A 129,824-nucleotide genomic window follows, 5' to 3' on the forward strand; every position below is an offset into this window, starting at 1 on the left:
GAGAGGGTTTGATTGGGACGCGGCCCAGAAATTTAAGCTTAGCTGTTCCCTGCGTAGACTTAGTGGCATTTCTCCTGTTAAGGCCTGAAGTGAGGTGTAGGAGGTGCCATGTTGGGTGCGTGTAATGAGTTTGAGAGCCTGATATTGTATTGAGTCAAGTTTTTTGGATAGAGAGTTGTTTAGGGTGTTGTATATGGCGCAGCCGTAGTCTAGTTTTGATCTAATTAGGGATATGTAGAGAGAGAGGAGAGTATCTTTGGAGGCTCCCCAGTTAGAGCCAGTTAGGCATCTTAGGGTGTTTAGGTCTTTACTGCATTTAGTTGTTAGGTTTTGGATGTGAGCATCCCAGGTGAGATGTTCATCGAAAATAAGTCCTAAGAATTTGGTTTGTTTTTGAAATTTGATTGTTTGGTTGTTTAGCTGGAGGATTGGGGAGGCGGGTTTCATGTTTTTATGTTTGAATACTATTCCTGTTGTTTTTTCTGAGTTAAGGGAGAAACCCCATTTGTCAGCCCATTGTTGTATTTTATTAAGAGATTTTTGGAGTAGATTTGTGGCCATTTTCATGCTTTTAGTGCGGATCCAGATGGCTCCATCATCCGCGAATTTTGATGTGTTTACTTTAGGGGATAGACCCTCGAATAGATCGTTTATCATTATATTGAAGAGGGTGGGGCTGAGGATACTGCCCTGTGGAGTGCCATTTTCTAGGGGACATTGGTCCGATAGAGTTTGGTCTATACACACGGTTATTTTACGATTGTTTAGGAAGTCCTGGATGTAGTTTATTATCTGACCTTTGAGTCCTATTTTTTTAAGTTTTTGTATTAGCCCATCGTGCCATACCTTGTCGAAAGCTTTAGAGAAGTCTAAGAAGATGCCTGTGGTATATTGTTTATTTAGTTGTCCTGTCTTAATATCTTGTTCTAGTCGGGCGAGGTTATCTAGGGTTGAGCGGCCAGGAGTGAAACCGCTTTGATCTGGGTTTATGGTGTTATTTTGGGTTAAGTAATGTTGTAATCTATTTTTAGCCATTGATTCCATTACTTTACATAAGTTTGAAGTTAGGGATATTGGTCTATATGAGTTAGCTTGATTAGCTGGTTTATTAGGTTTAGGGATTGGTATGACTAGGGCCTGTTTCCAGGGTGTAGGAACCTGTCCGTTTAGGTAGATGAGATTGTATAGTTTGAGTAGTGCCTGGAGCAGTTTTAGGGGGAGTTTTTTAATTATTTGGTAAGAGGTTAGGTCTAATCCTGGGGCTGTGCCCTTTTTCCTGTTTTGGATTACGTAGAGGAGCTCCTCCATTGTGTAGGGTTGATTTATTTCTAGATTGTTATTGTTTGGTTCTTTTGTGGGTTTGTTTTCTGTTTTAAGTTTATCTTGGAATTTTTGGCTGAAGTTGCTGTTACTGCTAACGGCCGAAAAGTGGTTGGCGAGATTATTTGCTTTTTGGGCGGGGTTGGTTGAGTTGTTAATGTTAGGGGTTTTTTTATGTCGTTTTAAGCCTCTAATGGCGTGGATTTTGCGCCAGACCGTTCTGGCATCTGTACGGTTATTTATACCTTCGCAGAATTTTTTCCAGTCTCTACTTTTGGCTATTTGGACTAGTTTTTGAACCTGGTGGTTTAGTTCGTGGGCTATGTTTAAATATTTGTAGTCGCGTTTTGCTTTATTGAAGGCTGATTTACGTTTTCGTCTAGTCTGTTCTATTTCCTCATTCCACCATGGTACCGTCGGTTTGCCTGTCTTAGATACTTTGAAGGGGATGGAGGTTTTGGCTGCGTTTATTATATAGTCTGTTAGGTTTTTACAATAGGTTTCTGGATCATTATTTTCTATTTCGTTTAAGTTAGCTTCGTTGCAGATATCTTGGAATTGGTCCCAGTTAGCTTTGTTGTAATGGAATTTTGGTTCTTGGTTTTCTGTTTGGATTGGTACGTTTGTATTTCCTATGGTTATGTTTATGGGGAAGTGGTCGCTACCTAGCGGGACGTCGTGCACTTCCCATTGAGTGCTTTGGGCTAGATCTGCGGTGCATATGGTTAGGTCGATAGCCGACATTTTTTGGTTTATCTTATCGTACCTCGTGGGTTGGTTGCTATTAAGGAGTACTAGGTCGTTTGTTTCTATCCATTCGGAGATTAATTTGCCATGAGTATCTATTTTATCATCTATGCTCCATGTAGGATGGTGAGCGTTAAAGTCTCCTAGGAATATAGTAGATTTATCACTTATTTTGAGTAGTTTGTTTAGATCCTCAGGTTGGACTTTTTGTTCCGCCCAGTGGTAAATATTTATGATGTTTATGTTTCGGTTATTTAATGTGATTTTAATGCCGTTGGCTTCTAGGTTTGGCGTGTCTATTTTTATTTCTTCGTAATTTATATCTTCCCTGATAAATATGATTAGTCCTCCTGCGGCTCTTCTTGTTTTCGGTTTAGCTCTGTCAGTTCTAACTGAGTTGTAGTTAGGTAGTGTGAATTTCGATTTTTGATGAAATAATATGTCCGTCGTTATATACATGCTTCACTAATAGTGTTCACTCACTTTATTCTAATCAATTTTGATTAAACACTATATATTAAACATTTTGACACGTGAACTCATATCACTAACATTCACCTCAAGTTACGTGAACATGATTCATATCAGCTAATTAGTAAACGCCTGTCTCTAGCAATGCGTGACTGCTTATCTGCCGTAATCCGAGTAATGCGGATATAATCTGCCGGCAAAGTGAGAACAAACAAAGAAAAGACACCAAAAAACCCTAATCCTTTCAGGCTCATTAGTTCTTCAATTCTATTTTAAGACATTTTCATGTGTTGTTTCAATGGTTGTTTTCATATATGTTGAATGTGTATTATGATTATTGTCTCAGATTGTTTCAATGGTTGTTTTCAAATATGTTGAATGTATTTCATGATTATTGTCTTAGATTTCAACTACACGCGTTGGTTCATTGTTAAGTTATTGTTTAATGTATTTTGAATCTTCTATAACGTTTTAGGAATGTTTTCAACACTAAGTAATGCGCACTATTCCACTGTAGGTATCACTTTTGTAGGTTGTAGTAATTTCGATCACCAAAATGTGAAATTAATTATTCCTGATCAACATCTTGGTAACCGTTTTATAAATAAGAAATCTAGTACAAGTATCAACAACATCGAAAAGTAAAATATGTCATGTCGTCAATATGTGTACATTCATTGATGGCAGTAATGCTGGACTCAGTTGATAGTCAGTCAGCTTTGTTCTTGGTAGGAAATGAAATACCTGTAACTTGATGTTTATAACTGTTGAAAGCACAATGACAGACAGACAGAAGTTTATTCAATATTTTAGGCCATATGACCCATAGTACAGAAGTGTTTTTTTTGTATCAACAATTAACAGTCACGTGTAGGTAATAATAAGTTTACATATAATATTAACGTCTCATTTCAAAAATCTTCTTCAGGAATATTGACAGAGATGATATTGTTTTAGCATTGCGGGAGTTCAACCCATTTTTCATCAGTTGTTCATCTTTGTACATAGTTGAAATCATAGGGAGGTATCTATTTCTAAGAAACTGATAATATTTACAAATGAGAAGTACATGAAACTCATCCTCAACATAGCCTTCATTACAATAACGGCATAAACTACTTTCTTTATCTTGTACATTTTTCTTTCTGAGATTATTAACATTATGTAATGATATACGTAATTTACACAAAGATCTTCTCAAAGTTCTATCCTGAAGTACAGATACATATATTTCAGGAACAAGTAATGATTTTCTATTCATATAATGGCATAAAAACCTTGAGGATGATAATTGACAGTGCCAATCTTGTGAAAATATATCAAGTAATCTTTCCTTAAGCATGAAGATAAATAATTTATCATTTCCAACATCTTGAGATATCCATGCAAGAGAAAAACCAGACATACAAAGAATATTGTCTGATATCAGACACCCATATACAATATTTACCCTTTTCATGGAAGGCTTTTAACATATTATAACAATGAAGAGGAAATCTATTTGAATTCATACGAAGTAGCTTTATCCAATATTTAACTGCCCGTAGCGTGGATGAAACAAAAAGACTGGTACGACCAGTTTATCCTAGAATGGCTTTGTTAGAGGCATATTTACCGACACGTAAAAAACGTTTAAAGTACATGGCATGAATTTTTTCTATGGAATCATTATAATGACATCCCCATATTTCTGAACCATACAGAAGAATTGGTGCTATTTTTCTGTAAAAAATGTCTGAAACAACTCGGAAAGATAAAAATTTGTTTTCTTTAAAAACTCTTTAGACAGGAATCAAGGCTTTAGATGCTTGCAGAGCCAACTGCTTACATGCTGTTGACCATGCTAATCGAGACGATACAGTCAATCCTAAATATTTATAACATGAAACAATATTGACTGTCTTATTACAATACGTCCTTTTTTAAAATTTATTTAAAATACCACCTTTTCTGAAAACAATAACATTTGTCTTTTTCAAATTTACTTCAAGGCCCGATTTCTCACAATGTAGCTGGAGAACATTTAACTGTTTCTGGAGGCCACTAACTGAAAATGATAATAAAGCAATATCATCAGCAAATAGTAACAGATTATATCTTGTGACACAAAGACTCCGTAATCACATTCATGATACATTTCAGTTACAAGTTCATTTATGAAAAATATAAAGAGGACAGGGCTGAGTACACAGCCATGTCTTACACCAGCTGAAGTTCTGAAACATTCAGTGATTCCCTTATCTGTCTTGATATATGCCTTAACTGATGAGTACATGCTCTGTAGAACGTTTGACAATTTGCCTGTTAATCCTTCAGTAATTAATAAAAACATCATTTTCTTTCTATCCACATAGTCAAAAGCCTTTTTGAAATCGATAAAGGCACAATAAAAACGGCCCTTGGGTTTAATAAGATATTTTGTACACAAAGATTGAAGAATAAATATATTGTCTGATGGAGAATAGTTGGGTCTAAATCCAGCTTGGGATTCTGATTACAGGTCATTCACATTTATGTTCTAATACGTTTTTAAATTACAACAGAAAACAATTTCCCAGTCACATTTAAGAGAGAAATACCTCGATAGTTGCTTGGATCAGATATGTTTCCAGATTTATGTACAGAAATAATCATTCCTATATTCCAGGAATCTGGAAAAAACACCTGTATCTAGAATTTTATTAAAAAGCTGCCTAAGATAAGGGGTTTATGAAATTTGTTATACTTTTCAGATATTCAGGGGGTATACCATCCTTTAACTCATTTAAAAGCTTGTTTAATTTCATTTTCAGTAATTTCACCTGATAAGAGCTGGTCAGTAAAAGGCATATAATTACAATGTCGACATGAATGGGAATCTAAAAATTCCTGAACTGATTTATCAAATTCATTAACATCTCTGTTAAAATCTGGATTTAAAAAAATTCTTAAAATATCTAGGGGTTATATCACCTTGTGCGTACTTCTCAAATAGTGCTTTATAGTATTCCAGAACCTTTACAATCACTCATATTTGCAGCCTCGGTTAATTTCTGAGTCATATGTATTTTATACTCTTTTTGTTTAGTTTTACACTTCTTTCTGAATTCAGTTTTTGCACATAAATAGTCTTTTAAGTTTGAGTCACTCTTGAATGATCTGAAACGATTTAGTACCATGTATTTCATAGATTTAAGTTAACAGCACTCTGCATCAAACCATAACGGTTGCTCTTCAAAGGTTTTATTTCTAGACCATCTACAGACTGCCCCCGCCTTTTCCCCACAGTAGATAAGTATATCAGCTAATTTCCTAACTGCAGCGTTTATGTCAGTTTGCAAAACAGAAATAAAAACGTCAAACATTCGGCTACTTTCTCTGCTAAAAACATATTCTTGATATGCTGGTATTCTGTCTATAGGAAGCCTATATCTAGGAAATGGAGTGAGGGTAAAACTAACAGTGTTCTCTGTAGCTTGCTTACTTTGTAACTGACGTGAAGACATGCTCCATACTACATAGAACCGGCAAGTGGTCAGATTCGGTTCTGTTAAGAACCACCAAATCAATAACCCTAGAGAAAACCTCAGATGATACAATAAAGTAGTCAACAGTACTACACCCAGTATGGGAAACAAAAGTAAAATCTCCATTTCTATCAGATGTAGATCTTCCATTTACAATATGGATACCTATTATTTTACATAGGTAAAAGCCATGGATGTTCCAGAAACAAATACCAGTGCTGCGGTTAGTATTCTCCAGGGTGACATTATCAGTAGCAGATGTGTTTGTCAGCTCATTTGATATACTGGGATCAGTTTTAGATATACTGTCACTGTTTGTTGTTGTGTCAGGCGGATATGTATTTACCACTGGTAATGAATCCGAGGATGTGTGGGAGGTAATATTGTGGCATCTCAGGTTGTCAATCACATTAAAGTCAGATTGAAAAGAGGAATTCCTGTAAGTACTGAAGTCATGGCCGGAATCCTATTGAGTCGAATCAGACGCCACATGAGACGATTCAGAAAGTCGGTGTATATCTCGGGAGACCCATCCACGTCCTTCACCTATTTGTTTAATATTATGATTTTCTTCATCATAGACAAAAACTTTCCCGTCAATTACAAGTTTGTCATAATTGAGGAAAGCGACCTTGCCTTCGTCTCGTACTGGCTTCATAAAATCAAACAACTGTGATCTCGTATCACGAACTCTCTGTGTAAAGTCCTCGGGCACTCTGAACTCTTTATTTCCTTTAAGGTATTTTTTGGCAGCATCAAAAACATCACATTTGTCTTTGAAAAAGGCAACCTTACAATGAGAGGCCTAGACTTTGATTTGGAATGTAACCTATGAGCATGCTCGATGTTCAGTGAAGAGGCATTATCCATATTGAGTGAAATTTCCATAAAAGCTCTAACACATTGCTCACTCTCCTGCCAAGTCTCTCCCCGTTTATCTGGTAACCCATGAAAAATAAGATTAGACCTTCGAGATTGTGCTTCTGTCCGATCAGTTTTTAATTCTAGTTCGGCAACTCTCTTTCTAAGAGAAACATTTTCCTCCTGTAGAGACACGAGACGCTGACTGCAGTCCTGAGCAAACCTATCAAGCTTGTCGCTCATGCTCATCATCTGTCCCTGTAGCGAGGTGAGCTGTATAGCAAGGTCATTCAGGGTGGTCTGCTGTTGTTCTCCAGATATTCAATGACCAAGAAACATTTTGGATTGATAGTCACGTTTGCATTCTATCAGGAACGGATTTGGGAGGCCCTGGGTTAGATTCGACATCCCCGGCGACGAGCAAGAGTGTCATTGTCAATAGCAAACATCTCAGCCCGAGACGTGTCCCCTTGGGTAGTGTTATCCCGGCGTGCATACCATGTGGACGAGTGTGCTGAGGATTGAAACATCCTATTTTAACCCTCCATGCAACAATATTGATACCCCCATATCCTCTGATACGTTAGAGTGTACAATAAACGGGTATATTCACCACAAAAACGTGTCCAAAACAGTCCCGAAGTCCGGTATCCAGAAAATCTTTCTCAGAGCAGATTTACAACAGCCGCCATACACGAGACCACGTGACCATCGTATGCCAGCTCTGCATAAAGTTACTAATAACACTTGTATATTAGAAGAACTACGGTAATGCGGGAAACTGCATTGCCGTAATACATCTACAATTGCGTCTCTTTAATGTTGCATTATTTCAAGCTAACATTGGCATTGTGAATCATATGTGTTGTCTTAGTTATTGTACCGTTATTTAAAGTTCCATTCTGATTGATTTGTGTATAATGTAATGTGTGATTATTTTATATTTTTATAAGATTGAAGCGAATTCTTTATTGATTTATATTCTGCTAATCATGAGTAGTTACATCATAAGAAATCACTGCATTATGACAATCATTTGTAACAATATAATTTATGATTACTAGATATGTATATATGATTAATTGAATTGAAATCATTATTAAACACACTGCACCTGAATCAATCTTGGAACGCTAGCAACTCTGATGTCATCATTTATTCTCAATTCTTCCTTTCTACTTTAAGGAAAAAATATCGTGAGACAGCACGTTCTCAGTTGTTTAACGCCGCACTCAGCACTATTCCAGCTGTATGATGGCGCTCTGTAAATACACGAGTCTTGACCAGACAATCCAGTGATTGACATCATGAGTATCGATCCACGCAATTGGGATACGATGACATGTATCAACCAATGCAAGTCAGCGAGCCTGACCACCCGATCCCGTTAGTTGCCTCTATCAACAAGCATAGTCGCCTTTCACGGCAAGCATGGGTTGCTGAAGACCTATTCTACCCCGGAACTTGACGGGTCACAGATGCAATGTCTCAGGTTCCCGATGGCACGGTTTACAGCGTCTCACGACCATAAGAACCAGGCCATGGGGCACAGTGTCTCTTCCTAGACACGCGGCCAAACTGAATGCATTATTTACATAACGGGGACTGTATGAAATAATGCAACAGTTAGTACTGTTATAAGGTATACGTCTAAAAAACATTAGAAAATGGTAACAAATAAAACCGTTTATAGCTGCAATGGTGAGTCGCATTAGGTATATAACGTTTGTGACAGAGAACTTTTAGACTGAAAGGAATGAATAGATAAAAGACATTTCACATTGATCACGAGAGTATTCTGGACATTTCATATTTATCATTGGATGGTTTCCATATTATCGTCCATTAGTTAATGAAACAAGCACAGAGGCAAGATATTTTTCATTTCTAGCATCCGGAGTGAGTAAAAAAATCAATAGAGATTATCAATCTGGCACGTAGGCTTCGGTATTTTTCCGATTACGACACACATGAGTTCATGGTCAGATCTAACTCTTAACGAATGAAAATGAGGTATTGTGACATGTGACAAAGACAGGCCAGGCCCGAACACTATAAAATGATACCTTTAACATCAGGAGAGGAGAGCGCGGTTTGCAATCGAATCGAATCCCGATCGATCTAAGTTCTCCCCATTTAGTGACGCGCCTGGTCGGTCTGATCCTGTCGTGTATTGATAGATGGGCTGAGAGTAAGTAAAACTATGTGAGTATATAGCTGGTGTTGCGTTTCTCTATTATGCGAGTATGAATGCTGTTGGAGACAACTTGGAGTAAGCGTCTTTAGACCAATCACTCCTTGACGGAGATGAACCGATGCTGACAATGCGAGTTGCAAAGTCATGGCGTAATTGACCATGATGACCAGGAACGGCAATACTTTCAGTAACTGTAGTAGTGTCGCACTTGACGCCCGAAAGCAGTTATTACAGTAAGTTATTTGAACATTTCACCTATAGCGGCACGGCCATAGTTATGTTTAGTCAATCTCACTGCACATTATAATTTTTGTTTCATGCTGACAAAAATAAAAAGCTTCGAAATAGCATAGCTTTGTTTATGAAAGAACATGAGGTACACGTATGGTACTGAGTATTTCAGTAACCTCACGTCACGAGGCAAATGGAGGATACCACATTGTGCCATGGTTCTGGCAGGAACCACAATCGAGGTCTGAGATTCGAACGTACAGACAGTGAATTCTGGCAACTAAGATTCATAACTTGCATAATGAATCCGGAAAATAGATGTTTATTCTTTGGAGGTTGCCTGACGGATATAGGTTAATTACCATTTGTCGAAGGGATAGTTTAAGTTACACATGGCAAAATCAGTACATTGTATGATTTTGTTCTGGACAACTAAGAGTTGGTATATGATCACTCGCCTTGGACATAAATGCTATGTCCATCATGCCACACTGGCCAGGCTGGTTCGTGCAGTTGCTTAAAGATCATCCGAGTGAAGTGATTGAAGCTGTACCTTATTGAACTGTCGTCCTGTAGGGGTACATTGTAAACAGGCTGTTTCATCTACGGTTTAATATCAAGGCTTCGGAATCCAAAGATTGGAGCAAAACAACCACTTGGAAACAGGTAGTCAGCTGAGACCTCGAACAACCAGGAAGACATCTCGGGAAGACATTGGTAGCCAAGACAGAACCAGTCGTGAGTGAAAGCCAGAGACGGGACCCGCAGCCACACTGGGCTGCATGTTGTAGACCTTCTCAACTCGGATTGGAAACGTGTTATGTTATAGGAAGCCGATAACTATTGATAGATTCAAACATGTAAACACAAGTCGGAAGGAGATAAAACCAAGAAAATGATCATGACTGAATTTTGAGACATGTTTCCAAATTAAAGCTTTAAGACATTCAATGTATATAAAAAAAATTCATTTGGAAACCTAAGGAGCACATAGACGGGCAAAAGCTTATTAACCTTCTTTGAGTTGCTAAAATCAAAGCATAGTTTCTAACTGCACCAAAGCGAGAATCCACCTACTGGCACAACATGTCTTTTTATAGTAGTTAATCAAACCTAATTTTTTTTTATTATCTGGTATCGTTACTTTTTGATAGTGATTCATAAACACATGCTTATGATATGGTCTGACTCGTACAATGGATTTCTATTGGATATGGGAAGGGTTTGGTCGCTTTATTTACTTAATACTTAGGTAATAATAACTACGACGTACGCTACATATGCTTGTACGTTTTCTGACTTATGCCGGTTTTATATCGCTAGTCCACGGGTATACATGCCACAGTTTAACACGGATACCCACTCCGACACAGTATAATGACTCCGACACAGTATAATGACTCCGAGTAGAACTGTCCATGTTTTATCCTCTTAAAGCCAAACGTCATGCAGGGTTACAACAAGTACATATTTAGCGTATTTTTGAGTGACGCGGTCGGGATTCGAACCACCGTCCTTCTGCTCTCTGTGCAGACGCTACATCCACTAGAACACGGAGGCGGTTCCAGATGGTAATAATGCCTTTGTTGTAGAATACATCGGTTTTCAGTTCTGAGCTCGTAAGATCAAGGACTGGACAGTTATTATAGGGAGAGGGGGGCGGGTGAGATTAAGGGGGTGGATGAAGAAGGGAGGGTCGAAAAGTTATTCTAGAGAAGGATGGGGCGGGCATAAAAAATGAATTCTATGTTTTTCAAATAAAAGTGATAAATTTGAACATCTAGGGACTATCCATTTATTGTTGGGAGGGGATCATGAAGAAATGTTGTCTTCGGTGAACCGAATATATAATAAATGGCCAGTCCCTCGGTATGATACACATGGACCGTGAGAATGCCATTCATCACTAACGCCATTACGAAGTTAGCCACGTTCCCATCTCCCCTGCTTCCTCTAACGAGACATCATAATTATTTCAGGGCTTGATAAAGGTTTTATAAAGGGCACGGGAATCTGATATCCGTCTGATATATGAGAGAGAGGCAGATACCTGCTATGTAGGACAGATAATTTAATCCGTCGCATACGTCACATGTGCAATGACTGATTTTCAGTGATTCAAGCATAGAGATTCTCACTGCTCTCGCTATGTTATGCTCTCGCTCTCCCAATGGAATGTGCGAATGGCCGATAATCGAGGTATTAACGTTAACATTAGCACGGTTACCTTGGGCACACGTGTTTTGGGGTCGAGAACAGCTAGAATGTTCAAAACAGAGCTGTCGCATCGGGCCATATTGTGTCGTTTCGGCCGTTCATGGCTTGTAGGCAAAATCATGAGATGTGTTATGCACAATATGCCCATTGTAAGCGTTTTGAGAAACATATTTTATACTTGTAGCAACAATAAACATCAGGCTCTCTACCCTTACCTGATATATTTAACGATACATTAAACTTATCCTGACGACATCAAACAATACCAATACGTGGAGAATGTAGCCGACACGAAACAAGTTGGACGAAGAGGCAAAGGAGAAGCTGACGAAAGACTTAGAGTGAGTGAGTATGGTTTCAGGCTGTTTTTAGCAATATTCCAGCAATATCACGGCGGGGGACACCTTAAACTGACTAAACACATTGTACCCATGTCGGGAACCGAATCCGGGCCTTCGGCGTGACGCGACACGCCTCGAGCCGCTGTTTAAGCCATCGTTTGGCGTTGTGTTTCGGATCATAACGCTTGACTCAATATCTTTTCAATGTACTATTTAAGAAGAAAACTCAGTTTAGGGGACATGAGTTCAGTTATTGTAAGTGTATTGAATGTGATCATACTGATGATGTAGGTAGTCTTATATAACATCCTCGTGTCATGTGGGAGATTCTACAATAACTGTTGCCAATGTTATTCTTTACCATCAATTTCGCCCAGACCCTTTCCAAATAGTTGTATCTGTCGTTCACTTTGCATAGTATGGTTACATTCTGACTTGGTTTACTTAATGGATTTGGCAACTATAGGTTTTATTCACGGTTTATTTAGTTGACGTTTGTGAAGGCCGGTGCAATCTCATAACCTTCATATACATACGTTTATATTTTTTTTAATTTACTGCAAGCATAGCACAGAGATATTGAAGCTGACCCTGTGTATGAAGAATCAAACTTAAAGCCGTCCACAAAATTTGATCGGGTTTCATAACATTATCATTTATATTGAACATTCATTTTGTATCATTATTCATCCATGTCTGCATTTAAAAGTATCATAATAAAAGTTGATATGTTGTATGTATGTGGTATGCCGTATTTTGTTTTGTGACCCTACTTTGACGCCCGATCTTCACGTATTCCCGTATTACTTCAATTTTACATCACCTCTCTAAAACCTCTTGGTTTGTGATGTCAGACGTGTGTGTATGGTCCCAGGGGGAAAAAATGTGCATTGAATTTCGCTGTTGATTTATACCTGGTGATTATCTTCGCAGATATATCCATGATGTATTTTGTTTTCATCACAAAGCAATCCCTGCATCTTGTCTTTTGAAATATAATAAATATTGCATCTTTACTTAGTTCTGTGTGTGTTTCATTTTCGCGTTTACATTTTCAATATGACCTTTATCATCTGATATATCAAAGATTCAAAAGAAATAAACTGAGCTACAGATCCTCGAATGTTTGGCCCTACATGTTAATGTATCATTATGAAATCGATTTACGGGAATTGTATGTGTGATAAGAGAATTGTGGTGTTACGTTTCTTGCTTTTTAAGAGCTCATTTCCAAATTGAGGAGCAGAGGAAACTATATCTCTCAGTGGATTTTATCATATGTTAGATTTTCAATTGAAAATGTCTCAAGTTAGCTCTATGTATATATCCAAAACATGAACTGTACTGGTGCGTACCTCTACATTGTTATATTCTTTTAAATATGATTTGATTTAAAACTTTTAGAAATTAATATAAAAAAGAAGCTTAATATACAACTGCTGATGGGTATCTTAGATATGTTATCTTTAAAATTCAATATAGTTGCTTTCTTTGATAAAAAATTACAACATTTTTAACCTGGTAGAGGTCATGCCGTTGCAATTTAATTTCTTAACCAAGTCTTCACAAAATAAACCAGCCACAGATTATTTGTTATAAACTGTTGCAGGAAGGGGTGATGGTTGAACAGACATAATCCATTTAACAACTCTTTCAATTTTGAATTTCGAAAAACAGATTCCCTTCAGTTTGTATAGCATCATGTTTTGAGTGAATATAGCAGCGGAAATGTTTTGAATGTGATCCAAGCAATGGTCCCTGTACAGTTTTGCTCGCAGATTTACATTAATTTTATATTTTCTGAATTAGCCTAATTGAATCAAATCTTCCACCATCCCTCATTATAATATAGTTGTCTGAGATAAATGAGCATAGGCTACTCATTCTGTATTCAAACTATTGATTTGAAGCCCATTTCCGGTGTCCCCCGCCGTGATATTGCTGGACTATTGCTAGAAGCGGCGTAAAACCATACTCAATCAATGGCAGTATAAAATGTGAGAGCAGTAAACATGACCATGACAAGATAAGTTATTACCTGGTCACCACAGTGTTCAAGATTCCGAGATACACCTGGGCCGAACACCAGGGTGAAAAGTGATCTTCACACGAAAGCTGGTCTTAATGTTTTGTCAGGTAAAATGTCTGATGAAATGTGAAATGACAGGCACGTGCCCGCTCCACTTATGTCTATTGTCTAACCAGCCTCAAACACTTTCCATTCAGTGCTTGACCAGTCCAGTGTCACAAGAACATCACTGAATATTCCACATGTTTCTATAACGTTTAAAATCCATCCATGCTATTCCGGAAGTTTACAGATCACTCGAGCTTCTAAATATAATAAATTCCACTGCTTACATGAAATTATACGACATTCCTGAAAACTAATCATTGTCCAAATACAATGCAATGAAGTTCTACTGAATCTCAACAGAAACAATATAATACAGTTACAATCATTGTTTAACAATAATTTTCACTGCTATATAAAAATATTAATATTATTTTTCTTTATTTTTATATGTATATCTTCATCCACATGTTCATATACCTGTATCCCCTTGTCGAATTTTTGTCCATGTTACATAGAAATATAAAACGCCAGGGAATAACAGTTGTTGCAGAATCTCCCACATAACACGATATAATGTAAAACATATGAGATCACGCTTGTCACAAGCTAACCAGTCCCTACATGCAGCATATATATATATATATGTCAGTGTGTAAACTGGAACATTGCTGTATAGATTACAAACAACAACATATATGAACGAAATACAAGTGTTGCCAACGTCAGCGGAATATATGTTATATTGATGCTACCTTATTTAGGAAATACTACGGTACAACTCACGATAGGAGTCCTTTATGCAAGCCTTATATATATATAATTTTATACTCTCTGATTATTGATAAGGCTAAATAATATTGATGACGTTGAACAAGTATCAATACACATATTAAACATAAAATAAAACTAGAAATTCAAATGTTATTTCCGTGACAACACATGAAAATGGCTCACACGTGAGAGGTAGAAGTAAGGGTTATGTAGTTAGAGATGAGGTAGAGCAACTTGTGCGTTCCAAGGTTTATTACAGGTGCAGTCATTTGGATAGTTCTGTCTTGCTCTTATAATACCCAAACGTTTGATGAGGGTAGACGTCACAGTTTGCTCTGACTGGTCAACTGTAACTTTATTTTTTAATATGTATGGCCAACTTCGAATTGGCATATACTTTCTTTAAATGTGTTGTTCCTGGATCAAACAATGCTCACACAGTGAACCTAACAAATTTATATTGGCAGATTAAGGACCACTAGAGCAAATTGCGCACTATAACACATAAAACGTCAACGCCAGAAAATAATCCGCCGAAACATATTCTACTGAGGGAATAAGGCAACATAGCGAATGGATCACTGAAAATCAGTAATAACACCAGGTGTTCGCGAAAAGTGTAAGAATGTTCTGCCCTACTGGTATCACTCGCCACTCACACAATTTGCATGAAGGAGAGAGTTTAAATTTGTTGCCGACGTGGCAAAATTGTACTCCTGCCATGCGACGCCGGCCTGTAAACCATCGGGTCCCGAGCAGTGATCAAGCGATGGGCAAGACAATCAAGTGAGACAAAGTGAATTTATGTGGTTTTCATGACATTTGGAATAAATTTTTTTCTCTCTCTTTTTTTAAAATAGTTTTTTTATTCAATTCAGAATATGACATTACAGAGTTATACATGAAGTAGCACGTTGTAGCACATTTGGAATATATTGATTAGATAGATATACAAAAGGTATGGGCAAGCTAAAAGACTACCATCGGATTACAGACAATAGCAAGGGAGGTCAGAAACAAGAAGGTGCCAAATGTGGTCGTCGTGGCAGGAGCTTGTCCATTAGTCTCCTGGGTGCTGCACGTGCAATCAGAAGCAGATGCAGATCTGATGTACACAGTGACGAGGATGTCATCAGTTCTCGGAGGGGTTCCTTCATCTGAAGCTACCACTTGAAGCTAAAGAGACAACATATTCAGTTTCATGTGCAAATTGGATTGAAATCATAATAATTATTATTTATAATTACATGGATAAACACTCTTTTCAAACTTCGACGTATTAACAGCAGTCAGTCTATGATTCGCACTGTGTTAATACATTTAGCAAAACAGATGCGTGAAGATGAAGGTTAAGCCATGAAGACGAGTGACGTGTCGGTGCGTGTCGCCGCTGTGATGTTACAGCGTAATGCTAGATGAACCCAGGGTGACACAAGACGAAGCCAGTTACCACTTCGGCGAGATATCTGGTCTGGTGCTAACAAACAGAGGATTGTAATCAGCGTTGTCTGGGATTCAAACGCAGTGGATCTAGACAGCAAAAGGGTGCAGTTCAGCACATACGCGCATGCAGACTTTTCGTGTAGCTGTAATGTATGCCTTGTCGACCACGGGAGAAAAATATTATGATAACAAAAGACACCGTTGATGACCAGATAATACAGTACCAATGATGTAGCCATCGCTGTCTTTACTTACAGTGTAATTTGTTGACTGGGTGGCGTCCCCAAGAAGCATGGCGACGGTTACCTCTCCTGTAGTTTGGTTGACTTCAAACAAACCAGTTCCGTGGCTTGGAGTAACGCTAGCGATGTAGAACCTGACATTGCTGTTTGGAGTATTCTGGAAAATAACGCCAAGTGTATGTTTTATCGTTGATTGACAGTGAAATAGCCTAAATTATGCACCATACTTACTACATGCAATACGTGTGACGCTGACATACTAGTATTCAATACTATTTACTACCATTGACAATAACATACCAGTCTTCAATCATACTTACTACCATTGACACTGACGAACCAATACTCAATCATATTCATTACAATTGACGCTGACATACCAGTTTTCAATCGTATTTACTGCCATTGACGCTGACATACTGATATTCAATCATACTTACTTCAATTGACGCTGACATACTGGTATTCAATCATACCAACTTCAATTGACGCGCATATACTGGTATTCAGTCATACTAACTACAATTGACGCTGACATACTAGTATGCAATCATACTAACTACAATTGACGCTGACATACTAGTATTCAATCATACTAACTTCAATTGACGCTGATATACTGGTATTCAATCATACTAACTACAATTAACGCTGACATACTAGTATTCAATCATACTAACTACAATTGACGCTGACACACTAGTATTCAATCATACTAACTACAATTGACGCTGACATACTAGTATTCAATCATACTAACTACAATTGACGCTGACATATTAGTATTCTAGTATTCAATCATACTTACTTCAATTGACGCTGACATACTAGTATTCAATCATACTAACTACAATTGACGCTGACATCCTGGTATTCAATCATACTAACTACAGTTGACGCTGATATACTGGTATTCAATCATACTAACTTCAATTGACGCTGACATACTGGTATTCTAGTATTCAATCATACTAACTTCAATTGACGCTGACATACTAGTATTCTAGTATTCAATCATACTAACTTCAATTGACGCTGACATACTAGTATTCAATCATTCCTTTTGACACTAACCTTTACACACATTATAAGTTCTACTTACAGCGGGATCGCCGTCCACCGCATTGATGTCAAGGATGCGTGTTCCAACAGCAGCATCACCCATGACATAGACGTTGATAGGCCCGCCAGACACTGATATCACGGGGCTTTCGTCATTCACGTCCTTCGTAGAGAACATTCAATATCATCAGGAACTGTACATACGTGTGGTACAACGATATTTGAATTGCTGTTATAGCAAGCGTACATTACCAGGCTGTTTTAACAAATATAAATGCATTAAAACAATCTATTCAACTAAAACACTTTCTTGACTGAATGATAATTTCGTAATCATATTGTTATGAAGTAGTTTACTTATAAAAATGTATTTTCTTCCTACTACAGACTGTATATGTTAAGTTCTTATAATGAAATAACCATCATTTGTTGTTTCTATGTAGGGACGTGAATTCGTTGGTCAAAAGTATATTTCTTGTACACCTCAGACATGGGAACGATTATAAAACTATTTATCCTCATTACGAGACAAGAGAAGGAATTAGAACACATCATCAGCGGGTTCTGGCACTGCTAAGGGAGGCAACCCACGAGGGCATAGTTAATTACGACGTATATCAACAATATGTTGGATATTTGACAGTTTTATTCATGATGCTGTGCAATTAGGCCAGGCAGCTGGTACATTGAAATCATCATCAAACTGAGCATTGTGCATCCACCGTCTTCAGCAACCCATGCTTGTCGTAAGAGGCTACTAATGACACCGGATGGCCAGGCTCGCTGACTTGGTTGGTGCATGTCATCGTATCCCTATTGCATAGATCGATGCTCATGGTGTCAAACACTGGATTGTCTCGTCCAGCCTCGAATACTTACAGACTACCGTCACAAAGCTGGAATATTGCTGAGTGCGGCGTTAAACAACAATCAAACTATCATGTACCGTCTCCACAACGGCCTTACAAATACAGTTGTAACAAACAACAAGAAACATTTGCCGGTTTGTCAACCAGCTGATATTGTTGACGTATTTCCTAAATACAACTTCCAAATTCACATGTGAGGCGGTATGATAGCTTAGTGGTTAAAGTCGTGGCTCGTCACGCCAAAGACCAGGGTTCGATTCTCTCGGTGGTAATTATTGGCGACCACCTTCGTGATATGGCTAGAATATTGATAATAGTGATGTGAAACTACACGCCTGGCTAATGTGATCATGAAATATATATATAATATATTCTTTACTCACTGCGACCGCGACGCTGACTGTTGTTGTAGACGATGGTAAACTACTCAGTGTACCGTAATACGTGGACACCTCCAACACATATTCATGTCTGCTCTCATAGTCAAGTGGGACGGCTGTCCTAATCTCCCCCGTCTGTGGGTTGATGCTGAAGCTCTGGTAATCTCCAGCAGTGAACATGTAACTTGCTGATGCGGACTGGTCCCGATTATCAGCCTATGTTCAATAAACGAAAGTACATCTTAAAGACTTACACACATACTCGTGATATAGTCGGAATCGCACCATCGACTCTGTGCTTGGCAGAAATTGTTTATGAATATGGTTTTTTTTGTCGATTTTATTTAGATATTAGTGCATGTTTGCATTGTTGTTGTTTAACGCCGCACTCAGCAATATTCCAGCTATATGGCGGCGGTCTGTAAATAATCAAGTCTGGATCAGACAATTCATGAGCATCGATCCACGCAACTGGGACACAATGAGATGCATCAACCAAGTCAGCGAGCCTGACCACCCGATCCCGTTAGTCGCCTTTTACGACAAGCCTATTCTATCCCGGATCTTCAATGACCCGTATCTTTATATATGTTTACATATTATTTTGATAGTCGATGGAATGTGTAACTCGAATTCAGACGTCACTTGAATGTGATGGATGGAGGAATAGAGCAATTCGTAAATATCTGTGTTTTAAAGGAAACATTTCAGAATATTTTAAGTCCGCTTCATTGACTTCTCTCTGCTTGAATTCGTTAACGTAACACTAAAGGTAAGACGATGTGTTCAGTGACCCCAAGATAAATAATTTACACCTTTGTTATCCTCGGTGTATCGACCAACACGTTCAGTGAATTGTTTGATAGGCATTACTTAGAAGTTGACGGATGACAAGTAGACATAATTTATAGATAACAACTTCTTTAATACTGTAAAGGCAACAACCTCCATGACTTCACTAAAGAAAACTGACAGAAGCAGTCCACATATGCATTCGCCGCCACAAGCCATCAATCAACAGAGATCAAGGCCATTTCATTCCACCCGCCTACAATGAAGTAAGCAATAATCACCACACCAATTTAAACTTATCCTGTCTACACCTTGTTAACACATTCAGTTGTTTGACCAACTGGGCTAACACCTGGTGTTCCAACGGCGAAACTGCAGGTTTAATAACACTTCGGGGTCCCAAGACTAAACCGCTGATATAATAAGACATGGTGTTCTCTAGACGACAAATACAAGTGGCATACCTCGGAAGCTGATGTAATTACAATTGGAGTTCCCACGCCGGAACTTCTGGTTTATTAACATCTCGAAGATCTCACGACCAGACTGCTGGCGCAATAGGACTTCCGAGATCACACGAATTATTTGTTGGGATATTGATATGACTACTATATATACGTACTGTAACGGTCACAACAGGCGCATCCTGAGTGTTCTCTAGCACTACCACATATACGTACTGTAACGGTCACAACAGGTGCATCCTGAGTGTTCTCTAGCACTACTACATATACGTACTGTAACGGTCACAACAGGTGCATCCTGAGTGTTCTCTAGCACTACTACATATACGTACTGTAACGGTCACAACAGGCGCATCCTGAGTGTTCTCTAGCAGTACTACATATACGTACTGTAACGGTCACAACAGGCGCATCCTGAGTGTTCTCTAGCACTACTACATATACGTACTGTAACGGTCACAACAGGTGCATCCTGAGTGTTCTCTAGCACTACCACATATACGTACTGTAACGGTCAAAACAGGCGCATCCTGAGCGTTCTCTAGCACTACTACATATACGTACTGTAACGGTCACAACAAGCGCATCCTGAGTGTTCTCTAGCACTACTACATATACGTACTGTAACGGTCACAACAGGTGCATCCTGAGTGTTCTCTAGCACTACCACATATACGTACTGTAACGGTCACAATAGGCGCATCCTGAGTGTTCTCTAGCACTACTACATATACGTACTGTAACGGTCACAACAGGCGCATCCTGAGTGTTCTCTAGCACTACTACATATACGTACTGTAACGGTCACAACAGGCGCATCCTGAGTGTTCTCTAGCACTACTACATATACGTACTGTAACGGTCACAACAGGCGCATCCTGAGTGTGTTCCAGCACTACTACATATACGTACTGTAACGGTCACAACAGGCGCATCCTAAATGTTCTCTAGCACAACTACATATACGTACTGTAACGGTCACAATAAGCGCATCCTGAGTGTTCTCTAGCACTACTACATATACGTACTGTAACGGTCACAATAGGCGCATCCTGAGTGTGTTCCAGCACTACTACATATACGTACTGTAACGGTCACAACATGCGCATCCTGAGTGTTCTCTAGCACTACTACATATACGTACTGTAACGGTCACAACAGGCGCATCCTGAGTGTTCTCTAGCACTACTACATATACGTACTGTAACGGTCACAACAGGCGCATCCTGAGTGTGTTCCAGCACTACTACATATACGTACTGTAACGGTCACAACATGCGCATCCTGAGTGTTCTCTAGCACTACTACATATACGTACTGTAACGGTCACAACAGGCGTACCCTGAGTGTTCTCTAGCACTACTACATATACGTACTGTAACGGTCACAACAGGCGCATCCTGAGTGTGTTCCAGCACTACTACATATACGTACTGTAACGGTCACAACATGCGCATCCTAAGTGTTCTCTAGCACTACTACATATACGTACTGTAACGGTCACAACAGGCGCATCCTGAGTGTTCTCTAGCACTACCACATATACGTACTGTAACGGTCACAACAGGCGCATCCTGAGTGTGTTCCAGCACTACTACATATACGTACTGTAACGGTCACAACAGGCGCATCCTGAGTGTTCTCTAGCACTACTACATATACGTACTTTAACGGTCACAACATGCGCATCCTAAGTGTTCTCTAGCACTACTACATATACGTACTGTAACGGTCACAACAGGCGCATCCTGAGTGTTCTCTAGCACTACCACATATACGTACTGTAACGGTCAAAACAGGCGCATCCTGAGTGTGTTCCAGCACTACTTCATATACGTACTGTAACGGTCACAACAGGCGCATCCTGAATGTGTTCAAGCACTACTACATATACGTACTGTAACGGTCACAATAGGCGCATCCTGAGTGTTCTCTAGCACTACCACATATACGTACTGTAACGGTCACAACAGGCGCATCCTGAGTGTTCTCTAGCACTACTACATATACGTACTGTAACGGTCAAAACAGGCGCATCCTGAGTGTTCTCTAGCACTACCACATATACGTACTGTAACGGTCACAACAGGCGCATCCTGAGTGTTCTCTAGCACTACCACATATACGTACTGTAACGGTCACAACAGGCGCATCCTGAGTGTTCTCTAGCACAACCACATATACGTACTGTAACGGTCACAATAGGCGCATCCTGAGTGTTCTCTAGCACTACTACATATACGTACTGTAACGGTCACAACAGGCGTATCCTGAGTGTTCTCTAGCACTACTACATATACGTACTGTAACGGTCACAACAGGCGCAACCTGAGTGTGTTCCAGCACTACTACATATACGTACTGTAACGGTCACAACAGGCGCATCCTGAGTGTTCCAGCACTACTACATATACGTACTGTAACGGTCACAACAGGCGCATCCTGAGTGTTATCTAGCACTACTACATATACGTACTGTAACGGTCACAACAGGCGCATCCTGAGTGTTCTCTAGCACTACTACATATACGTACTGTAACGGTCACAACAGGCGCATCCTGAGTGTTCTCTAGCACTACTACATATACGTACTGTAACGGTCACAACAGGTGCATCCTGAGTGTGTTCCAGCACTACTACATATACGTACTGTAACGGTCACAACAGGCGCATCCTGAATGTGTTCCAGCACTACTACATATACGTACTGTAACGGTCACAATAGGCGCATCCTGAGTGTTCTCTAGCACTACCACATATACGTACTGTAACGGTCACAACAGGCGCATCCTGAGTGTTCTCTAGCACTACCACATATACGTACTGTAACGGTCAAAACAGGCGCATCCTGAGTGTTCTCTAGCACTACCACATATACGTACTGTAACGGTCACAACAGGCGCATCCTGAGTGTTCTCTAGCACTACCACATATACGTACTGTAACGGTCACAACAGGCGCATCCTGAGTGTTCTCTAGCACTACCACATATACGTACTGTAACGGTCACAATAGGCGCATCCTGAGTGTTCTCTAGCACTACTACATATACGTACTGTAACGGTCACAACAGGCGTATCCTGAGTGTTCTCTAGCAGTACTACATATACGTACTGTAACGGTCACAACAGGCGCATCCTGAGTGTGTTCCAGCACTACTACATATACGTACTGTAACGGTCACAACAGGCGCATCCTGAGTGTGTTCCAGCACTACTACATATACGTACTGTAACGGTCACAACAGGCGCATCCTGAGTGTTATCTAGCACTACTACATATACGTACTGTAACGGTCACAACAGGCGCATCCTGAGTGTTCTCTAGCACTACTACATATACGTACTGTAACGGTCACAACAGGTGCATCCTGAGTGTTCTCTAGCACTACTACATATACGTACTGTAACGGTCACAACAGGTGCATCCTGAGTGTGTTCCAGCACTACTACATATACGTACTGTAACGGTCACAACAGGCGCATCCTGAATGTGTTCCAGCACTACTACATATACGTACTGTAACGGTCACAATAAGCGCATCCTGAGTGTTCTCTAGCACTACTACATATACGTACTGTAACGGTCACAACAGGCGCATCCTGAGTGTTCTCTAGCACTACTACATATACGTACTGTAACGGTCACAACAGGTGCATCCTGAGTGTGTTCCAGCACTACTACATATACGTACTGTAACGGTCACAATAGGCGCATCCTGAATGTGTTCCAGCACTACTACATATACGTACTGTAACGGTCACAATAAGCGCATCCTGAGTGTTCTCTAGCACTACCACATATACGTACTGTAACGGTCAAAACAGGCGCATCCTGAGTGTTCTCTAGCACTACCACATATACGTACTGTAACGGTCAAAACAGGCGCATCCTGAGTGTTCTCTAGCACTACCACATATACGTACTGTAACGGTTACAACAGGCGCATCCTGAGTGTTCTCTAGCACTACCACATATACGTACTGTAACGGTCACAACAGGCGCATCCTGAGTGTTCTCTAGCACTACCACATATACGTACTGTAACGGTCACAATAGGCGCATCCTGAGTGTTCTCTAGCACTACTACATATACGTACTGTAACGGTCACAACAGGCGTATCCTGAGTGTTCTCTAGCACTACTACATATACGTACTGTAACGGTCACAACAGGCGCATCCTGAGTGTGTTCCAGCACTACTACATATACGTTCTGTAACGGTCACAACAGGCGCATCCTGAGTGTGTTCCAGCACTACTACATATACGTACTGTAACGGTCACAACAGGCGCATCCTGAGTGTTCTCTAGCACTACTACATATACGTACTGTAACGGTCACAACAGGTGCATCCTGAGTGTGTTCCAGTACTACTACATATACGTACTGTAACGGTCACAACATGCGCATCCTAAGTGTTCTCTAGCACTACTACATATACGTACTGTAACGGTCACAACAGGCGCATCCTGAGTGTTCTCTAGCACTACCACATATACGTACTGTAACGGTCAAAACAGGCGCATCCTGAGTGTTCTCTAGCACTACCACATATACGTACTGTAACGGTCACAACAGGCGCATCCTGAGTGTTCTCTAGCACTACTACATATACGTACTGTAACGGTCACAACAGGCGCATCCTGAGTGTTCTCTAGCACTACCACATATACGTACTGTAACGGTCACAACAGGCGCATTCTGAGTGTTCTCTAGCACTACTACATATACGTACGGTTACGTTGACAACTGGCACATCCTGAGCGTTCTCCAACACAACTACTTCATAGTTCTTGACGCCAAAAATGGGGACAGTGACATTGACCACAACCGTCACCGCTGACATCCTGGCATCACTGGCGCTGTCTGTGGCTATGACGGTCAGCTCGTGTATCGGCTGGTGGGCAGGGTCCGGAAACCCACATGATATCTGACCAGACTGGGCGTCGATCTCGAACCTGAGAGAGACCAAGCATTGAACCTGGAACATCCATTGTTGGTGTGTTTGTTTGTTTGTTGCTTAACGCCGCACCGCAATATTCCAGCTATTTGACGGCTGTCTGTAAATTATCTAGTCTGGATCAGACAATCCAGTGATTGGTATCATGAGCAGTAATCTTCACTACTGGGATCGATGACATACATCAACCAAGTCAGCGAGCCTCACTACCCGATCTCGTTAGTCGCCTCTTCCGACAAGCATAGTCGCCTCTTATGACACGCATGGGTTGCTGAACACCTTTTCTAACCGGATCGTAACGGGTCACATCTAATATCATACACATTAGAAGAATACATAGTTATTCATTTCGCAGTCTGTGACAAGTATGTCCGTCATTAATAACATATTTCAGACGTTTGAGATAGACATTTGCAGTAGCCATTAGTGGTCAATTGCAGTGACAAACAGTTGTTGTCCCGGCAATTTGCCCGCACTGGTACCTGCTGTGTACCAATGGTATTTACCACCTCTTTCTGGCTATGGTTTACTGAAGTTTACCTAAGTTACCTAAGAAAACCTCTGAAATGCTGGATTTCCTCATTGATGACATCTACGTAAAATTTGGGGAAAAGTCATTTCGGCAAGAAGTAGGCATCCCCATGGGCACCAATTGTGCTCCCCTTCTTGTGATATTTCTGCTCGGATTGGCGAGTTAAAACAAAGTAATTTGGCCAAGAACTTTAACTTAAGCTTCAGGTAAATCGAGGATCAATAACCATCAAATAGCCAATTCCCTGCTACTGATTTACCCATCTGAACAAGAAATAAGCAGACCAGTGATCCCTCCTCATATGTTTCCTGTTTAGATTTATGCATTAGGATTCAGAGTGACAAAACACTTTACACAAGACTGTATGACAAGAGAGATGACTTGAACTTTCCAATAGACATCTTTCCCTTCATGTCGAGCAATATTTCCTCAGCTCCATCCAAATTTTCAAGGTACAATGAAGCATGCTTTTTCTACCGAGATTTCAAAGAGCGTCAAACGACTCTTGCTCAGAATGAGTTTGATCAACCTCAGTAAAGCTTTCAAAACATTTAATAGTAGACTTGTGGAAGACATTTCCAAATTGGACGCATCATTGACAAGGATGATGTGAGATGCAATTCCCTTTTTTGACTTGTACCATATAATCTCATGTTGTTGTTTTTAGAGGAACAATTGACCTGCCTTTGCATGTGTTAATCACGGTTGCAAGATACACACACTTGGTGTCATCACTGTGTGATAGTTATTCCTTAACACAGGCTCATAATATAGACGGAATTGACAAACGACCCTGGTTTTGGTATTGATTTCTTATGAATATGGAAATTGATTTTGCTGCTTTTATTTTCACAACTCTATATATATTCTAATGGTTTTCATGTAGTGGTGTTTTGGTTGGTTGGTTTGTTGTTTAACGCCTCACTCAGCAATATTCAAGCTTTATGACGGCGGTCAGTAAATAATCGAGTCTGGACCAGACAATCCAGTGATTAATATCATGAGCAACGATCAACTCAATTGGGATCGATGACATGCATCAACCAAGTCAGCGAGCCTGACCACCGGATCCCGTTAGTCGCCTTTTAGGACAAGCATAGTCACCTTTTACGGCAAGTTTGGGTTGCTGAAGACCTATTCTACCCCGGAATCTTCACGGGTTTTTCATGTAGTGACTTAGCCAGCACACACCATCTGTACTCACATCGACGATGTCCCCATTAAACTGTAAACCACACGTGATCTGTCCGTGTTTGGTTCATCAACGTCAGTGGCCTAAATAAACAAATATGGATGCGTGATTATTGCAAATAAAATCATAATCGTGAAAAATGCGTGACAGTCTGTATTTTGCTTGCTTGTATGATAATGTGAAACTGTAAATCAAGAAGTGAAGACGTTATGGAGTGGATGTCATCTCATGTCAAAGCATTCGTCATATTTTTGATACATTATAAAAGTGTGATCACGATTCAATTTGTATTGGAATCGACTTTCAAAAAGAAGGCCTGTATTCATGAATGTATGCAAGGTTGACCCATGGCTAATAGAAGGTTTTAATAATAATAATAATAATCAGAGCACTGTTCGATTTGTACTTCACAAAGCATCAACATGGACAGAATGTTCTAAATGATTCTATAAAAGCACGTGTGGCATCCGTTGATATTTACTAGGTAAATAGACAGGTTGCCAAGATAAAATATACAGCTTACACGTAAATACAAGAAAACAACATCAAAGTGGTCTACTGCACAAGCTATATGTGTGTAAGGGGGTAAAATCGTTTTTCTTTGTTTGCGTGTATGTGCTTGTGTGCGTGCGTGCTTGCGTGTGTGTAAAATCGTTTGGCAACACATTTACCTAAGAGCTATTGCCATCAAATGCACTCACCATAACGTTTCCGATAACAGCTGCAGTTTTAAGCTCCCTGACGGTGAAGGTATATATTCCATCTGTAGTTCCATTGAATGCTGGGGAGTTGTCATTGACATCTGCCACCACTACTCGAACAGTCGTTGTAGCTGTCTGTGAAACACATAACCACCACAGCATTGTCTTAGTGACTGTGTCTTACGCTCTATTCTATAATAAGAACTCACCGAACAACAGGAAGGAAAGTCAAAACTTAACTCGTAAGTCGTTGTGACCATCAATTAGATATATATTCTATGGTCACAACGACTTTGAGTGTGAACCGCAGTTCTAGACGACGATAATTGCTACCGGGACCTTCGTCACAAATTATGTTCAATATGGTGTTCGTGGAAACGGGGTGTCAATATGTATACGTGTGCTTTAAAAGGTTGAGACTCCTATGTGGGAGTCTATCTAATAACTACTGCATATTATCATGAACTAGCGTCACGCTTCTTTTCTTTTTCTAGACGGCACCTCTGGTAAAATGGACTTCCATTTCATGCTTACTTTAATGAATTTGTGAACACTTTTTGTGAATAACTACATACATAGCTTTATACACTATAAAGACCGCATCCGTGGTCTGGTGGTGGAGCGTCCACGCAGACAGTCCGGGGTTAGAACCCCGGCCGCGTCATACCAAAAGATGTTAACATATGGTACGTTTGGTAACTCTGCCTGGCACTCGACACTAAGGGATTAAAACAGGGACTGGTCGGCTCGGAGTAAGTATAATGTGTCTGAGTGGGGTATTCATGATACACTGGGGCATGGTATATCAGTGGGCTAGTACAAGCAGCCACACACACACACGTGCATGCACGTGGCTATATAAGGGCAATAATCTTTCACGCGACGTCAAACCCCATTTCACCTCACCTCACCATATACACTTAATCATACATTGATATTACTCTTGTCAAATCAAAATATACTTTTTCCAAGACAAACGCATTCATGATTAAAGACCCGAATGTTAACAATGTTTATGCGGGTTTGTAGTTAACAATTCCATTCGGGGGCACGGGTGGCCCAGTCGTCTAAGGCGCCGCGATTCGCTGTGCAGAGTTGCGTCCCTTGGACACGCCAGAAACCTATGATTGTGGGTTCGAATCCCGGTTCGCCCCGATTATGTTTCTAGGTTTGTCAGCACCATACCCGTGCTCGTGGGTTTCACCGAAGTGGTAAACGTCTGAGACCTGCATCACTTCGGGCTTTCCTCCCACATTAAGCTGACACGCCGTGATATAACTGGAATACTGTTCAAAGCGGCGTTAAACCCAACTCACTCACTCACTAACAATTCCATTCAGACTTTGCATTATAAAAATTAAGTTTATCCTTTAAAAACAAAATTTAAATCCTGTATGTGAAGCAGTTTTTTTTTTAACATGTGACTCACCACAGAGGCAGCATCCGAGACTTCCACTAACAGACTATACACATTCACCATCTCAAAGTCAAGGGGGAGAAGATTAGTAATCGTACCATCTCTGGAAGAAAATACATCAATCACAGAAATAGTTATAATAAGTTAACTTCAATATGATAGGAACGTGGGTGATCCAGTAGTTGTCTTTGACGTTATTCCCTCTACAAGGTTTCGTCCCTTTACTATGTCATGATCCGCTGATCGTGAGTTCAAACATCAGATACGTGCAGAGTGTGCCGGTCAGCACCAGAACCCTGTTCACCGGTGTAACAATACGGCACACGCCCACATGCAGGACTTGCCACTCTGTAGCTTTTTCGTGAAGCTGACACGCCGTGATAGAACTTAACACTTTATAACGCGGCATCAGACTGAATTAACTTCCACAGCCATATGACAATGAAAAGCTTCGGGTAAGGAGTAATGTTGAACTGGTATGTCAGGTTAAATATTACTATAATCAAACATGTGGCATAAAAAAAATACATATTTGTCCATGCAATCTATGCAGCAATCAATAAGCTATAAAATGTAACTGAGTTTAGTGTATTTTGTACCCGTCAATTGAGAACGTGTTTCCGTTGTTTCCGCCGATGATAGCAAAGTTGAGGCGTCCGCCCTCGGGATCGGTGGCCTGTCATGAACAGGGAAGGAACAATGAATAATGTTCCAAAGTAAATATAATATTCTATCACACACAAAAATAAGTTGAGACTTATTTAATCATTATCTAAAATACAAATTGGCGGTGGCGGAGGGGTAGCCTAGTGGTTAAAGCGTTCGCTCGTCACGCCGAAGACCCGGGTTCGATTCCCGACATGGATACAATGTGTGAGGCCCATTTCTGGTGTCCCCCGTCGTGATATTGCTGAAATATTGCTAAAGGCTGCGTAAAACCACACTCACTCACTCACCCACAAAGTGGCGTGTTGGGCGCTGATGTCGGGGAAACGTATGGATCTTTTTGTTCTGTAATTCATACCTTTTGTTTCATTATTTGGATTCTTCACAATAATAATAAATAAAAGCGAGAAAACCATTTCCAGAGAACAAAGTTGGCATTACCAACATGACGTCCGTTGTTAATAGAAAATCGCTCAAGCTTATATACTTTTTCATTTCCTGAATAATGTAGTTAGTGACGCAGAAGGCGCAATGTTGGATTTAAATTACCCCATGAGTGATCTCCCCTGAATTGTTCTTAAAACTGTCACGCCTTCCCATTATAATTATGTTAACTATGTGACTCATGAACAATGTTCGACGTACCGGGACCGTGAAGATAGACCTGTTTATGCTGATGCATTCGCTGTAGGTTACCGTGAACAGCTCTGCTGGAATCCGTGGCCCTTTGTTGTCCGAGGAAGTGATCGTTATACGGACCACAGCCCTGGTTATGGAAATGTATCACCTCCTTGGTAAATTGCCACACGTTATAATTAACAGATACGTTTATTAGGTCAATAGCCAATCAAGAACTAACAGTCAGTGCACACACGAGTGTCACCATTATCATAATACAATTACAGGAAATGCATTGACATGATTTTTATAGGAACACAACAAAGTGATCAACCCCTTTCCGATTTTATAGGTACAATACAAAGCGATGAACCCCTTTCCGTCAGCATATTAAGAAACCCCCGCTAAAAGCAGAGTCCATTGTACAATTCCGACTATGTCATGGGGAGGTAGGGTAGGACGAGCTTATCCTTTCCGCGAACACCTGGTGTCATCACTGATTTTCAGTATCCATATTAACAACAGTTTCAAAACTTTTTGCCGATTGTGCCGAATTCAATGTGTTTCGATGGATAGTCGAGATTGGTTATTATTTGCCCTTGATGTTTTCTATCAATGAATTACTATCAAATAGTCGCTATTTGACTGAAATAATGCCCACTCATTCACTATCAAATAATGATACCAAGTAAACAAAAGATTTGTTTGCTTGTCAAACTTATACGTACTGTACAAAGTATACATTGACATGAATCAGGATAAGAAAATATGTAATTACGTGTCACGTCTAGGACCACTGTCACTGTCTGAGGCCCGGATATGTAAAATGTATTGGTCCCCTCCGCTGACCCTGGCCTGCAGATACAGTGTGCCATTGACAGCGTCGATAGACGCTTTGTTCGCTGCCCCCGTTGATGCGGTACTTATTGAATACCTCACGCTGCCAACTGTGTCCACGTCGGTTGCCGTTAACTGGGTAGTGAAAAGACCAAATACATGAACGGTTAACGCTCAGCTAAACGATCAGAAATAGCGATGAAAAATAAAACCGGACGTTGAGAAGTGCAACTTGGCGATGAGAAGTACATCTAAATCATGCCAAACACGACAAGGCGAGTAAAAATACAACCACACTATGATAAGTAGAACCGAATAATTCGATGCATTGTTAGGCGATGGGAAGTAAAACCAAATCATGCGAAGTACAACTCGGCGATGCGAAGTAGCAATGGGGCTGTATCTTTCTCACACTGGCATTGTATCTCCCTTGCTCTGGAAATGTATCTTTCTTGCACTGGAATCGTATCTTTTTTTGTACTGGGGTTGTATCTTTCTTGTACTGGGATTGTATCTTTCTTACACTTGGGTTGTATCTTTCTTACACTGGGATTGTATCTTTCTTACACTGGGATTGTATCTGTCTTGTACTGGGATTGTATCTTTCTTACACTGGGATTGTATCTTTCTTACACTGGGATTGTATCTTTCTTGTAGTGGGATTGTATCTTTCTCGCAAACGGATTGTATCTTTCTCGCACTGGGATTGTATCTTTCTTGAACTGGAAATGTATCTTTCTTACACTGGGATTGTATCTTTCTTACACTGGGATTGTATCTTTCTTACACTGGGATTGTATCTTTCTTACACTGGGATTGTATCTTTCTTACACTGGGATTGTATCTTTCTTGTAGTGGGATTGTATCTTTCTCGCAAACGGATTGTATCTTTCTCGCACTGGGATTGTATCTTTCTTGAACTGGAAATGTATCTTTCTTACACTGGGATTGTATCTTTCTTACACTGGGATTGTATCTTTCTTACACTGGGGTTGTATCTTTCTTACACTGGGATTGTATCTTTCTTACACTGGGATTGTATCTTTCTTACACTGGGGTTGTATCTTTCTTACACTGGGGTTGTATCTTTCTTACACTGGGATTGTATCTTTCTTACACTGGGATTGTATCTGTCTTGTACTGGGATTGTATCTTTCTTACACCGGGATTGTATCTTTCTTACACTGGGATTGTATCTTTCTTGTAGTGGGATTGTATCTTTCTCGCAAACGGATTGTATCTTTCTCGCACTGGGATTGTATCTTTCTTGAACTGGAATTGTATCTTTCTTACACTGGGATTGTATCTTTCTTACACTGGGATTGTATCTTTCTTACACTGGGGTTGTATCTTTCTTACACTGGGATTATATCTTTCTAACACTGAGATTGTATCTTTCTATTACTGGGGTTGTATCTTTCTTACACTGGGATTGTATCTTTCTTACACTGGGATTGTATCTGTCTTGTACTGGGATTGTATCTTTCTTACACTGGGATTGTATCTGTCTTGTACTGGGGTTGTATCTTTCTTACACTGGGATTGTATCTTTCTTGTACTGGGGTTGTATCTTTCTTACACTGGGGTTGTATCTTTCTTGTACTGGGGTTGTATCTTTCTTACACTGGGGTTGTATCTTTCTTGCACTGGGATTGTATCTTTCTTGTACTGGGATTGTATCTTTCTTACACTTGGATTGTATTTTTACCTGTATGAGAGCCACTCTTTGGTTACCGGAGTAATCACCCTCAATCTGTGAAACGTCATAAAATGTTGCAGAGAACTCTGGGGAATTGTCATTCACGTCCACCACGTTGACTGTAACATTAACATCGACAAAGTCTTGAGACGTCCCTGCTGGCCTTGCACGGATCTGAAAGTGAAAACATTTCCTTGTATACTATTACGCTGCGTGCATTGTATTTTGAAGATTGGGAATTTGGAACTAAATGCGCATCTTTAAGTTTCAAATGTTTAATTTAGCTTGCTAAATCTACCTGTAAACAAGATCTTAATTAAAAACACTGTAAGTTTATAACAATGACGCTTTATGTGATTGAGTAGTATGATGTCAATATGCTTTTTTATCGCATAGATGGCAAGCATCAAGAGTGTTGGGCAAAGCTACTTCGTAAGCCGACGTGAAGTATGGTCTCCTAAAGAGTCAGCAAACCTTTCATGTTTTAGTTCTATACCGCACGACATATTTATGACGTCACACCGCTGATTGTGACGCCAAAATATGGCCTTACAGTCGGCCTTAGAAAAGCGCCAAATTTCGAGCTAATTTTGATATTACCAAAACTTGACACACTCTCTAAGACAATTTGATCATGTTTTTAATTGTTTGATTGTACATGTAATTATTTCAAAAACATATCGACAATGACTGAGAAACAAGTACTTTTCTATTAATATTATTTTCCGCTGTGATGCAGTCGTCAAATCGGTTGTGATTTGATACCTCTGATTGACCAATCAGAATCGAGTAGTTCACAATTTCATGGAACAGTTGGGTCAAACGCCTCTTCTGGAAAGTATTTCAAATATATCACGGTGTGTCAGCTTCATGAAGAAAGAAAAAGCCCGAAGTGATGAAGGTCTTAGACGTAGGAAACTCACTAATACGGAAATGGTGCTGAAGAACTTAGAAACATGATCAGGGCCAATCTAGGCTTCGAACCCGTGTCCCTTGACACAGTAGGTACAAGCATTATGTCACACAGGCACTGCTTTAAAGGAGGGTTTTGAATCGGTGTAAAAAATCTATGTAAGTGTAAATGAAAAACTCTTTAACTTCGCCGACATTTAAAAGTATAATTGCCACATACAAATAAAGTCATTATGCTTGTATATACTGAACCGCAAAGAAACGTAACCCCAAGTAACATTTCATGAAAAGTTGTCATTTAAATATCTGGGTATTTTTTGTCAAAGTTTCTAAAATTTAACATTACCTTGTCCGGAAAAAATGAAATTTGATGATAAAAAAACAAAGCAGATGACAATAAAACCGATCGCCCAGACGCATCACGGCAACGGCCATGGTAACCCCATGCACGTGAGTTCTGTGCAAATTGAAATGCACATGCGTTCCCCCATTTCTTGCCCTAGAAAAATCCACCCAGATCGGATAACATTCATTCGTTATCGAATTGCTACCACATGCCAAGATTGACAAGAAATCAGCGACACCAAGCCCTTGGACGATTGCATGCTGGACAAACATGTAGCCAATGCATTTCAAGTCCACGTAACACTACAGATGACCGACCACATAGTGGAAGACCAAAGGTCACCACCCGACGTCAGGATCGTCAGATTGTGCGACAACATCTTCAAAATCGCCTTGTTACTGCAGTGGAAACTGATCGACAGACTATGGGGACACACCAGGGATACATTAGTGCGGACACCGTGCGTTGACGATTGACGAGCAGACACCTCCACTGTCACAGGCCACACCGAGGACTCATTCTGACACCAAGTCATCGCCGGGACATTCTTCAGTGGGAAACACAGCACCAGCATTGGCGCCACCAGCAGTGGGTAAGAGTCCTCTTCTCAGACGAGAGCCGTTACTGTATCTCAACAGCAGACGGCAGAGTGAGAATCTGACGTCGCCGTGTGGAACGTTATTCGGATGCTTGTGTTGTTGAGAGAGACTCGTGGGCTGGTCCAAGCATCATGGTGTGGGGAATTGGTCTTGCACAGAGGGTCGGCCCTGTGGTCTTCCAGAACACCGCTCCAGGGAGAGCAATGGTGTCACAGCAGCTCGGTACATTGATCAAGTCTTGAGACCACACGCTATACCTCATTTGGCACGTCGCCGCAACCACGAGTTTCAGCATGATAACGTCCGTGTCCACACTGCGAGAGCAACAAGAGACTTCCTCCAGCAGAATGGCATCAGAACCATACAGGGGCCTGCCCTCAGTCCCGATTTAAATCCCATTGAGCACCTGTGGGACGAGATTCAAAGACGGTTGAATGACGTCCGACCAAGACCGACAACTGCAGCTGAACTGCGTCAGGCGATCCTCAGAGTGTGGGCTCAAGTGCCTATGGCCTTCATCAACCGCCTCATCCATTCCATGTATCGACGTTGCACGGCAGTCTTCAATGCACATGGCGGACACTCGAGATTTGTGACTTGTGATGCCATTTTCTCAGAGACTAGTCTTGTGTTTCACTTTATGAACATTTGACACTTTAATTTCAACCTTGATGATCAGTTTTGTCAAGTTTCATCTTTTTAATATGTCTCGACGTATGTTTAGAGTTTTTGGACAAATAAGGTTTCTCGTATATCTATCCATGGTGACGTTTCTTTTGCGGTTCAGTATATTTATCATGCTTTTGAAAGAAAAAAGTATTTGTTGAACAAGGTTTAAATTATGTATATTGCCACTACCATACTTATAAACTGTATTTGTGTATGGACATATGGTCTTCAAACTGAATAAAGCATTGGATGAGTGACTGTCTCGGACCAATTGGCAATATTTAGCAAATATATTCATTTAAAATAACACTTCCCTCGTCTGCTTATCAAATGAGAATGACTGTCGGTCTTCCAGTAAATGATACCGAAATCACATAGACAATCACTCAGTTGATAGCTAGAGAGTGTTATACGGGCATTTGTGATTTTACGAAACGAGTTCTTGTATTTCCCGAGCGAGAGGGTGGGTAATACATGAATTTCTACAAGAGTTTTGTAAAATCAGTATGACTCACAAGAGAGTGTAATAACTTCTTTATTCCCCATTATTTATGTATCCTTTTTAGCTCCCCTTTACAAAAATGCACTCATCACGACCTCTGTCTAAGAAAAAAACACAACTGTCGATTTTTTAGCTATGGCGTCGTTTCTAGTGTCACGTCATTCCGAACTTTCGTCACAATACGATTGGAATGACGCCAACAACGCTGTCCGGATGACGTAAACAATAAACGGTGCGCGTGAAGTGATATTAGCGCTAGTGCACATTCGATTATTAGTAACTCGGTTGTTTGTATTCCTGTGAGTAATACATTTCGCTAATTTTCCTTGCTGTCAGAAGACACTAGCCAGCCATGAACCGTGACCAGGGAACCTATCTGCCTAGTGCTTGGGACTTATTGCTTTGACCTTTGTCGGTGCTATCACCTGGCTGGATTAAATTTGCCCTTTGGTATGTCTATTCTTTAACCTATCAGTGCTAATTACCCCCGGCCTCCCGTTTGCCCAGTGTCCATTGCCTATTACTTATCTATGATACTTAAGTACTGGCTTCCATACTATCAGCGCCAATTACAGTAAAATGTTGGTCTCCGTTGCCTATTTGAAATCACCTATCAGCGCCAATCATATGTTGCTTCCCATGTTTGTTTCTACCCTTTCTTATTTTCACCTTTTGTTATCATATTAATTTTGTTGTCCTTACATGTACATATATATGCTCTCTGCCTGATTTACCCGATGAAGGAGGAGGCTATACTCCGTAACGTGGTGTTCCTCATAATAAAGAAGTTGACATCCATATATTCTTCTCTTAAGAGTATCACTTCTAAATGCCATTCAAAGACCCTTGCTGTAGTCACACATTACGTGAAGATCCGGATTAGAATAGGTCTTCAGCAATCCATGCTTGCCGTAAAAGGCGACTATGCTTGTGAGAGGGGTGGACTTGGTTGATGCATGTCATCGTATCCCTATTGCGTGGATCGGTGCTCATGATGCCAATCACTGGATTGTCTGTTCCGGTCTCGATTATTTACAAAGCGCATCATATAGCTGGAACACTGCTGAGTGCGGCGTTAAACAACAAACAAACACATTACACTGTTGGGAAATATACTGAGTGGTGCAAGCAGTATAATGCACATTATGAAAGTACATTAAACATCAACAATAGCAGTCAATATATTGACTAAATGGGAGCCATTAATGAACCATTACTAAGTAGTGATGATGCCAGCTGTTCCCGAAAAGGTGAGCGTACCAGTGGTACACCAACACACGCAAAGGCAAGTCAAGAATTCACCTGAATTCACCACAGAAAACATATAGGCAAACAGAATGACATGTCCCAGTCTATATATCCCCGACAGAACTCACCGACAGTTTGTATTGTTTCACAGTTTCATAATCCAATACAGCCGTGTTTAGTCGTAAAATGTTGTTGCTGTCGACGCTGAAGCCGCTTGTATCAACCTCGAACGTATACTTTGGTGTACTATTTGTTGGTACCTGACAAATAAAAAAAAAAATGTCATGTTAAACCAGTATTATACAGTGAATAACCCAAGACCATGCAACTCTTCATTTCATACTAATGATATGTCTGTCACCATCTATTTGTGTAAACCAACGAATACACAATCTAACAAAGGTGTCTTACCATCCTGACACTGGAATAGTTTTGTTTGTTATTATCCATATGTATATTTTGCAACTTGTATGTATCTAAGATTGCATATGAATTATACAATGTAAACTTATTGTTTGTGTACACCCCAAAAAATGTTTAAAAATGAAATAAAGGAGACCAGTGAAAAACACAGAGAACCACAGGGCCTGATCATCCTGTACCCATTCAATTAAGACTCTTGAGACAAGAAAAAGGACCTGTCCGTAACCTCCACCTTTCTCGAACTGATGTGTCCAGCTGAGGCACATGTATATACTAAGTAAAGGGGTGGTGGGTTAGGCTGTTGGTTAAAGCGTTCGCTTGTCACGCCGAAGGTCCGGGTTCGCATTCCCACAAGGGTAAACGCGTGGTACCCGCTACCTAGCGGCGCCGTGATATCGGTGAAATATTGCTGAAAGTGGCGTTGAACCAAACTCACTCACTATATATATCAACACATTTATTGATACTACATTCGACGAACATAGATACACGTATATGTAATCAGCGATAAAATAAGCTACATTATAAATAGAACTGACGTTTTCTGAACAATAGCCAAGTAAACGAACATCAATAAACAAAATGTAACAGCACCATCATTTCGTGAAGATAGGCAATTAACAAGGCATTCACAATTCCAGTCCGCATTACACGTACATTGCTTCTGACAATAAGCTGGAACAGGTCCACCATGTTTTGGTCCATGACAACACCACCCTTGTAAGCATCCTCCCTGATGTAGCCAGTGAGTGATACAGTCGAGCTTGTGATCTCAAGGGGTGCGGAGGATGGTAACACTGTCACAAACACGGTGGCTCGGCTGTGATAGCGGTTACTAGACACCTCCTCTGCCTGTAACATACACACAACTCATCTGAACACAGTGCAAGCCAGTGAATATCTGTGTGGATTTGCAATAGTTTACTGAACTGTCGTCGAGCTATTCATCAAAACGTCATTGATTCTCAGTGCACGTTTACTGTATAATGCCACAAAATTAAACCATATTCCACGTAAGACTCATTCACTTTCAAAAGCCATAAAAAAAGAGAAAGCAACTTCAAATGTGTGACAGAATATTCTCTTTCTGTGTTGTTTGTTTAACTCCGCACTCAGCAATATTCCAGCTATATGACGGCGGTCTGTAAATAATCATGTCTGGACCAGACAATCCAGTGATTGATATCATGAGCGTCGGTCCACGCAATTAGGATACAATAATATGCATCAACCAAGTCAGCTAGCCTGACAACGCGATCTCGTTAGTCGCCTTTTACGACAAGTATGGTCGCCTTTTACGACAAGCATGGGTTGCTGAAGACCTATTCTATCCCGGATCTATGACGGCGGTCTGTAAATAAGTCTGGACAACGCAATCCAGTGACTGCCATAATGAACATCGATCAACAGGGGTGACATTCATCAACCACGTCAGCAAGCTTGACGTTAGTCGCCTCTTAGGACAAGCATGGGTTGCTGAAGACCAATTCTAACCCGGATGCACACGGGTCTAAGATGTTTGTGAGTAACATATATTTAGTCGTGTGCTCGTTTTCTTCCAATACGGCTGCTTTCGACATGAATGATATTTATGCATTCATTCAATTCGAATTCCATGTAGCGTATGTTGAACGTCAACCAACTTCTAAACGGAACTTAAAGATTAGTACCATGAATGAAGGGAGGTCTATCCTACTTACTCGAAGAATGACTGCGAGTGTCTTTGCACCCGATCTGTTGATTGGTTGAATTTGTTGCAACTGAGCCCGGAAACTGCTGGCGCCTGGAACTGGCACTGTACTTACTTGAAAGAAGTTCTCGTAACCGACCGGGTCAGCTGAGAGAAGATCGAAACATGGTAAACATCATCACATATTTGAAGGTACAGTTGCCATAGTAACGACGTCGGATAGGGCGAAATAATCACTTGGGGAGCAAGAGTGGCCAGTCGTCTTAGGCGACGAGATGCGATGTGCAGAGTTGCGCGCCAGAAGATTATTATCGTGGGTTCGAATCCCGGTTTGACCCGATTATGTTTCTATGTTTGTTAGCACAAAACTGGCAAGCTTCTTAAACCTTCACTCGTGGCTTTCCTTCCACATGAAGCTGACACGCCTTTTAATTATTGAAATACTGAACAACCAAACTCACTCGAACAATATATTCACCCAAGGGAGTTAAGCAGACTTCTTGTTCGTGTAACTATATTCTTCATTCGTATAAACCGAACCTATTTAAAAGTCCCTAGGGCCTCGTAACATCAGGAATTGACATGGTTTTACGCCGCAATTGGTTATACACATGTGTTGAATATATCAAAACATCAAGATATGGTGGTTAACCAAACGGACCTCTACTAAATTGTATAGAATCATTTCGGGCATTAGATATGTACATTTTACACTGACATTTTTAAAACCTACTCTGTTCAACCGTGAATGTAATGTTGAAATTGAGGCTGTCTTGGTCACGAGCTTGAATATTGACCGGAGTGGGTGGGTTGTTCAGGGGCCTTGGGTAGATGCTCAAGGCGCCAATCTGTAAATATGAGCAAGTTGATGTTAGTGGTTATAGGTATATGTTTTAACGTATTGAACTTACGGTTACTTTGAGGGCGGGTGTTTATATAGAGGCGTACGACACGCCACACGTACTTGTACAAAACCAAACTAAGTACAGTAAAGTACGTTTATAACGAACACGCATATAACGAACTGACCGATATAACGAACTTATTTTTCAGTCCCGACCATTTGTTGTATAAATGTCGTATATATGCTTATAACGAACTACGGTTATTACCAACTAAAGTTAGTGGTCCCTTCGAGTTCGTTATAATCGTAGTTTACTGTACACGGAAAAGAACACACTGGCGTTATAGTAGTGTAATGATACACACCTGTGTGGAGTATTCGTCCATAGAAGTGTCACATACAAGTTATGTAAGTTCAAAGTCATCTGTTCACAATACTGCACGTTACGCCATACATGTGACGCTGAGGTGTTTCTGAGACATGCGTTAATGATCAAAAGCTGGTACAGTGGATACTATATTATACTGACATGGGCAGTAACTTTTTGTAAAATGTTTGTGTGGCACTGACTACTCAAGACGAATCTCACCCGAGTGTCTTTTGATATCAAATATATCAACACGAGTTGAAAAAAAAAGTGGAAAAACGCCGAGGCTTGCCGAGGTGTTTTGCCACTTTTATCAACGAGTTTTGATATATTTGATATCAAAAGACATGAGGGTATTATTTTATTTATCATCCAACATCATTCTTCCAACTTTTTCAGTTTGTAGACAGTAATAAACACTGTCTTAAGTGTAAAAAGTACTGCTAACAGCTTCAGTAGCAGACCCCCATTAGTGATGTCATTTGCTTGTGAAGTCATGTAACCAAAGACGCCACAATGGTCTGCAAAGCAATGTGATGCAATTTCGTTGCAGCGATATCTATAATGTATCTCACCGACGCGATATCTCCTGTGGGGTCCAGTTTTGGATGATAAATGTAAATATCAAACAGAAAACAACATACCAGTTCAACAAGAATTGTTTAACCATTTATAACATGAAAACGATGATGTCACACTAAATAATCAAGACACTTTACAGGCAACATCGGGCAATATTTACACATTGATAATTGTTACAAGAGACTTTGTGCATATCGTTGGTATAGTCTCGATTGGTTCATGTACTCACACTGCCTGAAGTCAAGGCAACATCATAGGACGGGTTGAAACATTTTCCGTCTCCATCAGCAACACAGGTTGAGTACTCGAAGACTGGGGGCAGATCATCCGCGTCCGTGATGGTGATGTTCAGAATCGTGGTGCTGCTTCGGGTCGATTGTGGAGGTGTACTATAACCTGCACTATCCTACATCCAATGTTAGAAGTAATGTATACCGTGTTGCAAACTTTTTGAAGATGAAATTAAAATTAATTGTCATGACACGGATAGACTATGTTTGCTGAATTGTTTTTATAAGGGTTATTTGACACTGGTTTATAAGCACATGCTCATGATATAGTCGGAATCGTATATGGACGATTAACTGAGAATTATTTGATTATGGACAAAATTTGGTCGTTTGTATTTATTTATCAATGAATTCAAGAAAAGTGAAGAATATCTTGTGTGGTTAAACACACGGTGAACAAAATGATATGTAAGAATTTAGTTGATTGGTTTGTTGGTTTGTTGTTTAACGCCGCACTCGGCAATATTCCAGCTATATGGCGACTTTTTGTAAATAATCGAGTCTGGATCAGACAATCAAGTGATTGACATCATGAGCATCGATCCACACAATTGAGATCGACAACATGCATAAACCAAGTCAGCGAGCCAGACCATCCGATCCCGTGAGTCGCCTCTTACGACAAGCATAAGACTGAAGACGTATTTTACCCCAGATCTTCACGGGTCTGTGGGAATTTAGCTTGTTTGAGGTAGGCGTTGCTAATGTTGTTTTTTTCACTGTATCTACACAATCAATACCCACGAATTAGATTAATTTCCTAGCTGACAAAATATGAGGTATCATATTATAAATTCCAGAACAATTTTGAAAACAAAATATAACGGTAAAATACCCTCATATTTTCCTTAAATTCCAAAGACATAACATTGAAGTTTTACACATCTTCTAGGTTTGGATGTCAAAGTGAACAAAATACACTGATGTTTCATCTCATGTCAGTCATATATCAAGTACCTGCGCTATAAACAACAATCATACCATCCATATTAAACTTATTCGTGTGTTAGTAAGTGAATGTTGTTTAACGCACCTGTCAGCTCTATGCTAACTACATTTATGACACGTCGAGGCTGGCCAGACAGCCAGGTACAGAGATGATAGACGCGACCCGCCTTGTGCCAGGTGCAGAGATGATAGACGCGGTCCGTCTTGTGCCAGGTACAAGGCGCGGTCCGCCTTGTCGGGATCATTTGTCTCCCAATCAGAAAACACCTACATTGTCCGTTACGTCTGTTTGAATAGCAAGTATAGTCTGTATGGGACGTATTCCCGAGGGTGTTTTACGGCGAAGAGCCGACTTAACAGCAATAGTCATAAAAGGATAAATGATTTCAAATGTAGGTCATTCACGTCACAAAAGGACCTTGAAAGCAAGGATTATACATATGAGGTAAACACGTACAACTAGAAAAGACGCCATGGTGCATAGAAGTGATTTCGGAACAAAATTGACATAATCATAAGAAAGACATTATGTCCATTGTTCGAGTCCGACTATATCATGAGCATGCGTTTATAAATCATTATCAAGTAGTGATTATACCAGGGTTCCCAAATAGATGAGCCTATCATGCGCCACACTAGATCTTTATGTTTGTCAAAACAAGGTGCAGATTGCACAGATACGGGTTTTCATAGTGTGTTTATGGAAGCGTTAAAATGAGGTACATTAAAGACTCGCCTTGTGCCGGGAAAGGGTGACACATTTTTAAAATAGTTTTGAAAGAATGACGCTCTTCTTTATACCTTTCCCTGTATTGCACAATTCAAATCGAGCCCGGTCAGCTGTGACCCGGATGCATCGTTCCCTTGGCAACCCAGTCATCCCCTTGTGTTGAGTGAATATATTTGTAGCAGCTTTTAGCAATATTCAAGCCCACTGCATAACAATGGCTGACAACAAACATGGCCGTCATTCATTACCTCAGTGGGAAATCGAACCTAATTATTGGAGCACACATTTATCCACTTGTCAGTTGAAAATTGTGGAAATTGTTTTGAAAATCGAAATGGTCTCTTTACAATACTTTTTACACAAAATGTTTGTTCATGTAAACGTACTTACCCTTGCTCTTATCTGTAAGCTGTACTGTGTATTAGACTCAAAATCCAGGTTACTTTTCAAAGTGACATATCCGAGGGACGGAATGTCGATGGAGAATTTCGTTGAGTCATCAAACTAAACATAAAATAAAATGTCTTGTGAAGTGAATGAATGGTGTCATGCCCACCCTAGTCAACATCCACGTGTACATAACGTCTTTGTTGTTGCTTAACGCCGCACTCAACAATGTTGCAGCTATATCATGGAATCCAGTGATTGACATCATGAGCATCGATCCATGCAATAAGGATACGATGAGTCTGACGACCGCTTCGCTTCTTATATAGCATAGGTTGTTGGGGCCTATATTCTTTCCGGGAATCCCTACATAACACGTTACTGAATCTACATCAAATAAAACCCGTGAAGATCCGGAGTAGAATAGGTCTTCAGCAACCCATTCTTGCTGTAAAAGGCGACTAACTGGATCGGATGGTCAGGCTCGCTGACTTGGTTGATGCATGTCATCGTATCCCAATTGCTGTGGATCGATGCTCATGATCTCAATCACTGGATTGTGTGGTCCAGACGCGATTATTTACAGCCCGTCATATAGCTGGAATATTTCTGAGAGCGGCATTAAACAACAATCCAAACCCCCCAAAAACATCAAATAAACATGTTGAAGATAGGGTGGGAATCGATCCTTATTGGCGGAAAACAGTTGGTCTTCCCTTGTAATCACCCTTCAAAGTACTATCCCACCTCTGTAACAATTTTGACCCCTCGATTCCCGTTTTAATCAACAACAATTAGTTCATATGTTGGAGATAAACATACTGTTTTTTTCAGTTTGTAGATTTAACTGCGCTAAATGTTTTTGTTTAACTCATTCTACTTCACTCGCATATGCGAGTAACACTGACTCTCCAGAATGTTGGAACCCCGACAGAAAAGTAAGCAAGCCCTGCAATGTTTAGTTCCTCACTCCACACCACTGTTATGACGTCACAGCGCTTACTATGACGCAAAGTATATGTCGGGTATAGAAAAACGCCAAATCTCAAACTCCCTGCTGTTCCTAAAACTTGTAATACACTTAATAAGTCCATTATTAAAAGAATGTTGTCACAAATACTTTGAATAGTGTATTAACCAGCGCATCAGTGCATAATTACCGACAGTGACCACAGTGACTAAGAAGGAAATTGTTTTCCTCAAATATTAGCTTCCGCGATGATGCAGCCGTCAAATCGGCTGTTTCAATGTGAGGTACTATTTGATATTTGAATTGGTCAATCGTGATCGCATAAATTCAAAATTAATGGTAAGAAACAGAATACACTGTTTCGCGACTTTGATTCATGGCCTTGGGAAATCAAACGTTTGGGTAATTCGCACAGAAAATCTGTAACTTGCAGTTCTTCACATACATGTATAAATGATCCCAGGAAGTGACGACAACTCACCAAGCTTTGATCACTAGGCAGGATATCGAATACGATGTTTTTGTTGAAATCGAAGTCCAGATCTGTTGCGGAGATACCTCGGAACACGGTAGAACCCACAGGCATAATCTATATACAGAAGAACTAGAAGAAACATTTGTGGGGAAATGTAAATAGATGGGAACATATTTTGATGGTGAATGTAGACACACCTCATGAATAACAACTACTTTATAAAATTAATTTTGTCTGTTTGTTGTATGGCGCCGCACTCAGCAATATTCCAGCTATATGACGGCGGTCTGTAAATAATCGAGACTGGGCTAGACAGTCCAGTGATTGACATCATGAGCATCAATCCACGCAAAAGGGATCGATGACATGCATCAACCAAGTCACCGAGCCTGGCCATTCGATCCCGTAAGTCGCCTTTTACGGCAAGCATGGGTTGCTGAAGACCTTTTCTACCCCGGATCTTCACGGGCAAACTATTTTCATGTACTTTTATAGCGTCGTTTCAGTATAGATGGAGAATGGTTGTATATCGGTTAGTGCAAGTATTACTTTGTATGAAGCGAATGACGTGCATTAATATAAATAAGTATATATTTCTACCTCGGTCAAGGATATTTCATACGGCGCCGAGAAGAACTGTGGTGAATTGTCGTTGACATCCAAAATTTGAACTCTCAGTAAAATGAAAAACGTCTGAAATATAAGTTAAACTTTATTTGTATATTTCAAAAGCATAATACCCATCATATACATTGGCGGTTACCCTTCATGGCTTATAAACACTGATATATCAAGGGAATACACTGGGAACCAGACTGGTCTGACCACCCGATCCCGTTAGTCGCCTCTTACGACAAGCATAGTCGCCTTTTACAGCAAGCATGTGTTGCTGAAGACCTGTTCTACACCGGGTCTTCACGGGTCGTTTGTAATATTAAGTATGGCTTACCATGTTTATTGTAAGGTCAGTACACTTCATCGTGTATTCCATTACAGTAATGTCATCCAATGCATCTGGTCGGATTCCCTGAAACATATTGGATCTGTTTAAGAGAACAAGACAATTTCACACTGGCTTTAAAATTGTACATATGCAATCGTAAAGTCCCATGTCAGCTACTATTAAAATGATGCAAAATTTGGAATGGTTAAACACCCAGTGCAAGCCATTAATCTGTGAATGTCAACGGTGATAGAAATAAAAAGGTATTAAAATCTCAATGACAAAGATGTTATCAAGACAAACAAGAAATATGTTTGAAACCTCTAAATGTATACTTTTACAAATACGAAACATGTCCGTTTTTGATTTTGGCGAAGTTATTATCCTTACATCTCTGTTAATGGCCTTTATCAACTGAAGATACCACTCCTGACCACTGCTGCCGCTGCTGCTGTTGCCGCTGACGAGTTGGAAATATTCCAAAGGTGGAATGTTACTTCTATCATTGCTGTCAAATGATAGACCTATGCTGTCTGGGGTTGCATCCATTCCGAGGCTGCGTCTATACGTGCTCGGAGAACCTGATCAATGAAACACTTCAATTATCCCCATGCAGGTTACAGATTTCTAAACTCAAACATGTCTGACAAACTGGACAAGATTATCAGGTTAACATTTAGAGGTGTTTGTTATATTACTGTGTTGTTTGTTGTGGAATTGGGAACAGTGAAGACGAGTGTTCTACTTTCTTGATCCGTGTTATATCACACATCCCTTTCTTCTAGCGCAAGCGTCCGAATGGGTTCATTTTGGTGGTCAAGTAGTGACGAAAGACATGGCAACCAGCCTCTGTAGATGATTTCGCCTATTTAAAGTTTGACACGCTTAAATTCGGATAACATATTCTAGTGTTGAAGTAAGACGAGTTCTATGGATGAACAACTTCTTTATTACAATTAGTGCGACGTTTCGGTGTAGATCCTAACACCTTTATCAAGCAAGTGCTTGATAAAGGTGTTAGGATCTACACCAACTTCTAAATGCCACTCAAAGAAGTTATTCTAGTGTTGTGGTCTTGTAACAAATAATGTTTCTCATCAGAAGCTTTTTCTTATTATGTTTGTCTCAGTAGACAGGAGACTAAGGCAAACCATGACGGCAAAGTTTATACAAGGAAAATAACTCTTCTGATCTATCTCTTCATAATTGAACCTAATTTAAACCCCGATTTGTTTTCTGACCAAGCCAATAATAATTAATCAAAGTACTTTTAATGTTAATGTGAAGGTATCGTGAAAATAGTAATAGAATGGCCGCGAAAAAAAGTGTGAAACTGTAAACTTAACACCGTTGCGCTTAATTAAAAGTACGTATTTTGAGGTCTGTATTTGTAACAATCCGAACGAATCTTAGAAGCGTTGACGAGGTGGGGTGGCTTCATTAGCAACGGCACTAAATCCCCTAAATGACTTACAAACCTTTAAAGCACTAGGCATATATAGGACAAGCCCATTTCGACCAAACACCAAATGGCCTGGCGGGCCCGTGCGCGAAATACGCATATGTCGGAAAGTGCACGTTAAATTCCTTATTTAAGTAAGTAAGACCATGTATGTCAGTTGTGTCACAGGTCCCGTACTGAACATAGCCATTCATTCCATTCATTCGAAGGACAGTGTACAAATGATCATTGTTTAGTGTGGATATGTCTCAGGGTTAGAAAAGGTGAACAATAGATTGGCGTTGCCGATGACGTGTGCAGCCGACTATGACCGTGAAAAGCGGAGACGTGGTTGCTAGGCTGCGAACGGAGGGGCGCGTTTGTTGTACGATCAAGCGTGTAATTTTGGAGGAAATCACCTGCAACATGACCATATATGGAGCCTCTATATCCGCCACCGCTGTATTTTCATTTCAGTCTTTGAAATTGATAGACAGGACTAAAATGCAAATAAACCGCATTTCCATCGCCGCTTTGAATACGATATTTACATTAACGAGGTAACGATCTATACAATTCTGCAAAGTTGTATATACCCATGAAACTTGCACTTTAAGTTTGAATATACTGCATGATCAGAACCCTTCTTGCAAATCATTGTTCAGGAGCTGAAGGCACCTACCGTCAATAAGCAGCTGGCTATCTGCTTCCGGAACCGCAACTGATATAGTTCCAACAGTAGATGCGTCTTGACACGATGCTACGAGAAATTACAAGATAAATATTTACCATAGAAACTAGAACATTCTACTCACGTAAGATGCTTTAGCAATAGATCACGGTATAGCTTTTCCTGAATTCATTATTGTCATTAGAATGCACTGGATTACATGTGTAAGTCACTTAGATTCCCCTCCACTCATTTATCCATCTTAACTAGAAACAAAACAGACCATTGAAACCGCTGCATCTTTTTTTCATATTTAGATCTCAGCAGCCCAAGCCTTTGGCGTCAAGACTATTTAGGTACAATCGAGGCTGTTCCTTGTGCCACTGGCGTCATGCGACTCTTGCTCAAACGTTTTGATACGTGTTACATTATTCAAGTTCTTTGTAATGCTTCCAAACACTTTTATAGTTTTGCTTGTTTGTTTGTTGGTTAACGCCGCACTAGGCAAAATTCCTGTCCGCCTGGCTCCCTAGAAAAACGCTAGAACGGGTGGTTAATTTTTTTTCTTAGCATTTTCATGAACGCTCTTGCAGGGTATATGTCACGAGAATAACATCCATTGTTACTTTTAGTGAAGGAAAACATTATTTAAGCTGTTTCGAGACTCGAAAGTGGTCATCACATCGGTGAAATGTAAACAATGACACATGCCTCATTTTCAACAGTGATATGTGCGTTAATATTTCGTGTCAGCTCACTGTTGTCACGAAATCGTAGACCTAATACATGGAATTAAACGACCACGTTAATGAAATACCGTTAGCATTTTTATTTTAGCAAATTTGATGAAGCAAATGTCGCCGATTATGCCCCGTTTTCTTCCATTGTGAAATGGTGGTTTTGCCGAGTTATTGAAAGCCCAGTATAAAAAATAGAAAAAACAAACACTTTTGACCCGTAATACTTCTATTCAATGATAGGCTCAGTCATTGCTTCTGACATTTGGCCTCTGGATTTCATTCAAATGAAAAGCCATTTATTTGGCATTTGTTTTCTTATTACACAATAAAATTAATCATAAATAGATCTTATAATTTTGGAAAAAAATTATTGATTAATTCCAATCTATTTTTTTTTTAACTATGTGTGTGCTTGTGAAAATGTCGGGGTTGAATGGCATACTAATAAAGAATATTTTCATTATTTTGAATTAATTTGGTACTGTGGCATACACATCCATGTGTATTCTCTTTTTCACGGGATGAAACAAAAAAAATGAAACAGTAGTCATGGTGTGGCAATTAATTAACTGATGACATTTCAGCATGAGGTTGTAGAAAACGTTATGATAAATTTCACCATTGGCAGGTGATCTGGTTGATATGGAAAATCACTATGCCATGAAATTCTACTGGATACCATTGCCCGGGCGGTCGGGTAGCATAGTGGTTAAAGCATTTGCTCGTCACGCCGAAGACCCGGGTTCGATTCCCGACATGGGTACAATGTGTGAAGCCCATTTCTGGTGACCTCCGCCGTGATATTGCTGGAATATTGCTAAAAGCGGCGTAAAACCATACTCACTCACTCACTCACTGATACCATGGCCATGTTTGAGATCTAGGCACCCAAACAGTTTGTCCTGAAAGTGGCCACTGATTTAGATTGTTCAAGAAAACCAGAGGAATCTATGTGTGAAACACACACCTTCAATGGCTGTAGTTTATCAAGACATATTTGGTAAAAAAACAAAGCAGTTGTTAAAATTTTAAAATGTTCCCATCTGTCTGTTGCCATAAACTTGATATTTGGGTGGGGTTGACACCAAGTTATGATGATACATGTTATGTATTATCAAAATTCATGTAATGCATTCTAAGGAACACACATGCAAATAACATGTAACCATAACTTTCTAGCAAATTAAAAATGATTGTAATTGAACATGTATCTACTGATCAATCTACATTAACTCCAAAGGGTTTTCAATATTCAGACATCTGAGAAAATTCCATCTTGTTATTATATTACAATTTGATAACGGTATTTTACTAACGGTATTTCATTGATGTGGTCGTTTAATTCCATGTATACGATTTCGTGACAACAGTGAGCTGACACGAAATATTAACGCACATATCACTGTTGAAAAGTCTCGAAACAGCTGAATGCTTCCTTCACTAAAACTAACAATGGACGTTATTCTCGTGACCTATACATTGCAAGAGCGTTCATGAAAATGCTACGAAAAAAATTTAACCACCCGTTCTAGCGTTTTTCTATAGTAATTTTCATGTCGTGTCCGCCATGTTTATTCGTCTAGTGGAGGCGGCCATTGTGCATTCATTGCCTTGGTCAGTGTAGCGCCAGCGCAGCATACCCAGGGAACCAGGCTGGTCTGACCACTCGATCTCGTTAGTCGCCTTTAACGGCAAGCATGGTTTGCTGAAGACCTATCCTACCCCGGATCTTCACACAACAATACTCTCTACTTACTAAAAAACGTTACTTGAGCTGTAACAATCTCGGCACATGCGAGAAGAAACACGCTATAAACCCACAGGGATACCATTGTCTGAAACAAAATTCGTTAAGTATTCAATTTGACCTTAAAACATATCATAACGAAATTGTAACTCATAGTAAGTATCATATGCTAAAAAATATAAGCAGTGTCGACTGCAAACATCCTTTAGTCAATCCAAAATACCGGGTAAGTAACACGCTGCTTATGGCATATTACAAATAGGTACATTGAACATGCCATTACAGATATGTCTGTCCCCAAATTACAATGACAGAATCTCTACTTATGATATCGTTTCGTGCCTGAAAAATGATAATATTTTATGTTTTTTACCTACATCAGACGTGGTCCTTGTTGTACAACTCCCCTTGATGAAATACCTGTTAGGCAGCCGGCTTGCGTCTTTCTATATTTAAACAGAGGCGTCAGACTGCTATGCATCAATACCGATAATCTTACATAGTTTTCGGCCACGACTTACTCAGTTGCTTGTTGTCAAGATTCTGTTCAATAGAAGTGAGTCAACGTTTGACTGGATCGGAGTGACATGTAACAAAAACATTATTTGTGTAAGACATACTCCTATTGGCGTTCTCCGTCATGAACAGAGACCTATTCTGACCTGTGACTGCGAAAAACGCCTTCAGCGCATGAATGATAGGGGTTGGGTTTACCGACGCTTTGAAAGTATTTCAGTTATATCATGCGGTGTCAGGTCTTAGACTGTTACCACGTTGCTGAAACCAACGCTACAGGTGTTGTGCTGGCAAACAAGAATCATAATCAGTGCGAACTTGGGATTCGACTGTATGATCCTAACACGTCGATGGACGCAGTTCGGAACTGCAAATTGCGTTGCATTAAACTTCCCAACTAGGGCCCTCCGGTAGGATTGCTTGGATAAGTATTTGGTAGAACTAGAACTGTAGGTGCGGAGGTGAATAAAATTCAAGAGAAGAAGGGGTATAATGGCTTTGAAAATGATATGAATGGGTCACTGAAGCATGCCCTGATCTACCTGTAGCACTCGCCGTTCATACAAAAGAGTATTTATATAGTTACCCTGTTATGCGACGGAGGTCGGTGAACAAGCCAGACAAGGAAGTGACACGATAGTGCAATTGAAGAGCTTAGGGTCATAAGGGTCAATGTCATGTGGCGTCTGTTTTGAGAAAAGTGATGAAAACACATAATATTATACATGTTAATGAACTTATTTTTCACCGATAAATTCCTAGACATTAACGCATTCTGACAGCAGAGATATAAATGTTGTTATAAAAAAACATTCAAAAAAGGAAATAAATAAATTCCTAGACATTAACGCATTCTGACAGCAGAGATATAATTGTTGTTATAAAAAAACATTCAAAAAAGGAAATAAACCTATGTTTTTAATTTGTGTGAAGGTGGAAAGGGCCAGTGTCTGTGTTTTGGCCCTTTTTGACCCTCGGGCATTTGCATGAGATTTACCATGTGATATTGATAAACTACTACTAAAAGTACAAACACATACTATATATTGAAGTACTTTTAAATGATTCAAACTAATGCCAACTTTGTTGAAAGTTGAAACATGATAATAAGGTTCCAAACTTTCAAAATCTCTCTCAGACAACCAGTCTCAACCACACACGGAAATGACAGCTGAAAGGGCCAAAATCTAACAAAGTGTCGTTGGCCCTTTTGAAACTTGACTTTGGCCCTTTTATAAAATTTTAAGTCGCTATATTTAAAAAAAACGCATCACTGAAAACATACATTGTTTTCTAGTCTCCTTTGACCAATCGATAAAACAGGTAGGCAAGTTTAGTGGGGTGTTTTTTTTAAATTTAAGTTTCTTTCCTTACCTTTTTATGTTTTATGGTTTCTCAAAATCTTAGATTTTTTCCCCTATACGATAGTAAATCGGGGTTTAGTTTGGGACTGATCAGGAGCGGTCGCGTTTGCTCTGTGTCAGCGGCCACAACTGAGCTGGGTACGACATCGTTTTCATTGGTGCTAGATTTCTATCATTTCCGAAAAGAAGGCATCAAAGTAAATATCGCTCAATAAATCAATTTCGTTCACCTGAGTAATATTACAGAATTGACTTTCTTCACTTGCGTTATTAGTATTGAAAGATAGCCATTCCATATCCAAATCACCGCAAGGACAATCCATTTTGTTCAAAGTAGCAGCTGGACGACATCAATCACCAGAACCAAAGCATTTATTAATTTATAAGTCAGATGAAATGTTACAAGACCAGGCAAAAATACTAAATTAATTATATTGCTGATAAATGCCAGTATTATAAAGAAAATAGAAAAACGAGTTGATCGTAAACACCGATCGAGAATTCTGGGAAACCCCGAAAAGTAGTTCCGGCAAAAGTTCACACGATCAATTTCACCAAAAAAAATGTTCACATCGTGTGAACTTTTTTTGTCCGTTGACAGGTGTGTGAATGCCAAATATCAGATCATGTGACTACCACTTCAGCCAATCAGCATGAAAGAAACACTGTAAACTTTTAAAGTATGAAATTATTCAATATCAAAAGATAACATGGCTTCTCCTAAGCTATTACAACTGGGAGTCATCAATTTACAGTGAGTGAGGTCGGTTTAACGCTGCCTTTAATAGTATTCCAGCTTAATGTGTGAGGAAATCCCGAAGTGATGCAGGTCTCAGACGTTTACCACTTCGGTGAAACCACCGAGCACGGGTATGGTTCTGACAAACCTAGAAACGTTATTGGGGCGAACCGGGATTTGAATCCACAAAAATAAGATTCTGGCGAGCCCAAGGGACGCAAGTCTGCACAGCGAATCGTGGCGCCTCAGACGCCTGGGCCACCGGTGACCCCATGAACTCTTTTCATTCAAACATATGAAGATGTAAGGATGTAAAGGCTGTATCTTATATCCCCTTGGATATTTTCAAGGACCCGACTGATAAAAATGTGTTGTTAAATCGAAATTATGATTAGGGGTATGTTGCATGAAAATCTCACAAAATTCGATGCATTTCTGTATCGTGTGACCCCTGCGATAAATAAACAAATAAATAGTGATTATCCTAACATACGTTCAATCGTACTTAAAGAGTTAGGGGTTAGGGATTATTTAAATACTTCTTGTCATATGCATGTCAGATGTTTATCTTTTTTCCTGACCTGATACATGTTGACATATTAACTTGTAACTGCGCCACAACGTGATCATCAGGTCACTTAACAGGACTTGCCAAAAGCATATTTCAAAATTCTCTTAATGGATATGTCAACGCTAATGCGTGTGTCACGTGTATTAATGGCACAAATATATGTAGTAGACACCGAGGTGTGGTTACCTGAGTGGTTTGTCATTGGTCCCTCAGTGTGTGGGCAGTTATGCAAGGCGTTTAGCTAAGATACATGCGACGTAATGTGTAACGTTTACTAATGCACCAAGGGCATGGTGCTGATTGAACTGAACTAGGTTCTGAGATTCGAACCCACATCAAACGGTACTTGCTCAACAAATGCATCCTCTTTTTAATCTCTCAACATCAGACATAATTTCTGTCGCTCATACAACCAACATGGTTCATGTGAACGCGAGTTTTATATTCGGGGGGAGGGGGCGGGGACAAAACTGTCTCAGAAAATGCTTGGAAAATAATTATGACTTCAGACTGTTAAGACAAAAAGAAAATTGTCTGCTGCAATAAATACATTGTTGAAGGTTGTTCTTTAAATATTGTGACTGAAACAGACTTTATCTTGTTTAAAATATGTGGGTGTTTTATATAAAGTAAATATTTAGGCTTATAACTTGATCCTTGTTTAATAAATGTGGGTTTTATATTTTCTTTGATTGAGACAGAAAATCATTTCATTTATAGCTTCAAACAACATTAATAATGAACATAACAAGTATCTCTTTCTCAGCATTGTCGGATCCAACGCAAGAGCCCCAGAATATTATAGTATGATCAGCACCGCTGTACTCTATTTTTTCATATTTGTTTACAAACTACCGCTGAGCCTTGGGCACCTTATATCCTTCACATTTATTTTACATGTTGCAAGGTACTTGGACAATCATGTGATAATTCCATAGGTCTCTACAGTCGCTGTACGTCTAAATTCCAATTAGTTTATTTGAAAGGAGTTAAATTACTTTCCATACACTAATCTGAATGTACACATACTTCCTCTATACAAATCATCTAGGGCTAATTAGCATTTACGGAAGACAAACAACCGAGACCATTAGAACTCAATCTTCTCTTTCGCCGTTGGACTTCCATCATAATAACAGGTTCGATGAACCATTCCTGTATATCCTTTGATCTCTGAATAGTTCCACGGGAGTCGAAATTGTTCATTATAAATCAGAATTGAAGCAGATTAAAACCATTCTCTATTCTCTCAAAGGAGAAAACTACCAAAGGTTGTTCTCAAATATTTTCCGGTTTGATAATGATGTCCGATGTAAATCCCTGTTTTTACTTGTACCATATGTTCCCGTGTGTATTCACTAACATGCGTACCTTCAGTATACAACGTGAGGCTGATGCACATCAAACATTTTCATTTAGTACCAGCGCATTGTCATCAGATAGCAGCTGTCCCAATCACAGCCAACCATAGTAACTGACAGCACACTGGATGCCTTATTACCGCGGCAGCACGCGTGAGGCAGGTAACTATTTATTTCTCTGGTTGAGTAGAAACATTCTCAAAAGCTATGAACATGTTTCAAACCCTGCTTTCAGTTTGCTTCGGATTAGATTTTGGATTAAGACAGGATTATCTACCTAAAGGATAAACACGTGATGTTCAAATGTACAATTGTGTTCAGTGAGTATAACATGTTAAAATTGTACTGGTCTCTGGTATTTCATCGTTACAAGACACCAACATAGGAAGTAGCATAGTAAAGTCATTGTTATGTTCTATAAGTTCTACAGTTATGTCGTATTAAGAAATGATTTTAACATTATTTGAGCAATACATGTATAGTGTATAAAGATGTATTTATAATAGAAGTGCAGTCGGATGTAAATGGTGAAACATATTGGGCAGTTGAATGGGTGTGAACATTGGCTCGTTGATGTGTTCATCATCATAAACATGTATTATACTCAAATAGCTATAGTCACTAATCTATATCTGTGATCGAATTTAAGTTGTAGTGTCTTTGCAAATGCTAAATCGATCACAGGTTGATATGTTTGGTTGCAAAACGTTAAACGAGATTAAACCCAGACCGTAACGGCGCATGATAATAACAATTTCACGAGTTAATAATGCATTTCTCATGTGTGATGCATAATTTCACTTGATAGCATTAGAATGTAGCGTGAAACCTTCACTCGGAGGTTGGGTTGTCGTAAAAGAAGTTGAAGGCTTTCCTGTTTAATGACACCCCTGCCTTTGTGGCTCATTACCGTGTATGTACTCGCCGGCCATTGATACCGCCAATGTAGTTACCGAAACATGTTGTATTCGCATTATCAATGACCATTCACATGGTTGCATTAACATTTTGTTATTTGATAATTCTTCCCAGGGATAAACCTGGTTGAAATAACTTGTTCTCGTGTCAAACAAACAATATTACCTGAAAATATACAAATACATCGTGATAACCTCCAAATTCATTACTCATCAAAAGATCTACTTTTCGGGTTGGCCAAATAGCTTTTTTCTTTTGCTTGCTACAACTCGCCAATTTACAAATTGTTCATTTCAAAACTTCATTTCTTGAGCCATGAAACATTTGATATTTAACGTGGTGACAAGGATGTACTTTCATACCTATCTTTAGAGGTTCAGCACAATTTGTCAAAAAAGTTTACTGAGAAAAGACTATGTGAAATGCAGCTCTTCCTCAGTTATAACATCCATGTAAATATTTGGTGTAAACGATTTAGGCAAGACGTAGGCACCCCCATAAACACCAAATGTGCCCCCTTCTTGCTGATCTGTTTCTTTATGCATATGAATCGGAATTTCTCCTGGGATTGGCAAAGTCATAACAAGGTAATTTGGCCACGTAAAAGAAATTCATATACCTTACATTTATCCAACTGAATTATTTCACTTAATAGATAGCTCTAAATCTGTTCGATCAATTGTTGCAATTTTCAGTATCTGTGAACGAATGATGACGCCATTTGTCATTATCACGTGTCTCTGTGTCCTGCCCATGACTTTGACGACCAAGATGTCCAACCAAAATAATTCACGTAAGTACAGATAACCTATCTTATAAAACATTCAAAACAAATTTAGCATTTTCTTGAATCTTCTGCGTTTAATATAACGTTTCAGTTCAATAATATAAAAAAAATGTTCATCATTAATATCTTCAAATTGATTTAGTTACTGTATCATTATCAATAGAACTGCTTATGCAATGACATTTTTTATGACGGTTTGAAAACTTGGATCAAAGACATAAATATGGTTACACAGAAACTGCTAAGAAAAACGTTACGATGTTACATACCATTGAAAAATGTAACCATGCTTCCTATAAAGTTCGATAAGATGTATTTGTTCTGATATTAAATCATGCATCTTTCAATGCATATCTATGAAGACATTTCCTTAACTTATAGGTTGATGTTTGCGTGTTTGTTGGGAGCTTGATACACACACACGTGGTTTTTTTATGTGAACAACATATGATGATTGTTAAGTTATCAGGTGCTCATAAAAACCGTTAGTCTACCGCAAATAACGATTCCGCAATGCCATGACTAGCTCAAACTCAACGTCTATGCGTCATGGATAAGCATGGCATGGCGCAAAACCAAGTTACCAGACGTTACAATTTTCATCAAAACAAAATATCATCACTTTGGAGACGTTATCTACAGCAGGGCCGGTCGTCCACGTGTGACCACACGTCAACGAGACAACCATTTTAGGTTGATGCATCTACGGAATAGATACTGCCACATTAACAGTTCGGACAATTCCTGAGCAGAACCTACGCACCCGTTTGTGGGAGTACAACATCCGACCAAGACATCCTGCGATAAGCCGAATGTTGTTTACACGTCGCTGTCAGGCACGCCTAGATTGGTGTAGACAGAATCTGAAATTCGGAAGACAAGACTGGGACAGCAGAGTGTTCACAGATGAGTCCGGGTTTCATCTGGACAGCTCTGATGCTCGTGCAAGGATCGACATGAGTCCAATGTCGTGAGTGTCTGGATAAAAGTGTCATGGTATGAGTGGCAGCAAAAGACTTGGGAGAACACAACTTACCTTTGTCAATAGCTATTTGAATAGCGTAGACTATGTTCTGTCCTTTTGGCAAATGCACGGATGTAACGTCCCATCTTGACATTGTTAATTGATATGTTACAAAACTCTTCTCTGTCTCATGTTACCAGGTACGGGTTTCGCAAAGAATATGTTATGATAAAACATCAATCAGACGAATGACCAAACATCAATGTTATTTTCCTTACATAACATTTACATAAATATATAAAGCACAGTTACTTTTCAATATTAGTTTCGCACAGTATTTGATTTCAGTATTCACTTGATATGTTGTAGTATGCGAAGACAACTGGCGGTACTTTGAAGAAAGTTGCTATTGGATTGAGTTGGCAAAGGCAAATATGAAATGGTTGGAAGCAAGGCGAGAATGTCGTTTAAAGGGCAGTGTTTTGGTCAGTATTGGTTCAGAGGATGAGTACAACTATTTGATCAATGTCTCAAGCATTCTGATGAACAGGTCTCAAAATGAGGAGTTGGAATCTGTGTCTTTGGGAGATGATTATCTCCACATAGGTAGGTAGTTATTAAAGCGACTTGTGCGTGTAAATGCCAAACGTAAGAATATATAAATGTACAGGTTAGACAACGTTTGAAGAACAGGTTCACATATTTATGCCAGTTTATCAATAGAGTTTAGTTAGATTAGAGATTATTGTTCAGAGAAAGTATTTAAAGTAACATATTTTTAAACTAGTTAATTATTTATATACTGATCTGTATGCTACGCCTTAAATACTTCTCACAACAACAAAACAAACTTACATTATTTCAGGACAGCTGACTTTATTTGGGCGCTCGTCACCATTTCACCCTACTGAACATTTCTGACACTTTGGCGCATTGGATATATTTCAGTTTCTTGTTGCACGAGGGTTGTTTGGGAAGTTCTAAGCCTCACGTAGCAGGATTTGCTTAATAGTGAAATGTTTTGTTGTAGACATTACATGATGCCATAGATGTATATCCACAAAACACTTTGACCAAAGTATTTTTCTGTGGCAATAAGTAGGGGCCTGTGTTTTTTAGAAAAGGGACGAATTTAAGGAAAGTGCCGTGATCAGGGACATGCAGATTATTGTTTGGATTGAAGTGGTGGACCCAGATTTCATCCCTAGTCACAAATCGTTGCAAGAACAAACACTTATGCAGTCCCTTTGTAGTAGTCTAACTGCAAACAGTTTACCGATCTAAAATTTTGAAAAGTCATATTCATCCGGCCTCTAATGGTAATGTATGCTAATATTCATATTGATTTGGACAGCTGTTCACATTGGTTGTTCACGGTATACAGATGGTTACTCGTGGATGATGTGTTTCCAGGTCTCACGAAGACGTTCACTAGAAAACCTGGAATATTCAAAGATATGTTTATTTGGGAGGATGGAGCACCACTCACATTCAGGAAATGGTAGGCGGAAAACTGATGTCATGTTTGACTATCATAAACTGTATGCCATATGCATTATGTACATTCACATTCAGGAAGCGGTAGGCTGAAAACCAATGTCATATTTCTCTATGCCAAAGTGTCTGACCCATATATTGTCCTGACCAATCATTTGGGTTCAGGCACCTAAATTAACCATGTTAATTGTGATCATTATTTAAAGATAAAATTCAATGATACAAGCTGACACATCTGTAGTATATACAATTGATAATTATGGATTTAAGAGGTTTCTGATACTGACCCACATGGGTACAATGTGTGAAGCCCATTTCTTGTGTCCCCTGCCGTGATATTGCTGGAATATTGCTAAAAGCGGCGTAAAACGATACTCACTCACTCTGATACTGACTTCTATGAATGATGAGGTGCAACGGTGTGGGGCAGGTTATTGGATCACGACTGTGACCCTTGCTACCTTAAAGAAACAACATTCAAGCCCATGCACAAGAAAATGCCACATTATGTACCACCAGACTCCTGACTCCTTATTATTAACGACCCCTTATAAGCGTACCCTTTACCCTCATTCGTCTATTCCCCCATGGGGTTAGAAGTGGACCCCAGCAATGTAGGTCGCCAGCCGGTCGTAAGAGGCGACCACACGAGTCTGGTGGTAGAGCGCGGTGTCCTGTTCATAGCGTGTGCTCGTACCCCGACGGCGTTGTTCCCAAAACTCACTGGGTTGTCTTGTCCATACTCGAGTATTAACAGGTAGTCGTCATATAGCTGGAATATCGCTGAGTATGGCGTTAAACAACAACTAAATACTAAAAACTTACGCTTCTTTAAGCCTGACTTATCAACAGGTACAAAGACCACATGATGACTGAGCCTGGCGGCTCTCGTCTCGAGACATGTACAGCTATGTTAGGGAGGACCGGATGGCACGACATCGGGTGTGGGGATCCAATCGGCAGTGGCTTTATCTGTGAAAAGGAAGCTACAAATGTGACTCGATCTGTTGGTAAGAGTTTTGAGAATTTGAAAATAATAATAAATGTGTAGGTATAATAGTATTGAGATATTTCAATCGAGTTGTAAATCAACAATTCGACTAGTAAAAACACATATTCCGGTGGCGACTCACATTGCCATCAAACTGAATTACTGACACTATTTAAATAAAAGGGAACAGCTTGTTCCATTATTAACAGAAAACTCTGCTCGAGGATGCTTTTTCACATGGATCATTAATTAGCGTAGATTGGCAATGTATTCTGACAGAACTTGTGTTGTAGGCGTTCCAACCACATGTTAACATCCGTGTCACTATCTGTATGTGACGAACTGACAATAACCACTGCGTCCCCGCGGTGACAAATGGCCGCTAGCCCACTCTCGTGATCGACGTGAAAACGCGTTATTTGACCGATACATTACCTCCAACAACGATGTAGCTCTTCATTGACGATTGGTCGAGAAACAATTACAACCTTATCATCTTGTCAATGATTGTTTTGATAATCGAGACTGGTTATTCTCTGGCGTTGGCGTTTTACAATTATTTAACTTGAACTGGGTCGATTAATTTGCTGTTGGAATGAAGTCCCCGCGTCCCACATTTATCATTTTATTCATCTGGAAAGGAAATGACCCGACACATCGAAACTGTCCCACGCTGTTTTGTTTTCTTAAATGTTTTCTTTACTTATAAGCAACAGAATATGTGCACTTGAACACACTTGAACTTTAATTCAAAATATCGTTTCAACCAAATCAGTTCTTCAGCTATCGTGTCACTGGACTGTCTGGTCACTACCATGGAATCGTCTGATGAGGAGTTGATTGTTTACAGGCCGCCGTCGCATGGCAAGAGTATTGCTGTGCGGTGTCAGGCAACAAACACTTACTTTTTATTATGCAAATTGTGTAAGTGGCGGGTGCTGCCTGTAGGGCAGGATATGCTGACCCTTTTCGTGAACACCTTGTGATTTTCAGTAATCTACATGACTTTGTATTCATTACGGTGGCCAATAAGGGACATGGAGTCTGTTTTTCAATTCTTTGATATTTCACTTACTGTTATCGTAACCTTTTGCAAATTAACACGATTTGTCACAGAAATATGTAAAGTAAGTGAAATATCAAAATATTGAAAAACAGACTCCATGTCCCTTATGAGCCACCGTAATTCACACCATTTTCACCGCCATTTTGCCTTTTACACCCAATAGAATCCGTTCGGGCGGATAACCGAGACGGGCTATGCTTGGCGTTGAAGTTCTATATTCCAGGAATGTTGGTATTATGATAAAAGCAAGCTAAATGATTTAGTGTGCAGGAAGTTAGACAAACACAAATGACGCGTTAATGTTTTGATGCTGTTGTTATCACTACACTGGGATGTTCCGTTTAATGTAGCAGGATGGCACCATTAATTCATGGATAGTGTCAAACAGTTATTCTTTGCTACGTTTATGCTCCTGTATTCTCGAAATACTTGCGTTAAGAGGCAAAACCTTTGCTACTGTTTGATAGCCAGAAGCACTTATTATTGATCGAGATATTCACATAACTATTCACACGCAACTGAGCAGCCACTTGGGCGTCTTTGTTGTTTGCCGAACACATGATTCACAATTTATTTAAATGTTTGTTTTTAAACTGAAATGATGTTACACTATAGCTTTAAGAGCATTAGCCTATTCTCGTCCCTATCAAGGTGTGCCCGTCCTTCCGGTTCAACACAATGAGCTCCTACACTCTACATCAGTGTACATGACTTGTGACAATGGCGAGATTGTTTCCTCACTGCTGAGATGTGATGGGAGGAGAGACTGTTTGGATGGCACAGATGAGCAGGAATGTGGTGTGTACACAATATTTTCTTAAGATTCAATTTCAACACCATGCCGAGATGTTTACATGTACGTCACCGCAGAGTTTTGTGTTTCAGCAGCCAGGATCCGGATTTCAGTCCTAGATTACGATCCTTCGTTTTTTAGAACCACACACGTGTTCGTGGGTTTCGCCTAAATTGTACTCGTCTACCACTCTCGTCAGTTTAGCTTTCCCTGACGATAAACTTATATAACTGAAAAACTGTTGCGTAAATTGCAACTCACTCACTCACTCACTCACTACCTCCGTGGTCAAGCTGATGGAGATCTCTCGCCGCCTTTTTAAAAACGTTAAAATATGGTGCTTGTTACCCTGCCTGGCGCTCAGCGTTAAGGGCATAAAACAAGAACCGTAGTCAGTATGCTGTGCCTGAGTTGTGTGTCCTTGTTAAACTACGACATGATATCTCAGTGAGCTAGCAATATTAAAACCGACAATAGCTTGGGCTAGTACAAACAAACCACACACACACACACACGCACACGCACACACACACACACGCACGCACGCACGCACACACACACACACACATACACATATATATATAATTATATATATATACACGCGCACGCACGCATGCACGCACATATACACGCACGCACACACACGCACGCACACACACGCACGCACACACACACACATACACACACGCATACGCACACACATGTACGTCGCTATAATTATAAGTGCAATAATCGTGAACGCTACGTTAAACCCGATTTTCCCTCACTCCTACAAAGTAGACACACGTGTAGGGCTTCTGTCAAAGGCAGACAGAGTGCATTTGCGGGGGATAAAGTAATCATACATAAATCATATTATAAATGGCGTTTCATAAGACATCCACAGAACCTTGCATGTATGTCAACACATTCACTATTGCTGGCTGATACGACTGTTCAATACAGTTAATTACACTTGCAAGTATGTCTGGAAATGTGTCACTCGGACTTCTCCAGATAGTGAATGCAGTCGCGATCAGTACAAGTGTGACAACGGCAGATGCATCTCCATCAGCCTCTACTGTGACTACGTCAACGACTGTGGTGACTACTCTGACGAGGAGCAATGTGGTAAGTCACGTCGCTAAAACGCAAATCCTTGATTACCTTTTCTTCTCACAGAATCACAGACACCCGACAATTGGTCTGATGGAGATTCAGACGCTGTCATCGATTTGTGTCTTCATTTGTTTTTGTTTTGTTTATTAAAGATCTTTGAGAATTAAAAATGAAAATGTTCTTCGTTTAAGAATAGAAATATAACGAAAGTCCTAAAATACCCCTGATACTAATTATGACGATAAAACGACCATTCCCTTCGTTGTGTGTATCCTGTGCCACGTGGGTGAAACTGCATTATCAATCGACCTGATTGGGGAAAATGAGGTCACTCCAATTACAAACTGGAGATATCTCCGTCATTTTTCACAATTGGCATTTGTCATGATTAAGTTGCATGTTATGGGTGGTTATAATTATTCCCCTTCCAATCCCTAAGGTGAACAGTATTGTTTTATTAAAAAGTTTGAATATGTTATATTTGACAGCAACACCGGGACCCATATGTATAAATTACGAAATTTCAGTAGGTTCGCTAACCGATATCTCTTTTCAAACATTTCGGCGCACTTTATTGTCACATATAGTGATCGAAACAGCGGGGCCCATATTTGTAAATCTTTGGATGGATCAGTATGGATTTACAACTTCAGTGTTTCTGCGGTTGGAATGAAATCCTCAGTAGCATTTAGCAATTATGTTGTGTGAACTACATAAAATATGATTGGGTCGAGACATTTAACTGCCCCACCCACCTCCTACACCCACACACATGTCTTTCATAGTGTTTCTCTTAACTTGTAAGCAGCAACATCTCGATGTATTAATATATCGTTTTCAGTTTCAACAAAATCATTAAACGCCCTATCGTGTCACTGCATTGTCTGGTCACGATCGTTGGATTGTCTGGTCAGGACTCGATTGCTTGCAGCCTGCCGTCGTATGGCATGAGTACTTATTTAACGTACTATGTATTCTCTGTAAGTTCGTTTAGTTTCGAATGTGAGGCCCCTTTGAACTATCGTTGAGGCAATCAGAGTTTCGCCCCCACGTGTGACTGTGTCACTCTGCAGGTTATCACTATTTTAAATGTGCATCATGCATATGACTAGAAATAAAATACAATCAGTGAATTGATACAAGAACCAGCAAAACGTTTCCTTATTTGCACATGGAGTAAAGGCATCAACCTGTTAATCCTGTTCCAGTGCCTAACCCGTGCAGTGGCGGCTGGTCTTGCGAGAACGGACAATGTATATCGACTGGGGAGAGATGTGACATGTTTGAAAACTGTATGGATGGCACTGATGAACAGAACTGTGGTAGGCAATATCTTCATTCTGCAGGAACAGTAGTGAGTGAGTGAGTGAGTTTGGTTTAACGCCGCTTTAAACTGTATTACAGTTATATCACGGCGTGTCAGCCAAATGCGGGAGGAAAGTCCTAAGTGATGCAGGTCTCAGACGTTAACGACTTGAGAGAAACCCAAGAGTACGGGTAAGGTGTTGACAAACCTAGAAATATAAAGGGGGCAAGCGACCCAACTGTGCTCATCGAACTGCGACACCTTAAACGACCGGGCTACCCGTGTTCCCACTGGTAAGGCCCTCTTTATATCGGCGACTGAATGCATTTGAACAGTGTTTCAATTGAATCCCTCGGCGTGTCATCTTGATGTAGGTGAACCAGATAGACGATAGATGGTGACACCATCGAGCAAGGTAACATATAGATAACCAAGATTTGTATTAAGTGCGAGATCGAACCCACGACATGCGGAACTTCATGTGGGACCCTCACCTTTGACCACTGAAACATCTTGATTCAGTAAATATCATCAGTGATGACATGAATCAACCAAGTCAGCGAGCCTGACCAACCGATCCCGTTAGTCGCCTTTGACGACAAACATAGTAGCCTTTCACGAAAAGCATAGGTTGCTGAAGACCTATTCTACCCCGGATATTAACGGGACGTTTGTCATAAGAGTCGACTAAAATAAGAATTCCTTCGATAGAATGTTTGAACAGTCTGGTTTCGAGTCATCGTTGATCGACACCTATATCGGCCGTTCTTTATTTGGTCAAGACTCGCAATCAACGTAATGGATTTTCTTGTGATTGTGACCACCTGATTTCAAAGTAAGTCATGTCTGTGACTTTAATCATACTGAAACATGGTCTTGGTACTCTAAAGTATTTCTGGCCGCCTCCGTGGTAGAGCGTCCGCCTGGAGAGCGAAATGTCCGGGGTTCGATCCGCCGCATCATACCAAATATTGGTACTTGTTGTTTCCCTGCCTGGCGCTCGGCATTAAGGGGCTAAAACCAGAACTGGTCGGCTCGGTATCTCATTGGGCTACCACTATAAAATCGGTATCATTCCGGACTAGCATAAGCAACCCCCCCCCCCCCCCCCCCCCCCACACACACACACACACACACACACACACGTGCATGCATGTCACTATGTAAGCGCAATAATCTTGGACGCGACGCTAAACCCCATTCACCTCATCTCTCCTCTTAAGTATATCTAAATCATTTTTTTTTCGGCAGATACTTGTTATAGTTTTGAGTGCCATGATGGTCGTTGTATCCCTAATTTCTGGAAGAATGATGACATCGTCGACTGTGACGGTACGAAGCGGGAGGATGAAACCTGTCCACCTGAAGACAAGCCCTCTCTCAATCTCACGGAGCCCTCTAGTAAGTAGGTTCATAAGTGTAAGTAAAGTACTCTGCAGGCCGTATTTTCAGTTGTAGTATGGCACTAAGGCATATTTAAACATATGTGTAACATTTGGTAAATGTTCTACTGCTTCGCCTTTCTTACTTTGTAATAGAAGGCAATGCTTAATTTCTATTTCCATTTCTTGGAATAATATTTGCCATGGGAAGCGTATGAGGTGTTGGACGTCCACACTGTGGTTATTCTGAGTAACTGGATATAGAAACACCAAGTTTTACTTCAGACATCCTTGCCGTAAAAGACGACTATGCTTGTCGTAAGAGAGACTAACGGGATCGGGGGGTCAGGCTCCCTGACTTGGTTGATGCATGTCATCGTATCCCAAATGCTTGGATCGATGCTCATGATGTCAGTCACTGTCCAGACTTGCCGTCATACAGCTGGAATATTTCTAAGTGTGGCGTTTAAAAACAAACAAACAAATCGGAGAAGCTTCGTACAAGTAATATAATGTTATTTATGTCCACAGATCAGTATCCGCTGAAGATAAATGGAACGACAAACCTTTCTTGTCTGAGGGTGCCAGATATATTTGGAAAAGTTTCAGCGTCTTTTGATGGAAATAACATTGATAATTGTTGTAGGTTCATAATCTGTTTGGTCGTAGTTACTTAAAAATTGGCAATAGTTTTTTTTATTAATCGTTTGAAAATATAACTGCTAAACATTCAACAGAGTGCCGTCAACTGTCTCTGATTCAGATTATTTATGAATGACGGAATACATTTTACATGTCCATATACGTATAATGAGTAGTCAGCGTATTATTTTAGCATTTCAATTACCTTGCCCACTAAATGTTATCAATACTAAAACGGTTAAATGGTCAGCTGTGAATGATGAACCAATGAATCTGCATTTTCAAGCGTTAGCAGAGTGCCCTGCAGGATTCTACACGTGTCCGGGCACCTACTGCATCCCTGTCTATCTTGTGTGTAATGGCGTCACAGACTGTCCCAGAGGAGAGGATGAACACCAGTGCGGTAAGATGATGTTGTGTGTAATGGCGTCACAGACTGTCCCAGAGGAGAGGATGAACACCAGTGCGGTAAGATGATGTTGTGTGTAATGGCGTCACAGACTGTCCCAGAGGAGAGGATGAACACCAGTGCGGTAAGATGATGTTGTGTGTAATGGCGTCACAGACTGTCCCAGAGGAGAGGATGAACACCAGTGCGGTAAGATGATGTTGTGTGTAATGGCGTCACAGACTGTCCCAGAGGAGAGGATGAACACCAGTGCGGTAAGATGATGTTGTGTGTAATGGCGTCACAGACTGTCCCAGAGGAGAGGATGAACACCAGTGCGGTAAGATGAGTGTTGAAGGAATGTCTAGACTGAAATACTTGTCAGTGTCGCATAACTGGATTTGTTATATCTGTATAATACACAGGACAATACGTGTAGTGGTTCCTTGAGTTTGGAACACTTAAGTGATCAATGGTGATGAAAAGCAGTGACTATATCACAACCCTATGTAACAAAGGTCGATCTCTACCCTATGTAACAAAGGTCGATCTCTACCCTATGTAACAAACGTCTATCTCTACCCTATGTAACAAACGTCTATCTCTACCCTATGTAACAAAGGTCTATCTCTACCCTAAGTAACAAAGGTCTATCTCTACCCTATGTAACAAACGTCTATCTCTACCATATGTAACAAAGGTCGATCTCTACCCTATGTAACAAACGTCTATCTCTACCCTATGTAACAAACGTCTATCTCTACCCTATGTAACAAAGGTCTATCTCTACCCCAAGTAACAAAGGTCTATCTCTACCCTATGTAACAAAAGTCGATCTCTAACCTATGTAACAAAGGTCTATCTCTACCCTATGTAACAAAGGTCTATCTCTAACCTATGTAACAAAAGTCTATCTCTAACCTATGTAACAAAGGTCTATCTCTAACCTATGTAACAAAGGTCTATCTCTAACCTATGTAACAAAGGTCTATCTCTACCCTATGTAACAAAGGTCTATATCTAACCTATGTAACAAAGGTCGATCTCTACCCTATGTAACAAAGGTCTATCTCTACCCTATATAACAAAGGTCTATCTCTAACCTATGTAACAAAGGTCTATCTCTACCCTATGTAACAAACGTCTATCTCTACCCTATCTAACAAAGGTCGATCTCTAACCTATGTAACAAAGGTCGATCTCTACCCTATGTAACAAACGTCTATCTCTACCCTATGTAACAAACGTCTATCTCTACCCTATGTAACAAAGGTCTATCTCTAACCTATGTAACAAAGGTCTATCTCTAACCTATGTAACAAAGGTCTATCTCTACCCTATGTAACAAAGGTTTATCTCTACCCTATGTAACAAAGGTCTATCTCTACCCTATGTAACAAAGGTCGATCTCTTACATATGTAACAAACGTCTATCTCTACCCTATGTAATAAACGTCTATCTCTACCCTATGTAACAAACGTCTATCACTACCCTAAGTAAAAAACGTCTATCTCTACCATATGTAACAGACGTCTATCACTACCCTATATAAAAAAACGTCTATCGCTACCCTATGTAACAATGGTCTATTTCTAACATATATAACATAGGTCTATCACTACCCTATGAAACAAAGGTCGATCTCTACCCTATGGAACAAAGGTCGATCTCTACCATATGTAACAAACATCTATCTCTACCATATGTAAAAAAACCGTCTATCTCAACGCTATGTAACAAAGGTCAATCTCTAACATATGTAACAGACGTCTATCTCTACCATATGTAACAAAGGTCTATCTCTACCATATGTAACAACCGTCGATCTCAACCATATGTGACAAAGGTCGATCTCTACCATATGTAACAAAGATCCATCTCAACCATATGTAACAAGGTCCACATCTACCATATGTAACAAACGTCTATCTCTAACATATGTAACAAAAGTCGATCTCTACCATATGTGACAAAGGTCTCTCTACCATATGTAACAAAGGACAAAAGCGACTGAAAGTTGATGCTTCAAAGCAAATTATTGAATGGTTCTAAATGACCATATACATATTTATTGCTGTCCTCTATCAATTCGCCGTACAGAGTTGGCTCGAGTCATCGATTCCCACTGTTTATGAATGATTATTGGGACGTTGAAGTAAAATCACTCACGCACTCCCTTTCGATTACAAACCCGGACGGCAGATGTACATGAGTGAGTGAGTGAGTTTGATTTTACGCCGCTTTTACCAATATTCCAGCAATATCACGGCGGGGGACACCAGAAATGGGCTTCACACATTGTACCCATGTCGGGAATCGAACCCGGGTCTTCGGCGTGACGAGCGAACGCTTTAACCACTAGGCTACCCGACCGCCCCAGATGTACATGAAGAGGTATCACATTATTCATGATGAACTAAAACAAAACACATGTATTAACCTCATGCTAGATATGTCTCTTCACAACAGGTCTCTATAGATGTCCTGGTTACTACCGCTGCCAGAAGTCTGGATCATCCATCAACCATTGCATCCACGCTAACGAACTGTGTGACACAATTTACCATTGCCCAGAAGGGGATGACGAGAGGTTCTGCCAAAAAACATGTCCTGATGAATGCTCTTGTGTCGGATATTCCATCGTGTGTGAAATGAGAATGCCATTAATTTCAAACCTGCCAAAAGCTGCCAGAAGAATCGAACTCCAAAACATTGACATGTCAGAAATGATTCTAGGGTTTGATGGATTTTATTCATTGGAGAGTCTGAAGATTATTAACTGCAGTTTGAAACGCGTTCCTCAGATATTTCATTCTCTAAATTTACAGTCTTTGGACTTAAGGGAAAATCTAATAACTGAAATTCCGGAGGGAACCTTTTCAGTTCCTCGACTAAAACATCTCGAATTATCTTTGAACAAAAATCTTCATCGCATTATACCAGGCTCATTTAGTGGTTTGGGAGCTTTAGAAACGCTCGGTTTATCTGATACTGACATATCCTATTTACCAGTTGACGTTTTTCAAGGTATGCCAAATTTGAAAGAGATCTCAATGGCGGACACCGACGTTGCTATTATTGAAACTGGAGCATTCAACGGTCTCTCCCAGGTCAATTCATTGAACATTGACGATTGCGAGGTTGAAATCTTTTCTGAAAATATGTTCCAAGGCCTTGATCATTTGAAGATACTATATGTTGATACACCCGCGATGTGCTGTGATGGGGTCCGACCTAAAACTGTCCAGAAAGAGGAATGCTATTCTGAAAATGATAAGATATCAAGTTGTTCTGACTTGATAGGTAGTGACTTGCTCCGTATTTTCCTCTGGATTTTGGCAGTAATGGCAGTTATAGGAAACTTAGGTGCCCTCGGGTTTAGACTTATATATAACAGGTCTGTGCTCAGGAAAGGGTATGGGATTTTCATCACAAATCTCTGCGTTGCTGATCTGATTATGGGTTTATATCTTGTCATCATTGGAGCAGTAGGTTTGTTCTATAAAGGAACCTATATGTGGTATGCATATCATTGGAAACGCAGTTTCCTTTGTCAGTTTAGCGGAATTCTCTCAACCATTTCCTCAGAGGCTTCCTGTCTCTTCATTTTCTTTGTCACTTTGGACAGATTTTTTGCAACCAAATTCCCTTTTGGCGAAGTCAGATTCTCTAGGAGATGGGCGGTAGTTGTTTCAGTACTAACGTGGCTCACAGCCATAACATTTTCAGTGACCCCCCTCATGTTTCAAGACTGGAACTTCTACACAGACAACTCTGTGTGTCTGGCCCTACCATTCTCTGATGACATGACACCAGCGTGGTGTTATGCATTCGCTATCTTTGTATGCTTCAACTTCCTTGTGTTCCTTCTGATTGCTTTTGGTCAGCTATTCATCTACAGAGTGGTAACTTCACATGCTTTAGTGAAGGATGAGAAGCGGAATGCCCAGGAGTTGGCCATTGCAAAACGACTCTTCTTTGTGGCTTTCACAGACTTTTGTTGCTGGTTCCCAATTGGAGTAATGGGTAAATTGATATTTTCTTTTTGTTTCAAAACAAAAGCCATCTGTTTAGAATTAATGTGCTAGTTTCGAAGGTGTCATTGTCAAAAGAATTTCGCTTGGGTGAAGTCGGCTGGCCTGAAAATTGAAACAGAAGCCTTTATGTTTGCTGCTCAGGACCAGTCATTTCTCACTCGAAACCGACAATGAGTGTTTTTGCATCAAAATGTAAATATGAAATGTGGATCATATGCAACACATTGTCAGTGGATGCCTAGCTTTGGCACGACAATGTTTATGTGCAATGAAATAAATACTTCATAAAATACTTCATTTATCCGAAAATTCGGTTGTTCATTCGTTTATCAACCGTGCAAAATACACACTATTGTGTCCCATGGACCGTGACCACGCTTGTTGGCAATTCAAACTCGACAGCCAACATCAAAAGCGGCGGGTGTCATGTGATCACTGTGTTAATTAGTTACATTAAAAAAATAGTTAGTTTAGTTTAAACATATCATATTCACAAATGGAAAAGAATTAGGAACACGTTATCCAACTTAGAACACCCTCTCCTTGGTAATTACATACTGTATTTACAAATGTACGAAAGATGACGTATTATGACAAGTACAGTAAGGAATAATGAGAATAGAAAGAAAGTAATATAGAAGCAAAGAGAAAATTAGACAAAGCGTTTGGTCTAATTGAGGTAAGATTGCACTGACTTGTATATAATTATGACTTGTAATTATGACTTGTATATTTGTAATTATGACTTGTAATTATGACTTGTATATAATTATAATTTATTCAGTGACATTCGTGCATAATATAAGTCTAGAGCACAATTTTTCACACATGAATGAGTTCAGCCTTGGATTTTATCTCATTTGGGTAAACAGGGCTATTAAATGTTAATGTGTGGCAGGTTGCCCTAAACTCTCCGTCACAACTGTATACAAACAAGTGTATTACATAAACTAGGCTAAATATGCATTTCTTCAGCTGTTTCAACAATATAGGGCATTTTCACAGCATGCCCTGTCGGTCTATATAACGCAATATATACTTTCAAAAAAAGAAACTTGACACTGACTTTCAAAATGTAATATAATGCGATTGTTTCAAAATAGGACACAGAAACCATAATTGAATCACTGTTTGAAGATCAATGTACACAATGTTCAAAACATTAATCGTGTCACCTAGACAGACACACGTACACGATACAGTTAATGTCACAGGGGTACAGAAAATGTCAGTATCGGTTGTGCCCACCACGTGCATTAATCACCGCTTGACACCGACGACCAATAGATGCAATCAGGTTGTCAATAACACGCTGATGGATGTGATGCCATCCATGCTGAAGTGCATCAAGAAGCGCGGGAAGTGTTTGGGGCGGTGGATTCCTTCTGCGATCGCGTCGATCCAACTCGTCCCACAGATGCACAATCGGGGACAAATCTGATGACCGGGCTGGCCAAGGTAATGTCTGGAAGTTGTTGTGCTGTAAGAAGTTCTGACAAACACCGGTAATATGCGGTCGAGCGTTGTCCTGCTGGAACTGTCCGCCATGAACGTTGACGTGAGGAAGGACGTAAGGCTGTAGGATCAAGTCTCTGTAACGCACACCTGTCAATGCACCTGCCACATGCACGAGAGGCGTCCTACCACCGTGATGAATTCCGGCCCATACCATGACACTCCCGCCGCCAAATGGGACAAACCGCTGCAGACAGTTGGGGGCGTAACGTTCACCCCGACGTCTGTAGACACGTGCGCGCCCTACAGACAGAGTAGGAAACGGGACTCGTCAGTAAACAGTACATTTCTCCACCTTGCACGTGCCCATCTAACCCTCTGTTGGCACCAAAGCAGACGGTCCGCCAGATGACGTGGGGTCAATACATGACGTCGAACAGGTCTTCGTGCAAAAAATCCAGCCTCCCTCAGTCTGTTGCGTACCGTTTGATCTGATATTCTGCGTACCCCAGGGGTCTGTGTGGTTGTAGACGTGGCTGTGGTAGTGCGGTCTCGGAAGTGTCGAAGCCGGATGTATCGATCTTGTGCTTGGGTTGTCATCCTTGGTCTTCCTGACCTTGGTCTGTCGTCAACTCTGTTGGTGTTGTTGCATCGGGTCCACAGTGCGGAGATTGTCTGTCTGGATACGCCAAAGTGCCTGGCCACTTCTTGCTGAGTTGATCCAGCTTGTAATCTCCCAATGGCGTTGTTCCGTTGAGCTGCATTCAGTCTTGGCATTCTGTCACCGCCTCTTCTGCCGTTATAAGGACTGTATGAACAGCCGTTCATGTGGATTTTTATACCCATTGAGCAGGGGGGCCTGCATGCCTAAATGCAGGATCCTGTGCTGCACGTTTTTTTATAGGCGGTTGCGTTTGGATGAAGCTGTACAATTGATCCCCAAACGCTACGTTCATGTGATTTTCATGTGTTTTCGCGAATTATAGACACCTCAGCTTTCTATTTGACTTATTTGGTTCTCATTTAATGTAATTATTTTAGATATTTGGCAAAAAGTGGTTTTACATCTGTCAAGTTTCTTTTTTTGAAGAGTATATTTTATTCATAAATCGGTCGATCCTTCATAAATCATACTTTTGACATTCATGTCACATATGCCTCGGTGGATTTTGAGTAGGGAATTTTGGTCAGTTAACAAGGGATCGTTATACCCGGACACTCGTTTATCCGGACCAGATTTGAGAAAACGCAAGTGTCCGGATAAGTGAGGTTCGACTGTATTGGACATTATGGGTCGAATCCACCCAGTGTTGTTTGTTCACAGCGCTACAAGAAAGAGATAGCCATTGGGAGCCGATGCCACAGTACAGGTGCTGCATGTGGAAAAGGATTTGAGGTTCATTTTCTGGACCGTTAGCACCGTTGTTTATTTCTGATCTCAGGCTTCTTGCAGGCTGTAGCCACAATTAGATATTACTATTAGATACTACTGAAAACTTCTTCATCTTGTGAAGAGGGGACTCGTCTTACATTTCCGCTATCTGCCCTACACCATAGGGATTATAACTATACTCTTACGCTTTTAACTTACAACAGGTTCTCTCAAAGTGCACCTCTGATCACTTTTTCTTCGAGGTAAAGCGAGTGCACACAAACTACACATAACATCATCGAACACTCTATCTATATTCAGGATTGCTAGCAGCATTTGGTACCGAGATTCCTGATGTTGCCTTCGCTTGGACCTTGGTGTTCATCCTACCTGTTAACTCTGCCCTCAACCCTCTGGTGTACACACTTCCACTTATAACACAAATGAAGGTAAGCGACAACCTTTCTTTTATCCAGACTCTAGTAAAGATTGTCTTCTTAAACTTTCACCTCATAATACCTTTGCACTATATCGTAAGGTTTATCAGTGAAGTTTAACTATAGCAAATGAAGTAATATATGAAGCGATCAAAGCTAAAACTTGAAAGGCTTAAACTTGCATTTATTGAAAAGTGTCTGAAGGATGTGTTATCGTCCGGTTATATGTATATACACTCGTATGTTTTCAACTATAATATATGTGATGTAGGTTGCTGGATTCCTGATGTACAATATATGTGTCAAATATGGTGAAGAACATTAAAACAAGTGGGAGGTATCGATATGGGTACTTAGTGTGCCCTCTCCTAGCTGATGATCCTGACACGGATTGTCAGTGCATTGTCCGGTCAAGACTCGAAAGTTCCACCTCAATTTTGCCCACTGGAATGTTGTCACCACTAGTTTGCACTTCATGCCCAATGAAATCTGTTTCGGCAGAAGCTCGAGACTGATGTTTTACATTATCATACAACAAACATAACAGTTAGGCCCTTGCCATCCAAGACCGCTGGTATCCCGTTACATCTGTGTGTCACCATTCACATGATGCACAGTTTATGACTGTATCATGTTAAACGATTTAGAACGATCTTTTAAACGCAAACAAGCACTGTTATCTACAGATATACCTATTTATATACTAGTACTCATAATACAACGATGTTTACATGTATTTAGTTCTTCAAGAAATCCAGGCAAAAGACACATCGGACCACAGATTCCAACAAAAAGAGTTCCTCGGCTTCGAATCTTGATGTCTCCACTTTATCTAATGACAAACGTGACGATTTGAATGATATGAAACAGGATGGAAATGTTCTAGTTAACAAACGTAAGTACTAGATGAATTCCATTGTTTTCAGAACACTACAAATATCCTAATTATCTTTACAGTATTACCATCTTAGTATCGTGATTCCCAAAGTTAATATGTCGCCTAGATTTCTGAATAATTAAAAGTGACAAAACCCTTTTCTTAAAGGATTTCTGAAATCTGAACCCGGAATTCTGAACACTATCCATAATATAGTGAACAGATACTACTTTTCCTCTTCAGGTCAACGACATTTGACACATGTGTATGCTGGAGTTCCTACTGATGGCATGGAAAGACTCGCGGACGTTGTCCAGTCAGGAAAAGTAACGGCCCTTGACCTTCATCAAACGATTCGCAAAATTCTTGATCTTCTTCATGACTCAAGTTTGAAAGATCAGATTTCTCCACTCAATGATGATAACGTTTACGTCATGGTAGACAAGCAGGTACGTCACGTAACTATTCACTTGCAATTATGAAACTCGGTCCCGTTCATTGCACATAGATCACAAATCAGGCAAAGTTTACCAACGCTGACGACGGAGTGAAGTGGATGACAGTTCATAGGGCGTCTTTCCTGCCTCACACAGAAACACATGTTACATGTGCTGCCTCCTTGGGCATGTGACTTTGTTACAAATTGTCTGTGGTGGAAATTGCCCCTCTGTTCAACCAGCAGCGAATTGGTACTAGTTTGGTATGTGAGGATCATGTGCGTGTAGACCTAGTGAATTACAGGCAGCTCAAGCTGTATAGGCCCAAAGGCACTGTGAATGCATTGGAATGCACACTGATGGTTAACTTCGAATCATCATCAGCTCAGGGCCCTTGTCCCCTCTACAAGCAGCCCAGACAGCGAATGGGACTTCTATCAGGAAGCGCTGCCTAGTCAAACCCACCCAGAACTTTTCGGAGTTCTACATTACCCAGATTGTCAGAGGGGCTATATTCCTAGTAGCAAACCGGATACCCTCCGCCAGTCAACAGATTGGTAGGTACCAAAGCTAAGGCACCGAGAACAATGGGGTGTCGGACAACTGGGTACTTGGGATGTAAGCGAAAGAGAGGTCCGCATATTTGCCATGTTTTTCCTCAATCCTGTCGATCACATTAGTTTCGAAAGGGACAGAATATTCAATGATATAAATGATTTCATTGGATTTAAAAAAAAGGACAAGCTCAGGTTTGTTGGCCTGGATAGGTCTGCGGCTGTATACGGGCCTATTCCAAAGAATTTTGTATTTATCGTTTTCCATGACGCCCTCTACATATTCCGGGTCGTACCATGGATGGACCTCTGTGTCAAAACAACAAGCATTGCGAAGATGTCGCTTAAGATATTGTGTTTGTACCAAAGCTGGACATCCACTGACAATGTGTTGGACACTCTCATTAAATTCATTGCATATTCTACATTTAATATTCACATTTTGATGCAACATTGACGATTCCGAGTGGAAAGTGTCTGGTCCTCGAGCAGCCAACAGAAAGCCTTCTGTTTCACTTTTCTTCCGTCTTCATTCAAGCGAAGAACTCTGCAGGGCTGCTGATCTTCTCAACACACTGTACATAAATTCGATGAAGTGGTCGTTCAGATAGCCTCTCTTTGAAAATCTGTGTCTGGGCCGATGTGATAGGACACTTCGCTTGGTTCACACTCATTTCTGTACCGTTCAGCAGCTCACAACCATCAACAAAATCAACATTTTTCAATATTATTTATTCTAAGTCTTCCTTTTGATATAATACAGCATAGTGTTTACCGCCATCCTAGTTCTATGATAGTAATCATATATTTTGAGAGCGTTTGATTTTCAATCCTGAATGACGTTACTGTAAAAACAAAACAAAAAGTTGTTCACGAATACAGGTCATTTATCATGTTTCAGAACATTACGCAGGCATGCCTTTGCTACATGGACAGTAGCAAATCAACTGAACAGCGCCCCAATTCGGCTGATTTTAAGTTCCTGCTGTCACTGATGATGTACATCCTGACCTCATCCTAACATTGGGGACTTGAACTGTGTTGATCTCTCACTGACGAATGCTACGTCCAATCGACATTTCTGCATATTTCATAACATACATAGTTGCTTTTGGTCAGTGGGGCTATTCAGGTGATGAATTGAATAGACACGTCACGGTGTTTTAGCACTTAAACCAAATACGAAATATTGTTATTGCAATAAATATTGAAATATTTGTGTAATCGTGGTTGGTATTTGTTGGTTGTTGCAAACGTTATTATGAAACACTTGAGGAATTGCAAAGCAATGATAGTCACGGAATCAGTCGTGCCCAATCCAACATAAATCATATATCATGATAATCTGGCAACTGAGTATCTTTGTGTCCATACCTTCATTGTGACACACTTCAGTTCCTTAAATTCTTTCAGTTCCATTCCATGGAGCAGGGTACGTGCATTACTAGCACGAACTGAAGGAAATAAACGTGCACATGTGGCATTTAAAGCCACGTGATAAAAACTCAATGATGATGTTTATCGCTAGCAAAATTCATACGACTTGAAAATCGCACGTTACTCTGAGTAGTATATCTTATCGCCGGAATGACTTGTATTTCAAAACTGTATTATAAAACATGTCAAGCAATAATTACTATATTTTGTGCTTCTATTTCAAGTGGCAAGGATTCTGGACTCGTCATTTAGCCAGACTGATTTTATATGTGATTGATTAGACCAATACATTTTATGATTTATATACATTATTATATACAAAAATATACTGATTCACATGTTCAGGAGGTCAAACCTACACGTTAGGCCGTATTCTTATCGTGAGAAGAACAAAACCAGAGACTATCAATATTATTCTTATCACTCTCACCCGACACAGCGGCAACACCTTGATTGAGCTACAGAAATATTCCACGGCTTTGTGTCAGAAAGAAAGTCAGGGACAAATGTTGGGTCTTTGGTTTCTTGTTCTAGCGTGTCTAACTTCAGGTAAGACATACCAACGGATAGAAAAGTCTTATGTTGTCTCCAACACATTTATGATTGATCTTTTTTATAAGTGGTTTTGAAGGCAAAGTAAATACAATACCCAGATTGTAAAAAATACATTCATATAACTGAAGTTAGGGATGTATGGAACACAGTGGTGTCTATTACTCTTGATGTAATTCTTATAAGTCTGTTACTTATGATGTTACACTACTTTTCGATGTTCAAATATAGCCTGCATTGTGCATTGCACGATTGGTTCAGTCTGTCGACCTGTAATTGCAGTCAGTCTGTGTTATTGCAGGTGTCTTGGGCGATATAGATTCTCCAGGATGTGGGATCAATGATGTCGGTTTTGATTACACCACTCTCCCAAAGGCAGTCAGGAAACGCATTGTTGGTGGACAAATCGCAACACCACATTCGTTTCCATGGATGGTAAATAACAACAAAATGTTTTTACGAACATCTGACGAAAATTAAATCCCAGTGACTAATCAGTTGGTCAGTGCAAAGGTCACCTAACTAATCATTCAATCAACTGATGAATCATCAGCCAGTGTGTCTCAAGTTTCATTATACTGGCAAAAGTACAGTTACTCTATTTGTTCAGAAATGTCAAGATCAATGTAATTAAATAAAATATTAATATTTTATTCTTTACGTATCTAATTCCACTAAAAGCGTTTAATACATTATATATATCATTCTGTATAAATATGTAGAAGTGTGAGCATAATATATTTGTAGGCGATACAGGTAACAAGCACCTTTAATAGGTGAAACTGTAAGAAAATACTTGGTGAGTTCATATCATGTCATGGCTAAACAGTTAAATCAGGTGCATGTCTCTCAATAGTGATAAGGAGAACAACATGAGGCATACATTTTGTAATCTTGCTCAATGTGTCCGTGTTCTCATTTTTTAACAAAGGTCGCGCTTGAATATCGGGGGGTCTTTGCCTGTGCTGGATCCCTTTTGAAGGGTTCATCAAAAAGATGGTTTATCCTCACCGCAGCCCACTGCCTTCAGTAAGTTATCCAGTATATGTATGGGTAAATATATCCCCGCAAAGTACCGACTTAACAATAAAAACTGTCCATGTAAAAGTCAAATAGCTTAATGGATTTGTGGTTGCCCAGTGGATTTAAACTCCAAGCGTTGTTTTGCAGAGATTTGCCCTAGTTTTGAGGATCTGTATGGTGTTATGATATTTGGTTTGTTAGAAACAAAACTTTGTGAATCCTATGGAATAATTGTACAACATGCGTCTATTTGTGTTTTTGAGACTGTTTATTTCCTACACTATTTTAAAAAACTATGACCAAGATAATGTGGACGTTTTACATGTATCCTATCATTATGTAATGTCATACCTGCCTCTTGAAAAAAACATCAAAACTTTTTACAATGTTGTCTCCTGCCAGTGGAACAGTCGTCACAGATTGGAAGATTCGTCTTGGGGCACACGATCTGTCGACAAGTGAACAATCCACTGAGTTAATTGACGTCAAGGCCATGATGAGCCATCCTTTATTCAAGCCTACAACACTAGAGCATGACAGTGGTTTGATGGAACTGGTTAGAGCACCAAGGATAGGCAGGTCGGAAATCAACTTTGGTTGCGTTTCTGGCAATGAAACTGTTGCAGGAGAAATTTGTTATGTTATCGGATGGGGTACAACATCAGAAGGTATGTTTAAATATATGATACAGATACACAAATGTTAACATTCGTTCTATTTCATAACCAATAACATGACGAATGTAACGCTCTTTAAAATATTATTTTACTATGATATGCTTGATTCTGGTTGGTCAAAATAACATTAAAAAGGGTATCTACTTCCATTCGATACCTTGCGATTAACATGACTTTAAAAACACCTTGCGAATGAAAACATTGACCTATCGATGACCTATGCATTCATAAATATAACAGTGGGTGTTCATAAACCATTAAAATTGCATACGTTTGATCATAACGGTTTTTCAAACATAATGAAATCTGTTGCAAAGCACACATAACCAAGTAAGACACACACTTACGACTGTGTCAGTACTACACAATCATCGGTCACAGATATTCTCGTATCGTACAAAGCTGACTCGCCTGCAGCTAAAAACGGCGTTATTCAAACTTAACTTGAGGATTAACTTAACAATGATGTTGTGGAAGTTGACATATTCCACAAGTAAATCACTACAATAAAGGTGAACATAATAACATATCATGGCTGCCCTTGGGGTTCTTGAAATCTGTAAATCACACTGTCAACGTGAACAGCCATGAACAGTGAAGAGTAATGGAATTTAGTAAAGTTCAGCCATGGCAAAGTTGGGGGTGGAGAGATAATCAGTCTGGATTACTGAAGAATTCTGTTACAGCGGTGTTATATCAAACTATATGGTATATAAGTCCAACTTGAACTAACTTAGATACTAGTATTTATACATAATATAAAATATTTCAGCGTTTTTTTCACGATTTCTATAACTTATGAACCGTACAGTAGAAGATGTCCAACTGTAGTACTAGATTAATAGTCCTTCGGGCAATTATATGTGATTTGCACGATTTTGAAAATACAGAGAAATACCATTACCACCCGAAGTGAAATTATCCAGATTAATACATTATCAGCAAAAACGAATTATTGCTGTAATTATGGTCGCTTTACGATATATAGACGTACAATGCAAATGTGTTTTTAACCTGTCCACAGAAAGCGCTCCGTCAGATATGCTGCAGGTTGTTGAGAAGCCCGTTATGTCCAAGGCCGCTTGTAGAAATATATATGGTTCTAACGACTTCCACGAATCTTCCATGATCTGTGCAGGCTTCCCCGAAGGAGGGAAAGACCCGTGTAAAGTATGTTACACACACACATTCCTTAATTCACGCACCTGACCTTAGACAATCTTCAAATATTATCATCTACGATACAAAGACTTTTCTAAGATACTGTGTCCTTGACGTGAACATTGATTCGAAGCAGCTCAAAGACCACTTCCTCTACCCCTTATTTCAATTTCTTCATCTGTTGGATGTTTTTGTAGAATGACAGCGGTGGGCCTTTGATGTGTTATCGCAATGGCCGTATGGAAATAATTGGTACGTATGGCAAAAACACGTAGACATTGGGTTATATAATGACCTAATGAGAGTGTCATTAGTTTAGCAAGAATGAATTATATGTAATAAAAAAGAAAACTGAGATAATCAAAGCAGTCCTTTCTGAAAAGGGTTGATTCTTTGAATGCCTATATTATATACACTAAATGTTAATTTGTAATGAGCCCTAACCAGGAGCTTGGTTGTTTTGGAAACAGATAATTTCATGGATATTGGTATGGCGTCAGCGTATCCCAAAGATAATGAATTTGCGTTGGTTTGTAACAACAGCCACCGTTCATAATGAACCGTCAAAGTATGCCATAAATATGAGTGTTCATCGTTGCAAAATTCTATGTCGTCAATATATTATCAAGTAAGTGTCTAGATATGGACATTTTATTTCTTCATGACATAGTGAGTTAAATAGATAAAGTGAGTAAGGGCTATAATGAATAGAGAAAAAATGATAAGATTTTAACCTAATTCATATTTGTCCTAGGAGATACATTATCATGTAGCCGACCTTAACCAGGTTACATATTTCAGGAACCGTCAGCTGGGGCTTTGGCTGTGGTCAGCCGAACTCTCCAGCTGTATATGCAAGTGCAACGAGCGCCAGACAATGGATTGTAGCTACGATTAATGCTTAAAAGGCCTAGTTGAGACCAATACATGTGCAACTTCAATACAGACTTTCAAAAGATTCGTCACAGTTTGCTTTCACCATGTGTGTAGAAGAACAATAAAATCGACAAAACCTTTGCCAGCAGAGTCGATTGTACGATTCAGACTATATCAGGGACACGTGTTTATGAATCACTAGCAAATAGTGATGAATCCAGGTGTTCGTGAAAAGCATGGCGAACAATGCAATTTTACAATTCTTGGACGAAGTGTAGTCAACCCCAAATAAGGATAGACGATTTGCCTCGTAATACCGCCACAGCATGTAATGAAACGTTCTCATTGCCAGTCATGCCGTGATAGTACGAGTGATATGGTGTACCACGTCTTAGGTAGTGGGATTATATACATGTACGGTAATATGTAATGTAACCCGGGTGTTGTCTATAGTGCCATCACTCACCTTTGACATTGTTGTGTGAGACACACACTTAAACCACGACACAACTGAGAGGTATTTCTTCCAGATCGTTAATTCCAGTAAAACTCATACGACGCAATACCCAATGTCCATTGTTAATGGTTCCCACAACACCTATGTGAGGCCGTACTGCCCAAGGGCTGCATATTATTGCTGAATGTAAATTAGCCACGAGTCTAATGACACCTTGTGTTACTTATTTTCATTAACTAAATATAACTGGGTGGTAAATAAATGTCACCGTATCTTTCATATAGAAGATGTCCATAAAAGTTCATACATTTTGTCCAAAATCTGTGAAACTCTTGTGTTCATGTGACACTTTTTTTTAAATGTTTGTACAAGCATGTACGCTGCACTTACTGCATGGTTCTGAAAGTGCCCCGCCTCCCTTTCAAGCTATGGCAGAGTTTCGTACATGAAGTTACCTGAAATATATATCTCAAACTTCTCCGTACGTTTGCACACTAAGATATTCTACCCAACGAAATGGATTATAATACACGGAGTCATTACTGGTAGTTATTTTGATTAGCTACAGCATTATGTTAGCTACAGTAATAATATAGCATGTTTCAAGTTACCTGCTGAGATATCTCTGTAGAGTATGCCCTGTGGCCTGAACAGTCAAATCGGTGACAGCTATCATAAAACACCAACGCCTGCTTATCTCATCTGAAAACCCTGTCCTACAATGTTTTGAATGATATGGTGTCCCTAAGAAGAATATGCCAGCACTTCTGTGTTTCTGTGTTTTAGGGAATCTTGCATCAGGTAAGAAAACAATTATGCGGTGATACTGCGACAGTAACAGATCAAGTATTCGTCCGAACCATCGCTCCCTTCCTTTAAATGACAGTATTCAATTCTTTCCTCTTTGTTGTGTGAAAACGCGTAAATATGCCCAATTCAACGCAAATTGTACATGTACGTCCTGTATTTTCATTATGTCGAACAAATGAAAGGGAAGGTAATATGAGAATACAAATACCTTACACGTTTATTGTGGCTGAATCAAAATTATACTTGTGTTTAACTATTTTGTATCCTGAATATCAGTGTTAATTCACAGCTAACAGGTCGCATGAGACGACATGCAAGTTGCTTCAAAATTAGCTATCTATACGTAATACTTGTATAAAGAACTGATACAAATACCTTAGTTCGTTTGATATTAAATTTATCAGTAACGAGGGACTTGTGAATTGACCTATAAGTTAGAGTGACACTGCTCCACTGTCTGGCACACATTTTCAATGAAGGTCAAGACATTATGTTCATTACCATGTCTGTGTCTCTATTGTACGGGGGCGGTCGGGTAGCCTAGTGGTTAAAGCGTTCGCTCGTCACGCCGAAGACCCGGGTTCGATTCCCGACATGGGTGCAATATTAATGTGTGAAGCCCATTTTTAGTGTCCCCCGACGTGATATTGCTGTCTCTGCTGTACGGCAATCATGCATCTGAACGTAACATCTAATCCAGTGACATTTCACATCATGCGTGAACAGCTTGTAGTGTAGGGAAACTCACAATCACTAATGCAATTGAGCTAAGCACTCGCTTAAAATGCCTTCGAGAAAGTATCTCAGTGAAAAGACAAATGGCAAGGTGTCCTGTTAAGTTTACCATAGGCGGCAAAGAATTGGGGTTGGCTGGCAGCACCAGGGACGGGCTGTGCACCAGTGATGTTACACCATGTCTGCAGACGAATAAAGGTTTTGCGTCAGATTTACAGAGGACAGAAAACGTTGTTGGTGACGTGTGCTAGAATTATCGCAAACATTTTGAACTGCAAGATGGCAATGTCAGTCGACCACATCGTGCCCAGGTCTTCGCCGATTATCTCCGTAGAGAGGGCATATGGACATTAGACCATCTAAGTCCCCTGACATGTCCCCAATACAGCATCTGTGGGATGTTCTCGAGTGGAGAGTGTACGCCTCACCTCACCTCACCTCACCTCACCTCACCTCACCTCACCTCACCTCACCTCACCTCACCTTCACTTTCTTCCGCCGACAGCACTTGACATTTTACTGACACTTCAGTTCATGTATGACTCATGTATTTCATTTTCTGCCGCCAATAATATTAGAGACAAATAACAAACAAAAGTGCACATGTGATCAACTTTTTGAAAATACGTTCTTTGAACACGTGTTGCTGATATGGGTTAATTTGAATTTGACGTAGACGTTGGAGGTTGGAACAAGCACACATTTTACCCAATATGTACAATACTTTACTCAGATTGAACATCTGAAGTCTTCACTTTAATATTTAATTATACTCATTACATAATACATCAATGTGTTCGTGATTGAATTGGCAGGTGTATTGAGTGATATAGAACCTCCTGGATGTGGGATCAATGATGTGGGCTTTGATTACACCACCCTACCAAAGACAGCCAGGAAACGCATTGTTGGTGGACAACTCGCCACACCACATTCCTTCCCATGGATGGTAAATAAAGTGTATACCGAGAAGGATCTCACAAACATATTCATATCAACTCATTGTTGAAATATCAAATTTCATGAACAAGCAATAGGTAAATTAACCACATGTATTCACGAATGGCTGACAATACCAAAGTTAAAAATGGATATTTTGTTCTTTGAACTGTTGTTATATATACATATTTGACGTTATACATGATTGTATTAACATTGTTGTTTTTTATGATTTTAGCTCTGTGAAAGATTCGGTCATGATATGGACAAAGGGATCAGTGAGGGATATTATGATAAGGCGCACGACATTAAACATACATGGATAAAAGAAATTAATAATCCAGCTCCAGGACAATGATGATGTTTTAATAGTCCAGTCATTACGTGGTGACTTGTAACACAATCGAGTCTGGGCCCATCTTCCCGAGGTAAGGGCGTTAACTGATTGTAAAAGTCAGAACTTGTCGAACTAGGCTGGAATTCGTAGTTACATTTTGGCTGAATTAACGATTCTAGTCCAATCAAAATCGCGTAACGAACTAGACTTCCGGTTCGTAAACATCATGGATTTCAACGTGCAGATTCCTGTTGACTGCAGGATTTGCAAAGCATGTGTACCGTCAACTGGGCGTCGAAAGAATTTTCAAAATCGTTTCATGTTTGTCTATAAGGTGCTCAAGTAATTTGATGCATTGATGTAATACACGTTTTGTTATAAAGTATATCTTGGGTATTGATTAGATCGTCTTGACTGAGCGCCTCCATGTTGTTTAAAGAAATTGACAGAGGTGTGGGAGACTGAATCTGATTGGTCACTAAGAGGGACAAAGAAGGGATATAACTCGTAATAGCCCCTGGTGGCGAGACGATGAAGCCTGGAAATTCCAAACTAGTTTGACAAGGGTGGAAAGTGGACTTTCATAGCCAGTTAACGCCCTTGCCTCGGGAAGATGGTCTGGACCAGGTCAGACAAGTGAATGAGAGTATAAGCAACAACGCACACCATCAGGGTACAATGACACACTATTCACCACGTTACAGAGTCTGACCAACCGAGCCTCATTTTAACACTCGGTTCATATGACAAGCAAAAGGCACACAGAATCGCCATAGGATTCAAATGTCAATTTACCATACAGAGACCATGTCATACCAAGAAACACTTTGGTGAAATAGAATATCTTTATCACCACAAAACAGAATAAAATCAACTCTGTATTAATCAATCGTTCAGTCGAACGTCTTCTGATAGGTATAAAGGAATACTAGTGTATTTAACCTTACACAACTACACAACAAGATAATTTAAAACAAAATAGAGCATCACGATATAGACTAACTAGATATAGCTGCATGTTCTCTGTCCATGTGTGTGGACTGCCAGTGACTTACAACGAGAAAGAATGCACAGTTATGAAATTGATACTATAAGAGATAACATAATATGTATTGAGGTAATTCAACACGTGGGCATTCATCTCCATGTTTCACATGTTAGCTCTGTTAAAAGATTACTAGTGCCTACATATCGTTGTCCATGTGAAGGGCATAAAGGTCCATGGCATGTGTATATATTAGTTTTCAGTAGTAATTGTTTGGTCTAATACATCCACTGATGACCCAGAAGCAGTTGATGTCCAAGCACATAATGATTATCGTAACAACTGATGAAGGTGAGGATGATTAGGCCGTGACAATTGCAATGTGTGACCTGGTTGAATTTGTGTCCTTGTACCCTTACAGCCCCTGATGCTATGAACCACTGCTTTGCCTGGCCGTGGAATTGTAGACCGTTGCTGACTAAGACGTATGATAACATTCACTCACTGCCTGTACCGATGTCTCTAGGCTGCTCTTGGACATCGTGCTGTTATGCACTGTGCTGGATCACTTCTGAAAGGAAGTTCTGACAGGTGGTAAATCCTAACTTCTGCCCACTGTTTGCAGTAAGATGTCGACACCTAAACATACTTTAATTTAGAAGTGTTACAGTAGAACTGCACTTCTTATGAGGTGAAGTGTGAAATTTGGTTCAAGGTCGCCTCCAACATTATTGCCCTTATATAGCGGCTTGCATGCGCGCGTGTGTGTGTGTGAGTGTGTGTGTGAGTGTGTGTGTGAGAGTGTGAGTGAGAGTGTGAGTGTGCGTGTGTGCGTGTGTGTGTGTGTGTGTGTGTGTGTGTGTGTGTGTGTGTGTGTGTGTGTGTGTGTGTGTGTGTGTGTGTGTGTGTGTGTGTGTGTGTGACACGGTATGCAGACTCAGTCACATCACAGCATTTCGGATTGATATAAAGGGAGAACCCAGGGTCACATCACATCATGTCAGATTGATATAACGGGATAACCCAGGGTCACATCACTGTATGTCAGATTGATATAACGGGATAACCAAGGGTCATATCACAGCATGTCAGATTGATATAACGGGGGAACCCAGGGTCACATCACAGCATGTCAGATTGATATAACAGGATAACCCAGGGTCACATCAATGCATGTCAGATTGATATAACGGGATAACCCAGGGTCATGAAGGTCGTAGATGTGTTTCATGTTTATCTTACAATGAACACATGAGCTTGGGAAATCACTCGTTTCCAAAATGTATTTTTTCTAAAAGAGTATGAACACATATTACAAAATGTAAAATGCCATAATGAATGCTGCTAGGTTATGAAATAGTTCAAATATATTGTTCAATGGAGCATATATCTTCTGTATCAGCTTAATGTCATCATAATGTAATTTTTTTTTATTTGTACCTGACATGTCAGTGGAACAATGGCGTCCGACTGGAAGATTCGCCTTGGCGCTCATGATCTCTCCCAAAACGAAAAATCCTCTGAGTTCCATGACGCAAAGACTGCGATGACCCAACCTCTGTTCAACCCAACAACATATGAGTCTGACATTGGGCTTATTGAGCTAAGTAGCGCCCCACTGGTATCTAAGCCTGAAATCAACTTTGGGTGTGTTTCCGGCAATGTCAGTAGAGCAGGAGAAGTATGCTATGTCGCCGGATGGGGAACTACCTCTTTCGGTATGTTTATAGGTTCATTATACTAACCGAAGAGTGTATAGATGATTGACTGTATGTGCACAGGTATTGTTTACAAATAAGAACAATATTTTGAAAGCAGTCTTGTTATGTTAAATTGGGTTCTCAAAGTACGTAGTAAGAATAGTTTATCACATTGAGGATAAATGGCTCTTCTTGACAATGGTTCTGTCAACTGGACAAGTGGGCAGTCTTGATGTCCCTGTCCAACATTTCATTTTGTCAGTAAGTCATATGTATGCTACTGTGGTCTAGGATGAAAACTGTGTTGTTTTTATATTATATTAACTCCATTTAATTTCATTATTGCAAAGACAAATATTAACCTATTACCATACGTATAAACTGTGACTGTACCAAATAATAGGAGATTCGCTGATGATAAATTGTACTTATACGGGGCGCTGTATCAGATGAGCTACGGGTTGTCGAAAAGCCCGTCCTGTCACGCACCGAATGTAGGAACATATACGGCTCTAACCAGTACCATGATGCCTCAATGATTTGTGCAGGCCATCCGGATGGTGGAAAAGGTTCTTGCACTGTAAGTACCATGGTTTATTAATCGTTCAAAAAAGGTCAAATAGACAGTTCCCTTCCAGAGCTAGATATAAAAGAAGCCAGTGAAACCACCACATCTGCTTTATATGTCATCATAAAGCATACTCAAAACGCTACTTTAATACCTAGTCAGTGGATATGTGTGCAATCGATTTCCATGAACAGCTCCCTTCGGAGTATACAACCTAAGCTGCCTGGGAAGCACCATGAGGTAACAGTCACTGTATGGTGAGGATATATAGAATCTTTGGAACTAAATTCAGAAGGTTTTATGGGAATTTTACTACTCCTTACATGTTTCAAGCTATTCTATACAATCTGAAAACGCATGGTTTCCCATGTCGTAGACGCTGAGATATTGTGTTAGTGTTTGTGTTTTGGTATTTACGCAATTTATAAGACGTAGTTTTGTTACATAACGATAGCCTTCATATCACTATTAAGTAAGGGCGGTCGGGTAGCTTTAGTGGTTAAAGCGTTCGCTCGTCACGCCGGAGACCCGGGTTCGATTCCCGTTATGGGTACGATGTGTGAAGCCAATTTCCGGTGTAAAAGCCAAAAATCGGCGTAAAACGATACTCAGTCACTCACTACTATAAAATATCACGTGACCAGAACCAACAAAACCCGCAGGTATTTGTGACAGAAATATGTCTCACGATCCAAACTGTTCATAGAAAAGCAAATAAGTATCAAAACAAGACGAATTCTTTAACACCAATTTCATTTTGCACTGCTTTTATCTAGTGAATAAGTAAAGAAATGAATTCACTTTCAGATTTGTATCAAGCTTAGACTAGTGGTAGAATCTATCACTTGTATAGTCTGTAGCTCATTTGATGAAAAGAGAACATGTATTTACAGAGAGACAGCGGAGGACCTTTGATGTGCTTCCAAAACGATCACATGGAGATAATTGGTAAGATGTCAGTTCAGGAGAATCAACACATACGAAATGCTCGTGGTGATGGCATCAAGGTTTCAACCAGATTAGTATTCCAGCGTAAGGCCCATCTATTGTTGTCCTAGTCCCTTTGAGTAACAACGATCTGTAATTATGTTTTGAAGGCTTCATCTTGTCGTGTCCATTACATTTGCAATATCGCAACATGTTAAATCATACGAAGGGAGGCAACTCTGCTTACGTTGCAAAAACAAGACCCAACTCAGAAAAGCTGTCAGTCAAATTTAGCTACTAGCAAATGTCCACATGGTGATAAGGTCATATGCTATATGTAAATTTTAACATTATGGACGGCTAAACGTTTCACTTTCCAGCCAAACCCGAAATATATCATGGCATGTGGAATTTTCAAAAATAACAATTTTCAGTAACAGAGGAGAAATTCTGACACCACTTTAGGAAAAGGTCCTGAATATCTTGAATCTATTATTGACCGCGTTTGTCCAGTGAGGATTGTTCAAGTGTAAGTTTCTCTACTCTGGTGTTTCGTAATCATATTGAATTGTAGACTCATATTAAGACATATAAATATCATTTCTCGAAGACATCACCTTATCCTTGTTTGCAGGAATTGTGAGCTGGGGCCCTGGTTGCGCTCAGCCCAACTTTCCAGCCGTCTATGCTAGTTGATCAGGAGGAAGGCAGTGGATTGAAGCTACCATAAATGAATAGACGGTTAGTGAAATAAAACGAATGAGTTGCACTCGCATATTCCGTTTTCCCAGGTTACATTATTTGTAAGGATGTTTCTTAAAGACCTTGAAATAAGAACATTACATAATGATTGTTCTCGTAAGTGAAAACAGGAGCCTAACTTAACCAGTCTCGATTATCCGGTGAAATAATTTCTATTGGGCGTAAAAGAAAATGGGTGAAAATGAAAGGAATAGATCACTGAAAATCAGCAATGACATCAGGTGTTCGCGAAAAATGTAAGCATGTCATGTTCTACCGGTTGTACCCCCCACTAACACAATGTGCATGAAAATGTATGACATTGTATTTGTTGCCAGAAATGACACATTACATCATGTCAGCATTCGATTGTCATTGACAGCATCCTCAGTGAAGGTTATAGTGTGTTTCAACCGCTGGTGTAACGTTGACTAAATATGACACTATTGGAAAGAATGTAAGTGTGTCGATACACGGAACTTGCTGAAATGAAACGCCGTATAATAACATACGTAGAGTAAAAAGTAACAAAACCGTTTCCGTGATCATACGAAATCTCTGAAAAAAGCGTCCAATGTACCATTCCGGCTGTATCATAAGCATGTGTAATGTGTACCTAATACTATCACTATTTGACAGTGATTCATATGAACTCTTATGTCTTATGATCATTGATATGTTTTTTTGTTGCTTATATTTTATAATCACTGTTGGATAGTGATTGCGAAATGTTGAACGTATCCTGTCCCAACGGTGACACTCATCACAAACACATGCAAAGGCCAGTTGATAGTTCACATGAAAAAACACGGGAGCAAATGGTGTGTTTTTTTTATTTTAGTTATATTGTTTGTTTTTAATTGCTTCTTATGTTGGGCGTATGATGTGTATGGTTAGATATGAATCTCCAGTAAAAAGGATGTCTTTGTCATTTATATTGCCATTAACAACCAAATTGTTAAGAATTCATAATATTAAGCACTACGTTTTAAGAACCTTTTCGGGAACACCTGATGTCATCACTGATTTTCTTTGATCAATTCATATATTTGATCTGCTATTTTGCCTCACGCCAAATGGATATCCTCTGGCGTTGAAGTTATATATTTACCATGAAACATTTTGAAAGCCTTTCTATGGTCTTGAAAGTTGAAACCCTGATCAAAGACCTTTTCAGCAAGAGTCGTACGAAATCTTTGTAGATAGATGCTTGATTCTACCTGAAAAGTAACCATAAAGATTCAGACAGTGATGGACAACAAACACAATTAAAGACAATTAATTGGCCCACCAAAGAAACTGACAAATCGCATGTCGACGAAGCGTCTAGACCTGAAACTGAATCAAAGATTATGGCAAACTTATTTGCATCTTTCTTCATCACTGAATCGGACGACGATTTCACGGAATGTGATGTTCCATTTTCTGGAGAACCTATACTATACCAAGCTTCTAGTTCCAAGGAGGTGAAGTCAATAGTCGATGCTGCGTCCAGCAAATTGTGTTGTCTGTACCCTATGCCAACTAGGATTCTGAAAGGTTGCCTGGAAACTTGTAGTCGTGCAATCTCATCCTTGTTGAATTACCTCACCAGCACATGGATCAGTCCCGACGACATTCAAGCAAACCACCATAAATCCACTACTCCACTACTAGTAAGAAAGTATCATTAGCCACATGTGTGCTCAAGAACTATCGTACAGCTTTATGGATAACAACTTCCGGTTTATTATATATAGCGACGTTTCGATGCAGATTCTTACACCGTTATCAAGCTTGAGTCAATACATCTAGCCATATTGCAAAAAGCAAGGTGTTGTCCATAAAGTTGTATGTTATCTTACTTACTCATCCCAGTCAAACAGTTAACTATCCACCTGTCATTTGTGTCCAAAGAACTTAAACAGTTAGTTCCAGCGAGGCTTAACCAACATCTGTTTATTCATAATTTGAGTGATGTATTTCAATCAGCGTGCAGGCCTCAACGCAGTACCGAAACTGCACTGGTCAAAGTACACAACGATATTCTGAGATCCAAGATGTTTTCCTTGTATTGCGTGACCTTTCAGCACTATTCGATAAGGCTGACCATAACTTCCATTTGATTCGCTTAGAACACTGACTGAGAATCAAGGATACGTCATTATCCTGGTTAAGATCTTTCTTATCAGGAAAACTTTTGCAAGTTCAGGTATATGGTATAAAGTCAGTTAACGTGATTAACACAGTTTGACATGTGGAGTGCCATAGGGCTAAGATGTTGGACCGATATTGTTTTCTTTGTACATTCTGCCCCACGGCAATGTCATACGAAACATGGACTAAAGGTTTATGCGTATGCTGATGATAATCAGTTATATCTTGGTATCAAACCCGTCAATGTGAATACATGTAAAACAAACGTTTTGAAGATGAACGACGATAAGACAGAGTTCATTATTCTACTTCTGAAAGTTCCCTATTATAACTTGAGGTTGCTGAATCCAATTTTCATCCTTCTGATCAAGTTAGCAATCTGGCAGCCATCTTTGTGAAGACAATGTTGTCAGAGGAACAAACTCTCACTGTCGCCAGATCAACTTCTATTCACACGAGGAACCATGGAAACATCCGTCTATGTCTTGGTGCTGGAACCACAAAGATACTTGTCCACAACAATGATCTGTGGAGGCAATACCATTACCCACTGTAATTACCCACTAGCAGGTATGCAGAACACAGCTGCCCGTATCATTACCAGAACTAAATCCACCAAGCACATCACACCCGTACTGCAGAGTTATTCACTGGTTGACAGTTAAACAACGGATAAAAGTTCAAGCTGCCTAACATTACCTACAGCGCTATTCATGATCCACAGTATGCACAGTATTTTCAAACTCGAATTTCAATTCACAAGCTTAGTGGAACTCTCTACCTCTCTTCATCAGGTGTACCACTAACTCTGACATCTTCCTTTCTTCTTTAAAGACATACCTCTTCAGAGAGGATGTTTGCAATAGACACCTCACAGCGCCACCGAGCAGCTTTTCCAGATGGAAGTCAGGCGCTATATAAATTAATTGTTATTATTGTATAGATATCAATATCGTCTGTGTGTTGGCTGTTATGTCGCTTCGAGAAGTATTCGAGTTATTTACATTTCAACCTTATGTCAGCTTCAAGCCAAACTTGATGCAGATCGTAGACGTTTAATATGATGAAACCCACCAGACATTTAGTTCACAAACCAAGAATCGTAGAGGATCGAGGCATTATCCACGTGCATCAGTAACAAAGAAGCTAAGTTTGGCAAATGTTTGTGTGAGAAGGTTGTCTTTTTTTATAAATCCAATCCAATCATTTATATTATTGAAGTTGTCCCATTTGACACTAATGTCATGGACACGATTCAGGAAAAACATGGCAAACATGCGGACCTCGCTTTCGAAATGTCACGTCTGCATCCCAAGTTGTCCGACTCCCCATTGTTCTCTGTGCCTTAGGTTTGGTACCTCCAAATCTGTTGACTGACATTGGTAGAGTACCGGGGTTTGCTACCAGGAATACAGCCCTTCTGACAATCTGTGTAAAGCAGAAGGCTGCAGTATTGGGGAGTCTTCACATTCTCCGAAAAGTTCTCGGTTCGAGTAGGCAGCGCTTTCAGGGAGAAGTCCCATTCGCTGCCTGGGCTGCGTGTAGAGGGGACAAGGGCCCTGAGCTGATGATGAACCTAACCAGCCTGACTGTGCCAGGATCACCCAAACCCTCTTTGCTGCATTTCTTATTTTAATCTGAAAATATTTGTACAAGCATGTACGCTGCACTTTCTAAAGAGTACCGATAGTGTCCCGCCTCCCTCTCAAACTATGACAGAATTTCGTACATGTGGTAATACATACCTCAAGCTTCTTATCATTTTCAATGACTGCTGCACGCCAAATGTAGATTCGTGCGTTTCACACTAAGTTATTACACCCAAAGAAATAAATTATGATACCAATGTAGTAATTATTTTTATATTACGTTTGTGTTGAATTGACACATAACATGGTCTCAGCGAGTCATTACTGGTATGTCAGAATGTTGCTCATTATTGAGTGACAGCAATTATATAACACCTACGCTCACTGCTTATCTAATCTGAAAACAACCTTGTTCTATAGTGGTGTTGGTGTCAACACGAAGAATATGCCAGCACTTGTGTGTTTCGTGTTTGTGTATCTTGCTTCAGGTAGGATTTAACTACGCAATTATACTGCGACAGTAACTCCATCGCTTCCTTTCTTCCAAAGATAATATAGATTTCGTTCTTCTTTGTTGTGTGAAGTTATTTCACTTGAATATGCATAATTCTACACAAATTGTAAGTCCTGCTTTTTTCCTGTATCTCGAACAAACGAAAGGAGTATAACATTAGAATACGAATACCATACATACGTTCATTATGACGGAATTAGAATGATACTTATTAGGCTTAATACACACAAAACAGGTCAGATAAGACGATATACAATTTGCTTAAAAAATGGCAGTTAAAATGTATTACTTGTTCCAAACATGTATACAATTGCCTGTGGTTGTGTGATATTGCAGTTATCATTGATTAGTGATATATGATTTGACCTATAAGATGCTCATGATGTCGATCACTGGATTGTCTGGTCCAGACTCGATTATTTACAGACTGACGTCATATAGCTGGAATATTGCTGAGTGCGACGTTAAACAACAAACAAACAAACAACCTATAAGTTGCTGCTCCACTGACTGGCGCACATTTGCAGTGGAGTTCCAGACATTATGTTCATAACCATGTTACAAACAGGAACAGTGTCTCAGCTTTACGTTGAGATTCATACACATCATAATACATGTGCGTTTTGAATTACTTGAATTTAGCTTGTTGGGACTGCCAATTTACCACAGCCTATATCATCGACAGAAAACAAGGAACTAATAATTTGTATGTAGATTACAAAACCGTGACATGGATCTGAACACACTCGCTTTGAAACGCCTCCGAGATAGTAACTCAATGGACAGTCAAAATGGCGTATTGTGGATACTATAGAGGTAGAGGGGACGTCAAAATCCCAAGTTGTCCTATTGTTTGGCAAATCAAAAAGTGTAATTTCTCGACTGTGGAACGAGTGCCGTCAAACGGGTGAGGTTGCAATGAGACCTGGGAGTGGCACACCTAAACAAAAGACACCAATACAACGACATTTCAATACATATATTGCACTATGCAATAGATTCAAATCTGCTTCTGTTATCAATAGAGAATTTAGTACAGTAACGGGAAGGTGAATTTCAACACTACCGTTACAAACTGTCTCTCTGCTTCTCTCCTGAAAGCAAGGCTTCCTGTGAAGGGTGTTCCCAACAGCTTCTCATGGGCGGCAACGATTGGGGTGAGCTAGGCAACACCCGTTTTTGTCCTTAGAGGCAGGATACGCTCACGTGTTCGCGAACACCTGGACTCATAACTATTTGATAGTGATTCATAAACACATGCTCATGATATAGTCGGAATCGCTAAATCGACTCAGCTTTATGGAGAGATTTCTATGATATATGGAAAGGCTTTTGTTGCTTTAGTTTTATTGCTACATCCAGACCTCTAGAGGTTGTCCCGAAACTCTTGAATTGTGAAGCCTGCCATGTTCATGTACAAAATCATGATAACTCCACTCTCTTTCGAAAACAGCACACGACATTTTACTGACCCTTCAATCATTCGCTGCCAATGATAAATACAAATATATTTCATTTTCAACATCCACTAATAATACTGACATTAACTAATCAAAAGTGCACATGTAATTAACCTTTAGGAAATATTGAAATTTTGAACACGTATTGAAAATATCAGTGGAATTTGAATTTTATGTAGACGTTGTTGTTTTAAGCACAACTTGTACCTAATATGTGCAATACTTTACTCAGATTGAACGTTAAGTAAGTCTTCACTTTTTATATAATTATGTTCATTACATAATACATCAATGTGTTCCTGATTGTTATGACAGGAGTCTTGAGTAATATAGACCCTCCAGGATGTGGGATCAATGATGTGGGCTTTGATTACACCACCCTCCCAAAGGCAGCCAGCAATCGCATTGTTGGTGGACAAATCGCCACACCATATGCCTTCCCATGGATGGTAAATAAAGTGTATAACGAAAGGGATCTCACAGTGTAAAACTGTTAATCAGATTAACTCATTGCTGAAGTAGAAAGTTTCATGAAGCAGAGATAGGTGAATTAACCGCATGTATTCCGGAACGGCTGACAACACCAAAGTTAAAAATGAATAATTTGTTCTTTGAACTGCCGTTGTGTATACACATGCAACGTTATACATGTTTATATTGTTCATCGATGAACACCGTAACAACCGATGAATGTGAAGATGACTCGGCCTTTACAATGTGTGAACAGGTTGAATTTGTGTCCTTGCACCCTAACAGCCAGAATCGTCTCTGATGCTATGAGCTTCCGATTTGCCTGGCCGTGTAATTGTTGACTATTGTTGACAAAGACGTAATACAATGTTCACTCACTGACTGTATCGATGTTTCTAGGCTGCTCTTGAAAAGCGTGGTGTTCTTAATTGTGGTGGGTCACTCCTGAAAGGCAGTTCTGACAGGTGGTACATCCTAACTGCTGCCCACTGTTTGGAGTAAGTTGTTGACACGTAAACCTACTTGAGTTGATATAAAGACATGTTACTATAGAATAAGACTGAGTGAGTGAGTGAATTAGAATCGCCTCTGTGAACTGTATTTGAGTCATGGCACAGCATGTCAGATTGATTTGAGGGGATCACCCAGGGTCACATCACAGCATGTCAGATTGATGTGTGGGGATCACCCAGGGTCACATCACAGCATGTCAGATTGATGTGAGGGGATCACCCAGGGTCACATCACAGCATGTCAGATTGATGTGAGGGGATCACCCAGGGTCATGGATGTCATACACGTGTATCACGTTTATCACGTCTCATTATGAACACATGAACTTGAGAAATCACACCAACGTTTCAATGTAAGTATTCTCAGCAGTATGTACAAATCAATTTTCGCTAGTCGCTGTTTGAAACATATTTGAAATTATGAATGTTGCTAGATTATAAAATGTTTGAAATATATTATACGATGGAACAACATCTATCTTTGGTATCAGAAAAAAGAAGCGTTTGTTACAAATCATTATTTCTGTTTGTCAGTGGAACTATTGTGTCAGACTTAACGATTCGCCTTGGCGCTCATGATGTCTCCAAAAATGAACCTTCCTCCGAGTCCTATAACGCAAAGACTGTGATGTCACACCCTCTGTACAACCCAACTACAGTAGAGTATGACATTGCGCTGATTGAGCTAAGTGGCGCCCCACTGGTATCTAAGCCCGAAATCAACTTTGGGTGTGTTTCGGGCAATGTCAGTAGAGCAGGAGAAGTATGCTATGTCATCGGATGGGGACTTACCTCGAACGGTATGTCTACAGGTTCACTGTTCTACACGGACAGTGTATAAATGATTGAATGTAAATGCATAGGTATTTTTTCTATTAAGAACGGGTTCTCAAAGTTCTCGAAAATCAATGATGTTGTAAAAAGAAATAGTTTATCATTTAGAGGATAAATAACTCTTCTTGTCAATGTATTTGACAACTGGACAAGTGGGCAGTCTTAATGTCTGTATCAAACATTCCATTTTGTCAATATATTTTAAGTATGTCACTGTGGTCTAGGACACAAAACACAATTGCAAATGCAACACAAATATTAACTTATTACCATATAAACTGTGACTGTACCAAATAATATGAGACTCCCTGATGATAAATTGTAGGAGGCGATGCATCAGATGAGCTCCTGATTGTTGAAAAGCCCGTCCTGTCACAAACCCAATGTAGGGACATATACGGCTCTAACCAGTTCCATGAAGCCTCAATGATTTGTGCAGGCCACTCAGAAGGAGGAAAAGATTCTTGCACCGTAAGTACGACTTAGTAATCGTTCAATGAAAGTGGAATAGACACTCCCTTTCCACAAATCTAAACACGGTACTGGAGCCAGAAATAAAGAAACCAGAGAAACCGCCCCATCTGTTTCATATGTATGTCAGTTAAATTATAATGTGCACATGTGCCAAGCATTCTCAAAACGATACATTATTACCCCAGCCAATGGATTTATGTGCACTCGATTTATATAAGTTCACGTCTTTCCATGTCGTAGACACTGAGATATTGAGCATACATATTAAGTGTTTAATGGCTACTGTTCTCGAAGCCAAACTGTGTTTGGTATTTACGCAATTGATAAGAAGCAGTTTTGTTATTAACGATAGCCTACATGTTACTATTAAGCATCGCGTGACCAGAACCAACAATACCCGCAGGTATTTGTGACAGAAATATGTCTCACGATCCCACCTGTCCGAAAGAAAAGCAAACAAGTATCAAGAAGAGAATATTTCTTTACACCAAGTTCATTTTGCACGGCCTTTACATTGTGAATTAGTAATGAAAAAAGTTTACTTTCCTATTTGTATCACTATTAGACTTGTGGTAGAATCTGTCACTGTTTCTCTGTAGCTCATTTGATAAAAAATTAACATATATTACAGTTGGACAGCGGGGGACCATTGATGTGCTTCCAAAATGATCGTATGGAGATAATTGGTAAGCTGTCATTTTCAAGACTTTTCTCACAAGTGATACATACAAAATGCTCATGTGAATGGCATAACATTTTCCAGTAAATCAGTATTCCAACTTTAGGCCACCTACTGCTTTCAGCTGTGGAAGTCCATCTGATTACGATCTGTAATTGTAATCATGTTTTGAAGTCTCCAATGTCATGTCAATTACTTAAAAACATATGTGCAATATCAAAAAAATGTCCAATCATATGACGGGAGGTAACCCTACCAACGCCTCAAAAACAAGACGCAAATATGAAAAGCTGTGAGTTAACATTGGCTGGCAAACGTCATATGTAATATGATAATATCAACATTATTAACTGCATTGTTCATGCTGTGTGGAATTTCCAACAACTGTCAACAGCAGCGGACAAATTCATTTTGACACTACTATACGAAGTGGTCCTGAATAAATACCTTGAATCCTTTAGACCGTGTTTCGTTTCTGTTGGGTTTTTCAAGAGTACTTATCCAGTAATGCTTGTTGGAGTGTACGTTTCTCTTCCGTGATGTTTTGTAATCATATTCAATTGTAGCCTTTACAATGAGTACACAATGTTACAATAAAACGTATCAGAACTTCTCGCAAAGTCATCAGTTGTACATGAGACATTATCCTCTTCGTGTTTGCAGGAATTGTGAGCTGGGGCTATGGTTGCGGTGAGCCCAACTTTCCCGGCGTCTATGCTAGTGCAACGGGAGGAAGGCAGTGGATTGAAGCTACTATAAATGCATAGACGATCACTAAAATAAAACGAATGAAACGCACACCATATTCTGTTTACCCTGGTTTCATTATTTGTGAAACATATCGGATGTTTCCTAAATGGCCCTAGGAGAAGAACATTTATAACATAATGATTGTTCTTGTTAATGAAAACAGAAGGATAACCTTAATAATATGAATATTAGACAACGACAAATAATAACAGCCTCGGATATCCGTCGAGATTCTATTTGGCGTAAAAGGTAAAAAAGCAGTGAGAAATTATGTGAATGGATCACTGAAAATGAGCGATGACACATGAGCAGTGATGATGCCATGCGTTAATCGTATCCTGCCCAACCGGTGCCAGATTTCACATCACATGCAAAGGCCAGTTCACCTGTACAAACGCGGAAGCACAATATGGTGTTTTAGTTTTATTTCAGGCATACATGTTACATCTTGAAAGTGGTATATGTTTTATTGATTCTTATACTGGGTGTATGATGTGTATACTTAGATACGAATCTACAGTAAACATAGTTAGTCTTTGCCATTTGTATTGCCATAAACAACCAAATTATTAAAAATTCATTTTGTCAAGCACTGTGTTTTAAGAATACGGAATATATGGTCACTGAGGCGTCGAATTTGGAAATGTCTTCCACAAGTTTGATCACCTGGTATTAGCACTGATTTTCGTTAATAATTCATATAATTTATTTTCTATTTTGCCTTACGTTGGCAGAATCTACCAAGTCGCCATGCCATACCACCCGATCCAGTCATTCACTTCTTACGACAAGCATAGGTTGCTGGAGACACTTTCTTCCCCGTAATCCACACGGGGTGCTCAAGTTTTATGCTCTCGTACCATAGCATAGGGTTCTAAGACAACAAAATGTAAACAATATCAAATGAGTAAGCTCTTGTATCTTTTACTAAATACCTATATTTTATATGAAATATGATAATTGATGGCAAGCGAATACATATAACTTGTACTTGTACACACTTCTGGTTAATTGAAAACATCAACGCCAGAGAATAATCAGTATCGATTTCGAGCGGAAACAGATTCCTTTGGGACTTCAAAGATAAAATAGTGATGAAAATTATATCAATTGATCATTAAATATTGGTGATAATACCAGGTGTTTGCGAAAAGAGTAAGCATGTCCTCCCACTCAAACAATTTTCATTAAAATAGTAAGTGTTTGTTTGTTATCTGATGTCACACCCAGCAATACCCCTTCAAAAGACAATGCAGCGCTCATTTTCATGAGCAATAATCCACGTCATGGTACATGCTGTAACCCTGTCAGTAATTAGTATCACCCGCTCCATTGAAATAAGTGCCAGTTGGTAAAGAGTGAGTGAGTATGGTTTTACGTCGCTTTTAGCAATATTCCAGCAATATCACGGCGCGGGACACAGTAGGTAAAGGAGTATGTATGGCTCCAGCTGTCAGTTGGTGGGCCTTTGTTGAGTTATCGCGATGGCCGTATTGGTACGTATGGCAAAATAGACGTAGATATTGGGTTATATAATAACGCAATGAGAGTGTCACCAATGTAGCAAGAATGAATTATGTGTAATAAAATAGTTCTGAGATTACCATTGCAGTCCTGTCTGAAAAATGACGTGGGCGTATCTCAAAGGATATCAATAACTTTGTGTTGCTGTCGAAACATAGTCACCGTTCATAATGGACCGTCAAAGTATGCAATAACTATTTGTACTTGTTGTACATTGTTGCAATTGTAATATTCCAGCTCGTGAAAACAGTTTCAAGTAAGCATCTTGATACGGAGCGATTCCGAGTGTACCATAAGCATGTGTTAATGAAAATAGTGATGATACACGGTGAGTGATCCTGCCCCTCAGGTGGCACCGTCACAAACACATGCAAAGGCAAGTCAATTTTTCACCTGAAAAAAAACACAGGAAAACATGGTACAAGTCAAATTAGGGAATTGCATCAGACACCATGTAATAAGCCACGACACAAATTAGAGGTATTTCTTTGAGATCGTCAGATCGAGTAGAACCTGTACGACGCAGCACCCAGTGATCTTTGTAAACAGTTCCAAAAACAAATATGTGAGACTGTATATTTTTGTACAAACATATCCGCTGCATTTACTGAATGTTACTGAAAGTTCCCCGAATCCCTCTCAAACTGTGACAGAATTTCGTATATGTACATGTAGTTACCTGAAACATATATCTCAAGCTTCTTGTCAATGACACAGGCATGAAAAACATAGATTCGTACTTTTTCACAACGAAATAGATTATTATATATGGATGACGTAATGTAGTAAATATTATCATATTACATTTGCATTTCAATAATATACCGTGTTGCGGATTGCGGATCTAAGTACAGTATGCCCTGTGGTTTTAACAGTAAACTCGGTGACGGCTGTTATGAAAAACACCTACACTCACTGCTAATCTAATCTAATAACCTAGTAACCACCTTGTCCTACAGTGGTTTGGTGGCTTTGGTGTCCACACGAAAAATATGCCAGCACATCTGTGTTTCGTTTTAGCTTGTCTTGCATCAGGTAAGCTATTGTAACTGATCAAGGATTCGTCCGAACCATCGCTTCCATTCTTTAAAAGACAGTATGACTTCTTTCTTCTTTGCAGTGTGAATCTATTTCACAAAAATACATTATTCAACACAAACTATACGTCCTGTGCCTTTGGTATCTCAATTCAAATTAAAAGGAAGGTAATATTTAAATACCATACATATTAAATATATTATATAATGAATTATATCATATGTATATTATGATATAATTTAACTTGTGTTTTGTGTCTTATCTTAAATATATCGGCCCATTACATGTTGCAACGATGCTACCGACAATTTTTAACATTTCTTTTCTCAAATTATTAGCATAAAAAATAAACATTCCCATATTTTGTAAGGTATTCGAATTGTTTTCAGACATTAACATGTTAAATTTGTGTAAACTTGGAAATATATAATACTTTTTGGGGAAATTATAATTAATGCCTTAAAGAGGTACCTGCACATGCTCCGTTCTTGAATCCGTAATAGTCTTAGTACCTGGCAGGAATTCAGTGTTTGTTTCCGATAAATATCCAATCCGCACTTCGCAAGTAAAATAAGACACACATCTGGTAGAAAAAGGCCTCGCATCGTCCTCTTGTCGCTCTTATATAGGTACAATCAGGCTTCTAGAAACTGGCCCAACTCGAAACCCCTCGAATGATGAACCCTGCCTTGTTTATAAAGACAATGGCAATAACTCTAAATTCAATTCCCATCCGCCGACAGCACTCGACATTTTACTGATAATTACCCCCTAATATATTTACTTTTCTACAGTCCCTGATATTACCGACAAATAATAAGCCAAACGTGCACATGGGATCAACGTTTTGACAATAATTTTTTGTTGCTGATATTGGTGGAATTTGAATTTGGTGTAGGCGTTGTTTGAATAATTACAACTTAATATGTACAATACCTTACTCAGATTGAACTTCACGTGAAATCTTCACTTTTATATTTAGTATTGTTAACTACATTATACATCATTGTGTTCCTGATTGTATTGACAGGAGTCTTGAGTTATATAGATCCTCCTGGATGTGGAATCAATGATGTGGGCTTTGATTACACCACCCTCCCAAAGACAGCCAGGAATCGCATTGTTGGTGGACAAATCGCAACACCACATTCCTTTCCATGGATGGTAAATAAAGTGTATACCGAAAAGGATCTCACAAACTACACAGTGTAAACATGTCATTCATATGTATGAAGATATGTCTTCAGCAACCCTTCAGCTTGCCGTAAAAGGCGACTATGCTTGTCGTAAGAGGCGACTAACGGGATTGGGTGACCAGGCTCGCTGACTTGATTGATGCATGTCATCGTATCCCAATCGCGTGGATCGATGTTCAGGATGTCAATCCCTGGATTGTCTGGTTTAGACTCGATTATTTACAGACGGCCGTCATATAGCTGGAATATTGCTGAGTGCGGCGTTAAACAACAAACAAACACATCATATTAGCTTATTGCTGAAGTATTAAGTTTCAGAGACAGGTTCATGAACCACATGTATTCCAGAATAGCTGACAATACCAAAGTTGAACTGCTGAACTGCTGTATACTGTCGTATTTACTGACGTTTTACATGTATGGACTGACATTTTGTGTTTTATGAGTTTATCACCATGAAATATTCGGTCATGATATGGAACAATGGTTTAATGGGATGAGTGATGATAAAGCACACTGCATAAAACATACAATTTAAATACAATTTAATAATGTCGCTCTATTTCATGAATAATGCGGGAATATGCCAGTCTTATCGTGGTGGATTGTAACACAATTGAGTCTGGACAAGGCAAACAAGTGATTGAAAGCATGAACAACAACACAAACCATCAGGGAACAAAGGCACACTATTCACCACGTCACAGTCTGACCAACCGATTCTCATTTTACCATTCGGTTCTTATGACAAGCATGAGGCACTGAAAACCTTTTTACTGACATAGAAAATCGTCATACAATTAGCATGTGGAGGTACAATGACCATGTCATTCTAAGAAACTATTTGGTGAAATAGAAAATATTTACGAGTACAAATTGGATTTAAATCAATTCTTTATAAATCAACTTACGAACATCTTCTGATAGCTTTAATGGAATAATGGTGCAGTTGACCTTTCACACAAAAATCTACGAAACACGATAATTGGAAACAAAATAGAGCATCAACATATAGACAAACCAGATACAAGTAAATGTATTCTGTACATGTGTGTGGACTACCAGTGACCTACCACGGAGAAAGATGAGAAACAATGCACCCTTATGCACTTTAGAGTATACATAATATGTAATGTGTATTGGGGTAATTCAACACGCGGACATCAATCGCTATGTTTCATATGTTAATCTTTATTGAAAGATATACACGTGCCCTACATATCGTTGACCATGTGAAGGGCATACATGGGTCTGACATGTGTTTTCAGTAGTAATTGTTGTTATTATATATCCATTGATGACCCAGAAGCAGTTGATGTCCCAAGCACCTGATACTTATCGTAACAACTTATAAATGCCGTTACAATGTGTGACCTGGTTGAATTTGTGTCCTTGTACCCTAACAGCCTGATGCTCTGATGCTATGAGCTTCTGATTTGCCTGGCCGTGTAATTGTTGACTATTGTTGACTAAGACGTAATACAATGTTCACTCACTGACTGTATCGATGTTTCTAGGCTGCTCTCGAAAGGCGTGGTGTTCTTAATTGTGGTGGGTCACTTCTGAAAGGCAGTTCTGATAGGTGGTACATCCTAACTGCTGCCCACTGTTTGTAGTAAGTTGTATACACGTAAACCTACTACATAGTAGAGTTGATATAAAGACATGTTACAATATTCATGTACTTTTTATAAGTAAGGAAATGTCAAATATTATCATTCACGTAAGTGAGCGCGTGAATGAGTGAGTTTCTTTGGTTGCTCCAGTCATGTTATGGCATGTCAGAATGATGTCAGGGGATACACCAGGCTCATGAAGGTTGTAGACATGTATTATATTTATCCCGTCTCACTATGACTACATTTCCATGAGCTTGAGAAATCACACGTTTACAAAATGTAAGTATTCTGAAACAATATGTACAAATGAATATTCGCTAGTCGGTTTTAAAAATGATTGCCATCATGAATGTTGCTAGATTATGAAATGTTTGAAATATATTGTAAAATAGAGCGTTTATCTTTGGCACCAGTTCAGTGTGAATCATTAATATTTATAAGAGAAATATTTGTTTTGACATTATTTCTGTTTGTCAGTGAAACTACTGTGGCAGACTTAAAGATTCGCCTTGGCGCTCATGACCTCTCCAAAAACGAACCTTCCTCCGAGTCCTATGACGTAAAGACTTTGATGTCACACCCTCTGTACAATCCAATTACAATTGAGTATGACATTGCCCTGATTGAGCTTAGTAGCGCCCCACAAGTATCTAAGCCCGAAATCAACTTTGGGTGTGTTTCCGGCAATGTCAGTAGAGCAGGAGAAGTATGCTATGTCGCCGGATGGGGACATACCTCGTACGGTATGTCTTAAGTTTCATTATACTGACCGAAGATTGTATAAATACCTGAATGTGAATGCATAGCTACTTTTTCAAATTTTGAAAGTATTTTAAAAGCATAACAATGCTTAGCAAGCACAATCCTGAGACGTTAAACGGCGTTCTCAAAGTTCACGAAAATCAATGATGTAGGAAGAAATAGTTTATCATATAGAGGATAAATTACTCTTCTTGTTAATGTGTTTGGCAACTGGACAAAGGGGCAGTCTTGATGTCCGTATCCAACATTCAATTTTGTCAGTAAATTAAAAGGATGTCACTGTGGTCTAGGATGAAGGAATATGCTGTTTTCAAAATAATTGTTAAACAATTTCATCACTGCAACACAAATATTAACTTATTTCCATACGCATAAACTGTGACTGTATCAAATAACAGGAAACTCCTTCATGTTAAATTGTACTTATAGGAGGCTCTACATCAGATGAGCTCCAGGTTGTTGAAAAGCCTGTCCTGTCACAAACCCAATGTAGGAACATAGTCGGCTCTAATCCGTTCCATGAAGCCTCAATGATTTGTGCAGGCCACTCAGAAGGAGGAAAAGATTCGTGCTCCGTAAGTACCATGACTTATTATCAATCGTTCAATAAAGGTGAAATAGCCAATTCCCTTCCACTGAGATAGAAAAAAACCACTGAAACCGCCTCATCTGTTTCATATTTATGTCTATTAAATCACAATGTGTACATGTGCCAAATCCACACTTTAAAGCTTACTCAAAACGATGCATTATGACCCCAGCCAATGGAATTATGTGCACTCGATTTCATGCTCAGCTCTCTGGGGAGTATAAAAGACAACATGCCTTTGAAGCGCTCGAAGGTTTACAGTCACTGCTGGGTGAACAGATACATGTATATAGTGAGTGAGTGAGTGAGTATGGTTTGACGCCGCTTTTAGCAATATCTCAGCAATATCACGGCGGGGGACACCAGAAATGGGCTTCACACAATGTACCCATGTCGGGAATCGAACCCGGGTCTTCGGCGTGACGAGCGAACGCTTTAACCACTAGGCTACCCGACCGCCCCGAACAGATATATAGAATTAGTGGAACTAAAATTCAAAAGGTTCATGGGAATTAATTAGCTACTCCTTAAAAGTTTAAAGCTGTTCTATACAATCTGTAAACGCCATTTTATGGTTCCCCATGTCGAAGAGATTGAGATTTTCTGTTAGTGTTAGCATACATATTTATTATTTAATGTCTACAGTATCAAGTGACCAGTCACAATAATACCCGCAAGTATTTGTGACAGAAATATATCTCACGATCCCACTTTCCATAGAACAGCAAATAAGTATCAAAAGAAAACTATTTCTTTAACACCATGTTCATTTTGCACTGTCTTACATTTGTGAATTAGAAATTAACTGAATTCACTTTCCCATTTGTAACAAAGCTTTTAAGGTTGTGGAATCGGTCAGTTGTACTTCGAAGCTGATTTCATAAAAAAATGAACATATGTTACAGTTGGACAGCGGAGGACCTTTGATGTGCTTCCAAAACAATCGTATGGAGATAATTGGTAAGGTGTCATTTTCAAGACATTTCTCAGAAGTGATGGCAATGACATCACACTTTCCAGTAGATCAGTATTCCAGCGTTGGGTCACCGTATGCTTTCAGTTGTGCAAGTCCCTCTGAGTAACTGTAATTGTAATCATGTTTTGAAGTCTTCATCCTGTAATATCCATTTTTAATGAAAACATATTTGCAAAAACGTGTCCAATCGTATGAAGGAAAGTAACTCTTCGTACGGTCCAAAAACAAGAACTAGATAAGAAAAGCTTTGAGTTATCTTTGGCAGGCAAATCTCCACATGACATATGTCAATCCAAATATAAACTGCTATATGTGTTCACATCACAGCCAAACACAAAATATATCAGGCCATGTGGAATAGTCAACAACAACTTTCAAGAACAGGGGGGATTTCATTTTGACACCGAAATGGACCTTGAATCCTTCATTGACCGTGTTTCGTTTCTGTTGTGTTTTTCAAGAGTACTTATTCATGATCGCTCGTTTCCCTACTGTGGTGTTTTGTAATCATATTCAATTGCCTTTACAATGAATACTCAATGTTACATTAAAAGGTGTCAGAATTTCTCGCAGGAAATCAGTTGTACATGAGATATTATTCTTTTCATGTTTGCAGGAATTGTGAGCTGGGGCAATGGTTGCGGTCAACCCAACTCACCCGGCGTCTATGCTAGTGCATCAGGAGGAAGGCAGTGGATTGAATCTACCATATACGCATAGATGGTCACTAAAATAAAACGACTGAAATACACTCGCATATTCTGTTTACCCTGGGGTGTGTTTTTTGTGAAACATATCGGATGTTTCCCAAGTGGTCTTGGGATAAGTACATTACATAATGATTGTTCTCCTTAGTGAAAATAGGAGCCTGCATTAATAATATAAATATATAATGTCAACGACGGATAACAACGAGTTGCTATTGGGTTTAAAGATTCATAAACATTGTAAACGTATGTCCTTTGATTGTGGAAATGGCTTTTCGTTTGTTGCTTATGTTATATGAATCACTTTTGGTGTGTTCGCGAAAAGTTGAGCGTATCCTGACCCACCGGTTGCACCTTTCACAAACACAGGCAAATGCAAGTCAATTGTTCACCTGAACAAACACGGAAGCAAAATTAATGGTCTTTCAGTTTTTTTGTAGGGATATATGATACATCTTGAATGTGGTTTGCTTTGTATTGTTTCTCATATTGGGTGTATGATGTGTATGCTGAGATACGAATCTACAGTAAAAAGGATCAGTAAACATAACCCAACTATTGAAATTTCATTTTTACTAAGCACTAAGTTTGAAGAACAAGGAAACAATGGTCAAAATACTGAATGGCATCAGACATTATTTTGGTCACTGATGCGTCTTCCACATGTCTACCCTTTTCGGGAACACCTTGTGTCTTCACTGATTTTCATCGTTCAATTCATATAATTTATCTGCTCTTTTGCGCAGTATTGCATTTAATTACGGCATGTCAACCTTATGTCAGCACTTGAAGCCAAACGTGATGCAGATCGTAGTCGTTTACTGATATGATTAATCCCACCAGACATAAGTATCGAGGCAACAGTATTAACTGACTTCTCAATCTCAGTCAAGGTAAATCTTTATCCGCGTGTATTAGTAACAGAGAAGCTGATAAAGCTGGGCGAGCGCGGGTGTGTGGACGTTATTTTATTATTTTGAACTGATGGAGTCAGCAGGGAATGTTCTGCTTAATTTGGATGCTTCACCACCTGACATAACACTTCAACGGACATGTAAAGAGAAGTATGAATATCGTAGGGGCGAACAAAAGAAATGGTTGCATGTTATTTAAATAATAATATAATCTAAATTGAAATAACAGGTGAATAGATTGTAGAATCAGGAATGTTGTGTGAGCTCGAAGCAAATATGAAAGCGTGTTATTAATATAACTTAGTGTACAGTTGAAATTGCTTTCACATTATTGAGTATTACCAATTAATTACACAGTAACAAGACACTTAAAGAACGTATTACGTACGTATTAAAACAAGGTACGCTTCTTAGGTGTTGCAGATTGTGGTATTGCCGCAAATGTACTGTTGGTATTGAATTTTGAAATTGAACACACCAGTATTATATTTGTCACACAACACGTTCAATATATTATGATCTGCATGTACATGCAATACCTGATTAATAATGAGCACTGATAATGTCCAACATGATATTCATGCCGAGGTATATGTCACACCAGTAACTTGGCATTAATATTTGAATGACAATTTTCATGCAATCGATAGCAAATCCTGCTCGCTCGTTTTGATGTTGTCGATGTTAATTAAACTACATACATGCACATGTGCGTTGTAAACATGCATCTGCTCTGCATCCCATTTGCAACATCAAAAGCATACAGATCTATTGAAACATTCAATTTGATTTTCTGATATAAATTTACGATAAAATGCATTGATGCAGATATAATTAGAAAATTCATGTGCAATTGTGCTTGACGAGATTCAAGTATCACGTTTATTTTGCGGTCGAGTTTTCAAGTAATAGCATTAAAAAGAACAATAGATAATGTCACATGTGTTTGCCACGACTTGGCCCGGGCTGTCAAAGTCAACTTAAACCTCACTTATGAATCATCAAATTGATTCAAATCTATAGACATGTCGCCATCATGTCAAATATCCGTCATTATTATAAGGACGGCACCGAAACACATGAGGACGGCACCGACATCATACAAGCTTTATCATCAGCCAGCCAGCAGTAAAATCGAGCAGTATCTGATCAATGGGAGCAAACCTATCCTCTGCAAATACACAACTAAACATGCTGTGTTTGTTTGATCAAAAATGTAATGACGTACGTAGATACTGTATTGTATGTGCGATTGAGATCCCTGCATACCATTCTTTGCTCTCTTCATAAATCATTGTGTATATTTTTAGCATCCCCTTTATCTAACCTGTACCTCAAACAATGAAAGGCATTAAAACTGTGTGGACACTTTAACCGCAACGCTGTGTCATGACCCTTTTTTATATAACACTGTGATAACTATGAAAACGTCAATGCGAGAGAATACTACTCTTTGAGGCGTAAGTGGCACAACTGTCGTGACATTTTATGCATAGATCCCTGAAAATCACTGATGACACCAGGTTTTCGCGAATCTTAACATTCTGCCTGTACAATCTTGATTTTTTTGTCTTCTACAGCTCATGTTACAATCAGTGAGCACCAACTGAGCTACCAAACCGCAAGAAATGCTGCTACTAGGAACGATTGTGGCAAGTCTCTGGAATAGAATTGTCCTTTAAACAGGATCACTCCCTGTACCTTTTTGTGTTTACTTGCCTCCACCAAATCGCCCTGAAGAACTTTGTTCTTTTATGTGGATAATCTAGAAGACATTTGTGTTGTATATTCCTTGAAATGCAGAGTAATAGTGATGGGAGATTTTAACGCCACTGCCTGTGGTCCTAGGTACAATCCTGCTCTGAGCAGTCGTGATTGAATTCTGTCAAAATTTCTGACCAGTTCAAATCTGTCTCCCGTAAACATGCAATCTAATTGTGTTGTTCCAGTATTTACCTTTCAAGCTTATAATGGAGGTCCAGTCTCTGCTGTTGATTGTATAATGATCTCAGAATATCTCAAAGGACTAGTAGCTACTGCTTGTGTAAGATATGATAAACCATTCAACGTCTCTGATCACCGTCCGGTTCACAATTTCATATAAATAGACTCCGACAGATTACGACCAAGGAACTGTCTACACAAAATATTCATTGGATAAAGCACCAGAAGCTGCATCTATCCAGGACAATACATGTGCAGTTTCACATCTGGCCTATTCCTTGCCCAAAGGTTGGATGTGCACATGATGATATAGACACCTATTATGATCAGATAGTTCAGAGTCTAATAGAAGCAAGTGTTTACGCTATACTTGAAAGGTAAATTAATGACTTTCATAAGTTCATGAGGAACTGTAGAACCGAATGGATCAATGCTGACCACCCAGATGAATGGACCACACTTCTTTCATATACCATAAGGAAGCAAAAGATACATTTAGATATGCTTTATTGGAGGGGGCAGCGCAGTATGAAAACTAGTACTTTAAAAAGATAAATGACTGGTGACCTAGATCAGAAGATGTTTTGGACTCTAATGCGAGGTGGGAACAGAAACCACATGTTGCATGCCTTGAAGCAGAAGGTGCTGAATCTGTGTCACAGTGGCAAACCATATGAAGAAGTTATCAAGCGACCAAGTTGAGCTTCACTTTCATCAAGAGTTTAGGAAGCACATTGAGGCACAAATGAAAAGGATACGTATGGACGCAATCAATGTAGCCTTCCTAGACAGTTCAAAAGCGTTTGACACAGTATAGCACCAAGGACTTTTATATAAGCTGTATCATCTTGGAATCCCAAATGCACAGCTACAAGTACATCGAGAGCGGCGTCCTTGTTAATAACACGAGATCATACTGGTTTCAATTATCAAGAGGTGTCCGTCAAAAGGTGTCGGCAAAACTCTACCTGTTATACATAGATGAACTGTTACAGAAACTGTCCAGCAAACTGCAGTGCAGTGATCATGGATATCAAAGTAATGGCACTCACTCAAGCGGACGATATAGCAATTTTTAGTCCAGTATCAGCAAACATGCAGAAGATATTGACTATCTGTGAAAGATATAGTTCAGACTGGCGGTTCACTTTCTCTCTTTCCAAGAGCCAGATTGTTAGATTTAGTGACAGAAAAGCAGATGTTTATAGCGTTGTACTCTATGCACGTTGGTAGTATATTGAACTCTGGAGAGCTGCTCGAATATGAAAGCATCAGCCATGGCACTCGTTGAATCGTGACTGCATGAACGTGCTCTAAACCCCATGACAAGCTCAATACTTATTCAGGAAATTTGTATCCCAAAGGCTATGTTTGGGTGTGAATTCTGGTCGATGATCTCCAAGGCAGAAATTCTGGCTTTAGAAAGAGCACAGAGGTCCATCCTCCAAATGGCATTGTGACTTCCTAGTCATACTAGGTCTGACATAACTAATGCTCTTCTAGGATGGCTCCCCATAGAATCATTCATCAACATCAGGAAACTATATTTTCTTGGCCACCTCTCAAATTGTTCAAATCATCTCCTTTCTAAGAAGGTTTTCATGACTCGGCTCTTTCTGTATATACATAAGTGTTCATCCACAAGTATGAGCTTTGTCTCAGACATCTATCGCATCCTCCACAAATATTCATTGTACTTTCACCCGGTTGCATTTCTTAGTTCCGGTACATTCCTGGAACGGAAGATATGGAAAAGAAAAGTAGAAGAAGCCGTGAAAAATTTTGAAATATGAGCATGGCGGGAAAGACTTTCATCAGACCCTGATACTGTGCACTTTGAGAGTATTCATCCAGATGTGACTCCATACGTTGTGTGGAGGATAACTAGAGAGTGTCCTGAGCTAAAGACAGCTGCCTGCTTTGTTGTCCACATTGTTCCACTGTGTGAGTACGGGAACAATAAGAGAGAACTTATGGTGTGACATTGTGTGAATAGGTCCTGTTGACATCAGCGTCATCAACTTCACAGCAAATCAGACTATGATCTTGTAGCTTGTTTGTTGTCCGTCACCGCTTTCAATAGATTGGCGGAATGTAATCAGAAAATGCGTTACCACAATGATGTACGGTGGTATTCTCTGACAATGTAATTGTTATCATGTAATTATTCCTAATGCTATACCTTGTAACTCTCCTATGGAGGAATAAAAGTATATATATATATATATGTGTGTGTGTGTGTGTGTGTGTGTGTGTGTGTGTGTGTGTGTGTGTGTGTGTGTGTGTGTGTGTGTGTGTGTGTGTGTGTGTTCAGGTCAAATCTAAAGATCCCTTGTCTGGTATCCTGAAACCGCTCATGCTGTACTTTTGTTTGTTTCGTATTTAGTACCATTGTCAGCAGTACTCTAGATATATGTCGACGGTCTGTAAATACTAGCGTCTGAGCAACAGACACCAGTGGTAGAAATTATTAACAACGTCCCATGCCGTCGGAGTTCGTTGACACACAATCAACCAAGTCGCCAAACACAACCATCAGTCATTCGCTTCTTACGACAAACATAGGTTGCTGGAGACACATTCCATCCCGGAATCCACACGGGGTGTTCTTGCTTTAAGCTTATGTACCATAGCATAGGGTTCAAATCACAATAACCCCCTCTGATTGAAACAGCCGATTTTGACGGCCGTGTCACCGCGGAAGCTGATATTCATATAATAGTACTTTTTCAGTCACTGTCGGTAGGCATATTTAAATAACTCTATCTACAATGTAGGTTACAAAATGCAAAGGTGCGGTTACTACAATATCCAGAGGATGTGTGGCAATACATTTCGTGCAGAAAACACGATAGAAATCTATAATGATAATGTATTTGAGGACAACAGAGAGCTTGGAAAAAGGCGCATTTCTACATACGACAGTTACGTCATATCTTTTGCGTCATAGTGAGCGATATGACGTAATGATGAAGACGAGGTGTCGAACGAAAGATTTGCAGGACTTCCTTAGTTTTTTTAGGAGTGCCCACCTCACGTTAGCTTACAAAGTTGCCGTGCTTATATGCTTTCAGTACCTGTCATATGTTCGAGTGAAAATATTACGGTGTAAACAAACAGCGTGGGCATATGGAGCGCCATATTTTGTTTACAGGCTGTTGTCGTTGATTCCGTAATTCATATCAACAACCAACTCAAAACACTGGGCTCAACCTATGCCACTTCACTCAATATACTTCCTAGAGCCTTTCATTTAGTCATATATGGTAGAATGGAGATAAACAAACTGTGTTTTCAGTGCAGAGCTAGGTTACCTGTAGAATTAACCGCTCTGAATTGGATGTTTAATTAATCCAATTTAGCGCGGTTAAATCTACAGATAACCTAGCTGTACATTGAAAACAAAGAAAGGTTTATCACCTAAATGAGTTAGCTCTTTTTTCCTTTACTATATGTTTATAACCATATCATAAATAAAATAGTAATAAATGATGGCGAGCAAATACACAGAACTAATACTTGTACATGTCATCTGTATAATCAGTATCGATTATCTCCTGAAACAAATTCCATTGGGCTTAAAAGATAAAATAGTAATGAAAATAGTGTCAATTGATCATTGAAAAGCAGTGATGACACCAGTTGTTCGAGAAAAAGGAAAGCATGTACTGCTCTACCGGTAGCACCCGTCACTTACACAATCTTCATTAAAAAAGTGTTTGTTTGTTTCCTGACGTCATTGTCAGCAATGCCCAGCCGTCTGACAGCGGTCTGTGAACTATCGAGTCTGGACCAGACAATCCAACCGTCAGTTTCATGAGCAATGACCCAGGTCGCTGTTAACTATGTCAGTAAGCATGAGAGTCCGGTCCATTAAAGCAGGTGCCAGTGAGTAAGGATGTGTCGAAACTCCCTGTGTTTGTTGTTGTTGTTGTTTAACGCCGCACTCAGCAATATTCAAGCTATATGGTGGCGGTCTGTACATATGTAAATAATCGAGTCTGGACCAGACAATCCAGTGACTGACATCATTAGCATCGATTCACGCAATTGGGATACGATGCATCAACCAAGTCAGCGAGCCTGACCACTCGATCCCGTTAGTCGTCTCTTACCACAAGCATAGTCACCTTTCACGGCAAGCATGGGATGCTGAATACCTATTCTACCCCGGATCTTCACACATATGAATGACATGTTTACATTGTGTAGTTTGTCAGATCCTTTTCGTTATTCACTTTATTTACCATCCACGGAAAGGAATGTGGTGTGGCGATTTGTCCACCAACAATGCGATTCCTGACTGTCTTTGGGAGGGTGGTGTAATCAAAGCCCACATCATTGATTCCACATCCTGGAGGATCTATATAACTCAAGACTCCTGTCAATGCAATCAGGAACACAATGATGTATAATGTAGTTAACAATACTAAATATAAAAGTGAAGATTTTACTTGAAGTTCAATCTGAGTAAAGTATTGTAAATATTAATTTGTGCTTATTCCAACAACGTCTACATCAATTTCTAATTTCACCAATATCAGCTACACGTAATTATTTTCAAAACGTTGATCCCTGTGCACGTTTGGCACATGTACATTTGCATACTACAGTTGGAGAATAATACAGATATACTGACATGAACTGTGTGACATCTGGAGTTAATAGCGGATATCATCTTTTCATTTTCAACAAAAGGATAAAATCACGTTAAATTATGCAAGGTAATGTATTACGCATTGCTGAGCACAGCAAGCACACGATACAGCATACCATATCACATGTCTTTTTCATTTGTGTGAAGTTAATAAGTTATTCTCCAAAAAACATAGCATGTAATATATACCTGTAATAAATAACGTTTATATTTGAAGTGAAACGATTCATTGTTAATTGTTAGGGCCGTGAACTGATCAACATGTATGGATGATATGAGACTAGAGCTGAGTTTGAGTTTGAACATACATGTAGTATCTGAACATGTGTGAATGTGCACGTGCACATGTGTAAGTATATTTGATGTTTGCGCTGCGATGAGCATTGATTAAAAATGTATCAACATGAGAAAAGGCAATGCAAAAACGAATATTTCATATGGTGGAAACATAAAAAATCCTATATAAAATACATAATGTTCTTTTATTACCAGTAATATGAGCATATAAAAACTGTTTAAATATTTATATACTTGATATCCGAAAGTATTTTTTATGCATGTAAACAGTTGAAACTTTACAAGTTTACAAGGATATGCTCTTATTTCAAACCCTTGTAAGAAAGTTTAGACACAAGGAAAATCAAGAGAGATGTGCATTTGAAACAGGCTTTGTTCTAGAATTTACTGTGGGATCAACTTCGGAATTTATGCTTTGAGACACTTTTGCATTCATGACAATGGTACTTGTGTATATGGCAATAAACGAGGAAGATCTTGGCCAAACTAGGAGCGCAATTGCAACCTTCTCCCTGAATAGACCCTTTTTATCATCCTGTGTTGTGTAGCGAACCATTTATACAAGTTAAAAGTGTTATACGAGACACATGTATCGTAACCTCTCTAATTATTGTAACGCCGTAATATTGGTGGCATTTGGCACGTATTGCTTTTGCTGTTGATATATTTGATATCAAAAGACACGAGGGTGAGATTTTATTCATCATCCAACATCATTCTTTCATCAGTGTAAAAAGTACTGGAAACAGCTTCAGTAGCAGAGCCGTTAGTGATGTCATTTGATTGTGACGTCATGGCACCCAGTGACGTCACAATGGTCTGCAAAGCATTGTGATGTATTTCATTGCAGCGATATCTACAGTGTAGATATCGCTTGATCTCATCCAAGCGATATCTCCCGTAAGAGCCAGTTTTGGATGATATAATATATTTTTTCACGATAAAACTGTCGGCCCGTTATAATGTACTTTTAATAACTTGGTTGTTTGTGACAATATACATTAATATATATTCGTACCTAATTAAGCTCACATCACACACTCAAGAAATACAAAACTGCAGTCAAAATGTAACGTTTGTCCTTAATATACAAGGGACACACTGAATAAAATCCACGTTCCAGAAAAGGAAATAATAATGATCCAATAAATAAGAATATGATCCATCGATCTTATCCCAATCCATAATTAAGTTCAGATGGAAACTTACGCCAGTGAGAGTCAACTAATAGTTCAAGTAATAGGAAATAAAGGCTAGCTGAGTCCCCATGCCGACCATGAAGGCAAACTTATTTGGCTATTATATTGGGTATTCTACAAGATGTGCTAAAGCAAAATATATGTACTCAACAGTATACAGCTGTTACAGTGTATGTATTAAGGTTTTAAAAAAGAAAGGGTACATATCAAACCAAACTGACTAAACCTGTTACAGAGAAAGTAGCTATTTAATCAGATGACTCACCAGAGTGCACATGTCTAAATTTTTAAATTTATATTTTCAAAATGAGACAAATCTGAGTATGAACTGAGCACTTCCAAAGAAGACCATATCATTTGATCCCAGAGCATACCATGCCAGAAGTATCGTCAATGTCCGTGTTCAGGGTACATACAAACCATTCAATAAATTCTTTTCCCAAACTGTGGACCATATCCGTATCCACCTTAAGATGATTTATAGCCTCCGAAAGGGTGTAAGGAAGAGCTTTAGAAGAAGAGAACTGATCCACAGGCGGACATTCCAGCTTCTTCTCAATCCCATCAAGACCAGCAGCTATGGTTGCCGCCAGAGTGATGTAGGGGTTGCTCATCCCACTTGGAATGCGATTTTCCAGATAAGTGCCAGCTTCTTAAGACTTGACTTTCACACACGCAGAACGTTTATTCGTGCTCCAGTAGATCAGTCCAGGAAGATTGGGTTTGTGCAAGCGATTGTAACAGTTGATGGTCGGGCAGAAAAATGCACTCAGAGCCTTCGCATGTTTCATGAGACCAGCCAGCCAGTGTCTTCCCAAAGTGCTGAGACCATGGTCACTGTTAGGATCGTAGAAAACATTGACGCCACTTGATGAAGACCATAGAGAATGGTTAAAATGCATTCCTACTCCGCCACATTCTTGCATGGGGTTGAAACTAACTGAATAATCTTTCTTATCCCCTATTTCTAGAATTCCGTTCTTTAAGGTAATACATGAATCAGCACTTTTGATGCCATAGGATGGTTGGAGTACCATCTCAAACAACCCTGCATTCCCCTCAGAATGGAAAGAGCCTATGTCGACACCTGCTTGGTGCATGTGCTTTTCAAGGTAAAATAGAAAACCGTCATGTTTGCTGACTAATCTGTGACGCATGTAATCTGGTTCAAGAAGATACGGTCTGCCAGCTTGTGTCAGTGTAAATTCAACTTCGTATCCAGAAAATAGGCTCAATCCATGATTGGTCAATTTCTCCAATTGTTGTCGAGCAACATATCGAGGACATGCAAGCTGTGCCGATCCATCCTTTAGCCAGTAGCCTTCGCAGATAATTTCGGCCACCAAGATGTCATCCTGCCCCGACCAAGACACATTATACAATGTATCGATATCAGGGCGTAGGTAGGCCTTGGGTGCTCTAAAATCTGCCATGTCCTCTGATGGGCAGGTACCTTCTTTGTGGAGGCCAAATGATAGAAAACCTGAAATACATATTTTAAGAAGAACGATCATTTACACAACATATTTATAAGATAAGCATCATGTGTTTCCTCATTTGCTGGTTTTCACATCGTTTGATGCCCGGACATCTTATTTTGGATCAAGAAAAGTATTCGCACGCAGCATAAAAGTCAGAAAATATTTCCAGGAGCCAATCACATTTAACAACGTTTTTCAACCAATCAGATTGCAGCACAGACTCGCATTCATTTCACAACAATATTTGAAATATAATCTCCAAACATAGTAGGGGATACACGGAAATAACATAAAATTTCCAAAATTGTAAGAGATATTAGTTTCTACTATTAGTTTAGGATAACATTGAACAAATTAGAAACACGATTACAACCGATAATGAAGTCAGACAGGTGTTATGACCGCCAGGACGATAGGGATAAGATGGAAAAGTTCTAAGTTGAAATGAGTAATACCGCCGAGATTTGTCAAACATCAATTCACTCGACGAGGCATACTGCGTATGAGTCTCCCAATGGCGTTCACCTGGGACGCACTGAACGGGGTCGACCGTCAACATTTTAGGTTTGTTGTACCTGTTCCACTGTCCGCTAATCACACTGTAACACACTGAACATTTTGACCACTGCACGTTGACTGCATGCTCAACAAGTATAAACTTAACAAACTCTTAAACTCAAGTTCGCTTCGTATATACATTAGCATTATTCTGATGTAAACAGCGCCAGCTTCGCCGACCCCTATCTATTTGTATTTTTTCTATTGAAAGCCTGAGGGGACATGGGGGTGATGGGTAATTGTATACCCGTGACGATCCGGGTTAGAATAGGTCTTCAGCAACCAATGCTTGCCGTAAAAGGCGACTATGCTTGTCGTAAGAGGCGACTAAGGGGATCGGGTGGTCAAACTCGCTGATTGGTTGATGCATGTGATCATATTTCAATTACGTGGGTCGATGCTTATGATATCACTCACTGGATTGTCTGGTCATATAGCTGGAATATTGTTGTTTGTTTATTGTCGAACGCCGCACTCAGTAATATTCCAGCTATATGACGACGGTCTGTGTAAATAATCGAATCTGGACCACACAATCCAGTGGTTTTACAGCAAGCATGGGTTGCTGAATACCTATTCTACCCCGGATCTTCACGGGTTGAAATATTGTTGAGTGCGGCGTTAAACAACAAACAAACAACAATATTCCAGCTATATGACCAGACAATCCATCCTTTCTAATTTCGATGCATTTCTAACAGTTATTGTTCATTTTGGTAATTGTGTTTAACACTATTCCGTCATGTGTTCAGTAAAGTAAGGATAAGATATATGGATGAACATCTTCTATTTTACAATTAGGTGCAGCATTTCGGTGTAGGTTCTAACGTTATCGAACAAGTGATGTGCAGAGTATGGTTGACAAGCATATATACAGGTATGACGCAGTGTTTATACAGTTTCCCATACTTGCCGTAAAAGGTGACTATGCTTGTCGTAAAAGGCGACTAACGGGATCGGGTGGTCAGGCTCGCTGACTTTGTTGATGTATGTCATCGATCCCAATCGCGTGGATCGATGTTCAGGATGTCAATCACTGGATTGTCTGGTCCAGACTCGATAATTACAGACCGCCGTCATATAGCTGGAATAATTGCTGAGTGCGGCGTTAAACAACAAACCAACCAGTTATACAGTTGCGTAGATTGGGATGTACATGTAGATACACTTGAGTCTACCCTACTGTATAAACATTGCCTCCTACGTGTATATATACTTGCTTACTGCACTCTGTAAATCACTTGCTTGATAACGGTGTTAGAACCTACACCGAAACGTCGCTATTAATTGTAATCAAGAAGTTGTTCATCCATAAATTCTTATCCTTACTTGAGTGTAGAAGCCGGTTATGTCCACACAATGGGTGAGATAAGGTAAATATCTTAAAAGGCGAAGCCAGTAGTATAAACAAGAGACTTGTGACTGATTAGGGTATTGATGACTTGACGGTACGCAGGGAGGATGTAACATCCTTGATCACGGTTGATTGATGGTTGGAGTCTTTTTTTATGTTGATGAGGTCTTGGACTTTTCTGATTTTGAAGTTTTTGAGGCTGGTTGTGAGGGCTTTGATTTTGTCCCACTGAATGCTGTTGTTGGGGTTGTTATAGATTTGGTCTGATGGAGCTGACTCGAAGTCAGCTCTGTCTACTGAGCTTTGATTTTCTTTAATTCGGGTTTTGAGGGGCCCAGTGTCGGCGAGGGAGGTAATGGCATGGTAGTTAAAAACAACTACAAATTGTTTTAAACGCTGATGAACTATTTTAGGGAAGTTATTTTATGGTAAATATAATTTGACAAACAAAGAGTTTGCGGCAGTGTTGATGCATCGCATCAAAGTTTTCCTGTATAAAGGTTTTGTATAAACGACCAAATTAATAATATTAACACATGTGATTTGACTTTTACAAAGGACCCGTGAAGATCCGGGATAGAATCGGTCTTCATGATTGTCGTAAAAGGCGACTACGCTTGTCGTAAAAGGCGACTAACGGTGGTCAGGCTAGGTGACTTGGTCGATACATGTCATCGTATCCGAATTGCGTAGATCAGTGCTCATGCTATCAATCCCTGGATTGTCTTGTCCAGACTAGATTATTACAGACCGCCGTCATATGGCTGGAATATTACTGAGTGCGGCGTTAAACAACAAACAAACAAACTTTATCAAAGTGTTCTTCGTACAAGTTGTAAATTTACCTGCAAAGAGGTTGCAGCCGATGCCGGTCTCCAAGGTTTTTTTTACATGTCTTGCGGGAACAATTCTTCCTCTTGATCTTCCGTGTATATCAGCAACAGAGAAGCGGACATAGTCGTACTTGTTGATGTGAGACATCTTTTAGTTCTGGACGTTCCTGTTATATTCCCCAGTCGCCGGCACTGATATACATAGGTGTTCAAGAGCTCGCCCTGTAAATTTGAAATGATGTTGTAAATAAAAGCGACAAGACACTTTACATAAACTCAAGACATCGCTGCTGAAAGCTAAGTACAATTCTGACTGTATCATTAGCGTATGTTGTAGAACCACTATCACATAGTGACGATACCGGGTCTAATCCAAAGACGACAATGTTCACAAAGATTGGACCCCTGGAGTTCCCGGGTTAGAATTGGTCTCAAGTGCTTGTGGGAGAGTCGACTAAATGAATCGGGTGGTCCGCGATCTTATTGATTGCATTTCAATTTCAGTAGTGAAGGACGTTGCACATAATATCAATCAATTGTTTGTCTTTCCCAAACTCGAATGTTTCGAAGCCGCCGTCACGATTATAGCTGAGTGAGACGTTAATCAATAAACGAAAAATCCATAAAGGCAGGACAAAAAAACATACATACATCTGGGTTTTTCGCGTAATGTCTGATAAGTAACAATTAACACAACTGATAACAAACGCAATCGCTCTTCTCCGCCCAGAGATCAGTATACGTGTCTTTTTCTTCTTAGTTTTTGTTTAGCGGCATCCTATGTGCTGTTTCAAACTCTCGATGATATTAAGCATGCACTGGTAACATATATCCCGTCTACACACGAGATGGTTGAGTAATGTGTTTAGCAAAATGACCTCTAACAATACATAACTGCAGGAGAAAATCCTGAGCGTTTCACAGACACCTGTAAGGCAAGTAGATAAGCCACGAAAGCATTTATAATGAGCCAATACTTACTCAAGTGAACAATTTTCCAACCAATGGGATCTTGTGAGCGTTATTGTTACCGTAGAGCGGCATGGAAACGGTGTGAGAAATGTTATATGACAGGACTTATTGAGTCAGGCATCAAACACTTGTTTATGCAAACCGTTTGAGTGGCTGTCCTACTGAGAGGGAAGGACGTGCTTACCCTTACACCTTGTGACCCATTCATGTAACTTCCCCCGCAGTGTTGCCTCTATGAACAATGGAAACTGTTCTGTGGATACCCGAGTGGTTATTCTCATATATAGTTAGCTTGTAGTGAGTGAGTGAGAGTATGGTTTTACGCCGCTTTTAGCAATAATCAAGCAATACCACGGTGGGGAGACGCCACAAATGGGCTTCACACATTGTACCCATGTGGGAATCGAACCCGGGTTTTCGGCATGAGCGAAGGCTTTAACCACTAGACTTCCCCACCGCACATGTAGCTTGTAATGTTTGGTTGTAGGTCTTTTATGGAACTTAATACATAGCTGAGAGGGGTGAGTGAAAAATGTACTTGCGACTGTGAAAGAAACAGTTACGGAGACAATATGTTAATTGAATGTGTACCAGAGCGTTGAGTCATCAATGATTACTTCTTAATTATAAGAAAAAACATGATGATTAATATTGCACTGGCTACACACAATGAACAGATGGTTAAACTAAATAGAAAAATGAAAACTTCCCAGACATATATTAATCAACATTAATGTTACTAATTTATTTGGTTCAACTTTAATGGCCATCTGCATTGCACAACTTGTTATATGTTACTGGATGTGTATAAGTATAATATAATGAGAAGGTTTGTCTGCAGGATAAAGCGAACGGATATAAACGGTATACGCTTCGGTATATACGGGTAGAAAATGCAAATTTGAGAGGTCAGGTCGGTACTGCTTTCAGTCTTAAGAACAATCATGGTGTCGCCCTTGTCAATCCGCGATCGAGAAACTATTGTTATAATTGTTAACACTATCAAAATTATATTTAGAAAATCTAAAATACTGAAAATCAGTGTCTAACTTGGACGTAGCTGAGACATTTTACAAGTTTAGGCAGCTTTGGACATATAAATTGTGAAACAATTAAGCGAGGACACCAGCCTTGTGGGATCAGTTTCCATATCTGTGCTTGTAGACCTCAGAAATATGTCCGGACTGTCACCATGTTTAACCTCGTGGCTGTGTGTACATCTGACTCTACACTTACTACAACGTTACGGCCAACTGATGACAGGCCACGCAGACTCACGCAAACTTGACGCAAACATGACGTCGCATGGACTAGTGTTTGAGCTGATTCCCTACGATATAGGGCAGTTACTCTCGAGGGCGGACCGATGCATTGCCGCGAAAAGCAAATGGAAACAGAATGAGTAGGGAAACCATGCATCAGTACGATCTACTTTTGACTTGACTCTAAAACCTGGAGACATGTCCATTCCTCCTTTGTATTGGATTCCAAAGCTCCATAAAAATCCATCCCGCAAATGTACATCCAAACCACTCTCTCTAAGATTAACCATAATCCTTAATTCAATCAAGGAAGGACTTTCTTCATTGAAAGTATTTGAGACAAGTGGAATTAATACCATGAGGATTCTCAAAACTCAAAGGATTTGATTGGAACATATTTTATTGCGGAAAATCAAATGGATTAGGCACAAGTGACACACTTACGAGGGCTTCTAAAATAGATGAGCAAGAACTGAAAGGATTTGATTGACGTTTTACAATCTCAGAAAAAAGTAATTGAGTGATAGCATGGGTAAATCTTCTATTTAACATCATGCATGTTGATTAGCATAAATAAAAGCGATAAAAACCCTTCCATAACCTATTCCGTCTATATTATTGGTATGTGTTAATTAATCACTAACAAATAGTGGTGACACGAGGTACCCTGCCCCGAACTGTCTGGTGGATATTGGATGTTTTTGATCAATCTTAACCTTTATGTATAGATGTTAATATGAAGCAGATGAGGCGATTTCACTGGTCCCTTATATTTCTGTCAAGTGGGTAAATCAGTGGAAGGGAATTGCTATTTGATGGTTTTTGAACGCTATCAAAGCATCGATCCACCTGAAACTTCAGTTAAACTTCTTGATCAAATTCCCTTGTTTCGACTTTGCCAATCCGAGCAGAAACGCATCATAAAGACGAGCTCGAGGAGTACAGTGATGCTCATATTCTGCCTAAATGTGATATATCAAAATTACACATAGATGTTGTGTATGATGAACATCTTGACATCTTGTTTTCTGAGCATTCTTCAGATTACATTTGCATTGATTATTGACAAAGTGCCCCGAACCTTTGACCATAGAGACGTACATGTAGGTATCTTCACCACGTTTAGTTTGGTGATAAATGCTCCACGATTCAAGAATGAAGTTTTGCCGTAAATTTTCTCTTTCCACTTTGTACACAATGTCTCCACACAATGGTAAGTCTCGGTCAAGGGTATTTGAAAAGTTCAATACGCTGTTACTATCGGGGCATACCAAGAAACAATTAGGATTATTTATAAATTCTAACATTTTAAACCGACCTATGAAGATCCGGGGTAGAATAGGTCTTCAGCAATATAAGACATAATATGGTAATGTTAATAAAACTCATAATTAGTTGAGTTATTGTGTTCGAAAATGCATGCTCGATTGTACCTAGGAGTTGAGAAATGTAGACACCCTCTTGTCACACAGTGTTGTGGAGAGGTTCTTGTCACTCATAATACATAAATCTAAGTACGAAACAGATGAGACAGTTACACTAGTGTCTTACATTTCTAGACAGACCAACAGAATTGTCTATTAAATTCTCACTCTTGAATATAACATACAATACATATAGAGAATTTCACCCGAGTGTCTTTTGATATCAAATATATCAACACGAGTTGCTAAAAGTGGAAAAAATCCGAGCATCATAGTACGTCTTGTACCTTCTTCTCCTAATTGTTATAACGAAGTGTTCCCTCAGCAGCAAGTCACATATGCCTTCATATGTTTTAACGGTACCACTCAATTCAACCCACCTACTCAAGTAGTTCCGTAACCTGGTAACGTACTCTAAACATGATTCATCAACTTCAATCTTTGTATTTCTAAACTTAAAACCTTAAAAACCTTCATCATTAAGAAGAATTTTTTTCAAAAGTGCCTGCTTCAAAGCCTGATAATCATTTGCTGCCTCAAAGCCCAATCTAGAATGAATCCATTTTGTCCCTTTTTTCATCAAATGGGGGTAGTTTTGGTTTCGACATGTTTTGACTGTGTAAGGAATCGTGATTATGTCTGTCCTGTTTAGTCCCTAACTCTTTCATTTCTCCCATGAGCTCTACACTCAGCTCTCTCCTATCTTTCCAAATTATCTCTTTCAAGCAGCAATTTCTCTTTTTCTAATGAAATAATATGGCTGTAATTCCTTCTTTATCAAAATGTTTTGAATTCTTATGATCCCGGACAAGACCCCAAATTCACCTCAAAAGCAGAACTAAGGTCAGATTTGTGTGAGGTAGGAAAATACATTTTAACAAGGAACCGTACAAGGTATTGAGCCAAAATGTGGAGAGATTGTGATTGTATTCATCTCAGTTATCGGTGCACAGGAAAAGTCCAAGGTGGAGGTCAGCTACCATCAAAAACGCGTATGTCCCCCGTTGGAATCGATAGCGGCCTGTCATCATTCCTGCCGATGGAAGAGACGAGTATGCGAATCACATCCTTGGGATGGTATCCCACTCGGCCTGCAACGCAAAAGCCAACTGCTGTAATGTCTTGAGTTGTGGTTCACGTCGGCGTAGCCGTCTATCCAATTCATCCCACAGGTGCACTATCGGGTTCAAATCCGGGGATCTGGAGGGCCAGAGGAGAAATCAACATTGTTTTGTGTAGACAGGCTCTTGTGACCCTTGTTGTATGCGGTCGAGCGTTGTCCTGCTGGAATACACTGTTGCCGTTGGCTGCAATTGGGAAGACGAGTGGTAGGAGAATTTCGTCGATGTATCGTTGAGCTATAAGATTGCCCTGGATATGGACCAAACCTGTCCTGTCATGATGAGAGATAGACCGCCCACATCCGAACGCTACCCCCACCAAACCTGTCCACTGTATGCAGTTTCCGGCGTAACATTCTCCCCGACATCTGTAGACCCATGCTTTTCCATCCCCTCGCTAGAGGAAAAATCTTGATTCATCGCTGAAACAGACATCTCTCCATCGCAGATGATGCCATACCCTGTGTTGACGACACCAATGCAGCCGTTGTTGATGATGTTGTCGACTCAATATGACGTGTCGAACAGGACGCCTTGCTCGTAGACCTGTTGCTCTTAAATGGTTTCGAATGGTCTGGGCAGAGATTCTGTGCCGTCAGAGTATTTGGGATGCGGATGTAGTCGGATGTAGCGATCTCGGGCGGGGGTGGTTACTCTTGGTCATCCCGACCACGGACGATCACATGATGACCCATGCTGTTGAAACCGATCCAAAAGCCTTGTGATGGTGTTGGGCGCTACATCAAAAACCCTGGCTACTTTCTGATCAGGATTCCCCTGCGCCCTTTTGTTAATGCACTGGGTGTGTTTTTCCGAATCGTACGTGTTTCCCGACTAATGGTTTGCATGTCCTTGTCGTTATCATTTTGATCCGGGAAATATGTCACTGACACTATAACACATTAAACCTCTTCATTTTGCATCTCTTGGTCCGCTATCATTGCTTTTATGGCCAAAAATAGCCATTTTGCGTTTCTTTTTGTTAAGAGTATATGCTCAGAGATGTCCCATTTAAGGTCCGTGATGAATGTCCGAGTTAAGTATCACAAGTAGAAGCAATCACACTTAGGCCTGAAATCATGAAAATGACTAACTACTTGGTGACAACAATCATGTATTACAATACAAGAAGTCAAGACCATAGAAAATCATATATATAACAGGCTACATTTCCATGATGGACAATCTTTTCAGGAAAGCAAACCTTATTTACAATTCGATCGCCTTTTTCGACCAGCAATGGGGTGCTGAGAAAACCTTTCTACCCCGGGTACCTACGGGAGCTTCGAATAGAAATGTGGCATATCATATTTGTCTACGTCACCTGCTTCCGGTCATAAAGCAAACATTTGGACATCTGAAGCATTCATCCGAAGATGAAATTAAATCTTTTATCAATGGGCATGTTTGTAAAGCAGGGTATGTTTTTAAAGCAGTGTATGAAAAAAATAAAGTGAAAATTTGATTCTTGCTTCCTGAACAGAAATGACAACGAAATGAGAACTTTATAAAGGAAGAGCGAATGTAGTTTATTTGAGTTTATCCTTCTAAAATGTGTGAGCAAATTCGTGTTAGGAGAACAAAATGACATGAATTGCATGCACTGTAAACACAAATAAATATATTATCTCAAAATTTGTTTTCCGTATGTTCTTTTCTAGGTAATTGAATATTTGTAGCGACAGCATTATTTTGAAAACACAAACAACACATCTTGCGGCACTTGAGCAGGTCCGATCCTATGGAAATTTCCGAGCCTCTCACTCCCTCCTTTGTATATTTCCCCCAGTAAGCGGCCTCGTTAAGGTGGGTCGTCAACTCCATCCATCCCAACAGATACATTATCATAACTATTTTTCCCTGTTGTCAGTTCAACTGTTGTCTCATGCGTATACAATACTATAAGGGACATTCTCGCGATCTCAACTTTTGGAAACGAGCTAAATATGCCTAAAACACGAGAATGCGAGATCGCGAGAACACGAGATTTGACTACAATCTCGCGATCTCGCATTCTCATGCTTCCACTGTTTTGATTATTGCTTTGTCTCACGTGTCATTCATATTGATAGATCGTTGTAAGAAGCTTTCTTGGTCAGCTTCGAACAGAGTTTGATTATCGGGAGACGTGCCTACTAGTAAAATAACGCTGTTATTCGCCGATCATTGCTGGTGTTGCCTATGTCACACACCTCTTTACGGTGATATAGGAAGGCGTATCGTTACCTAGTGTTGTACTCATATCTTCCTTGATGGTTGTGGTGTTAAGCTCATGTTTTCATCAAGTACTTGATAACTGCATGTTCCTAGAGTTTGCGTATATTTCAAGGGTAACAGACACGTGCTGAATTTACTGACTTGCCACAGTGAAACAACTGACTAAAGGTTTTGTGAATGTACCTCCAGAATATTTCACGATTACGCAATTCCTTCTATGTCAGGTTCAGAAATCATAATTCAACCGTTGTATCAATTATTGAACACTTTCAAGGAGAATTCAATTTGGATTCGTTAATTACCTTTTGACATTCCCTACCAATTTAAGAATGTTATTCACATGATTTAGACACCCGTGAAGATCCAGAATAGAATAGTTCTTCAGCAACCCATGCTTGTCGTAAGAGGCGACTAACGGGAAATTGACTTGCATGTGTTGTCTTTTGTTTTAAAATGTGTAAGCGTCCGTGAACTTCCTTCCATCATGAAAATCATTTTACAAACAGCTGTATCTGATAAATGCTCCTTGCAGAGTTGCGTCCCTTAATCGTGACTGAATCCTGTGATAAATCTTGCTTATATGCATTTTAGGTTCCCCAGCATTTGGTGTCCACAACGTACTCGTTTTAATAATTACAGGGCCCGTGAAGATCTGGGGTAGAATAGGTCTTCAGCAACCCATATTTGCCGTAAAAGGCATGACATCGGATCCCAATTGCGTGGTTCGATGCTCATGATGTCAATCACTGGATGGTCTGGTCCATACTCGATAAGTTACAGACCGCCGTCGTATTGCTGGAATATTGCTGAGTGCGGCGTTAGACAAACAAACAAAACCCTTGAGTTCGTCAATAGGGCGGTCGGGTAGCCTAGTGGTAAAAGCGTTCGCTCGTCACGCCGAATCACCGGGTTCGATTCCCCTCATGGGTACAATGTTTGAAGCCCATTTCGGTGTCCCCCGCCGTGATATTGCTGGGATATTGCTGAAAGCAGCGTTATACCATACTCACGCACTCATAGAGCACTTATTCAGAAACAGGTAAGATAAATGTTATAGAGGATGGTGCATACGGTGCAGACAGTGAGCAATGTATAGATTTGCAGTTGAGCAAACGTAACAGCGCTTATCCAATTATAAGGTAAAGGCGCTAACTATCTTTATGTTTACGTCATGTGCTAACTGTCAAGTCAAAGATATTAATGGCATGTAAGACCTTCGGAGTTACAAATAAGTAGTTTTACATATTTGGATATATACACATAACAATTTGTTTCTGAGGGAAATTGCATTTTTAACATATATAGCCAGTTTTAATATGACATCACCATCTCTTGCAGAAAGGGGAGAAATAAAAGGAGGTACAGGATAATTTGACAGACAGCGTTCTGGTATAAACTTTCTTCTTAGATCACAATAATAAGGACATACAAAAGTCAAATGAATTTCATTTTCTATAGCTTAATGACATAATGGGCACAGCCTCTTCGACTTTTCAGTGGACATTTTTCTTCCCTCATTTATCATGAGATCTAAATATCCAAGCCTAAATTGAATAAATGGACATCGAAAGGTTCTTGATGTTAATGTAGATAAGTATTTTTTCTGGTTGAATAAGACCCTTAAAGGTTCTGTACAAGTCATACCTTGAACTGTTTTCTAGAGTAGAATGCCATTCCTGATAAAACATATTTAAGATTGTTCACGAAATTGTTTCAAAAAGTGTTTAACCATACAAAACCGTAGAACAAAAGATTTCTAATAGGTGATGCCCGTTTTACTTTGCCCATGTCGTCTAAGTATTATAAGCAAGTTTGGGGATTCGGCGTTCATGCATTCCAAGACTATTAAACCAGTATTTCAAGCATCTAATTTGGGAGTTGATGTAACATTCTAAACTGTTAAGTTGTTTTTGTAGTCAAACAACAGAAGCCGATACTAAAATGACATCATCGGCAAAAAGAAGCATCAAAATTTCTATTACATTTGGGAACATTTGAATACCATGTTTACCCTTAGCCATAATTTCATAGAATATTTCAAGATGTCCGAATCGCTGGCGATACAGTTGAATGCATTTAGATAAACGGGCCTCAGGTCGCCAGGCCTCAGTTGTATATGGGGTGATGTACCCTGTCTGGGAATC

General features: G+C 39.6%; 5 protein-coding genes and 2 pseudogenes across 6 annotated transcripts; 5 read left to right on the plus strand and 2 right to left on the minus strand.

Annotated features, from left to right (window-relative positions):
• Positions 1-15,551: 15,551 nt before the first annotated feature.
• On the minus strand, positions 15,552-50,783 carry LOC139469633 (cadherin-99C-like). Of its 2 annotated transcripts, none has more exons than XM_071251859.1 (25): positions 50,517-50,783; positions 50,149-50,227; positions 47,665-47,742; positions 45,932-46,122; positions 45,548-45,625; positions 45,199-45,291; positions 44,605-44,712; positions 43,157-43,270; positions 41,028-41,204; positions 39,739-39,853; positions 39,016-39,152; positions 37,973-38,167; positions 37,021-37,152; positions 32,626-32,790; positions 30,859-31,052; positions 30,108-30,228; positions 29,396-29,472; positions 28,809-28,899; positions 27,380-27,514; positions 26,691-26,761; positions 24,730-24,952; positions 18,739-18,951; positions 17,527-17,649; positions 16,438-16,581; positions 15,552-15,915 (listed from the first exon to the last, which is right to left on the minus strand). In XM_071251859.1, the coding sequence occupies exons 2-25, from the start codon at positions 50,222-50,224 to the stop codon at positions 15,709-15,711; spliced, it is 3,258 nt and encodes a 1,085-aa protein (XP_071107960.1). In that variant the 5' UTR covers positions 50,225-50,227; positions 50,517-50,783; the 3' UTR covers positions 15,552-15,708. The 2 variants fall into 2 exon arrangements, with proteins under 2 accessions (XP_071107960.1, XP_071107961.1); XM_071251860.1 differs by having other exon boundaries at positions 50,513-50,783.
• An 8,033-nt stretch (positions 50,784-58,816) lies between these two features.
• On the plus strand, positions 58,817-76,713 carry LOC139469152 (G-protein coupled receptor GRL101-like). The gene is made up of 13 exons (XM_071251287.1): positions 58,817-58,860; positions 59,709-59,866; positions 61,565-61,711; positions 62,703-62,816; positions 64,013-64,126; positions 65,362-65,511; positions 66,024-66,134; positions 66,421-66,537; positions 68,993-70,549; positions 73,709-73,836; positions 74,566-74,719; positions 74,945-75,150; positions 76,594-76,713. Exons 1-13 carry the CDS (start codon positions 58,817-58,819, stop codon positions 76,711-76,713), a joined length of 3,120 nt encoding a protein of 1,039 aa, XP_071107388.1.
• Positions 76,714-77,548: 835 nt separating this feature from the next.
• On the plus strand, positions 77,549-81,544 carry LOC139468943 (trypsin-like). Its single transcript, XM_071251083.1, has 7 exons — positions 77,549-77,678; positions 77,983-78,116; positions 78,613-78,710; positions 79,107-79,372; positions 80,406-80,551; positions 80,740-80,794; positions 81,344-81,544. Exons 1-7 carry the CDS (start codon positions 77,636-77,638, stop codon positions 81,445-81,447), a joined length of 846 nt encoding a protein of 281 aa, XP_071107184.1. The 5' UTR covers positions 77,549-77,635; the 3' UTR covers positions 81,448-81,544.
• Positions 81,545-82,630: 1,086 nt separating this feature from the next.
• LOC139469521 (trypsin-like) lies at positions 82,631-89,614 on the plus strand (annotated as a pseudogene).
• Positions 89,615-93,725: 4,111 nt separating this feature from the next.
• On the plus strand, positions 93,726-99,084 carry LOC139468641 (trypsin-like). The gene is made up of 7 exons (XM_071250763.1): positions 93,726-93,830; positions 95,632-95,765; positions 96,187-96,284; positions 96,834-97,099; positions 97,459-97,604; positions 98,239-98,293; positions 98,950-99,084. The coding sequence occupies exons 1-7, from the start codon at positions 93,788-93,790 to the stop codon at positions 99,051-99,053; spliced, it is 846 nt and encodes a 281-aa protein (XP_071106864.1). The 5' UTR covers positions 93,726-93,787; the 3' UTR covers positions 99,054-99,084.
• A 2,425-nt stretch (positions 99,085-101,509) lies between these two features.
• Positions 101,510-107,491, plus strand: LOC139468642 (trypsin-like). Its single transcript, XM_071250764.1, has 7 exons — positions 101,510-101,595; positions 102,629-102,762; positions 104,312-104,409; positions 104,891-105,156; positions 105,605-105,750; positions 106,670-106,724; positions 107,357-107,491. Exons 1-7 carry the CDS (start codon positions 101,553-101,555, stop codon positions 107,458-107,460), a joined length of 846 nt encoding a protein of 281 aa, XP_071106865.1. The 5' UTR covers positions 101,510-101,552; the 3' UTR covers positions 107,461-107,491.
• A 9,320-nt stretch (positions 107,492-116,811) lies between these two features.
• Positions 116,812-120,832, minus strand: LOC139469526 (lengsin-like; annotated as a pseudogene).
• Between the last annotated feature and the right edge of the window lie 8,992 nt (positions 120,833-129,824).

This window comes from Haliotis cracherodii, unplaced genomic scaffold (assembly GCF_022045235.1).
Source record: "Haliotis cracherodii isolate W230 unplaced genomic scaffold, xgHalCrac1.p SCAF_2, whole genome shotgun sequence".
Lineage (NCBI taxonomy): Eukaryota > Metazoa > Mollusca > Gastropoda > Lepetellida > Haliotidae > Haliotis > Haliotis cracherodii.

Excerpts from the sequence above, each read along its gene's own strand:
- LOC139468641 (XM_071250763.1), top strand. The coding sequence starts at position 93,788 with ATGCCAGCACTTGTGTGTTTCGTGTTTGTGTATCTTGCTTCAG. Across the intron at positions 97,100-97,458 it reads ATGGGGACTTACCTCGAACG|GAGGCGATGCATCAGATGAG; the intron begins GTATGTCTACAG and ends GATAAATTGTAG. Across the intron at positions 97,605-98,238 it reads GAGGAAAAGATTCTTGCACC|TTGGACAGCGGGGGACCATT; the intron begins GTAAGTACGACT and ends CATATATTACAG.
- LOC139468642 (XM_071250764.1), top strand. The coding sequence starts at position 101,553 with ATGCCAGCACATCTGTGTTTCGTTTTAGCTTGTCTTGCATCAG. Across the intron at positions 101,596-102,628 it reads TTTAGCTTGTCTTGCATCAG|GAGTCTTGAGTTATATAGAT; the intron begins GTAAGCTATTGT and ends TTGTATTGACAG. Across the intron at positions 105,157-105,604 it reads ATGGGGACATACCTCGTACG|GAGGCTCTACATCAGATGAG; the intron begins GTATGTCTTAAG and ends TTGTACTTATAG.
- LOC139468943 (XM_071251083.1), top strand. The coding sequence starts at position 77,636 with ATGTTGGGTCTTTGGTTTCTTGTTCTAGCGTGTCTAACTTCAG. Across the intron at positions 78,711-79,106 it reads ACCGCAGCCCACTGCCTTCA|TGGAACAGTCGTCACAGATT; the intron begins GTAAGTTATCCA and ends GTCTCCTGCCAG. Across the intron at positions 80,795-81,343 it reads TGGCCGTATGGAAATAATTG|GAACCGTCAGCTGGGGCTTT; the intron begins GTACGTATGGCA and ends TACATATTTCAG.
- LOC139469633 (XM_071251859.1), bottom strand. The coding sequence starts at position 50,224 with ATGGTATCCCTGTGGGTTTATAGCGTGTTTCTTCTCGCATGTGCCGAG. Across the intron at positions 41,205-43,156 it reads GCTTACAGATAAGAGCAAGG|GATAGTGCAGGTTATAGTAC; the intron begins GTAAGTACGTTT and ends CATTGGATGTAG. Across the intron at positions 37,153-37,972 it reads AGCTTATTGTCAGAAGCAAT|GTACCAACAAATAGTACACC; the intron begins GTACGTGTAATG and ends TTTATTTGTCAG.
- LOC139469152 (XM_071251287.1), top strand. The coding sequence starts at position 58,817 with ATGTTTATTTGGGAGGATGGAGCACCACTCACATTCAGGAAATG. Across the intron at positions 66,135-66,420 it reads AAATAACATTGATAATTGTT|CGTTAGCAGAGTGCCCTGCA; the intron begins GTAGGTTCATAA and ends TGCATTTTCAAG. Across the intron at positions 66,538-68,992 it reads AGAGGATGAACACCAGTGCG|GTCTCTATAGATGTCCTGGT; the intron begins GTAAGATGATGT and ends TCTTCACAACAG.